General features: G+C 38.2%; 1 protein-coding gene across 3 annotated transcripts; it reads right to left on the reverse strand.

Annotated features, from left to right (window-relative positions):
• Positions 1–37,355: 37,355 nt before the first annotated feature.
• On the reverse strand, positions 37,356–110,607 carry TPPP (tubulin polymerization promoting protein). 3 transcript variants are annotated; one of them, XM_027662873.1, is made up of 5 exons: positions 109,085–109,113; positions 96,257–96,511; positions 68,527–68,680; positions 56,621–56,811; positions 37,356–37,489 (listed from the first exon to the last, which is right to left on the reverse strand). In XM_027662873.1, exons 1-5 carry the CDS (start codon positions 109,096–109,098, stop codon positions 37,474–37,476), a joined length of 630 nt encoding a protein of 209 aa, XP_027518674.1. In that variant the 5' UTR covers positions 109,099–109,113; the 3' UTR covers positions 37,356–37,473. The 3 variants fall into 3 exon arrangements, with proteins under 3 accessions (XP_027518674.1, XP_027518675.1, XP_027518673.1); XM_027662874.1 differs by lacking the exons at positions 37,356–37,489; positions 109,085–109,113 and adding exons at positions 39,424–41,135; positions 110,476–110,607; XM_027662872.1 differs by lacking the exon at positions 37,356–37,489 and adding an exon at positions 39,424–41,135.
• Between the last annotated feature and the right edge of the window lie 29,135 nt (positions 110,608–139,742).

The raw sequence follows: 139,742 nt of genomic DNA on the forward strand, positions 1-139,742 counted from the left end.
AACCACACAAGCTACAAGTTTTTACTTCTCTATTCTGTTGTACAACAACTATGACAGTCCATCTATTGGGTCAGTCAATAGAGTCTTGGTTTGTTATAAATCAGTTTGCATCTCCTTGCATCATCATGTTCTGTGCAACATGACCTTGCAACAACTGCCTTTAACCCACTCCTCCACGTGAGATCAAGGATAAAAACAACCATGGCCATGTCAAGGTAACTAGTACCTTCTAAAGCAATAAAGTAAGCAAGAACAGGTTATATAATGCACTATAAACTAGTGCCCTGTACAGACGTAAACACTGCATATTATAGTTCTCATTCTTCAGCTAAATCAGAGATCTTCTTGAGCCTCAAGGATGGCATGTTTGTGATTCAAAGGACAGGATTTGGCTTTCTGGCCCTACTTGCACAGAGCTCTCACATTGCTAAGAGAAATTATAATATCCCAATGTGTATCTTGTGTCACTTTGATAGAGTCATTATATATAACTTTAGTGACATTAAAATACAAACATCAAAACGTAAATAGTGTGATATAAAAACATATCTCTGTTCTACATCAGATGATCCAATAATTAATTAATTTGGATCTACACAGTGCATAAGGGTACTGCATCCTTGAATACTGTAGGCTGATCACCAAATCTAAGGATGAATCAATTTGCTTGTCATATCATCTCTTTTTTTATACTGGTATTTATAATCTTTAGATAAGATTGAATAGTCTTGATGGTGATAGATCTACAAGAAATGCTAGCAGGCATCTCTGCATTTTATTTTTCTCTTGAGCAAATGTGTTTTCTTTCTCTCACATAATAAATTATGGTAGATTAAATTTTGCTCTCTTTATGTCTAAATAGGTTTATCATAATTTAGGAGGTGATATTAATGTGGGGCACTACTCATAAAATCATATTTACTTTTCAATTATTTCCATGTGAATATGTTTATAATGGTTTGTAGGCTGTGGGAGACAGGAAAGAGGAAGAGGCCCAAAAGTATTTCAATGGAAGTAAGTAATTTAAATTCTTTTGATATTCTCTAGATTACAAACTATGGAGAAAGAAGAAGACAATCCCAGTTAACTACTTCCAAAGCCCCTTTAAAACCTGCAGACTGCTCAAAGTTGTAATAGGAATTGGAAGCCAACACTCAAACAAAACTCCAGGAATAAACACACAGTTTCCTTCCAGGAAAAGATACCAGAGGCATACTTATCCTGTTCTTGAACTCCTTACTAAGCAACAGGTATTTACCACTGTAAGAGAACAAGGTGACTGGTTTGAATCAGGGTGACCTTTCTTATATTCCTATGATCATATCACACTTAGCTCTAGCAGTGGTGCTCATCACTAACATTTAACATGAAGCTTCATGACCTAGAAAGTAATATAACAAAGGAAAAAGAAGCTGAATAGTGTCAGCTTCTCATTATAGGGGAGGCTTCTGAAAAGTCAGAAAGTTTCTGGTATAGAATGCAGTAGTGTATGAGCAATACAGTTTAAAAAAAAAATTAAAATCAACAGTAGGTGTTGAGTTTAGACAATATTTTGGATGATTAGGCTCTATATAAGTAAGAGACATTTTCATAAAACTAGGAAGCATTTAAGCCTGTAGAGTTGCTTTAAAAAAAAAAAAAAAAAAAAGACAGGATCTGTATTTGCAGAGCACAGTGTTCAGTGATTTTATTTTTTACTCAAAATAATGTGGCTGGTGCCCACAAGAATTGACTAATGTCTTTATTGTTCCCACCTCTAATTTGTAGGATTGTAATTATGGACTCGGATATGTCTGTCTCGTATTGGCCTCATTAGCCACCAGCATGCCTGTAACAAATGTGGATAGAGCCTTCCTAAATCTTCGTTCACGAAGCCCAGCCATGATGAATTATGGACTGAGTGATTTTTTTTTCCTGTTCATGAGTTTTGAGTTTATTATCCTACAATTTCACAGAATATTTCCTTGTTCCTGTTATTGATAGGAAGAACAAAAGATTCCATCTTGTTTCCTGTGTTATTTTCCCATGTGCATTTACCATATACCCTCTTACTCTCTTTTCTCTTAAACCATATAATTCTTCCCACTTGTTCTTTAAATGCAAGATTTTTTCCCATGCTTCCCAGCTTCCTCAGTGTTGCCTCATTCTGAACCACCACTTCAATATTTTAGATTTGGATATGGGTTAATTTAACTTTACATTATATACCTCACTGAAGTTAGGATCATATTCAGTTAGGACCATATTCTGTATTCAGTCGAAAGGCATGAGCTGCCCATGGGGAAACTCAGGATATTCCAAAATAAAAAAAATAGAGAGGTGTCTCTCTATTTTGAAAGTAGGGTTAAGGAGTCTTATTTTCATAATTTAGCCATCTCAATGATACTCTTAATTGAGAAGAATGTGGACTGAAGTTAAAGATAGTGAATAAAATATTCTAAATAAGATTGTCATTTCTCTTTTTCTTTTGCCTTTCCTATTTTTTAAAATAATTCTAAAACTTCCTTATTCCTGTTACATGCTTGCCAGGGTTGTTTCATTGTTGTTTTTCGGGGTTTTTTTGAGTTGACAAAACATAACTACATACAACCTATCCATAAGATTATAGGATTTACTTGGGAATTTTCTGAGTGGTTGCTCAGATCCTCCCCAGTCAAATATTTTGCTTTAATCAGCACTGTCTTTCATCATTGCTGAAGTTTCTCACAATTATGTTTTTCCCTGACTACTTTCTGTAACATGTCACTTGGATATTTTAAAGCATATTAAATTGGAAGTTCACTTACTACAATTGAAGTTTAAATACTTTTGAACTCAAAACATTTTTAACCAGGGAGTGATTGATTTCTACAGGCTTGATTTCTACTGATTCAAAAGTTTTTAGTCAATTGCTACCCAGAAAACCATATCAGTTGAAAACTTGTTCTCAGAAGCACTGTTTGAAAAGCTAAAATCTCTTTGCCTTTTCACAGTTATACAAAAATGTCTTGTATTTTCTTTTGAACTGATGAGAGTATGATCCTATTTTAGATCAAATAAGACATCACTTTAGTTTGCAAACTGAACTGTAGGACTCAATAAACTCAAATTTTGGCAATGTAACAAATGCAACAACAACAAAGCCACTTCTACATGTTGTTCTTCCTTGCAGCTATGAGTAACTTCCCATATATCAAACACAAAGCTTAATATAATCTCAGTCATTCTTCTCCCTCTTGGGGGTCTTTGTAAATTGTATTGCTTTAGGAAATTGAATACAGCGACTACCCCAACAAAGATATCACAGAGGCGTGGGGAATACACACTTAGCAAAAAGATCTGTTTACTTGTAGGACTTTTTTTTTCTCCTGCACATTATCCTTTAGGAGTTATATTGTTATCTAGTATATTTGAAATGTTTTAGCAGAAACTATAAGATTTCATTCAAAAGAATGTTACGTCTTTTTCCTCAGAAAACTTGCTTTATTGCACTTATTTTTGGATTTAAATATATAGAGATTTCATTATGACCATTAAAATACTTTTTATAGAAAATATGTTTGAAAGCAGATTGATAGCTCATGGCAGGAAAGCAAATGGCTATTCTGCACCTGAGACTCTGGGAAGGCAGATAGCAGTATTTTTGCTTGTGAAATTAGGTAATCTTTTGCCTGGGATCATAAATGTATCTAGAAATTAAGAGGGTTCTCCTTCTTTCATTTTGGTTTTTTTTTTTTTTGGAATTGAATACACTCAAGAGAGGGCTTTTCTGTGCTTCTATTTTTTTAACGGATTATAGCTATACATAAAAAGGTTCTTTAATGACCACAGAACCAATTAAATATTGACATAACAAGAAATTAGAAACTGAGAAAAATAATTATTTTAACTGAACTGTTAAGAAATGTTTGCTTTTGCTTTCAATTATTTATTTCCAATAGTGAAAGACTAAAAAAAAAAGCAAAACAAAACAAAAACCACCCTTCCTCCCCCCCAAAAAAACTGACCAAAACCAAAAAAACAACCCCACACAACAGAACAAGGGAAAGATCCAACACTTTTAAATCATGCATACAGAAATGAGTAGAAATTACAGGAATTCTTAGATGAAATCAATCGATTTAGTATAGTTAAGGAAACAAACTCAAAAGCTCAGCCAAAATGAGTTTTTAAGGAAATATACCTTATTTTATAAATATGAACTAGGTTGTTTGGAGAAATAAAAATGATATTATTATCACAGGATGCACATCCTTGAGCAATATTTTGTATTTGTTTATATGTCTGCACTTTGCCATGTTCATGTCAAATAATTTGCTTATAAGACCTTGAATATAAGGAACAGACTTATTAGTTCATTTAATTGAACCTGTCACAGGCTTACTGGGAGTGATGGAAAACATTTTCTAGGCCCTTTAATGCAATATAGCATCACAAGACTCAGCTACTAGCTTGAAAGTCTCAGTTTTATAACACTGTTGTATGATACAGGAAAATGGCTTCTTACTGAATTTTCCAGTCTTTGATTTCTTACCAGCAATAGCAGATATCATTTCCATCCTGTCTTTCTCCTCTATTTTACATCCTCCTGGAATTGAATTGCCTTTGTTTGCATTAGACAAGTAGGTTCTGCTGACTATTTCTTCTGCATCTGTGGTTCATATCTAGGGTAGCTCAGGAGGCCATTTATAGTTATTAATGAAAGCAAGATAATTCAGCGATCTCATTAGCACACTTCATTGAATTCTGTGAATACTTTACTTGCATTTGGGATTTCTCAGCTGGTTTGCTCATAGCCATGAAGACTGACTTTAACAGGCATTGTCATTCAAACTCATTTTAGCTGCCACTCCCAGAACAGTTCAAATTGCATACCTGAGTATCACAGCTATCTAACAATCTAATCTTGGCAGGTAGATGTTTTTGAACAGAAAAAATTACATTTCTAAGAAAGAATGTTCCTGTTTTCTTCAACAACATATGGCATCAATAATAAGGCAACAAAAGGATGATTTTTATATGACTAATAAAAATTTTAAAACTGTAAATTACAATGAGAACAATAACATTAGAAAATTAATATTATCTTTACTTCTATTACTCATTAAACAAGTAAAAATGGATCTTGCAACATAAACAGTACTAAGTGCAGCTACGTGCTAGTCACTGTTCACCCATTCATTTCAGTCTGCTGGCTTTTCATTTTAAAACTAGCCTAAATTTCCTTAGGCAGAGAAGCAAATTTTGTTGCTCCTGAAACTCTGATGCTCTCCTGTTCATTTTAGTAAAGTCAGAATTTTGAACTATAACGGTAGATAAAGAAATTACTGCCACTGAAGAAAGAGAGGTGTATACATAGTCTGCTACTACAGAAATGAAATAACACTAAGAACCATTCACTTAAACCTTTTTCAGTGGTAACATTTCCCCCCTGTTGCTTCAACAGATTAAAAGCTCAAATAACCACAGTCAATATATCTTTTAACATAACTTTAGATGGATATTATGGAAATACTCTAGTTGGACTGCAACTTTGACCAAGATACCTTTAAATGAAGTCTTGTGGCTCTGATAAGCTTAGATGACTTAAAGCACAATGATCTTGGTATTCATGTACACTCGTTCCTTTACCTTAAAATAATAGTAGGTGTACAGGGGAATCTGCAGCTAAGAGGGAGAAGCATTTTCTCAAGCTGCTTTCTTTAAAACATCACATAACAGTCAGCACAGTTGCAGGTTGTAGTTTCTGAATCTGCCTGTGCCACACGAAAACCTCTGCCAGTGTTCTGCGTCTCACTGGGTTCAGTTTACTACCATGAGCCTTAACCTTGCACTGCTCCGGAGCAGCCACTGCTGTCACTTTCTGGCTTCCAAGGCCAAACAAACAGGATGAGCTAATGCTGTTCAGAACTCTCACTGTATCCCTGCACTGTGCTGCTCAACACATCTGCTTCCAACAACGTTTCATGCAGATAGCAGAACTGCACTCTGGCACAGGTAGATAGTCTATTTATTTGGGTCCTATGCTATATTTCATCTCTAGTGTCTGTGTGTCTTACTCCTGTGAACCACTCGACAAACAAGTGGGAACCACTTGTACAGAACATATATGGTTGTTTTTATACTATACCAAGGAGGAAAAATACTTCAGCACACTATTTCTACAGGAAAAAAAATACATGTAAACCAGACAAAACACATAACTTAGTGCCCAGACCCCTGAGTAAAGATTGGCAGATGCAATGTGTTTTCTCCGTATGCATAAGTAATTGGTAATTTACCAAAGGAAGACATTAGACCCCAGTGTCTTTGTTGCTAAACCACATTTAATTGTTAGAAGGGCTCTTGTGGAGTAGGTCACTACTAAAAATTACTCACACTTCATAGACAATACACATTGTTCCTTGTGATAGAATTACTAAAAGTCAATTTACATTTTCTTTTTGTGTGTGCTGGTATTTTAGCAAATCTTCACAAACTGCTACAAGGTATACTTACGTGTCATTCACTCTAACCCTTTTATATTTGTGAGTAGACTTTCTGTAAAGACCATTTGCCAAATGGGGGTACTTAGTTGTTTAATAATTATTTTGACATCAAAGTGAGACATACCAGAAAAAAAAAGGGAGGGTATTAGTAACCATAGCCAAGACAAAAGAATAGGAAATTGCTCTCCAACTGCTGTAATAGATTAGTGCATGGATATTCCCATTAGGAATATGTTTCTCTTCTTGCGTTATTACCTAGCACTGTGCATCATTGTTTAACACCTCATTACCCTCTGTATTTCAGGACATTGGAATACTGCTGATGAATCAGGGAGTTCTACTGGCCATAGCCTATCATTAACCAGGGAGAGCAAAGGGCCATTTTATGACCTTTAGCTCTTACCTGGGAATCTCTCTGAATAGACTAACTGAAGTAATCCGTGTGAAGGTTTAATAACAACTTGCAGGATGCTCTGGGATGCTCATTTTCATATTGATTACATCTATTTGTATCTGTAAGTTCCTTAATTACTAGTACCAGAAGGCATGATGTTATATGAAATCCACCCTTCTTCTCAAGAACAATATTTACCATGTGCCCCAAAGCTTAACAGCTTAGCCTGATAGAGATATACAAACTGAAAAATATAGGGTATTCACACTGCTACCTCCAGTGACCCATCAGCTTAGGACATCCAGCAAATTGCTTATGATACTGCAGATATTAAGACTTCTTCCTAATGGCTGCCCCAAGCCATACAGAAGCCTTGAAATACAGAATAAGCAGGATGAAATGACTGCTGAAGCAAGTCAGAAGCCTATACATTTTTCCTAGTTTCAGGCAGACATATTTTACACAGTAAAATTCCTATAATGTAGAAAATGCACCACAGAAACCTTGTAGAATATTATGGCAAAGTAATTACTGAATACTCTAAGTAACCAATAGTATGGGTAGAATGTATTCACATTATTTTTGAGCTTTATTTGGCCACATATGGAGTCAATCGAAAATTCCTAGAAGCATAGGATGTGTGATGTACTAAGTAACAGCACTATGTAATGGTGCTAAGATACAGTAATACATCCACATTGGCAGCCAAACTAAAATCTGAGAGGATATTGGAAAACTCGAGATACTAAATTACATATAGCTTCCACAACCACATACATATTGGAAGCAGAGCAGGATTGAAAGGCCATTGCCCAAATTAGAATTTTTTAATGAATGTACAATCCATTAGAGAGTAAGTCTTATAAACTGAATGTTTTCTGCAGCCCAGGCTACCACCATCATTTTGCCTTGGTTAACTGCCTCACTGACATTCAAAGCTCAGCTCACTTCTGGGAAAGCCAAAACAGCCAAAAAAATATGCAGCGAAACTAAATGTCGTCTGCATCTTTATGAAGCTAGAGCTCCAGAAGCCACGACATTTCGGCCATGACCAAGTACAGTGATGCAAAACTGATTCAGGAATATCTGAATATCAGTCAGCCTTTGCCCTGCACCCCTATATCTTGGTTGACTGCACACAGCTGAGGCTAGAAGTAAAAGCCTGAATTTGCTTCCAAAAGGTAGTCTATACCTTTGGGCACAGCCCTAAGCAAAGGTTGGTGTTTAACCTTTATAATGTGAGGGGGAGTCACAGGAGACAATGTGCCCCAGAGCCACACCTCAGAGGCCAAACTTATATACATCATTTCCTCATTGCTTCCAGAGGGTAATAATTTACTACTCAATCAGTAGCATTGCCCATCATCTGTCTCATGTCAGGCTTAGGCTGTTTCTTTTCCACGTTTTGTGTCATGCTCTGACAGGGTTGAGAATGTTGTCATGGTAGGTATCTTGCACAGAGAAAGGAATGAAAGTGTGTATGAGACACACACTCTCTTCCCCAATTACTTTCTTAAGTGCCTACTCCAGATAAGTCACCAAGGAACTGAATCTCCAAATGAATTTATGTAGATATTTTGGCCTCCACAAGACCTGGTACATTCCTTATGGTTCGTCTTTTCTAAGTGATTTAGATTTATCTCTTCCTTCTAACTCCTTATTTTACCTAGTTGTAGGCAAAGAAATAGAAGGCAGTATGTACTGATGGAAAAGGGTGATCAAACAAGGCCCAGAGGGAACAAGAGCGCACTTTTCTGCTCATTTTATTTATTTCATACAAATTAACCTCAAAAGAAAGGCTTCATATGCTGGACTTTATTATATATATAAATAGTCAAAAATAGTTTGCAAAATCTTAGGACAAGATAATTATTGAAAAATAAAAGAGAAAGCTTATAAAAGGTTACAAACTCCACTAGAACAGATGAAATAGTTTGAATCCTAAAAGTCTTGATTTAACTAAGATTTTTTCCAACCTTAGCCAGGCATCTTAGCATCTAGAAATTTGCCTTAGTTTTTGTTTGGTTGGTTGGTTCCTTGCTTGGTTTTCGCTTTGAAATTAATCAACCCATAAAAATTCTCGAAGAATGCTACAAAGAAAAATTTGCTTCAATTTTACCAAAAAGACAATGTAGGTGCATCGCATTCTTTTTCTATTAAACATGAATTACTTTGTCTTGTTTTTTTTTTTAATTTGCAATTGTGTACATGCGTTATTATCTTTAAGGTAAAGGATAAAACTAAATTGAAGAAGGGAAAGCAAAACTATTTGGTAAAGTTTTGGGGCAATAAGTCTTACAGGTAAACAACTCTTTCCCACGTCTTTTAAGAAAAAGCTGACTTCAGACTCTCTATCATGTTTTTGCTGATTGACAGGGTCAAACTAAGGTGAGGAACTGGATTCTCTCACTTGTTCCTATTACAGCAAATTTTGTTGGAACTCAGCATCTGCCACTAGTTTTAGACTTTCTCATCCTCCTGAACTGCAACTCATTTACAGACTTGCAGAATGTGTTTCCAGTGAAAATTTGGCCCAAAAACAAAGGCATTCAAAACTATCATTGCTTCTAGGCTCTTGTGATACCCTACCTGGAGTATTCCCTTCAGCTCTGGTGTCCTCAGCATAGGAAACACATGGACGTGTTGGAACAGGTCCAGACAAGGGCACCAAGATGATCACAGGGACAGAACACCTCTCCAACAAGGAAAGACAGAGAATTTGGGCTGTTCAGCCTAGAGAAGAGGTGGCTTCAGGGAGATCTTGTGGCAGCCTTCCGGTGCCTAAAGGGGACCTAAAAGAAATCTGGAGAAGGATTTTTTTACAAGAGGTTTTAGTGATAGGACAAGAAATGATAGCTTTGAACTGAGGTAAGGTAGATTTGTATTGGATATTATTGGGAAATTCTCTGCTGTGAGGGTGGTGAGGCACTGCAACAGGTTGTCCAGAGTTGTGGATGCCCCATTCCTGGAAGCGTTCAAGGTCAGGTTGGACGGGGCTTTGAGCAACCTGGTCAAGTAAAGGGTGTCCTTGTCCATGGCAGGGAGGTTGGAACTACGTGATCCTTAAGGTCCCTTCCAACCCAAACCATTCTGTGATTCTATGATTCTATTTAAAACCCAAGTAGTTTCTGAAATTTTAGAATACTGATCTTGTCCCATCTAGACCTTCAAGATGCACAATTGTTATGATTATATATAAGGCTTTTGGCCTTCCCCGTTCTTTTTATTGATCCTCTTTGTTCTTTTCCTTACCTTGTTCTTATCCTCAGAAGGCTGAAGATAGATGATGAGCTAAATAAAGAGGGGTCATGAAATCTAAAGTACAATGTGGCAGGATGTGTTAAAGTTTTGACCAAACAACACATGGGAAAATATATAGTCTGATATTATAATTTAGTCTACTCCTAAATCTGTAAAAGGAATAGCAGAAAGGAACTAATTGGTGTGAATAAATCTGGCATAGTTTTGTTATATTCATAAGAACATATTTGTACCAAACAAAATACATTTTAGACTGAAACTGCTGTCTTATCTATCACACAGACTTCATGGCAACTGGATAAGTAGTATAATTAAGGCACTTTAATGGTTAAGAAACTGAGCGGTAGCCAATAGGTGAGAACAGGTTTTATAATTAGGTAATTCAAAACCTTTTTATTATTATTTCATTTTTCTATAAAGTGCTGATCTCCATTAACAAAAATTGAGGAAGGACACCTTTTGTTATTTATTTTCAAGAGTTTACTAACTCAGTTGAAGTGGGAGAATTTACAAGCCTGGACACTGCTGGAGTAGGTCCATTCCGAAAAAATGCACCTTCAAGTGATTCAGTTCTGAAACTTTTGAATTTCTGAAGTATAACACAGGAAGACACCCTTCTGAATGCAAAATATATAGAATACATTACTATTGTGATTCACATGCAATATAGACTCATAGTTGTAAGGGACCTTAAAGATCATTTAGTTCCAGTCCCCTTGATATGGAGAGGGACACTTTCCACTAGATCAGATTGCTCAAAGCGCCACTCAGTCTGGCCTTGAATGCTTCCAGGGATGGACATCCAGAACCTCTCTGGGCAACTTGTTCCAGTGCCTTACCATTCTCACAAGAAACAGTTTCTTCCTAATATGGGGAAAAAGTCCCTCTCCAGCTTTCTTGTAGGCCCCCTTTAGGTACTAGAAGGCTGCTCTAAGGTCTCTCTGGAGCCTTCTCTTATCCAGGCTGAACAACTCCATTTCTCAGAGCCTGTCTTTGTAGGAGAGGTGCTCCAGGCCTCTGATCATCTTCATGGCCTCCTCTGGACTCACTCGCACTATTTTTATTATGCTCGTATCAGTGATCAGAAAAAAAGTGCAAAACAGTCTTTATTTTGGTGCCTAATCCACTTCAGGTAAAAATCTGGCTACTAAAAGCACAGTTGGATAAGTGGGATGCTTTCATCTACTTCTCTTCCTACAAGAACCTTAAATTCTTTCCTCATACCAGACCTGTTGCATGACAGGAAGCAGTATATTAAGCATTGCCTGATCTAGCACACAACGGACTAGTAACCTTGAAACCAAGAATCTTCCATGGGGTAAATCATCATATCCTTGTTCAAACTCATATCTTTGTTCAAACTCCAACAAGACAGCATTTCCTTTATTTATTTACCATGTTGAGATGTGCAGATGTCAAAATCCAATCTTTATTGTATTGCTTTAAAGCTTCTCTCTTATAGAGGTGTATAAGGAAAAACATATTGTCAGGCAATAATCACTCTACTTGTTGTTGTGGTTTTGGTTTTTTAAGTTTAGATAACTGAAGCACATACTCTTGGATAATGATGATAAGTAAAATTCAATACCGAGTGTTCTGAATTGACAGAATGTTGTGGTTTGGAAACGTACGTATAGATACACTTACACTATAAAAAATGGTTTTGTCTAGAAGAGGTTATGATAGAGGGAGAAAAAGACTGAATAAAATTATAAATACCAGTTTGCATCAGTTTGCATTTTATGTTGAATGTATGTATTAGGTTGTCTGCAACAATTAGCATGTTATATTATTGACGTTTGTCACACTGCAGGGAAACTCAATAGAGAGAGCAGGCTGTAACCTTAATATAATTAAGGTGGGCTCTGCCCTTTCCAGGGTTGTGATAGCTGACTCAATGTTTTTTCTGGGGAAGAAGAATAATTACTTATTTATCAGCAGTGAAATGAAGCAGCATGCTCCTTACCAGTTGCATTCCAGGAAATATTTGAATTGAAGTCTGAAATTACAAGCAGACTTGAATTAGTTAGGGTAGTTTTACTCTTTTATCATATGTCTCTCTGATATATATGCTCAAAACCCCAATATGACATGACATAAAAGCATTGCACTATAGAATACCTCTATGCAGCACAGGGCACAGACTCATCAAAATATTTATGCTAATTCAAAACTAATTAGCCAAGGGGTCAGCATTGTGGCTACCTCAGTTTAGAGCTCTCTTGCTGTGCAGTTGTTCTTACTGGGAAGCAGCATATGTTATTGAGAGTGGACTCTGAGCTGATGTCAGTTAAGATTAGTATATTCATATGGCACTGAGCTGCCCTCTGTAGACGTACCAGCTTAATCAGAAGTAGCTCCAGGTTTGCTGTGTAAGCTGCACTCTGTGATAGTGACATATCCAAAGTTTTAGGCTTTGGACAGAAGGATATGCTTTACAGTCAGAGATTCCATTGTACTGCACCATTATCTGAGTGAGTCTATTGCTCAGGTAATGAGCCATTTATTAAGCACGCCACGGAAAGCATGATGTTGCAAGTTCCTCTCTGTTTGCTGTTTTAAGCAGTATAACCCAACCACTTGAAACAGTCTTAAAGAAATCAGGGACTCAGATGTGAGAGAGGTCAGGTTGCACATGTGTATTGGTAATATCCAATTATTCAGTCAGCATTACTCATAATTAAGATAAAGCAGATAAGTGGATGTGCACAGCATTTCAAAGGAATTCTCCCAGCCCACTAAATCAGCACATTACTTGGTTTTGGTTAAATACATGAACCAATCTGATGTCCAATGAAAATATGAGAGATACAGACTATAATAAAGAAACTGATAAACAGAGAAGCAAAAGGAAAAACTCAAGTCAGAACAGTGATTTTAAAGCAGCCACCCTACCATTAAAGCTGGCAAAACTATTGAGTAAAATCTGAAAAAGGTGCCCACTGCCCACTGAAAAAAAACTTTGAAGTTTTGATAGAATATCTAGCGAAGGATATTTCACTGAGTGCGACTGGAGAGAAATCTTGATAATCCCAGCATAATGTGCAGGATGCAAAAGTCATAGTAAATTGAAAACAGAGATACTGTTATTGTTTTTACTGCATATTAAACATACTGTATGTTGGCAGGTATTTGCACAAAGAATATTCAAAGACATATGCACAGAACAGGCAGCTAACACCATCACATGTTTTGTTTCTTTTCAGAAGGCATTATCCTGTAAAGACCTACAGTGTGGACTTTCAGCTCTATGGAATTCCAGTTTGTCCATCAGTATCATCACATTCAGATATGAAAGTGACCTGTAGGATTTTAACAACCTGATAAAATAATATTTCCATGTGAAATGACTAGGCTGATACAGGATTACATCTCTTCACTCCTGTTTGGCATTGGTGCAGACTTCAACAATTGAAAAGACAACAGAAATTTCAGCAAAACCACACCAGACCTAGATTTTGGGTCTATCAAACACACTTAAGATATCCTACAAGCAAGGAAAAATAACCTGGAAGAAATAAAAGATGAGATTCAAAATCTGCTAAGACATACTCAAACCCCCATAATATCATGTCTGAAGGGAAATGCATCAACAAGGGAAAAATATTCCCCAGGCACTAACATACAAGCTAAGACATAAGTCAAGTACATCAGGTTTAAGAAACTCACTAGTAGTATTTACTGAGTTATTGGTTTACACAGTAAAAATAATGGATATTATATTCAATATATTTTAAATACCATATCTCAGAAGGATTTTTTTCTCTGATAAATAAACAAACTGAACTACAAGCAAAAGACCTTTTGGGTCATCCTTACACGCTTGCTGCCCAGCTATTTCTTTGGATTTTTCTAGAAAGTACATGAGTTACCTTCTAGTGAAAAACTAATAGTTTAGAAAGTCTTTAAGATCACCTTCCATTTTCCTAGATGAATTGCATAGTACTACTCATCAACACAGGAATGAAAAAGAATTTGAAGTTTTGCTTCATATGCTAGGTTCTTGAACTATACATATGACTACTGGCAATAAATAATTTTTTAAAAATTGAGCAAATTTTTTCTTGCAAGATTATATGTACATCATGACTTGTAAATGCTCTCATGTCAATGTTAAGCTCTTCTGAATAGAAACATTTTCCCATTCAGCATCTGTACATCACATCATCATCATCAAGCTAAACTCATATTACAATCCAATTAAAAATCAAAATTTAAAAAATTGATCTATAAAGAATCTAAGTGTCTGAGTGATACATTTCTGTCTCTATTATGCTTATATTTCATTTAACATAAACTATACATTCTCTGGGATTAGGAGCAGCCGTGATTGCCAGATCAGACGAGGATACTTAAACCCTGGATTTTTACAAAATGAGAAGTTGAACAATACTCTTACTTGGATCTTATGCAGAATTTTTTAATATGTAATGGAAAGAGGTCTAAAACATTATCATTTGCAAATCAAGATACCATGAGATACAGTGGATTGGCTAAATTCACTGACTACCTCAAAAACTGAGCTGAGAGCAGACCAGCCCTGTTCCTTATTGCTTATGAAGCTACAGATCCTAAGGAAGGATGGCTGTAATCAGGGTGTGCCTGTGGTCTTAAATTATGTGCTGCCAATGCAGAAGCATGTCTGTGTCATTTAACTTAATGCCGTTTCACCAGATGCAAGAAGTGAAACCATATCCCTCTGCCATAACTATGCACCTTAGGAAAAGTTATTTCAGCTGAAAAGCTGTGTCTAGAAAAGGAAATTGTTTTTTACTTTTTTCTATAAAAATGCAATGCTTCTGCCAGCTTTAAAAACTGGATGAAGCCTTTGAAATCTGACATTAAGTATTGAAGCAGAGGTGCTCTGTTACAGTACACACAACTGGGGAAAACTCAACTATCTAAGCGACCTAGTGACAGCAGAGCTGTGGGACCTCTAACGATTCCAAAAGATAAAAAGAATTAAAAAAAAGCCACCATTGTTCTCAGCTTGCATGAAGTAAACACACAAAAACCCCATCTGTAAACACAGGGAAAGGATTTCCCGCAAGTTAGGTGGAGTATTCAAAGCTTGTATCTAAAACAAATTGAGCCAAAAATGCAAGAATTCTAAGGACATTTAAACTCTTCTACAAGGGGATGTGCCAGTGTCTGTATGTGCACATGTGAGTAAAATCGTAAGTGCTTCCTACCTCTTAATTTCAGAGGATATAACAGTGTTTGCACAACAGCAGTTTCCTGTTACTAATACTTATGTACCATCTTTTTGAAAGTATTAAACTCTGCAGCAGGGACAGTCTTGGTTTTATCTGAATCACTGAACATGTTATCAATTGTCTTATTAGACATCAGTAAATTATATTCCTGATACTAGAATGTAAGAACATACTCATTTTTGTATTTTAATCAATATATACTCTAGTCTCAAGACAGTGACCTCTAACAATTCATTCAGCTTGCAATGGAACCCTCAGAAAAGACTGAAGCAGAAGCTAGTCTGTGCAGAGTTGGCAATGATTAAACGCAGTTCATGCGAGAGTTTAAAAATGCATTATTTCTTAAGCTAGCTAAACACATGTTAAAATGGAACTGAATTGTATCATTTAGGAGGCCTTTTAGGATACAGGAATGAGAACTTGCTGAAATACATGATTTTATAAGAAGACAACATAGTAGGGAAGACCCTTATTTAGCAAAGATGGCTTATCAGTTCCCTCCTCCGCAAATCTCATGCCTTCCAGCTGCAGCTGACTGACAAATTTCCAGTGCTGTGATTCATCAAGTCCCACTGTGGGTGAAATGTTTCTATTAGGATCGTAAGTTTCTACTAGGAGAGATGTCTGGACTGCTAGATATCTTCTGCTTACTGTACCAAATCCAGAAGTTCTGATTCAAAAGTAGACAATTGATGAAGAGAAATGCTCATAAGGCTTTGCTTCTTGTTGAAGGATGGAAAAATAAAGGTCAAAATCTCAAGTTCTCATGAAAAACCCTGATACCAGGTTCATTCAGTGCTTTTGGAATTACAATGTCGCTAAACAAAGATCTTTCACTAAACAAAACTAAAAATCTTACATTTCACATCCACATAGAGATGTAGAGAGGCTAAACCTTTAAACTCTAACCTAGTTCTCATCTGTGTTGCACCATTGTGAACACGTCAGTGTTACAATTGAAGAAAAGCACTATTTTATTGCTCAAGCAGAAGTCCTTGGCTGCTTTTTGATTTCACAAACTAAGTGAATTACCCAATTAGTTGAGTTGAACACTAGTTCAACATTTTTTTTCTTTCAAATAAAATAACCTTTTGTTCTATGGGTGAAAAAACAAAAGCAGGAATTTTCCTTAATCCTGAAAGGATACACATTAGTGACTTGTCTACATAGCTGTCACATCTATTTTTTTTTCAGGAGTCAGCATTTGCCTGAAACCTGTCTCAGTTGTTTCTTTGCTGACAAAAAACCATCCCCTCACAATTCTATTAGCTGATTAGTGAAATATATATTTTTTATTGAAGCAAATGCTCCTTCTTCCCACCTGTCATTTCATTAGGTCTGCAACAGTTGTCAGCTGAGCTGTTTTCATTTGTTTATTACCTGCTGAATCTGCATTTGAACTGTATGGCACAGTCCTGGAAGACAATGATGATCTCTGAACTATCACAAGTGAATTCCCTGTGGTCAAGAAAAAATAGTGTTTAGATAGGCTCCAGTTCCATTTGCAAATACTAAAGGAACAAAACAGCTGCTCTGGAATAGAAATTATCTGTTTCCTGGCCCAACCACAAGCACCTCCAGACTTCATGACAATGAAGGAGGAATAATACCATCTTAATTACTTTTCATACTGGTCTCAATGTGCTTGACTGGGTTTTTTAAGAACTAAGACAGTAAATAACACAATTTACATGTATATAGTGTTCAATACTGATTGCTTCCATCTGCTGAATAATGCTATAGCAGAGAGTAGGAAACAATATTGAGAATCTAAATTCAACGTGGCATCCTCATCTGCCTCCCAATCACTCACTGATCATAATTATTTGTTAGTTATGTCCCATAGAACTCTAGTATGTGCATGTCCTTTCCTCATCTTAAAAACTATTAGTGAAAAACTGAAAAATAGTAAAGGTTTTTGCAGCTAGAAACTGTTCATTATGTTTCCATGTCTTGGAGCTAGCTGGATAAACAGAATGACATAAATAACATAGAATCATAGAATATGCTGAGTTAGAAGGGACCCATCAGGGTCATCGAGTCCAACTCCTAGTCCTGTGCAGGACACCCCAAGAATCCCACCATGTGCCTGTGAGCATAGTCCAAACGCTTATTGAACTCTGGCAGTTTTGGTGGCCACTTCTCTGGAGAGGTTGTTCAATGCCTAATCACCCCCTGGGTGAAAAACTTTCTCCTGGTATCCAGCCTAAACCTCCTCTGACACTACTTCAAGCCATTTCCTTGAATCCTGTTACTGGTCACAAGAGTGAAGAGATTGGTACCTACCCCTCCTCTTCCCCTCACAAGGAAGTTGTAGCTGCAGTGAGGTCTCCTGTCAGTGTCCTCTTCTCCAGGCTGAACAGACCAAGTGACCTCAGCCGCTCCTCATACAGCTTCCCCTCAAGGCCCTTCACTATCTTCATTGCCCTCATTTGGATGCTCTCTAAGAGCTTAATATCCTTCTTATCTTGCAGTGCCCAAAACTGCACACAATATTCAAGGTGAGGCAACACCAGCACAGAGCAGAGTGGGACAATCTCCTCCCTCAACCGGCTGGCAATGCTTTGCCTGATGCCCCCCAGGGCACGGTTGGCCCTCCCGGCTGCCAGGGCACTGCTGACTCATATTCAGCTTGCCATTGTCCAGGTCCCTTTCCACAGTGCTGTTTTCCAGCCTCTCATTCCCCAGTCTATACAAACAACCAAGGTTGCCCCATCCCAGGTGCAGAATCCAGCACTTTCCCTTGTTGAACTTCCTATGGTTGGTGATTGCCCAGTCCTCTCATTTGTTGAGGACTCTCTATAGGGCCTCCCTGCCTTCGAGGGAGTTGACAGCTTCTCCTAATTTAGTGTCATCGGCAAACTTATTTAGTATTCCTTTGAGTCCTGCGTCCAAGTCATTAATGAAGATGTTGAAGAGCACTGGGCTGAAGATGGAGCCCTGTGGAACACCACTAGTGACAGGTCACCAGCCTGATGTTACCCCTTCACTCTTTGTGCCCAACTTGTGAGCCACGTGCTCACCCATCACGTTACAGAGTTATCCAGATGTGTGCTGGACATTTTGTCCAGAAGGATACCATGAGAGACAGTATCAAAAGTTTTGCTGAAATCCAAAAAGATTTCATCAACTGGTTTCCCTTGATCAACTGAGAGGGTTACCTCATCATAGAAGGAAATCAGGTTTGATAAGCAGGACTTCTCCCTCACAAAGACGTGCTGGCTGTGACCAATGACAACGTTGTCATCTAAGTATTTTTCAGTACTTCCCAGAATAATAATTTCCATGATTTTACTGAGCACTGAATTAAGACTGACAGGCCTGTAGTTTCCAGGGTCCTCCTTGCCCTTCTTGAAAATTGGGACAACATTCACCAGCTTCTAGTCAGCTGGGACCCCTCTGGATTCCCAAGACTGCTCAAAATCATTGAGAGAGGTTTTGCAACGGCATCAGGTAGCTCTTTAAGGACTCTGGGATGAATCCCATTAGGCCCCATAGGTTTGTAAGCATCCAGCTGGAGCAGCAGATTCCATGCAAGTTCAGGGTCAACTGGGAGTTGATCATTCTCACAGCCATGGTCCTCCAGCTCAGGGCACTGAAACGCCCTTGATCCGTCATCTGTGTTGAAGACAGAGGCAAAGAAAGTGTTAAACACGTCTGTCTTGTCTCTGTCCGTGTTTGTGAGGTGACCATCCTCATCCTGTAATGGGCTGTAACTGCCTTTTGCCATTATTATATCAGAAAAAAAAATATTTTTATTGTCCTCCACATTTCTGGCCAGCTTCATCTCCAACTGAGCTTTGGATGAACAAATTTTTTTCCTGCAGCAGCATCTCTGTAATCTTCCCATATCACTTGACCTTGCTTCCACTGGGCACACACTTTCCTTTTTGTCTTATTCCCAAAAGAAGATTCCTGTTCAGCCAAGCCAGCCTTCTGCCTCGCCTGCTTGACTTGTGACATTTAGGAATAACCCAATTTTTATAGCACAAAACTACACAGAGCTGCCATAAAACAACTTTTTTGATAAAGAAAAAGAGACAGAATGAATTCTTCAAATTACTATATAAGGAAATACTTTTAGGGTATTTTTGCATTTATAGCATTCCTGCATTAAGGCAGAAATTTTAATTCTGATTCAAACTAAGTAATGTTTATCACACAGTCAGTCTTCCCCAGAGCAGTATATTTGTTCACATACTCCACATTGAGCATAAAGCTCACAGTAAAACAAGCTTGGATGGGATCAGGATAAAAAGTATGAATGAAAAGCCTAAGGAGTGTTTATACAAACAGCTCTGTAAACAGATTTTAGAGGCTGTAACTAGCAACAGGAGCTAGCTGACTCATAGGAGCCAATTACTTTTGCTTGGGTGTAGTAACCTACTTTGCTTGTCTCAGCAGCTAAGCGATTTACACAAAAAGTGTAAATCTATTCATATACACTATTTATACACCTAAAGAAACACTATCATCTCCAGAAAAAGCAGTGCATTTCAACAAAATTTACATGTACTTTAAATGTTCCTTCCAGGAAATCAAGATGTGTGTGCACATGAGAAACACTTAGAGCAGGAAAGGTCAGTCTGTTGTGGCAGTGGATAACTTCTTGGTGTCTGCCAAAGTCTAAGTTCTCTTTGTGTTCCAGAAACTTGACACTATCAGTATCATGGTCAGACATAGCCAACTGTATAGAATTTGTGTGAAGGGATTAGTCTAGAAGCAAAAGACCTGTCACATTTTTAGTCCAACAACAATGTGAAAGATGCAGTGTTCACTGGAAATATATCATGGATGGTGCAATATTCATCCAGACTGGCAAGTTGCTCAGCACCTAGAACTGATCAAGTTGTCGTGGAGCAAGGTCACAGCAAATCATTTTGACATCTTGGGCAGCTTGCCACATCTACAATCTTGCCATGTCTTGCTTTCCATAGGCCTGTTTAGAGCAGGTACCCAGTCTGAGGTGAGGCTTTTTCTACCTCCTCTCTCTCCACTCAAAGCAAATCTTCAGCATTGTGCCTAAAGTAGTAGGAGTGATCAATGTTTGCTGGGGATGTGGAAGATACCTATGAGAATGGGGCAGCTGGTCACTTCCAGAAGTCAAAGGTATCTAACGCATCCAAAAACAGACTTTGCCTTTACAATTGCAAGTGTCCACACAGAAATGATCTATTGTAGCATATTGCTCACCAGTAACCCACCTTGCCTCTGTCATGCTTATCACAGCAGCTGGAGCAGGACACCATGAGATATGTTTGTCATTGGTGCTGGACTCCACTCACTTTTTTGTTGTCTGACATGGTTATACAAAGCTGTTTGTGCGCACACACACTGCCCAGCAGGCCTGACCAATTGTACTTACATTACAAATTCACTCAACCTTGAAGCTCCTCTGTCACTGGCAAAGTTTATTGGTCTTATTACCATCTTAGTTTTATAACCCCATTTCTTTTTCAAAGAGAAGTCAGACAGTCAGGAGAAAATTGTGATGAACACAGGTAGTTGTTGCCAACATACACAAAGCAGAGAGTAACTTGTTAATCAGGATCACCTGCAAAGGAAGGCAGTGGCTTTGAGCTCAGTCAAAAACTAATAGTTTCACATAGCTGGCATTCTCTAAATCAAAGAAGTCTATTAATTGTAAAAATGTTTGGGTTTTTTTTACTCTATATCCCAAGGTTTATAAAGAGAGAAAAATGTTCCTCTGCAGTATGCCAGTGTTTGATCTGTGTATTACTTACAGTAATGAGATATATAAAAAAGACCAAGACATAATACACATCTAAAAGACTGAAAGCCAGAGATTCCAGAAGAAAAAAAAAAACAGGTTCCCTTTGATTGCTGCTTTATATGTTTTGCAGAAGCTCAGGAAAGCAAGTAAGAGAGAACCTTGCACAAGGGAGTAGGAGAAAAAGCAAGCCTAGTAAGTCAGAAAGGAGAACTCAGTGAAATGACACAAATTCAAAAAATGAGGGATGTATTGCCCTCATACACTGATACTAATTCCAGCTTTTCATCAGTATGCTTCTTTTTCATAGAGGACATGTCTTAGGAATGCTACATGTCTTCTTGACTCAGTGCACTGTTTATCATAGCTAAATCAGATTGGTAAGTGTTACCACATTTAATGTTATTTTTGCTGCACATTCATGCATAGTTTGTAATACAGTTCTTGTAACAAGGTTGAAGTTTCCATCTTGTTTCAGAGTCTTTGAATGATGATGATGAAATAAAAGCAAGATCAATGACTCAAAACAGTAAAAAGTCAACTCTTTTATTCAGCAGATAGGAATACCAAAAAATGAAAACAAATCTTATAAAAATCTTGGCCTAGGTTTTCCTAGGATAGTGGATGTTCAAGTGACTACCTTGCTATGTGCATCATGAAGTTGTTTGCCTTTGCAACATCATTCACTATCCTTTCACTCTCTTCACCCTTTCTTTTTCATGGCATTAGATCTATAAGGCAAAAAGCAGAAATTAACTTCCTCACATGCACAGATACTCCCCAGGTGAGATATGAAGCAGCATAGTAAAAACTGGTTGCCCTACCAACATGGAGAAATTAATGACCACTGACAATCTGCTGGTTCCTGTGAATATTGTGAAGACACATGTTGACACTATATTAGTGAAAACCTGAGAGTTACATGTGCTCTTTGATCCTCTCAAAGATATCACTTTCTGAGTCTCTCTTCTCTGTATGTGTGTCTTTAAAACAGCCCACTGGATATCACCTTTCTCAGAGAATAAAAAGTCATCCAGGCAGAAATGAAGAGATGAAGCACCATGATCTGGGACACAGAGTGGGACACTGTTTCCATTTGCATGTATTTATGACAGGTGGTGTGCAGGACAGGTGAATAGAAGCCAGGATGCAGGCAAGGTGGTAGGAAGGTGCTTAATCCATGAAACAAACAAAAAAAGCTGGGAAAATGTGCTAGTGCCATTAAGTTTTTTAAACCTCCCTACCCCCTGTGCTAAAGTTATATTCCATTGTATCAATTTCTATTTACTGGATTTGGCCCCATGCACTGATTTTGTCCCCTCCTTGTGGTTCACATTGATTCTTCAGTGTTTTCCAGGGTCTTCTAGTTCTCCATGTCACTATCAGGGTTTCTGAGATCCAGTGTGTCTGACATTCTTGTATTTGTGTTACTGAGACTGCCAAAGCCCAGTTAGTAAGATACTATCAAACTTTTCATAAAAATACCAAGTCATGGTAATTCTTATCCAACATCTACTTATGAGACATTTGGTAAAACCACATTTAATCCTGTGTATTTCTTCATCTGTATAATGCTGATTGTTTGTATAACTGCAGAACATTCTGGTGAAAAAAAGTCACTTCTCCAAGCTTCTCAGTACACAACTCCATCCAACATCATACATGGCAGACAAAGCACCAAGAGTTCTGGTTGGTGAACTCCTTATGAAATAGGCATAACCACATAAAAGTCTTCAGGTCAGTGCTTAAACGGCACAATAACAACTTCTATATCATGCCTCCAGAACAGAAAAGACAACATGGATGGACAGAAAGCCAAGAAACAGCAAAACATAGTAAAAAAACAGTGGTAGGTTTTGATGGTCTTGCAACATGACATGTTTCGCAACATAGAGTCATCCATACTGGCTCTGGTGCAAGAAAACTTGTAATATTATTTGGGTAAACTGTCAATCATAAAAGCACAATTTAATGTCAGATAATTTACAATAAAGCATTCTAATCTGAATATAAGACATAGTAAAACAAATCAACTCAAAGTACCACACAACAGTTTTCAATGACCTCAGAACCAAGGATGCTTTGAGGTATATTTGTCCTTAACCAAGGATGCTTTGAGGTATATTTGTCCTTAACCCTCAGTAGCCCTATAACAGATTTATTAGTTTTACACTGTCACTTAATTCTAAGCAAACTAACAGATTCAAAAGGAAAATATTCAGAAAACATGTTATGTTCAGGTATGGAAAACAGATGACACACTTGTAACAGATCCAATTACATATCAGTTATGTGTTAAGTGCCTACATAGGAACATACTTGGGATTTACTGTTCATGTAGTGCACTATGATGGTGCTAATTTATCAGCCAATAAACAGCTACTGCCATCTACTGGAAAAATTGTTAAAATACAGAAATTACATTATACTGCCAGCAAGGGATCTGGAGTACAATATCCTTTCTGGAAATGAATTATCAACACAGAAAAACTGTTACAAGAATATTATTGGGGCTGTTAGCTTAGATACAGGTGCATTACAGGTATGGAAGTATAAGCTAAAGAAGTTTTGTTCAGGTCCATTTCAGCACTGTTGTTAAAATTTGATTCTAAAATACCAAGTGATTATAAGAGGTTTCATGCCCACACTGTACACCACACAGCTGTGCTGACTGCTGCTGTGCTGCCTATGAAATCTGTGTTTTCTCTTGATTTGTGGCACTCAGTCTAAACTTATACACTTAAACGTTGTAGTATCTCAATTATATAGTATTCCCAAGGAAATAAAGTTTTTAATTTACTAGTTGCATGACACTCATAAACTGATTTCTTTCTGGCTGTAAGTGGAAAGTTTCCAGTAGTCAATCTTATACATAAGAACCTTATTTTTTTAATTAATATTATTTTTCGAAATACACCTTCCATTTTCTGATCAGGTTGTACCAGGACCTTGGTTTTGATTGAGGAAAAAAAAAAAACAACCAAGTTTCCTAACTGATAATTAACTGAACCAGAAGAGCACCATCTGCTGAGTAACCACCACTCCTTGTTATAACATTTAAGGATATTTGCAGGTTTCCTCACAAAGGTCTAGTCCTGCCTGATCTTTATTCATTATCCTCATAAACAACAGAAACACCATAAGGTTAAATGCAATGGTATTAAATAATTTCATTCGCAAAACAAAAGACACTGAAGCCAGCATGCCTCTAAGTGTTCAGATTACAGATTTCATGCTGCACAGCTTCAGTTAAGACAGTGCTGACAGGCAAAGTATATTAACACTCTTAGTAATGATATTAACACTGAGCTAAATGTGGTGTCCAGTTGTCTTGGATTGTGAGCATAAGACTTGAGTAGACAACAGAAAATGATTTGCCTCATATAGAAGATGGAACAGTTACTAGACACAAATGACCAGATCCATGTTTGCTGGTTAGAAGGTGCAGCAGTTCTGCAGAGTAGAATAGTGAAACTTGCATGAAGAAAGAGAAAACAAGTAAGTTTCTTTACATGAAACATTTTACCTGAACTCCATGCAGATATTTTTTTATTTGTAACCACATTTGGATTCACATAGGTTCCTTGGTTGCTGCATACTGCAGGATACCTGTAAAGACTTATTACTGAGAATTAAGAAATAAAATAATAGACTTGACTTTACTTTTCAAATTTCACAATTTTTCAAAAGAATAATAGTGGTCAATACTCAAGCCCAGATTCCTAACTTTGTGACAGAAAATCCTTGCCAAAAGGACCACATGATCCAAGCATTTTTATGGTAACTGGTTCTAGGGTGGCACTTGTTTCTAACAAGCTATTTCATAATTTCAGTAAGAAATATTTTTCCTTCCCATCCTATCTTGAAATAATATGGCACGAAATGTCTTATTGCCTCTTTATAAATAGCCTTAATCTGCCTACAGCTTCTGTCAAATCACTTGAAAAAAAATAAGTAAAAACTGTGGCATGCTGCTGATTTGGATGACCAACTCCTTTGGGCTTTTCTCTAGTAGAAATATTTAGGAAAAAAAAGTGTTAAAATATTGCAGTTATATCACTGCTTTTTGCTTATTTACACTTCAGTCTTCAAAACATATTCAGTCCTTTAATCAATTCTGACTTCACTAAAGCATATAGACTTTTATTAGTGGCTATCAAATATCTTAAGTGGGCAATAGAAATTGCCAAAGAACCCAAGAGAGAAAATAGCAATGAGAAAAAATAATGGCTTTATCAATTTATACTTATATACATATACACATATATGTATGAAGTCTATCTATATATGTACATACAAGAACTCAGAATTTAATGGAAATTGGTGAATTCTAATTCACTGTATGATTTCAGTCATGAAATTCAGATTTTTAAGAGCTTTTTAGAGAAATTAAGCAAATGGAACTTAGAGAAATTAAAAAGAATTCTAGTACTTACCTTCTTTAGACTCTTTAGCAAACCCTGTCCCCAGATCAGTACAAGTGCATACCATAATATGACAGTGAAGACTTGATTTTTTTACATCTTTCTGTGTTCTGCTCCAGACCCTAGGGTACACTGATTCACTGCTGGTAAATACCACCTGCAAAATGCGTAGAAATGGCCTTGGCAAAATCACATTTTCAGGACAGTCTTCTTTTAAGGAACAAATTGAACTTTTAAAAGCTATACAGTGTCTGTTTAACTGGTGGAAGAAAACAGCTGAGTAACTACTGTACACAATCACTGGAAACTAATCCCTATATGTGACTTTTCACTGACTCAAACCTGCTGGAGTAGTCCAAACATCACTCACTCCCGACCGCTATTACACAGGGCTCAAGGAGAACTTCAAGCCTGCAGCAACTTCCAATTTTTCTGTCATCTCCAGATGAAAAGAGAAAAAAAAAGGGAAAAAAACCCTCACCTTGATTTCTGACTATTTCTTTACCACAATGCAGAATACAGATCTGAACTGAGAATTAGTCCCCAGCATTCCAGATTTATTTTCTCTCTAGATACACAACGCAACACAGTAAGTTATACATTTGGCTTTGCAACCAGAAGACTTTAGAATTCTGAAATGACTTCTCAAGTCTCTAAATTATTCCTGGCATTGTACCATTGACCTACAAAAACATACTTTTATATTGAAATGAAAGCTTGTATCAGTTGAGTCAAGGAAACAAATTGCTACTTAAATGAGAAAAGACCAAGGGAGCTGGGGTTTAGTTTAGAAGAGAAAGCTCCAGGGAGATCTTATCAAGTGTTTATGTATATTTGAATGGTGTATAGAATAATAGAATCACCTCCCTTGACCTGTTGGCCATGCTGCTTTTGATGCAGACCAGGATATGGTTGGCTTTCTGGGTTGCAAGTGCACATTGCTGGGTCATGTCCAACTTTTCACCTACCAGCGCCTGTCCTCCAGTCGTCTTCCACAGAGAGGCTCTCAATCCCCCATTCCCCAGTCTGTACTGATACTGGGATTGCCTGCACCGAGTTGCAGGACTTAGCCTTGTTGAACTTCATGAGGTTCACACAGGCTCAACTGCTCAAGCCTGTCAAGGTCTCTCTGGGTGGCATCCCTTCCCTCCTGCCATCAACTGCACCACTCAGCTTGATGTCATCTGCAAACATGGTGAGGGTGCACTCAATCCCACTCTATATAGAGATGGAGCCAGACTCTTCTCAGAGGTATCCAGTGGATGGACAACAGGCAATAGGCATAAACTGAAATACAAGAAATACCATTTGAACATAAGAAAAATAACAAACAATTTTATGTTGAGGTCAGGTTGCATAGAGGGGTTGCTGAGTTCCCATTCTTGGAGATATTCAGAAATGGCCAGACAATATATTAAGCAACCTGCTTTAAGTAACCATGCATTGAATGAGGAGGAGGGGGACTAGGCAGATGATCTCAAGAGATCCTTTCCATGACAAAGAAATGGCCTCACACAGAGCACAAACTGGGCTCCTAGTCTGGTATGGAATGAATCTCAGGAATAAAGGCAAGAATGAATTCCACTCACACAATCCTTAAAGTTGCTACACTTTGTAGGATGATTTTATGATTACATAGTGTCAGATATTTTTAGGTGTCCTTAACCCTTCTGTCTTTCTTTACCCAATCCATACTGGTAATTGTTTTGTGGAACATGAGCTGACTGATCAAAAAATATTTCAATGAGTTTGAAACTGAGGTAAAATATTTGTAGCTGTTTTAATAACAGTATCTTCAATCCACAGATTATTTTTAAAAACATCTTGTAGACGTTTTTAACCTTGCCTAATATCTTCCAATTCCTCCTTTTTCATCTGGCCAATAAGTCTTCATTCAGTACTTCTACATTCTTTTCCCCTAAATTAGACTCAAGAGAAAAATGAAGTCCTTTATCTTGAACACAGTGCATCTTGTAGCTTTACTATCATTCCACTCAAAAATTGTTTTCCTTTAGGCCTTCCACAGAAATTCTTTGGGGTACATTTTTCAAAGGCAAAAACAGCAGGTAAGGAATCAATCATCCAGAAAAAATATTGTCCATTGGGTCCTCATTTCCAGCAATGCCTTCGGAAATTTCGTTGAATACACTTGCAGAAGGGCTGCAAATGAGTGTTAGAATAACAGACAGAGACTAATTTCTAATGGCTATGCATCATTTTTGCTAGCTGAGCAAAAAATTAAGCACATAGAGAGGAAATCAGCACTTCATGAACAGCAGTTGTCCTGAGCAGAGGGACAGGTGAACACAATTAACAGCCACTTGTTTTGGTGAAGAGGTAACCGACATTAGAATTAGATGTTCAGATGGTAGAAACTCTGGTACCAAGTACTGTGTTTAAGTCTCTACACTGGCAATATAATGAATCTGTTCCTTTTTGCCTTAGTTTGTTTAAAGGAGATAATATGTTGGCTGTAATTAAAATTTCTGAGAGAAATAGTCTATACTGCTCTGAAAATTCCACATTTAACACATTGTTCAGAACCACGTATGGCTGCAGAAACATACCTCCATTATGAAAAAAATCTCACCAATGCACTGAAATGCATTACAATGTCTGTTTTAACACAATGAGTTCTCCTTAGCTGGTATGTATTTGTTGAAAAAATCCTACTCAAGCTAATATAAACAGTCCCTGACATTATCATCTTAAAACCATATTTAAAGAGAAACTTTTGAACACTGGCAGAACATCAAAATACTTTCTCCTGTACTTCCTTCACATAATAACATGTATTAATTTCTTTAAAAATCTGCATTATTTGTACAACTATGGTTACTGAAAAATACATTGAATAGAACATGGATTAAACACATTAACCCTTCTGTGTATGAGTAGAATATAATTTCCACACAAATGTGGGAGATTTTATTTTCTGAGTCATTCTATCCAGGAGGAAAAAAAAAAAAAGAACTCTGCATAACACCACTTTCTTGTGAGTCTTGTGAATCTTTTTTTTTTCTACCAGCAGCTTTCAAACTCTACTTAAAATCGTCTCTTCATTGTGTTTTATTGCAGGGACTTCTTAGCAGTTTTATATGCAGTAGGGTTTTGCTCATTTTTAATAGGAATGTAAAGGATTTAGATGTCAAAAAGATTTGGAGACAGTAACATTTCATTTTCCCCTTGTTAATGTCCAGTCAAAAGCACTCTGGGAACTAACTAGATTATTTTTATCTTGTGAGAATAGTTTTCATTTTATCAAACTTGTGTTGCAAATTTCTGTAATGGTAGAGGTTAAGTTACTACTCTAGCTGTGTCTAAACAACACTCATTTTTAAAATATTACTGATCTGAAAATTTCTTAGTCTTCATATCCATTACTATGATGAACCATGAAAACATTAAAAATTAAAAAAAAATCTGATTAGCCTTTCCACTGCTTAAGAATAATCCACATGGGCTACATTACATTATGAAGTATTACTAAAAATCAGGAGATCTGTAAAGGAAAATGTTTGGTGCTGATTCCTGTACCCAACACACTTGGCATATTCACTTATAGCTGTTACTTTATAGAATATTTTCCCCCCATTCCTGACAAAATTCACATGGTTAGAATAAAATGGGAACAAAATTTCAATTTAAAGTGAATGGGCAATGTACATAGTAAATACACTGTCTCCATTTCATCCACTTTAAACTAATACCTACAGAATTGGAATTGAGATTAGCATTAGTCCACAATCTGGACAAAACCTGGACAAACCTGCACCAAAGGCCTAGTTTATTTAGGATAGGTAGTGGTCTAAAAGTGTAGGCCAATCTCTGAAAGCTTTCCTTGGCCATGAGAAAAGAGAAGAAATCTTTCCTGGACCTACTAGCAAAAAAGTGTCAGACTGGTTGCTTTGAAGATGATAACATTAAAAAAAAACCTGACTCTAATTTTATAAGTTATTTTAAAGGTGTTCATATTTATTTGGCTCTGTTGCTTTTCAAATTTGACTTTTGAGCTTTTATCTTGTATCCTAAAAAATACAAATTAAACATTGCATGTTAACGTCAAAGTAACTGATAATGGCTCTAATAGATTGATGAGTATATTCCATTAGCAATAAAATATTGCTATTTTCAAAAACTGAACAAGAATTGAAAAAACTTACATGGCCAATCACCCATATATATGATAATGGTGACAAAATTAAGCCCTATAACATAAATAATGGAAGATGGTCTAAAGTAGATCAAATAAAAAAATAAGGTGATTGAGATACAAAAAGTCTTATAAGGAACAATGATGCTTACTGTGAACAACGAAATCAGGGAAAAGTCTTTACAAATATCTCCTAATAAGCAGAAACAACACTAGGAAACTGAGATAGGATGCAAGAAAATCGCATAAAACTCCGTCAGCATGAGTTCAGACTGGGTATTAGATAAGACATTGTCATTGCAAGAGTGGTCAAGCACTGGTACAGGCTCCCCAGGGAAGTCAGCACGGCCCCAATCCTGTCAATGCTCAAGAAGTGTTTGGACGATGCTCTTTGATGTGTTTAACTTTTAGGCTGCTCTGTGTGGAGTCAGGACCTGGACTTGATGATCCTCGTGGGTTCCTTCCAACTCAGGATATCCTATGATTCTGTGGGTTTGGATTCAGTATACAGGTATTTCAAGTGATAAGAGCATAATCTAAATAAAGATCCTATTTAATGGAATTAAGAGAAAAAAGCACACAAGTCAGATGTTAAACACAATGATAGGTATTAACGTTGGAACTTTGCCCTTTGATTCTCTTCCTTCTTCCTAACGTCTCTTAATACATAAACAGCCAAAGATACACTATACACAAAGATAACCTATATTTCAGGTTATATAGGAATACAGTAATAACCCATCTGCATATTAACATAACTACATACATCCTGGCCATCTGTCCCAATTCACCGCACCTGCATAGATTTTACATTTACCAGTTCTTAAGGCAGTGCCAGTATGAGATTAGGTTCATCTTGCCTAACTCTGATGGTATAGATTTGTAATGAGCTTACTTTTGTAAGCACCTTACCTAAATGTGAGACGATCAGATCCTGTTAGGAGTTTCTTTCTTTCTCCCCCCCCCCCCCCTTTTTAAGAAATTCACCATTATTCAGAAGCAGGCTTTTTATTTGTTCTTTATCATTAATCCTGTTCTCATTAAACCAATAGAAAGACTCCCTATTGATACTGAAAGGAAATACATCTGATTCATAGTAAATATAACAAATATTTTGAGAAGACCAACAGAAATAAAACCAGTTTAGAAATCAGTGCTTAAGAGTTTGTATCAGTTTTTTAAAAGGTTGACAGTACAGGCAGGTAAAATGACAGGACACTTTCAGGGCTAAAGATAGCAATATTTGTTTAGTATAGCAACATGGTTGCAACTAGTTTGCTAAACCTGAGTGTAAGCTTGCTGTTTAAAACTGACACTCAGTAAAAACTGATTGGCTGCATTCACAGTCCATAAACGTATTACAGCTCAAAATCTCCCCACAGCAGTTAAAGAAATTCAGGAAGTCCATCAAGTTAAAACTTATTTTATTTTCTATCACTATGTAATTTAACACCAGAATGTAATTACTTTCTCATCACAGATAAATATTTCAAGTTCAGGGTTTACAAGGCAAACGCCCTCATGAACAGTGCTGCACACACACACGTGCGCAAGGAGGACACCGCGGTGATTCCGCACCGGCTGGCGAACGGCCAGAGTTCACTGGTCCTGACAGACATTTCCACGGGATCACAGAACACTTGGGGCTGGAAGGGGCCGTTCAAGGCCAGCCAGCACAGACCGGGCCGGTCACGTTTCTCGCACAGAACCACGAGCAGGCGCCCAGTCCCGTTCCCGCCGTTCCGTTCCCGTTCCCTCCCGCCGACCCCTCCCCGCACAGGTGCCGCCCGGAGCGGAGCGGAGGTAGGGCCGAGGCACGAAGCCCCACACCAGCCCTGTGGCTTCTGGTGGGTCCCGACTGCCTGCGTGGAAGCGGATGCACGGAGGGCTGGGCGGTGGCTTCGGCCTGGAGTGTCCGGGGGAGGCAGCAGGAGGGAGGAGAGGGAGAGAGGAGGACGTGGAGGAGGGAATTACCTTGAGTGATGCGGCGTGCACTGCCTGTATCCCCCTCCCAGCGGGCGGGGTTAAAGATGACTACGTACAATCTTAGTGCTCCCTCGGCTCTTGCTCCTTCTGAACATGAGAGGCACCAGTTACCGTAATACAGTAAAAGTTTAACTGGTGTCGCTTTCCCCCAATCAACAATTCATGCATTAAAATGACACTGCAGTGGTTCATGTCAGCAGACCATTTAATCTAGGTTTGGGGTTTTTGCAAAGGAAGAAGTAATAACCAAGTCGATATGCCTGGCTGACGAGGATGGGGGACCAGGGCCCTCACAAACAGTGAAGGAAACAGAGCCCAAGATTATCGTGGAATCCCTGTCATATGACAATCTGTACAGTTTGTGAAAAGATGTTACTCAATGCCCGAACAAGCCCATTCTGAACTGGTTGATCCGAGTTCAGGACCTTATGGTTGAAGGCCTGCAACTTGAATGGCAACGAAGCAAGGTATCTGGGAGCTCTGGTCCAGAATGTGGCCATCAAGCAGGCACTTGTGAGGGAGTCAAAACCCCTTTCTCTCTGGGCACAGCTTCTAACAGGTGTAAGAGAAAAGTTTGTTTACAGAGATATCCTGCAGCAGCACCACCATAAAATGGCCTGGAAGACCGTGGAAGAAGGGATCCTACACCTGAGAGAAATGGTGCTGTTAGAGGTACTTTTTGGAAGGGATGGGCAATGCAACAACAACCCTGACCAGGTCAGGTGCACATCACAGATGTGGTGGAGCCTTTCATGCCAGGGGCCATCTGTATACTCCGGTTTCCTGGCATCAATGCATTCTGAGGGAAACCGAGAGAGAGTGGGTTCTGTAACAAATAAACTCAGAATGTACAATAGCACGGTTCATACCCCACTACGGTTATCCATGAGTGGTGAGACGTGCTGCAATCAAGCAGGCTAAGAGAGGAAAACCCCTGTGGTTCTCTCTGAATATTTAATCATAAGCACTGTTTTGTGTTTTGCCTATAAATGCAGCCAGTAAACCTTGCTCTCAAGCAGAAGAAAATGCAGATACTGTTTTGTTAGTCCAGAGTCACCAGGAAAAAAAACATAAACATCCATACCACAAGAACACACCGATTTTTAACTGCTGTGTACACTGTACACCAGAACAGCTATAATTTGCTGATTGGTTAAGTCTCTTCTCATCTTGCATTTTAGGTAATACCTTGTCTGTGTGTTCAAGGGATGTAAATCTCTACAAAATGAAAATGCGTAACTTGTTTAGATGTATGCATATTAGGTACTGCAAGAGAGACAGCCTCTTAAACAGGTGATTTCTTAATATGGTTAAGATTAATTATTAGGTAGTTGATGTATGGGGGTGTCTTGTCTTCATTTTTGTCTTTCCTCACTGCTCTTCTCTCTCTTTTCCCCATTTCCAGTGCTATATCTTCTTACTTTTCACCATATCAGGTGTTTATCAGCTTATGCAGTATACTAATCCAACTTGGTAACCCAGGGAAAAGCTGTTGCACACTTCTGGTTTTGTTGTGTGATTCCATGAAAGTTGACTAAATTACTACCAGAGTCAATGCAGAATAAAGCAAGAGGAGGACATATCTGGAAGGAAGGTCGATATGGGAGGAGCAGGACTTAAAGTTTCTTAACTTTAGTCTGTGGAAAAAAAGCCCTCAGGTTGCCTTGTCTTTCTCTTTTAAGTAAGCCAGAAGGCTTGGAATTCCTGCATAGGAATTTGCATTGTTTCTGATCCCTTTTTAATCTGTTTCCAGGTAATAATAAAATGCTAGCAGCTGTTATTATTTGTTTTGGCTGAGCTGACATTAGTAACCCTTTACATCTATTAGTAGTTTGTGGATCATAGAATCATGGGTTGGGCCATTAAAGGATGACCTTTAAAGGTCATCTAGTCCAATACCCCTGCAATTAGCAGGGACATCTTCAAATAGACCAGGTTGCTCTGAGCCCTATCCAACCTCGCCTTGAATGTTCCCAGGGATAGAGCATCTACCACCTCTCTGGTTTCACCTCCAATGTTTCACCACTCACATCATAAAAAATCTCATGCTTATATGTAGTCTGAATCTACTGTTTTAGTCTAAAACTCTTTCTCCTTTTCTATTGCAACAGGCCCTGCTAAAAAGTCTGTCTCCATTTTTCATAGAAGGCTCCTTTAAGTACAGAAAGGCCACAAAACGGTCTCCCTGGAGCCTTCTCTTCTACAGATGCACAACCCCAACTCTCTTAGCCTTTCTTCAGAAGAGAGGTGTTCTACCCTTCTAATAATTTTTGTGGCTCTTCTCTGGACTCACTATAACAGGTCAGTGTCCTTCCTGTGCTGAGGAACTCAGAGCTGGATGCAGTCCTCCAGGTGGGGTCTCTCCAGAGCAGTGTACTCCAGGAGAATCACCTTCCTCAACCTGCTGGACACAGTGCTTTTGATGCAGACCAGGATGCAGTTGGCTTTAACAGCTGACTTAATTTAGATGTGCTATTGGCATAGTTCAGTGTTTAAAGATGTTTGATTTGTTTCTTGAACTTTGAGTAACATGAAATACAAAGTGGTTTTTTATAACTCAATGTTTAAAAACCTGAAATTTTTAAAAAGGATGTAATAATGCAACACCCCAAGATACTTGGGAATAGCATCCTAGATATGGAGAATAAGCTCATTAAGGCTTATAAAGTCTTCACAAAAGAAAATGGTACATGTTGAGTTAAACTATGGGAGGGGTATAAAGCAGTGTTGGATACACAGAGAGAAAGAGTTCCCAATTTAGAAATACATACCTTGTTTCTTGTATCCTGGCTAGATTTTAGTCTGGATTTCCCCTGCACTGTATTAAGTATCTTTTCTTTATACCTGTTCTTACGGAAATACTGTCACAGAGTTCAGCAGAGATACGCCCAGTACTACCAGAGAACCCAGGGAAAGCACAATCCATTTTCTCTCACACAGATTACCTTTACATTTACCTTTAAAAAAAAAAAAAGTTGAATATTGATGTCTCATAAGACACACCTAAAATGTTCTTTATGGTCAAAACCCTCATACAGTTAGAAACTGAGGTTTTATTGCACCATAGATTCATTCCTAAGGAAGATGAAGCTCAGGTCTGTGTAGCCGATGTGTGTTTTCCCTGTATACTAGATGATAGTGCTTTAATTTGCTTAATATGCACCTGCTATAAATACTTGTTTACAAGGAAAAGTTGGATTCATAAAGGTTATTTTGTCCTGGAAAGTGGATATGCAGAGTTTTGCACAAGTGCTGGCTTGATATTAAGTGGCACTTGAAAGATGTAATACTTCCTTCTAGCATCTTTTTGCAATGGCTACCACATACTACTAGTTCTACTAGTACATATATTACTAGTTCTACCATTAAAAAAATACCTACAAAGCCTCTATTGTAGTAACAAGAAATTAACCTGTTTTCTATTTTTGTTTAGCACTAAAAATGTTGTCAGAATTCTTGACATACTGCAGAACAGCTTCATCATGCATTTTGTATTCACCATATTAAGTATTAAAATGTGTAGAAGATATTACCTCTCTTTCTTATAAATATGCTGAGGTTATGCATGCTCCTAGTCATGCTCCCACCCTGTCTGCCCTTTTGTTCTGAAGTAGGTCATTTGTCATCCTTGCTCCTTTCTGGCAGGAGAAAATTATTCATTTATGTAATTCTCTGAAAAAATGTAGTCACCTGAAATCCCTAGATCTCTCTCATAATGCAGTGGTTAGTTTGGAGGTAAGGTCTTTGGTTGGGTTTAACAACTAGGGTAAGAAAGATATAACTACTACACACTGAGTCAAGGTAGATAAGGTCAAGAAAGTGTCAGCTGTCCAGAGTAACATTGCAATTTGTGAAATGAAGGAGTTTCAGTGCCTAATTCCAGTTCCAACATGTCACTGAAGTTCTTAATAAGGTGCTGATTCCTAAGATATGTATCCTAAGAGATGGATAAGAAATGGTGGGTTTCATGCTGAGGTGGTAACTTTACTTCTGCGCTTGATCATCAGCATCTAAAACATATTTTCCTGTAGCTATTCAGAGTATGCTCTAGAAAGCATGCATGGATTCAGTTTATTTCAAAATGAGCACCCATAAACAAATAAATCTTTGGCAGTAGTCTGAGTGAAGTGGATGTAGAACTTGGATAAATATTTCAACCTTGTTGCTTTTCACAAAGATTATGTTGCACCAGTAGGTGAATATGCAGAAGGACATGTTGCCTCTGCATGTTGGAGTGACAACAAGTGGAGGAACTTCTCTTTAATAGCAACTATGATTTCACAAAAACTCAAAAATAGCAAATCACAGAACTCTCAGCAGCATCATGGGGACCCCAGGTGCTTCACATGGGGATACTGAGTAGTTGTTTCCGGTTTAGAATTATCTGAGTTACTTAAGCCTTTTTACTGAAAAATGGCATCAGTATATTATTACTTTTGAAGTTTCTCTGACTCAGGTGAGATAGCAATTGTCTGTGTGTGAATTGAAGTTGAATAGTAGGGTTGCTGAAATAAATATATCTGCTGCTTCCCTATCAAAAACACTAAGATGGACATTTGTATGGCTGAGTGCTGAAAGAACTCTAAAATAAATATATCTATGTATTATAATACCAAAAAATACCCCAAGTGGTTATCTTTCAGCTGGATCAGCTTTCCAGTTTGGTTTACTGTAGTGATGTAACACCTGACATTAGAGATATAATGTAGAAAGTGGTGTGAGAACTTAAACAAGTGACTGGAAGTGTCAAGGGAGAAATAGCAAGCACTTAGGTTTCACATGCTGCTTCAAAAGCTGATTGCCATGTATTACCCTGAGATTTCTTTTGTAATTAAAATGAAATTTGCTAATTTTAGTTCTACTTTTTATAACTTTCTGTAATGGTAATACAAAAATAAAATTGCTTTTTTTTTTCCATGTTTTTAACAATTGGGTTGTTTTCAAGAAAAAATGGGAGTGAAATGAATGGCTTGCTGCTGCAGCAAGGGATAGCTTTTGTTCCTGCATCTTCCTTCTTTGTTCCCTTCCCATAGCAGAGGTCCTCCCTCCCTCAACCATGGCTCCTGACCACCTAGTCCTGCACATTCCTTTTCCATGTCTCTGGCACTCATCAGACAATTCTGTGAGTCAGTTCAGTTCATTAATCTAGCAGAGAAGAGAGTCTTCTTTTTCCTGATAGACATGTTCTCTGGCAAGCTGACATACTGCATGAGCTTGCAGAGGAATCCAGAGAAGACAAGAGTTTGTGCAAGGTAAAAATTGTGTGCATTGACAACTTCTGACTGGAACCATGGAATGAAAAAAAATAGGGGAAAAGGATTGTTGTCTTCCTCTCTTTTAGGGTCTTCCGGCTTTTAGATAAAGTCCTCTTGATATGCCACAGTCTCAGCCTTATGAATGCCAATATTAAAGGAGAACAGAATTTGTAATTCTCTTCTGAGTACATGCTCATCTAAAGAAAAATGCTTTTGGTTTAGACTGCTCTGGCTTCTGTAAAACATCAGATTCCATTAATTCTATCAGTCTGGACTTTATTTTGTCAGTACAAAATTAGTTCAGACTAAAGTGGTTTTGAAGTAGGGTTCAAAGTAAAACTCAGGGAATACAAAGCAGTACTATATTCTGCACTTAAGCTTTTACACTGCTGTCCTATGAGGATATGACTCGATTAAATTCAGAGGTATGCACGCACCCCATTTAGAAATTGACTGCATACACAAACGTTTTGAGAAGATAGTTTTATTTCCTTCTTGTTTGCATGTGTTCCTTTGAAATGTCTTGTGCTCACAGTAGCATCAGGGAAGAAAACTAGATTGTGTCTCCTGGGAAGCTGTGCTGTTTTTAATCGCCTCTGGAGCTGCAAAACAAATTGCTGGTATTACTGCTTTGTAAACTTCAATCTGTCATCCATATTGTAGTTTATTGCTTTATCACTGATATCAAAGGCCACAGTGAATACATCTACTTTATTAATAGTTACTAGTATAACTTATACTACTGACTAAACACTATAGTAAGATGCATATTTTGAGAGGATGTTAACTGTGAGACCTTCCTGTGTTTTCTGTGACTTTTCTAGTTATTTCTGTACTATTTTTTTGCAAGTAAAAGTTCAATTTTTCCCTGCTACCAAATTTCAAAGCAGACAGTTTGCATGCTTACCTTTCTATAAATATCGCATTGTTTCAGGTGTAAGTCTAAGTTAAAGAATAGTTATCATGGGTAAACAAAGTATTCAGAAGCTTTCTTAATTACATATGAAGTCCCAGTGCTACTGAAGTTAGTAATCAATTTTGGCTACAGATTCTATTGCCAAAAATGTTCATTGTAAAATACAAACCTAAATTTCCTACATGCTTTGCTGTTGCATGTTGTTGTCCTATATTTGCCACGCTTCTCTTATATTCCTAGATAATCTAAAAGTATCATTAACATAAAGTCAGCAAGTTTGTTCCTATTGCTTCCTTTATGGTTCTAGCATGTGCTGTCAATGGAAAAATAATTTCAGCAACTCATTTAATATAACAGATTTTATCAAAATGACCATCAAGAAGTAACCTTTTCCTGACATACAAGTTTAAAAAATTAAAATTTCCTTCCTCTGCAGAATGGTTAGAATAACAAGACTTGTCAAGGTTTTGTGTATAGTTGCTATGTTGTCATCGATTTCATGTCCTACAATGCTATCATGAGTGCACATATTTTTTTTTGTTAACATTTATTACCTACCTCAGTATTGACTCATTATGTTATTGAATTAAAAGGTAATTTAAGATTTTGTCGTGTTGCTCTAACTTCCTGATTTAAACACTTGTAAAAAACCTAAATTAATCAATTCGTTTTGCAGATGATTGTCCAGTGAGTGACTGTGAATGAAATGCATCTTTGGTGCATTTTAGTACAGATCATGCATTAAAATTAAGTCTTCATCAGCAACAGAATTGACCAGATGAAATTAAAAGGTACGAATGCATTAACTGAAACAGTGATATTGCAATGCTGTCACAGTACTTTGAGCTTCATTCAAAAGCGAATAGTTAGGTGAGTTCAGGAAAAAAATGTAGTCAAACTCTTAAAAATCTATATGACTTCACTCACCATTTCAATTTTTCTCAAGTATTTTGGAAGATACACGTAACTATAGTACTGCAGCCTCGCAGTGTGGTGAACTGATTATATACAGCTTCATGCTTCAGTGGCTAGAATGTTTCCAGTACATCAGGTCTCATTTAAAAATAGCTGTCTTGTAGCATGCTCAGCAGCACAGATATGTCAGAGACATCTAATAAGTCTTGTCACTTCTTGTGGATTAATTTAATTTTGGTGGTGGCTTTTCAGCTGGCATCACATGTTGCCAGTTAGTCTCTTGATGTTTATATATAATTTGTGGACTCATTAGGACATTAATTTTCAACACTATCATCCTATGTTCCTACTAGCTTTTTTCTAAACTTGGAAGGGGTTTGCAAACATTTTAGGAACTGAGTATCACTAGTTAGGATAGGGGAGAAAGGATTTCTGATGTATTCAGAATGGGTTAGCTATTCTGAGACAATCTGGTTTGAGTGGTGTTTGGATGCATTTAAATTTCCATTGTGCCGGTTTTTTGTGCTTATGCAGCTGCATACTGTGCCTTTAAGCATCCCTCTGGCAATAAAAAACAAGTTCATATTATGCATGTTACTTTTGCTACTGTCATTTTGTTATGTCAACATACAGGATTACAATATAGTCATTACAATTACAGTAATTTTAGTATTGTGTTTTTACATATTTCTCTGCATTTTTTTATAACTTCATCTTTTTTTTATATACATGCTCACATAAACACAGCATAATATATTTGTTAGCTTGCCCAGTGTTTTCCATTTTAGCAGTGGTCTGTTGTCTCCTTCTTACCTAGCAGATTGTTGTATCTTTCTGAGCTGTTCTCACTCAGGTGGACTATCCTGCCACTAACTGGTCTAAATTAGCAGACTTACTTTAGCCACCTGATTTTAATTGTGGAGATGGTTACCTTAGCAGGTTTTTAGTCCCACACTTTTCAAGCTCTCTCACAATGATTTACTGCTATGTAAAATAAAAACTCTGCATCTTTCTACCAGACCTATCACTGCCTGAAATACTTTCATCAGACTCCTTTCTGTAAAGCTATGGGGAGCATATAGAAAGTTAAGAAACGTAAGCCTTCCAACAAGATGTTGTGCTATCTAGTTTCTATCCAGCTGAAATGACTCTTCAGCATGTATCATATGTAGAACTTGCTCATGTGCAGAATCCATAGACTCTAGTATCTCTATTCTTGCTCCTCTTAAGAATTTGTTTTTCTGGACATGCAGCCAGGAAATTGTAGAACAAGAAAAAAAACCACTGTCATTTACTGAATTTACAAAAATTCCTCAGCATGTTAAAACTTAGGTGTCTAAAGCAGACCCATCAGCTTATGTTTAGGGCTTTCACCTTCAGTTATCTTAAAGATATCTTGAAAGAGATGAGTCAGTGGAGCAAGTTATTCTGAATAAATGTATTCTGCGTAAATTTATGTTACTTTTCCTATTTCCATCCCAAAGCAAAAAGATAATTGCTAGATTACAAGGAGTTTGGTATTTACAAAAGTATAGCAAAGAACAGACTGCACTTGGCTTGCTGCTAGAAAGGAACCTTATCAAGCTTGAGGAGTTGGCAGATATCACTGAGTTCAGCAAAGACAAAGCAAAGTCCAGTACCTTGGGTAGAATAAACCCCTAGAGGAGGCACAGGATCTGACTAGTTAGGTACCAGCTCTGCAGAAAATTTGGGCTTTTCCTGGATAATGAGAGGAACATGACTGCAATACATGTTGGGCTTCATTAACAAGAGCAGATTGAGAGAAGAAATTATATCCCTTCTACTCAACACTTAGGAGGCAGCACTGTGTTCCACTTCAGATTCCCCAGTAAAAGGGAGGTCATAAAACTGAGGAGTCCAGATGAGATCCTCTAAGATGGTATGGGCTGGAACATACAATATACAAGGAATAGGCTGAGAGATGTGGTTTTGTGCAGCCTGGAGAAAAGTTGGGTGAAGGGGAGAAGGAGGAGAATCTAATTGCTGTCTTCCACATGGGGGTGTATGAAGAAGTTGAAGCCAGATTTTTACAAATATACACAGTAAAATGACAACAGGCAGCTAGCATTTCCATGGCAACAAAGACAATTCCAGCTGGATGTAAGAGACTAATTTTTTCCACTGGTAAAGTACCTACGGATGACTTTTGAAATATGACTGCACAGAACACTGTGCAGCAGCTTTGGGGGACACTGAAGTTAGAGGCCATTTGAATAGAAGTTTGGACAATTGAGGGCATGCAGAGGTCTCTTACAGACTGAGTTATTTTATGATTCTAATTAAGATACAAGTTAATTACATAAAATTTTGTATTTTAAATTTGATTTTTACTCTCAAGATGGTGTTGGAAAATTTTCTGATACATTATTGTCTTTCATTTAAACTCTGCTCTGGAGCTGTAATTTGGATTAGTGGAGTCGCAGAACTGTGGTGAAAAATGACACAGATAATAAGTGGGAAAAAATATTTATAAAACAGAAGTTGGAACACAGAGGAGATGAATAGAACAAGATCACTCACAGAATTCCTGACAGACCTCTAACTAAAAATTAAATGTTTCTGCCATAACTGCAAGAATATCCAACTACAATCCAGTGAACATGTAGAATGTCCTTTGCTAGAAGGTTTGAAAAATCCCGTGAATTAACCAAAACCAGAAAGGATCTGCAGCAATAGTCCTGATACAGATATCTTAATATTTTCTTCTAAACTTTTATTAGAATACGAAGTATTGTCATAATGCAAACTTAGGCCCAGTCTTACATAACAGACAGGAAACTGCTCTTGCTGATTTCCCTTTCAACTTTTCTTTTGATCCAAATTGGAAGAAGTACTAAGAAGTACAGGAACTTCATGGTATTTCAGGTTCCAAGGACACCATCTCTTTCTCATTGCTTCTGGAACTACCTTTCCACCCTTCCTTTGTCCCGCCCTTTGGATACAGCAGGATTCTTCTGTGAAGAATTTTTTTTTACAAAAAAAAACCCCAACAACCAGATAGCATGAGACATTTACATTATATTCAATCACCTGTATTTGGAATTCACTTGGAATTTGGCATTAAATCCCTATGCCTAGAGTATGAAATTTCAGTGTAGTGGAAATCGTTGAAGATTATACCAGTGTTTTGCATGCAACCAGTGTACTTATGCTCTGAATCAACACAAGCATGGTAGTGTTAACATGACATGCTATAAGAAAATAATATAGCATACTGTGTCAGCAGTCTATGGAAAAAAGCAAAAATACAGTGTAGCATGAAATTAGAAATTTATCAGTCTGCTATCACCTACTTTCCTTGTAATCCCAAACAATCAATAAGTGTGGAGTACCTGGCCAGTAGCTCAACTTTAAAAAGCTGCATTTCAGTTCTTTTCAAAAAATACCACATTTTATTTTGTCAGACGCAGAAAATCAGGATTGCCTAGGTGATCCATTATCACCCTTTTCTCTTGCATATTCTAGTGTATATCCATATGTTAAATTATCTGTAGTTATTTGAGAGCAAACCTAATTTTCTTTGCTACAGTATAAATACTTATCTAATGTTTCACCAGCTAAACATCTCAACAGTAAACAAGAACCTGAAAAAGAAGTAGTAAAGTTTGATTTTCAGAAAGTAAGATTAAGGTTTTGTCTAAAAAAGACCCAAATCTAAAACTTCAAGATGAAGCTGAAGCTTATCTTAAAACTACCGTCAAGGCTAACTTTACAAGCCATTCACGGATCTATTTTAGCACTTTAATTCTTTTGCCTCATATGTTCAAGCTTCTGTTTACCATAGTGCAAATTATTATCTTCTACGTAATAAATATCTATGTTTTCTACTGTGTTTATTATTCTGTGACCATCAGCATCTCTGAGAGACATTCAATCTCTGTAATGAAGTGAAACTCAAATTGAGTCTTCAAGTAGAAGGAATTTTTTAGCTTTCTATTTTGTGTCTCTACTGAAGAAAAGGCTTCAGTCTTTAGTCATTACGTATGCCTGTGATGGCTGGCTCTGAGTTTCATGCAGGCTGGCCAAAAATTGCCTTTTGCTTAGCAAGTAGTGTGTGAGAGAGTATTTCAGGAGCACAGGGAGGTAACGGCTTGGGTAAAACTAAGGGAATCTGGCTAATAACTGGAGTTGCACATAATAATATCACCATCATCATAATAATAATAACATGGGCTGCACAAAATAGTATCTTCAGCTATGGATGCATAAATAAAAGGAATATATGGCAGATTTATATGGATAAGGTGTTATCCATACTGCTACACATTGATTCACAGTTCTGTTGAGATTACTAAATCTCTTCTACCCCACAATCCTCAGAGACACAATGGACACACATCCTGCAGTGGAAATGATACGGAACTGTTGCACAAGCCCCTGTGCTTCCTTCCTCTTGTGTGACAGGAGAAATGAATGTGACCCTTGGGTTTCACCTCAATGTCATGCACTAGGTATTTCGTAGTTCACACTCGCTCTGCTCTTGTCTAGCAACATCACACAGTGTAGTCTTTGGAAGGAAAAAGAAATAAATATTTGTGTATTTAGCAGAAAGATTTGGTTTGCTTCCAGATGTAGTCATTGAATGTACATAGAAGTGCAAGAAGACTTGCACTGGCAAAGTGAGGTGAAATTTGCTTGTACCCTGGACTTTTCATTGAGGTTTGTCATCAATAATTTTAATCTTGGATTTCGGGATTACTTTTAATTCTTTGTGATGAATTGGTTTTTTAATGGAAAACATCTTCTAGGTGGGAGTTAGGTCTTCCTTATACCTTGTGCACCACCTGCTGGATTCTTTTTAATATCCTGCCAAAGATTTATCCTTTCACAGGTCCATGAAATGCAGGATTTGCTTGTTTCCAAGAACAAAACTCACAACCCAGTTACATAGTCTGGTGACAAAATATGTCTTAATTCATCACAAATACAGTTAATTGATGCCTTTCTGTTCAACTTCCAGTCATGTTTAGCAACGTCATAAAGTCTTCTTACTTTAACCTATGGCATCGATAATCATAATTTATGACATTCTGGTTTGTGTAAAATATTTGAGGAAAACACCTACATTTTCGCTAATTAAAATGCAATATGGTCTGCCTTCTAGTGGATTATCAGAGGAAAAAAAATTTGAGTTAAAAAAAATTTTAAAGACAATCTCATATTACTTCCAAAAAGTATTAGAAACACTACTTGATCTAAAATTATCTCAAGTAATGTTTAAATGAGATGAAATTATGGCCCAAGAGCATGTATAAGCCCAGAAGAAAAAGGGCTAATGAGTATGTCTCAAACACCAACAACCAGTAGCCATGGAGCAAACCCAGGATTGTTGAAAAAAACAGATGGGATTGGAGAAGAGGACCATATGGAGGTAGGGCAGGGACACGCATCCTTGCTCTAGTCCCTGGAGACACAACAAACACAAGATAGGGTCAGCACAGAAGCGAGCATGAACAGCCAACCAAAAGTCAGTCCAGTAGGGGGATACAAGACCACCAAAGACTCCTGAAGCCTTCTGAGACCCATTTCCAGAAAAGTCTGAAAGAACAGACTGCAGATGGTAACTAATTTGCACAGAAAGCAAGAAACCTGTCTTCAGGGGAGGGAAAACACATATATTTAAAGGTACCCCCACCAGGCCGGGGTGTGCGCCCCCAGGGTGCTGGACATCCCATTGGCTGAACCGATGATTGATTTCTTTCTTTGTTTCCTTCTTTCTTTCTTCTCTTCCTTTGTTCTCTTTCTTTCTTTCCTTTTTCTTTCTTTCTTCTCTTTTTCTTTCTTTCTCTCTTTCTCTTTCTCTCTCCCTCTTTAATTCATCTCTTTTTTTTCTCTCTTCCCTTTCACCCTACCCCTTTATCTAAAACCCACTGCCATGTGCTTATATAGTAGGTCAGGGACTAACACATCAATCTCCATGCCAAGCATGTAATTTACTAATAAAACTTAGTGATTTTTTTGTGGATCCTCTGAATTTTGTTATTCTTTTTGACTGCAACCATTCACAAATCTTAGGTGTTTCCTTGCCCTTAAGGGTGGGATGTCATAGAGAGATAGACAAGAAACTGAGAAGAGCAGACTGAGACACAGCTCAGCATGAAAGCCATTGTTTAGGTGATTGAGAATAAGAAAGCAAAAACAAAGATTGTACAAGGAACAAAATGCTCCTTTGATGGTTTAAGGCAGTCAAGATTTACTTTAGAAAAGGAAGATTACATCCTTCAGGATATCTGTATCATGGCAATTACCTAAAATAGGACCTAAAATTAACAGAGAATATCACTTCATGCTGGTGACAGTGCTTAAGAACAGAAGGAGATCTTCAAATAATGGGAAACATTTTATACCAATTTTTAATATGTATATAACTGTGGATATGTTATACATATAAAGAAATCTAAATATTATATAAAAATCTTATGGTTATATTTTTCACATTTCACTGGTCCAGTGACTTCAACATATGAAACCTACTCTCACTGAATGTCAATATATGACTACAAGAATTTTTTCTAAGACATTTATAAGAAATGTTCCTTTAAAGAATTTGCTTTGTAGTAAAAGTGCAAATTAGTAGTACCAAAATAGACTAAAACCACCAAAATATTACTGAAATGTTTTAAAAAATCATTTAGTTTAGCTGGGGAAGCGAACAAAATTGGTTGCCTGAATTGTTTTAATGTACAGAACTTTAATTTCTAGCAAAAATTAGCATACATGCACATGCCTTGAGACTCAATTTAAGTAATTTAACTGGAGCTATTTTCAGCTGAGAAATAAAACAAATCAACTTTTTCATAACACTACAGGCAGCAACAGATGTTAGTAATGTTGCAAGGAAGGCAAAGCTGTTTTCACAACAGTATTGTTGATGGATACAGCCACAAACCCTCCACAGTTAAAAAACAAAGCCAGCACCACCAGCAAAATCAAAATCGGTTCCAACGGCCTGTCTATGGGTGACTACAATGAAGGGCTGATGGTAGGAAACATGTATATATTCAGTGTGATTCCCTCCAGACAAGTCTATCCAACAGCTAGTGCCTGGATCCCTGTTTTCCCCTGCTCTGGCACCTGGACACATAAGTTTATAAGGATCACAGCAACACCATTGGCTGGTACAATCGCATGTCATCATTCCCCTCCCACCTTCCGCAGACTAGACTGTATCCCTTGAGTAACTGGGATTAGATATGCAGCCAGATGAGTAACTAGCACACGGATTCTATCATCTCCAATTGCATCCTGTGTACACACACAAACCTTCAGACTTGTGGCCTCCTCAGCAGTCATTCTGGACTGCCTGGTCCCTTCAGTATGTTCTTCCAATTGTCTCTGAGACATACACATATCTGGCCCAGTCTTATGACTGCTTTGGTAACTGATGCTAAAACCCCTTCACCCTCTTTCTGTCCTGGTTCTGTTTGATATTTGCTGGCAGTCAAATGGTAGTAATCCAGCCCTTCACTTGACCCAGTAGCTGGCACCACAGGCACATGGGTTTCTGTCACTCATAATCTTCGTTCTAGTTGCTGGCACATAAAGCCTTAGCTGCCCTTAGTTGCTGGCACCACAGGTAACACTGGCTATTGTGACCCACAGTCAACTGCAGTTGATGGCAATTAGACCTCCATATGAACATGTGTACACAGAATAAAGAATCCCCTCACCCAAGAAAATAGTTAGAAACGAAATTTAATATGACAGGGCAGCTGCCACTTATGAGGTCCAGGGCATCACCTATAACTGCACAGATCAGGGACCAGCCCCTTATTCTTCTATTTTCCTGTGCTTGTTCCTCCCCAGACCACCTACATCCCTGCATTTGATCCCTTCCATATATATGAAATACTGTTGTGGAGAAGAGACGACTGAGAGGGGAATCTAATGAATACTTATCAACAAGTAAGCGACCTTTCAATGTGCCCGGGTTAGTTTACATTATTAATAAATCAGTGCAGTGAGTAAAGAAAGCTGAGGAAATGAAAAAAGGTTAACTAGAAGACGAGGTTTTATAAGTCTCTCGAAGATTTCAATTTGACAGAGGTGGCCTTTTTTTCCCCTCCACACCTTCCTCCATGTAGTCCCAGCTCTGGTAGAACAGCCAACAAAACCAGAAGAGTTCAGCCTGCATTTGGCATATGGACATGAGAGAAGGAGCGCATAGTTAGTGCAATAGTAGCTCCACATAGAGAAAGCTAGCCCAAATAATTGTATTCCTGAAGTAAAGAGAACACATCCTAGTAGACGTTTTTTTATTTTTCATTTTAAAGTTGTCATGCGTAAGTGGTGTGTTGGAGTGAGTGGGCATTTCTAAAGGCTCCATGGGAAAAAAAATAAAAAATCCTTAACTCTTGAAAATACAGATCTTAGTGTCATATTCTCATAGGGCACACGAGTACTATCTCCCCCCTTTTTAAAAACTTACTCAACTGTAAAGAAAAATATTGATTTTTCCTTTAATAATCCCTAAAGGTTCTGCTTCACTATGTTTCTTAACTGTTTCAGTAACCATACATGCTCACAGTTAAAAGGAGTACAGGAGGGGACAGCACATGTTTTCTGTGCAGGAAGAAAAGCTATCTCAGGATACAGTTGTATTAGATTTCACTGAAAAGGCATTTCTAAAGAAAGTTGTCTAGTGTGTGAGCACAGAGTACACCATTTCCAGTTTGAGAACAACTGCAAAAGTGTAGCTGTAAGCTGTTTAGTTATGTTTCCTTGCTCAATTTGGCAATTAACAACTGACTGCTATATTTCTTGAGCAGCACTGTGCCTGTTTATTTCTATTATGACATTATTAATTACATTATTATGATGTTCTGAGTTTAATTAAATACTTCTGTCTTCTGTTTCTTGAAAAAATTATGGAATTATTGCTAATGAAAAGCTGAATAATATTGTTATTTATAAAGAAAAGGTCCATATTTGCTTTTGGATGTAACATTATTAAAACAATGTTTTATGTAGCAAATTACTTTCCTTATAAGTAAAATATTTTCAACACCACTTGGAGGTGAGAGAAGTAACTCAGGCTTTTGGGCTGAGGATCAGTCTATCTTATGTAGCTGGTTAGGAACAAACTGTTTCATCCCTGACAGGTCTCATTTGGTGGATCACCATCATCATGGCTATTCAAGCATCACATTAGAGTTCTCAAAATATCAATGCTCACCTCTAGTCATTATTGAAACTAGGAAAATAAATGGTAAAGAAGAAAGAGATTCTGCTCAGAACCTGTTCAGAGAGTAGTTTGATGTAATTTATATATGCAGTAGCAATTAACATCTGAACTGTAAAATAACAGCTGTTAACAAAGTTTATCAGCAAATACCATTTACTTCAATAAATCCCAGAACTGACATAGTAACACGTTTATTGATCACTTTACCAACTAAAGATACAATTTTATACAGTCAGTCAACAGCAGTAACGTACTTTATGAGAAGCTATGCTTTAAAAAATGGTGTTTAAAATATGGATTTCACTACAATTTTTCAAGCCAAGCTTTTACAGTGCTAATCAAAACAACTGCTGTACTTGAACTTTTTCCCTAAAACATCAACAATAACGTTGCAGACAAAGTAGCTTTTCCATTGTTAATGTGGGTTTAAATTTAACAAGACAACTTCAAAAGGTTTAAAACATCCATAACATTGTCATTACTTTAACATTCACACAGATAAAGTGATACATTTAATACTTTCTAGCATTAATAAACAGTGTAAAAATATATTGCATATATATATATATATATATATAAATTTGTTTCCTTTTCCTGAAAAAACCTAGTACAAACTAGTAGCATATGACCCCCCCTTCAAGTTTCTTTTACTTATTTTAAAGATTGAAAAGTAGTAGTTTTAAATTAATAGAAAAAAAGACATGGAAATAGAGAATCACTGTTGTGCTCCCCCATAACCACTCGTCATGGTTACTAAGTATATTAACCTCTTGGCAATAGTGGTTCCATTTTTGCTAATGCCAGTTAGAAATTTGGCACTGACTGCAGTGGGGATAAGATTTTGCCCAGTGTATTTTGCACTGGATGGTGCCTGCCCCCTTCATCAAGTGGTTAAAAATCTTTGCTTAGGACATGTTTATCTACTATAGTTAAGATTAAGAAATGCTATGCTCAAGTTGATCATTTGCAATAATGAAAAGAAGGTTCAGTGTAAAATTAGTGAGAAAAAAAGTAAACTTGTAAGGTTAAATGATCATGTAAAATTTTTACCGTGTTGAAAATTTCACAGTGAACACAGTAGGCTAGTACAGCTGAATGTTAATGTTTGCAATACCTGCAATTATAAAAATTGCAGGTAATTATTAGCACACAGCAGCTTCCTGGTTGATGAAAGACAAATGAAAATAAGAACAAAAACTAGTAAGCATCACTGAAGGTTTTTATCATACTGTACAGTGCTCCAAGGAAGACCATGTCAAGACCTATCTCCATATCCCAACTGCTTAACAATTAAATTTTAATTAGTGCTCTAGGTAATCAAAAACAAAATAGTTTTGCCTCTACATTTTACGATCAGGTCCTGACAGCATGCACATCCAGATTTGTGCAAATCAAGAATCAAAACATCTAAACCGAATTATAAATGGATGTTGGAACATCATGGACAGCTAAACAAGTTAGCAAAGGAATAAAGCTCAGTGTGGATAAATAAATGGTTAATGACTGAAGAAAACCAACCTCAAACATTCAAAAATTATACTTCTGTATAAATATATATTTCTCCTCTAATATTTAAATCTGAGAAACATAAAACCTTGCTAAGAATAAACTTCAATATACTTATCCAACATTGACCATTTCTCTACTTTACAGAATGTAAAGACAAATTACTTTGTATTATAAGCATTATACAAAAAATTTTCCCTGCTGTAATAGTTTGCCAAAGCTGATATATTCTGCACAAAGATAAAAACAAACACAATTTTGCACCCTATAACTTGTTATTGTCTATGATCTTGCCTTTTCATACACCACTACAGTGCTAACAAAAGTAATTTGCCAACACGATTTTATACAGGACATCAGTTTGTAGGTTAACTGACTTTACACAAAGCCTTTGTAAAAAGCTAGTACCTATTTAGCATGAATATTACAGATATACGCAGCATTTCAATAGTATTAATAAAACCCTATTGTAACAGAGCCCAGGCTGCATTATTTCACATTATTTAATTACTTTGTTTAAAAATAGCATTTGAGTAAATGCAAGCATACAGAAACTCATCTGATGTAAACTGGAACTTAAAATAATTCACCTCTGTGGGGATACAGATTGCCATCTTTTTTATTATTTTGTTGTTCAGCCATAATATAGATGCTGATCAAAATGCAAAAATGGATTAACCTAATGTGTTTTTAGGGACAAATTTGTAATTAATTTGAATGTAACTTTATTCATGTTTCTAATATATTTCTGAAAAACGTGCAAAGTAATAGAAAAATCTTGCATAAAGATAACGGAAGGTAAGGGCAAGTTATAAGAGCTATCTTTAAGACCTTTACAAATGTTTACATCAAAACTCACTTTATACAATGCCATAAACTTTACAGTAACTCACAAAAGAGAGATGCTGTATAACTACATTTGGAAATTAATTCATTGGCTGTTTAGCTGCAATGGAATATGGTAGTGCTTAACATTTTTCCAAACCAGGCTAGTCAGCTGGGCATTTCAATGTCAATTGCCAAATGTAAGGTATTTTTAAAAAAAAAACCTCTTCTGTACTTTTGCCCCCATGTATATAACATGTCCCAAAGTAGTGTCTGTGTGCATCTGCATGAAAACAAAATAGAACTTATTTTTTAAAAAATCATTTCAGGTTATCAACATTGCAAACGTCTGTCAAAATTATCCAGCAAATAGGCTGGATTTTCCCCCTTGTATTTATTATCAGGTTTGCCCTTGCCAAAGTCTGTCTTGAGTAAATGATCAATTAGTTAGAATGAAACAAGCCAATTCAAACGTTTTCTGACAATGAAGCAAAGAGTTATATCTTAAACTTGTTTTGAAATCCACTTTTTTCATAGGGAATTTGAAGCAATATAGGCAAGGTTAATTATTGAAAAACATGAAAAAATACCACATATATTAAAGTTATTTCTCCCTGCAAAAACAAATTACTTGGACAATTAAAACATGGAGGTTCTATCTGCAATATTCCTTTGCTTCCAGAAGCACCATTCTTAGCTGGGACATCATTTAAAGCATTGTTTTTGAGTTTAATGAGCAAGCATGAATGCAACTATGGGTCTCTCGCTAGTTTTAGGATTCTGAAGATTTAAAAAAACAACCCTGACCATCATTTCCAGTTTATATTAGGTAAGCCAAATCGGCACTTAAGGGTGCACAAAATGAGCAACTGAATATCTACATGCTATTTTATGGGCCAACACTCCAAATACAGGAAGTATATGTTTCAAGTTCAGGTACTCCAGACTGAGAATTTCACACAAGTTTGACAGCTGTCATTATGCTTTAGGTATTTAATTTTATCTTTATAAAAAAAAATACTTGAGTCCATTGACATTGTATGCCACTCCTGTTTCCTCTTCCTGTCTCATTATACAATGACTTTATACCTGCTAACAGATGAACAACTATGTATACGTAGTGAGTGTCTACTTGTTTCACAAAGTTTGGGCAAAGAAAAATATAGCATCCATACTGAGCATAATTTTAAATGGTTTCTTGAGAACACTCAGAGGAAAGCTTGCTTTCATCTTCTCTCTCCTACTACCTTACTATGGAGAAACCCCTCTTGTCACACCAAGTCTATGTCAGAATCGCTGAAGAGTGATTGCCCTCAGAAACAGGAACAGGGTAGTCATATAAAACCATAAAAGTCTCCTTAGATCTTTAACTTCATGCTATGAAGGGAGAATAGTAATGTCCCCAACTGACCAAGCTGAACAGCACTGGCTGCAGGACTAGAGCCTGGCCTTAACAAGATTTAAGATTTGCATCAATATTTATACGGTTTAACTACTTAGCTGGATCCAAAGAGTATGTGTACACACACACACAAACCTACCTAAGTCTTGTGCATTACATTACTTATTACCAATTAATTGATGAGCCAAGAACATGATATTCACACTACAAACAACGTACACAAAGGTGTAGTCATTTTGGCACACACACAAGGCTAACAGTCAGTTAAGAGGACACGTACTAGTGCAACACTTGCTCTATTATGAAGGTAAAAGGTTTGCTTTTGGCCAGTGCAAACAGAGAATTCTTATTCACAGATGTCAGGCACATGCCCCCAGAATACATGCATCACTGAAGGCAAGGTTATGTTATGCTTTGAATACCATACATGCAGGCACAAAGAATTAAAATTAATTTTATAACTATGGAAAACCTTAAGGAAAAAAACCTATCAATTACAACTTCAAAGTTTTGGAAGATACATGAGGATTTTCTCTACAAATGGTTACAGATGGCTGGGATACCTACCACTTGCAAGTCAAAACCACAGTAGTCATTTGCCTTTTTGTTCTGCCTAATTCCAGCTACCATGAAAAATATTAACTGAGCCAATAGAGGGGAAATATGGATGACTGAAATGGTTATTTGTGAATAAAGCTTTGTATAATGATAAAAAAACTTTCAGAGGAATTTTTAATTTAGGTAAAGTCAGTAAAATACATACTTCAATACAAAGTATCTTTGAAGGACCATCTCTATGCTGATAAAAAACACAAGCTGTGATATGTGAGTAGTTTTGAAATTGTGCTTTCCCTTTCCTAAATGAAAAGTAGATAGAAATACTGTAGGCTTAAAAAGAAAATGGGGCTAGATTTTAGTCACTGTCCAATATTCAACATTTCCCTTGGGATTCCAAATATTTGATTATAATTAATGACAGGTGTTCACATAGGACTGTCGAAAGAAATTAGGTTTTTTAATGTTTGCTTCTCTGTAACACTATTGCGATAACTTTGATAACCACAAAGAGCAGGGCAATAATTTTTATTTTAGGTATTTCCACACTGAAGGTTGTAAAACTCTCAACTGAAGCTCATGGAGTGACTACAGGGAATTAGTAAGCAAGCACTAATAAGAAAACCCCTTTTGACTTCTGCATATTTAATTTTAAAAATAGGTTATTTTTAGAAAATTATTTGTAAGGACTATTCATTTGCCTCAATAAGGGTTTTTATTTCTTGTCCTCAATCTTGCAAAGGTTTTGACGGTCAGGTAAAGTCTCAGTGGACATACAGGTAAGATTGTGTACTGCCATAGTATTTAAATAAAGTTCGAGTTTGTTCTGTAAGCAGTTATTTCTAAAAGCTACCCAAACTTTCTGATCACATTTCTTTTGGTAGCATGTTCTGCAGTAATGAAAACAAAGATAATTAGGAACAACAGGGTTTTATAGAAGTTGTCGCATAGGACAGTGCTGCATAGTGTAAGCTGCTGAAAATCAGGCTGAAAATTTAGATAGAATGAGTTGAGATGCCCCAAAAAAAGAGATGAGAGTAAACCTTATTAGGTACCCATGTCCTTACTTCAGACATTAGTTATAGTCTGCAGCATGGTGCACAGGAAGACAATATGCTCTAGAACAATTCAAGGGCTGAAAATGGGGCACCTCCTGCACCTTCCCAGCTGTCCCTTCCCATAACCTTTGAGGTACCAGCTGTACTTACTGTCCTGAGAGTTGAGGGAATAGCAGACGACTAAGAAAATGTACTTTGCCTCATCCCCAAGCAGGCCTGGAACTTAAGAGCTAATAATCAAGCTAGTATTTAGACTTCTAATTTCTGACAGATCTTAGTGGAAAAGTACAAGCCTAAGTAGGTGGCTGAACCCCTAAAACATATAGCCATTATCTTTCACACCAAGTATGTAAAGATTTTTCTCTTTTACTAAAGTACTATCTTTCCAACCACAACTTTTCTTTGTAACTGTCATATCAGAATGACCTCTTTTCATGCACCACTTCGAGGTTTAAAACTATCAGACTGTAGAAACGAACAAGAAACAAAAAAGTATGTTCCTGAAAATAAAATACTGCTATCTGAACCATCTTCTCGAGTCCTGATCCCAAGCTTACCATGCCATTGAAAGAATTTCAAAGTTTGCATCACATCCTTACAAAGTGCTTTGGTTCATGGCAGGGATTTTATAATGCACAAGCAGCACAAAGTAAACTCTGGCAGAACCCCAGCACGTCCCATCAGAGCAGACAGTGTCAGCTTGGATCTGTCTGCACTCTCAATTCCTTTGCATGCCTTCTATCTTATGAATGTCCTGGTCTCACTCACTTTGAACTAACAACTTAAACCTAATTATACCTTAAAACTTTCCTAAACAATCACTCTTCCTGCGTGGCAACATTCTGGCATTATTGACACGCTGTACTTGGGTACCTGAGAAAGCCTGTCCCTTGTGCCCCTCAGGTTCAGTGTCACCTGATGTGCCAGAAAAGGCAGCTAGCTAGCAACAAACAGACAGCCCAACAGTGTGCTGACAGGGCTCTGCAGAAGGCTGGACTTCACCCTTTATTCAGGCTGGGTCCAGATCTTTTCAGTTACCACTGAGTTATGAGTCAATGAGTCTTAAAGTCAGTGGGATAAACAGGGACACTGGTTTTACCTGTAGCTTAGCTGAAGGCTTTATCAAGTGTTAGAGGCTCAGCCTTTTTATTCATAAAAAAACAGGACTTTCCTGGAGCTTTTTTCAGATGCACAGGCACCAGTGACATAGAAAAAGGTTCTCTACATTTAGACAGTTCACTACCATGCCAGAATAATTCTGCCATTGTTGGTATCAAGTATGCTAATTTCTGCTTTGGGGTGTGACAGGTCACCAGTGCAACACACAAATGGATAATCTTTCATTCCATGGACATTTTTCTTCAAGAACACTGGGTAACTCTTGGAAGGGTTCACAAAGTTGGATGCTTCTCATCCTGAGCATCCTTACATACACCAAAAATCTTCCAGAGCTGTCCATGGGAAAAGCCGTTTAAATATTTACAAGAACATGTGCTGAGTTTTGGCAAACTTCCCTCCCTCTTAAAAACAAAAGCCAAAATAAACTATAAACAAACAAAAAGATCTCCAAGTCCACAAGGAAGTCCTTGCCTTTTGTTTGCTATTGTTGTTTTGGTTCCAGGATGATGTATGGGCTCAAAGGGTTACTGAAGGCAAAGTTACAAGAAGGGCTACCACACAATGTCAGCAAAACAAAGCATGAACAAAGTAAGGGCTGAAAACCAGTGCTCCCTTTCCATACATTGGCCAAATACAAACTGTTGACCTGCAAGGCACATGACAGCATACACTGCTCACCTAAATGTATGTACTCTGAGTGGGATGCTGATACAGGAGGGGGGAGAGGGAGAGCAATACATCTATTAACCTTTATTCAGAATTGAGCATGAAAATCAGTGCATGATTTTTGAAAGAAAGCAAATCAGAACTGCAAGCAGTTGGTTTTGAATACTGAGTATCTTTCATAACTTTAGAGAATCAGGGTAATACATCAGGTACTTGTTTGGCTCCTGCAGAAAATTAGAGCGGCCTTTTCTCCACTTTTCAGCCAATATTAAAAAAAGCTTATTTTTATTCCAATTAATTTCTTTTGGTATTCTGGGCCCCAGGAAGGTCACACTCAGCTGCCTGTACCTTAAGCCTGTGGGACTGATTCTCCTGGTAACAGTGGAAAGCTGTCCCAGCAATACTATTACTCACAAGTTGGGCAGCAAAAGTGAACAAAGAATCCAAGCCCTTGGCTTAAAACAAATCTAACATAAAAAGTAGCCCACTTATAGTGGCATATTTTTTGTGGGCAAAATGCACCTAATTACATAGATATTAATTGTAACTGTTCTTATTCCAAGGGGCTAGAAGATGCCCCTACATATATTAGAGCTTAAAGGAACTATGTGCCAACATATGTGCACAACAACATTCATTTAATTCATTCATCTAATTGGCAGTGTTTAGTCAAAACCAGTATTTCAAAGCATTATTAGTTTAATGCCCCCTTCATTTCCAATGTGAGGCAGTGCAAACTTGAAAAGAGACTGCAAAAAGCCTTAACAGACTTTCTTAGTAATGTCTTGTTCCTCACCTCTCAGGTTAGTACAATAGCTCCATCCAAATCCAGCCAGTCAGAACCATGCTACAGTACACACAGTAACAAGCACAAAGTACAGACAGAAGGAAAGCAAGGGCTGGTATTTTCCACCTCTTTCTGTTGACATAAAATACTTTAGAACCTATACTGTCCTAGAAATAACTTTTTTTCAGTTTTTCCATGAGTGGTGTATGACAATTACAGGATAGCACCTAGTATACTACAACCACTTACTCCCCAATAGTATATTGTTGAATGTTTTAAGGAAAGTGCCAGATCCCATATAAGACATTTTAAAAAAAATCCAAAACAACAGTCAAATTAAACTGCATAAGTAATACAATATTCTTCAGAAAGACTGCTATGAAAGACCCTCTTTTCAAGAGGTTCTTTTTGGCATCCTCAGGGCAACTGGACATTTAGGAATGTTTGAGATACTTTGCTTGAACAGACAAAGTGTGGTATAACTGCTCTTGACTTCAGCTTTGTTGTTTGTTGGGGGTTTTTTGTCTAAATCTCAACAAAATGATGTATTTTTGTACCTATATATTTATTTATTTTTGCCAATATATGCATGAGGAATGTAATGAAGTGGCATTGTGCTGCTAGTAGCTCAGCAGATGTTGAAATCAGTTCCAGTTCCTGAAGACAACTTCTTGACAATATAGTCTCAACATTCACAATAACCAAAACGTGGGATTCATAACATCATTCTTACAAATATATACTCTATCCCCTTCTGTGTTGTAAACCCTCAGCCTTACTTGTTTCCTTGTACTTTATGATCGTATGTGCCTGCATGCTTATAACCAGATACATATCCTGAGTTATCCACCAGATCTTCTCGGCCAGCTCTGCCTTTTCCTTTCCCACTGGCATCAAATCTCTCTTTGTGAGAACCCGTGAATTTTGAAGTATCTGTAAGGCGTGATACAGTTGGAGATGAAACGGTTTTCTATTAAAGAAACAAAACAAAAACACGCATCAGAAATCAATTATTCTTAATACAGATATTTGTACATGTAACCAACACTTAAATATTTGCTAATGGCAAAGACTATGTAAATACTCATTTCCAGCAAAAGGAGACAAAAAATATTTGTTTCTTGCCATTACATACAATGACAATAATCATATAGCAAAGAAGAAAATAATACAAATTATGTCAAAACCTTTTGGAAGAGACTTTGAGTATGAGATACTTCTGATTAATAACAAAGTTCTAAGCAACAAAGATATGAAGAAGTGATAGGAAACAGCCATGTTCAAAATCCATTATGTCAACATTGAAGCATAAAAGCCTGGCTCCATCAATACAGAAAAAGTAAACCAACACAGCTAGCTCTTAAAACATACAGTTTTCTTGTTCACATTGACTTGGTAGCACTTTATAACCAGGAAGACTCTAAATGAAAGACAAAAGTAATATTCAAATATTCAAATTATATCCAAGGGCAATGTGAGAGAAAATTGTGCGCAGCTATCCCAGATACCAGCAGCAGAAGGATTTAGGAATATTTATTTCTGAAAGCCAAGAACACTGACATGATGGTGTTATCTACAGCGGGCATGAAAAAATGTGCTTTTTCCTCTCTGTGCCTTTTTAGAGGCTGCCTGCCCCCCCTCGCAGGGCCTCCAATGTTGTCTGTAAGAATTTTATCTTTTCAGGGAGTTAACCTCTCTGTAAGGCAAGAGAAGAAAAAACATCAAACTGTCAATGGGAAGATATTCTGTCCCAGGCAGCAAAGCTTCCTTGAGTAACATAAATTCCCCCCTCCTTGAATAACTCTTCTCAAAAAGGTCTTCTAAACTTACAGGCAACTTTTCAAATAGTAATTAAACTTACCATTATGAATTCTAAGAACAGCAATCTGTCCTGAGAATTAATTTGGCAACAACCAGAGTTTCTGAGAGTTCTCTCTAAATGGGACAATACAGTATGTGCACATCTAGGTAAAACTGATTTTCTGTAAAGTAGTGGTATTTAAATACAAGGAAAGTAAATATGTGTTAAGTTTAGTTACTATTTCAAAAAGAAAGACTACAGCTTCTGCTCCTTTATTTCAAAGGCATGGCACAAAAGGTATGTAATACCTCAATTTGTGCCTCAATACACAAATTACAATAAAAATGCATGAGAATTTTTGTACAGTTACATATCTGGTAACATACATAATAAAACCTATTTGAGTGTAATATGAAAGGAAATGCATACATATTAACATGTAAGAAGAAACAGTCTAACAAGGATTAAAACAATGTCCCATGTCAATAAGGAAGGATGTTCCCAAGAAACTATTCCCAGGATACCATTCCCAGCGGTAAACTTGAGAAATGTGCTGTTTATATCAAGACACCTGCATTCCAATAAAACCATAACACAGATATTTATCAGAAAATCAAGGTGTATCAACATCTGGTTGCTATCAACAAGATGATAGCAACAAGTCTGCAGTATGCCACAAAAGCCTTTATGTTTCCTATTAGTCTCCTAGGAAAGCAGCAACATATTTCAGACCAACAAAGAAAACTGAGGGTGGGCAACAGCTTGGCAGATTAAAAAATATGATCTTTTTGTCTCAAAAAACAGTTAAACAAAACCTAAAACCCCAGCACAAGGAGAGTACAAATCCAGAGCAAAAACTGATGTGATCCTGCATCCTGTTGTCTTTCAGCCCAGGATGGATCAGAAGGCTTTCTGCATCACAGGAGCCACAATATGTGAAATGAACATTAAGGCAGTAGTTGCAAGGCAAATATTCTATCTCGTAATTGATTTTTACTCAGTAAGAACTGCAGCCTTTTCCTAAGTTGCATGGAAAATTACTGGTGTGCCCCTTCCCATATGTGACGGAATATTACAATTGAAAGATGGCAATCCCTGTTGGTTTGCTGTTGGTAAAATTTCTATGAAATGGGAGGCTCACTTTGATTCCAACAATGCAAAATTCAAGCAATTTTAATTCCTTGCACATTATGCTCTCACTCCCTGAACTGATACATCTATCATCTATAAAAGATCAGAGATAATGAGATGCCACTACAAGGCTATGCAGAATACCCAACTCTCATTTTTCTTCTTTGTTTTCATCATTCTTATGACGAATGCATACCCATTAAAAAGAAAATACTACTTTCTCTTTAAGGTTGTGTGAACATTACACAGAAAGGCCAAGTGCAATATAAGCATCCTTTTAAGATGCTTTCATTCAAAAAAGCCTTTGTAAATACAGAGTAGAATACACAATGACTTCATATCCATCTTGGACTCCTCAACCAGAAGCACTAGTGGTACTGTATATTACAGAATCATAGAAACATTTAAGCTGGAAGAGATCTCCAAAGGTCATCTGGCCCAAACCCCCAACCCTCACCTAGATACAGTTGTCCATGAGCATGTCCAGACAGTTTTTGCATATAACCAAGGATGGAGACACAAGAAATTCCCTGGGCAATCTATGACAGTGCTTGGTCACCTTCACAGGGAAAGAGTGTTTCTGGATGTTTCAGTTTGTGCCCATCACCTCTCGTCCTGTCACTGGGCACTACTGAAAAGAGTCTGGCTTCATCTTCTTTTGCACCCTCCTTTCAAGTATGGATGAGATTCCCCCTTGAGCCTTCTCTTCTCCAGGTCAGATACTCCCAGCTCTCTCAGCCTTTCCTCATAGGAGAGATACTCCAGTCCCTTCATCATCTTTATGGTCCCTTGCTGGACTCTCTCCAGTAGCTCCACATCAGTCTTCTACTGGGGAGCCTAGAGCTGAATACAGCACTCCAGATGAGACATCACCAGTGCTGAGCAGAGAGGAAGGACTCTGTTTGCATGGCAATACTTCTAACGCAGCCCAGGATACCAGTAGCCTTCCATGTGGCAAGACCACCTCTCTGGTTCACATTCAAATTGGTGTTCACCAGGACCCCTAGGTCCTGTTCTACCAAGCTGCTTTCCAGCTGGGTGGCCCTCAGCATGTACTGGTGTGGGGGCTTGTTACTCACCAGGTGCAAGACTTTGAAAATCTCCTTGCTGAGCTTGCTGAGATTTCCTGTCAGCCCATTTCTCCAGCCTGTTGGGCCCCTCTGTATGGCAACATCTGCATGACCTATCAGCCACTCCTCCCAGCTTTGTGTCATCAGCCAACTTGCTGAGAGTACTCTCTGCCCTAACATGCAGATGATTAATGAAGATGTTAAATAAGACTGGACTCAGTATGGTCTGCAGGGGTACACCACTAATTTCCAGCTGCCAATTATACTTTGCACTGTTCATCACTACCCTCAGGGCCCGGTCATTCAGACAATTTTCAATCCACCTCACTGTCTGCCAATCCAACCACTACAGCACCAGCTTGAGGGGCTGTGAGACTCTTATGAGAGACCATATCAAAGGCCTTACTGAAGTCCAGGTAGACACTATCCACTCCCCTTATGTACTGGGCCAGTCATTTAATTGTAGAAGTTTATCAGGTTGGTCAAGCATGACTTTCCCTTGGCAAAGCCATGCTGATTACTCCCGATGACTTTCTCGTCCTTCATGTGCCTGGAAATTATTTCTAGGATTAGCTGTTCCATTACTTTCAGTGTCCTAAGGTTAGAAGTTTATTCATAAAGATTCCTCTACGAGTTGATAACTTATTTTTAGTGAACCGCCTTTATGAAGTGAATGTGCAACAAATTCTTTTTATCAAAATCCCTTTTCTGTTTCTGAACAACAAAGCCAACTATGTAGACTAAACTGGAAGTCAAGAAAAAGGTAAAAAAATTAAAAGGGTAGCTGTGAGCTCATTCTTCTGTGCAACCCATCTGCTCATTATTAACTGCACAATAGTGCTGGGAGGCAAATAAAAAAAGGGGAGTGGGAAAGATGACCATCCCTCCTAAATGAGGAGAAATGTAGGAAGAAATATAGTGAAGAGCACAGAGGGCTGGATGAAGACAGTTTCCATGTTAGCAGGTCACTGCTCTTCCTTCTTTTTCACAATGAATCACACACAAATGATTCTGTCTTGTCATATAGCAATAGCTTGAACTTCTAGAGTAAGTTATATAATCTCTCTAGTTACATTATTCTAAAGGCAATAAATTCCTTCAGGCCAATCTCCTCCCTTCCTTTCTGTTGAGATCACAGAAGCCAGCATTTTCATTCTCATTCATACAGTTAACCAAAGTTTTCATATCACAGAAGATGCACATGAACTTTTTTTTTAAACTTTCTCCTAAGAGAAAAGATTTACTCAGCAAAACAGAATCACATACAATCATTAAATGTTCCAAAATGAGTTTATACAGTGAATCAACCAAAGGAATTTTCCAAAAATATCAAGACTTCTCTGTTCTCCAAGATCAACCATTCTTCTCTTCACTCAGTTATTTCCATTAACACAAGCCAGCAGCTATAGTTTCAGTGTCTTTGACTCTATCAAAAGAAGAGATCACTGACAGAAGACATGTTTACTCATCAAACTATTTTTTAATGGTATCTTGCTCTGGGCCACTGTGCTCCCCCAAATCTTAAAAAAAAAAAGTATTTTAAAAATGGCTTTTGCTCCTTCACTGTCAGTTTCCAACCAAAGATGTGGTCACATGACCTCCAAGTTCACAAAAATATCTCAGTTGAGTCAGGAAAGGTATGTATGCCTCTCGCCTCATTTAACTGAAACTCCTCACACACTAAAACCTCACTGAGAAGATCATAACAGGCCACAGCCTCAGGACCAGCTATGGGGAAAATAAAAAGCCATTTTACTTGGACCAGTAGATTTGCTAATTTAAAGCAATCATGCATTTTTTGCTAGCAATTCAGTATTTTTCCTCACCTTGTGTCACTGTCTACAGAAATGTGCTGCTAAGACAGCATGCGGCACACATGGAAAAGATAACAGAAGGGTGTTTATTCAGACTCAGAAGAAAAAAAGGAGAGGCAAATTTTATTCCTGTCCTCAACAGAGGGGTAATGTTCAGAAGAAAACAATAATAGGTATGATTTGGAAGATGTGAAGTTCCAACTAGCATCACAGATTTCACACTAGACACATGAGAAAAAATTTTTCACTACTGTCGTTGCTAAAGCATAGAAAGAGTGGGGGACACTATGTCCCTAAGGATTATCGAAACTTAAAATCACAAAGTCATTGATCAATTTAGGTTGGAAAGAACCTTTGAATATGAGTCTTTATCTAGCATAAAGCCCTGCTCATAGTAAGAATCAAATAAAACTTGTATAGAAACTTCTCCAGTCAAGTCGTGAACACCTCCAAAGACAGGGGTTCCACAGCCTCTCTTAGCAATTCATTCCAGTGTTTGACCACAGTGTAGGTAAATAAACAAAACAAAAAATTGCAACATCTCATCCAAATTATCCAAATCATTCAAATTATGTTCCAACTTCTGTCTGTCTAGAACAGTCCTCAGATCAAAGACAGGAAGTGAAAGCTGCAGAGTCTTTAAACCCTGAAAACTTTAACAGCAGTACCACATTCTTCCCTTGTCCTTTCTTGTGAAAGACAACTCTGCAAACTTGGGCAAATTTTGCCTTCTACCTCAAGATAACTGATGAATCAAAGAGCACTTTACACAGTCCATTTCAGGGGTTGGACTTGATGATCTTGGAGGTCTTTTCCAACCCAATCTATTCTATGATTCTATGAAAAAGGAAATGAGAGCACAGAAACCAAAACCATGTATTTGGTCTACACTACTGCGGAAGAAGATAGTTTGCTGAAGAAAAGCACATTCACTGAAAGCCCTGCTGCTGCACTGTCTTGGTTTGTTTGCAGCAGAAAAACAGGATCAATACAATTAAGTCAGCATGCATTTTATGGACGCAACAGAACCTCTAACTCAAATTTTGTGTCAAAAGTCTAGAAGCATCCTATGAAGCTAGTGCTACAATCATGAAAATAAGCTAACAGTGTAAGAATACAAGATTTCCCACACTTTCAGGACTTTTCCTTCCAGAACAAAGGTGAGGCAAAGAAGAAGGAAGACGATTTGGTGTTGCTAAGGTACTGTTCTCCAGTTGCTGTCAGCGTGCATTGCCATCCCTTTTACAAAGCACATAGCTTGAAGCACCAAGTGAATGCCAAGGAAGCTGGAGCGTCCACCTTGCACAATGCAAAGGGCTGGACAAGCAGGTCAGTGCAGCACCACACACTTGCAGCTGCATAGTTCTCCTTTCAGCAGCCAGCACAATCCCTGCCAAGCTCTCAATACTCGTGTGCCGTGCAGCTCTGCACAGAACATGGCACCATTCCCAAAAGGATCTCCAGAACCAATTACTGGGAAGTAAAAGCAGCAGGAAAAGCTACTGGACTCCAGGAATATCAAACGTTCAAAACAGACATGGAGTGCACTGGTTTTCACAATGAACTCATGGCTCCACTGAAACAATTTTGCCTCAGGATATTTTCCACTGCTTGCCACCACTCACAAAGATTCAGGTTTGATTTAAAGCTGTTCCACAGCTTACGCAGAAACTTACTGCCTTGATGCTAAACCCTGCAGTTAGGTTTTCTGAGGGTTCTGTGCCTGAATTACAAATATCAGGCACAAATAAAATAGTACAGAAACTTTCCCTTCCTGCCTGAGGCAGTGTGCCTTTTTAATAACCAGTGCTGAGGGCATCTGCACTGTTGAAAATGCTGGTGATAGGCAGGAGGTGAGGTGCTCTTGTTACTCCTCACCAGAAGGGTACACATCCTCAGATGGAAACCTCCATGGTATTCCTGGCTACACTCTGATAGATTACCCTCCTCAGTTCTTCACAGAAACTGAATAGCTTCCTGCATTTTCTCCTTCAACCATAAAACTTCAGTATCTAACAGCATAGATAACTTTCTTCCTAGAAAAAGTTGCCATGGAGATTTCTTTATGTAATTAACATGTTCTGATATCCTTCAGAATCAGCACCAACATTCGTAATCTTAGCAAGGTCTTGAAAATTACTGATCTGCTGCTAACATCTACAACCTTTGCAAAAATGAGAATCTAAAGCTGACTATAAAATGGGGGGAAAAATCTCAAAGGGAAAGGTTTTCCTTTTGAGTGGAGGAGGGATTATACCAGAGTTCCATACCATAATTATATTTATTTTGGTTTTAAATTCATGGGAATACATACACATGCAGTAAAAATCTGCACAAAGTCAGAAAGAGGTTCAAAGAAAAACTGGGGTTTCATTCATGTTCCTTCATTTTAGCACATGCACAGACACACACACACAGACACACATAGAAGCAATCCAACCCTAACCCTAGTCCTTCCCTCTAAGATTAGCCTTCAACTCCAGCTCTCCAGCATTTTAACAGTACACAAATCACTACAAATAGTCACTACAAATCATGGGATCTAACAGTCTGATTAACATGACCTTCCGCAAAGTTGAAAACAATGTGTTAACACTTCTCTGAGGAGTTTTACATTCTTACTGATAGTGAAGACAAAACAGAATAGCCAAGATAGTACAGAGTAATTTTTCTTTTCAATGAGTGTGTTGCTGAATCCTTGAATTTAATGTTATAACCAGTCTTTAATGAGACTTGTTCCAAAGCCAGATGCTATCAAGATAAACCTTTACATACATCACAGTCCCTCTTCCTCATTTTCCCTCTGTATTTCCTGAAGGGCCTCTATTCATCCAGTGCAGCACTCCAGCCAGGAGAGCTGTCTTACCACACTTGCAGAATCTCAGTGAGGTTAGTAATTTGTCCTGCTTTTCCCATGCTATTTGCTTTTGTGTGCAGGCATTTGAGATGGGCCTCATGTCCTGCTGCATTTACAGATGGGCAAGAGCCTCCTTTGTCAGGATTGTCACCTAGACATACCTGCTCTGCCCCTTATGATCTTTTATCTTCAGATTATGGTAACCTTCCATACCCAGTCTAATAATCTCCCCAGCAGATTAGTAAATCTAGTTTGCAAAGATACTACACTTTGGTAGAGTTATTCCATCTCTGCTCAGTAGGCCTCATTCCTCTGTCCACAGAAGCCAAAGCCTCCTCTTCAACACAAGCCATACTATACAGTCCAATTCTCCTTCCTGGACTGGGAAGATAAGATCAGAGCTCCCCCCTCTTCACCCTCATCCCTTGACTTCTGTAGTCTCTCTTTATATGCTCCAGGTTACCTCCAGAGCAGTACTCCTAGTACCCACAACAAAGAGGTCCGTGTTAGAAGGCTGGACAAATCTTGTGAGTGCATCTGCAATGATCTCAGATCCTGGCATCCACCAAGCAACAAAACTCCTGAGACATCAGGTGAGATGAGAAAATACATGCCCTGATCATCCACAAGAGGAATCTTCAGTAACTACCTGTGCCGGGTACCCATTGCTTCTGACACCTGGTACAGCACTGTTGCCAGAGTATGGTGACACCCATTACAGAACAAGGAAGTGTAATAGTGCACGAGACACTCATATTCAGGATGGCAAAAGTCGTGATCCTTCGGTAGTCAGGGATGCCTCCCATGACTGTTCACTCAACTCCTTTTCAGATTTTGGCTAACACACAGCTCATGCTAAGGCCTGATATATGATGGGAGCAGCACCATTAGCACTGCTGTAGGCAGTACTCAATGGACTGGAAGAGATAAATATCATCATGCAACCTTCTGCCACCTGCAGCCAAAATTCTTGCATACTGATTGTCTGGCAGCCCCTTCAGAATCCACTAACTTGAGGAAATTGTATAGACCAAAGTTCCAGACTGAGAGGTACAAAGAGATCAGCTTATCCAAAAGGTTTTTGAAGCAGATCCTAGAGCAGACAGACAGACTGCTAAGGCTTTTGTCCTTCTACAGCGGACACTCACACCTCAGTAGAAGAGGAAACAGAGTGGGGGGAACCTCACTGTAGGCTAGACAATCACTCTGTCATTGTTCTTCTTACATAACTTTTAAAAGTTAGAGTCCAGATGACGATGATTATATTGCATGCTGATTATTAAGAATTTGACCTGATCTGCAGAGTGTTCAGGTGACTGAAAAGTACAGGTAACTGCAATTTAGGTAATAATATGAAAGCAATCCTAATTGGTAGAAATTAAGTGTAATGAAAAAAATCTTTCTATAGTAATAAAGCTCTAATTATAACTACAAACCTGTGGCCAGTTCTCATTCCACCAAGGATCCTTAAAAGAACCTGCCTGCTCCCATAGTGAGATAGTGCTGGTTGGCACTATCACTCATTTTTTTCCCCTTTTGTGTGAACACTAAGTTCAGGCTCAGTTGACTTTGATGGGTCTTGTTGATACTCACCAGTGCTTAGAATACTATATGTATTCTGAAATTGGAGAATTGTAGGTGGAATAGATCTGTGACTGCTGCCAGAAGTCACAAGCTCCCAGTCTTTTCTATCTCCATAGTCTCCATCCACTTACTTGGTCTCCTCTAGCTGTCACTCCTTCCTCACCTTGTGTAGGTTGAGTTTTCCACAAATACCATGTCAGTCTTCTCTTCATCTTTCCCATCAATCTGGAGCCTCAGGGTCTTGACCACAGCACATTTCCCACAAGAGAGGCAACCACTGCCATGACCTCCAGGAAGACACAGGAGCTCTGAAGCACAGGGCCTGGATATAGGACTCCTTCCTATAGAGCCAAGGACTCTGATGTGCTAACGGCAGTCCTATAGACTTCTACCAATGGATATCCATGCGCTGGACAGTATATCCTGCAGCTTTTTCAGACTACTATTGCACAGTCTTCAAGCAGATCCACATAGCCTTAAGTGGAATTTCTAGGCCTCTTTGCACTTCTGCTGCAACACCTGTTTTGTCTCATTTACCACACCTGGTGGGCTGCACTCTGGCTTCCCTGCTCTTTCCCTAACAGGTCCATTTTTGTGAGAATTCGATCTTGCCCACATCACCATTACCCTAAGCACCCATCACCTAGCTTTTAAAGTGCTGTCACTGCTGTACTGCCTTGCCATCCACACTACTCTCACAGGAAATGTGACTGGATTGAGCCCCAAATACCCTGATCTGGATTTGAAGTTTGCCATCCTGTCAGCAGGTTTGAATGAGATCAACCTAGGTCTCTTGCAGTTGAAATTATTCTGCATTTCTATGTCAGGGACCCTGATGAATATACATTGAAGTTCAACCGGTTTCATTTTAAGAGCGAGCAATGACCAAAGCAAGTATCTGTTCCACAGGAGGTGTAGAAATGCATTCCATATTGTTATGGCACACAGCTTTTAGTACAGAAAAAGAAAGAACCTCAGTCTTGCTCTTGTAACCTTTGTGTAGAAGTGAGGATAACTAAAAGGCCCTAGACTTCATTTACATGTCTGATTATAAGCTGTCAAAGTTACATGACCTGCACTGTATATTTTATTGACAGATCGAATGAGCTAATAAAGCTACCAGATTCATTAACCCCTATCCCTTTCTGTTGTTTTTCTTCCTGTGTGACCAAGTCAACCATACATCTTCTGTTGCACATTAGAAAGCAGCCCAAAATTCACTCAGTTTCACTGTCTGGCTGCTGAGTCTTCTCAACCACATCAAGCAGGGATTTCTGTAATTCCATAACATTCCGAAGGAAAAAGAAAAATAATAAAAAGAAAAAGAAAAAAAACACCTTCTATCACAACATACACTAAAATCCTCATATGAAGGTAAATTTTCCAGCTGTCCTTTGAAGCAGTGTTGCCACTCAGTACAGACATAAACCCTCCCCAACTGCCTCCCCAAAATACCTAATACAAAAAATAAGAAGCTAAGACACAAAAATCCCCACATGCTGCTGAAGTATTCTTATCCACAAGCTTCACTTAATCATGCTTTCAACTCCTTCCCTAATATGTTTAGATTAATGTGTCAGTAGTCATAGTTAAGTTTTCTGTCTGGAACTTGAACCAAATCTATAACTCAAAAGAGATCTTTCCACTTGACATTTACACTGATCATTTGTACAGAACAGATTTCTGGAAAGATTATATTTTCATTCACCGTTCTAAAGCCAAAATTCAGGAGGATCACAAATTTTAAGCAGATGAACTAAACTGACAGAACTATTCAAGCTGATGGTAAACACTCCAGTATGTCCTACAGGCTAAAAGCTTGCCTAGCCTGAGCATTTAAAAGGACAACCAAACTTATGTAGAGTAGGTTTTATAACTTCCTTTTCAAACATATAGCTTAATATCAACACTTTAAAATGAAAAAGAAAGAACATTATAGTTCTGAAAGACTTGGAATAAACAAAAAACAAAGACCATATGATAATTTTTCTCAGATTTCCAGTGTTCTGGGATTCACATGATGCAATTAAATGTATTTTATGATGTCTTTAGTCTTTGGCATTTCACACAACATCTTAGAACTGTTTAATGAGGTTCTAAATTTAATTTCCTTCTACTATCTTTGATTTGGATACATCCCCTTCATGAACATTTCTTTGTTCTAATCATACACAAGAGCTCAGAAGTTTCCTGACAGTGCTGCTAGGTGGTACTACAATTCTGAGTAGAAGCAAAGACAGTGCCACACAAGAATACATAGTAGTGCAATACTCAGCTGTTGTACAATCTTTGCTCGCAGTAGTTGTTGCCTGTGGGCTTCCAGAGGAATTGGATTTGTGGACTGTAAAGGGAAGCAGGTGAATACAACAACACTGCAGTGGAACAAAGGACAGTTAGAAACAGTCTGTCCATTAGATCAGTAACATACCGTTACTCCAGATATAACTGGGCCTTTTCCTTCAATTAGTTTATACATTTCTTGAAGTGCCTCCTCTTCACTCTTGCCTTTAAATCGCTTCTTGGCGAGTTCTTGAAGAGCTTCCTTAAACTGATCAAAAGTAATAGTTCTGAGGGACTTTCCCCTGTTGAAACAAACAGCAATTGAAAGAAATTACAAGAGAGCACAAAAAACATTCCTGAAATAGCAGAATGGCTTTGGTTTACCACAGTGTACAACAGAAAACTGCAACAGAACAGGAAGACCCATGCAGCCTATTTATGGCATCAAATAAAACATATCCTAGGAACATCACTTTTGTTTTTTATGTACATCAGTAGGACAACACTTTAGAAACTTCCCTTGACGAACATTCAGAAATAAAGAGGAAACAGAGGGACCTGATCTGCTGTTAAAATGCCTGCAGCTCATCAAGTCAAGTATAGCCTCATTTGGTTGATCACATGTAAAGCCTGCATGCATAAAACAATAACTGAAGAATCTTACATGAGTCTTGTTATTTACTACTTTTTATTCCTCTTTGAATAACTGTTTATCATATTATTCAGAGATCACTATTCATGTAGTCACAAGTAAATTAAGAATAATGCTACTGCATAAAGCAAACTATTGAAAAACATTTAAAAACTTGAAATTCCTCCTGTCTTAAAGACTGACAAATGTTTTAAATGACACATTTAAATTCAATACCTGTTTTGCTTCTTAGACCATCACCATCAAAAAACATTCACAGGTGCACGGAAAACACAATAGCAGTCTGATAAACTCACAAAGCCCCCAGAAATTCAGAGCTGAATACTTGCTGTTGTTTTCACTAATAGGAAGACCATACTTCCACATTAGTAAATTACTTGCTTACATTTACTTTTAGTGGAGGGGATTTTGCTATAGCAGTGTATGGTGCAAAATCTGACCAACAGGAAATTCACACTTTACAAACACCAATTTATACTGTCATTCCCACAGATCTTTTTTGGCCTGCCAGACCAAAGGGTTCAACTGATGGAACCCAAAGAAACTCAGTATTCACTACAGAGATGTGTTTAAGCCAAAGCAGGTTAATACATGTCTGTTTTCTAGAATTTTTAAATATTCTGTTTAGGCAGGAGATAATGTTATGGAGTACACACTGGTCCATTCTATTCCCTAATACAGAACTATATTTAGTGCTCATCATTTTAAAATTCAGGTATGAGGTCACAGCATTAGTGAGTTTAAAAAAACTCCTATTTTTTCTTTTCTATGAATTACAGCAGACACAAACTGCACCTCTTCCTGTATTAGTAAATTACAGATTCCCTGATCTTTTGGATAAGACTTTACACCCCAAAATTTTGCCATATGTTTTAAGCTAAAATTTAATAGAAACATCTTCAAAAAGATGTTTTGATACTTACACTGATATAATCTTAAATAGGACCATCTTTAAAAGCAGAAAATGTTTACAGCATTACAAAACCCTCAAAGTCAAAGTAATATTTGAGAGTCCATGTTGCTGGGAAACATGCTACTACACATGCTGCTTGAGCATTTCTTTTTATGCCAATTTAGAGAGCATTTCAAGCAAAAAAATTTTTTTTCAGGAAAAAAAAAAACACAGCCACCACCACACAACCCAGACCAGTCCTTTCAACAGTGACAGCTGTTTATGTAGGAATAAACAATAGATGCTAGGATAGAGAAAGTGTACACTGGCAATAGAAATAGCGGGCTAGAAAAACTATGCATAGAAATCTAATTTTATTTCAAGTGTCAAAAAGGCCACTGTGAAGAGCAATTCAACTATCTGTCATCAATTTATCTTTGATCTTCTCTTAGACACCTTCTGTGGTCAAGTCCCTGTCAGCTGAAGGTGCCTCCATTGATGAAAAGAAGTGAGATTTCTGGTTTAGAGACCACCAGAAATGATTCCTACTTAGAAGTGACTCCTACTTCAATTAATTAAACACAAAACAAAATTTTATCCCAGGCTTTCAAAATAAGGAGAAATTGGTTATTCACAACAAAATTCAACACTAACAGAATGCTTTACATAACCAGCAAAAGAACATCACAACAGTAAAAATGCAGAATATAATCCAGTATTTCATTAATCAGAAAGACACATGGAATAAACTGCAATTAACTACTTGGAATTTCTCCAGGATTTTCATTAATAGGATTAACATCCCGCTTCTGATGAAACACATACAAGAACTTTTAACCAGCTCAAGAGGTCAAGACTTCATTTTGGTTTGTCTCTCATTTAGAAAAAGACAGCACCAGCAATCACTGCAAAACTTCAGCATAACAACACTCTAAGGCCCTTGTTCGCTACAGATTTATGGCCAAGTCTACCATACAGACGTTTCAAAGGTAATTTTCTGTAGCACATAGATTTAGCTTGGATCATCAGTCAGGATCATCACAAGGGAAAAGAGAATGATCACTTTCAGCAAAACCTGCTGTAATTCATGCTGACTCTTTTATTTTTCACAGAATATTCTGAGTTGAAAGGGACCCACAAGAACCATCGAGTCCAACTCTTAAGTGAAGGGTCCATACAGGGATCAAACCCACAATGTTGGCATTATTAGCAGCATGCTCTAACCAACTGAACTGATCTCAGGGTTTTATTAACACATGAAGAATTTTTAGTTGCACACTTATTAGTAGAAGAGCATGTTTGTTTGTTTTTTTTAATTAAAAGGAAAAATACATAAATAAGGCTGCTGAGAGGAACAAAGAACATATGGTCCAAGACACAGGTATACCTATCTCTCACATTTGGTCTTTTCCCTGTCACTTACATGGGGTAAGGAAATGAGGGGTTTTTTCCCTCCAACTTAAGGTGTTACCAACAAATTGGACACATATGTGACCAATGTAGTATTACAGTTGGACCTCAAAAGAAAAAGAAATGTACACTCTGGCTGATATTCTTTACCAGAAAACAACATTAACTGGAATTACACTAGAAACAGGACTGAAAGTAAAGGAATTTTTGCAACTATATTCCAAGTTTTCTAAATAAAGCAGCTTTGATTTTGAAATTCATTATCTTCTTCTAGACTTCAAAAATATCCCCACTCTTCCCCCCATCTATCACAATATTATCAAACCCACTTGTACAGCACCATAATTAACTAAAAAACTCTACAGTTGCATCATACATCAAGTCTTGTGGAAAACCCTAGGAACATAACTCTTGATTAAGTCATGTGTTCTGGCCTTTTTTTTTTTTTGTCAGGTATGGAACATGTATGCTATGTACCAGCATCTAAATTACCAAGTAGCAATCCTACACCCTTGAGCAGTTGCTGTCATCATTATTGTTAATCAGGACAGCACATTATTACCCTCTCTTCTGTCTGTACAGCCATGAGTTGAATGTATAGGAGAAAACAGACTAGGTAGAAATGACAGAGGAAGTCTCTCAACAAACCTCAATTTACACACTCTTAAGCCACAGGATCAGCCCCCTTCAGGTCCATAAAAACACCCTATGGATAGTGACTTCAAAGTACGATTGGATGGAAAATTGGACATCAGCTGGCAATGTTCGCTCACAGCCCACAAGGCCAACCATACCCTGGGGTGCATCAAAAGCAGAGTGACCAGCAGGTCAAGGGATGTGATTCTGCCCCTCTGGAGCACTGCATCCAGCTCTGGGGCCCCCATGAGAATGACACAGAACTGTTAGAGCAGGTCCAAAGGAGGGCTACGAAGATGAAAGGGAAGTAACACCTCTGCCACGAGGAAAAGCTGAGAGAGTTGGGGTTGTTCAGCCTGGATAAAACAAAACTCCAGGAGACTTTATTGTGGCTTTTCAGTACCTAAAGAGGTCTTATAAGAAAGATGGGGGCAGAGATTTTAGCAGGGTCGGTTGTGATAGGAAAAGGTAATGTTGTAAACTAAACCAAGGAAGATTCAGATTAGATATAAGGAAGAATTTTTTTAGGAGGGTGGTAAAACACTGGAACAGGTTGTCCAGAGAGGTGGTAGATGCCCCTGAACATTCAGGGTCAGGTTGGATGGGGCTCTGAGCAACTTGGTCTCATGGAATATGTCCCTGCTCACTGGGGAGAGGGATGGAGGTGGCAGGGGCAGTGGTGTTCAGCTAGATGACCTGTAAAAGGTTCTCTCCCAACCCAAACTATTGTATGAAAAATTATAATACTATGAACACTGCATAACACATAAGGCAATCATACCCCCAGTTTATTTCCAGCATTTTTAAATACCCTGTTCACATTCAGAAAACCCTTCCTAATACCAGCTTTTCAGAGGTCATGAAGCTAAACTAAAAAAACAAACACACCACAAAAGCCCCCAACCATAACCCCCTCAAATGAACTAATTTCTTTCTATTAAGCAATTGCTTCAAAGAATCAGCTTCTTTGTGTATATTTGTAACTTGTTTTCAGAAGCTCATTATACATATCTTGTTTCCATGGAAATAACAAAACAAATACATCACTTTCATTTTCCAAGCGTTACCAGTTCAAACAACTTGTCTGCAATTAAGTATGCCAAGGGTGATCACTCTACTCTTAACACTCCTCTCTTAGGTTTAGCACTCCAGAGAATTAATATAGACCTAAAAAGAAGATAAAATACTTTAGATTTAAAAAATATTAAAAAATCAGGCACTGGAAATGAAAATTAAAACTGACCAGAAAATGAGACAAAATGGAAAATAGTAACAAAAGAGGGAAAGTGGGGGAGAAAAAAAGGCTTTTACAAAACCAGACATCATAAAGTTGGCCACCTCAATGAAATGACATTAATAATAAAATTTTTTAAAGCCCTGTACTTTATTATGACACAAAGAAGCCTTTATGTTTAGAAAGGATACATTCTTACATACCATTCTATTTTAAGCTCTGCTTCTTACAAAAAACAGAATTACTCTAATGTATCATCCTTCAGTGGCAGAAACAGTGTGTTCATGGTACGCTAATGACACCCTCCTGTATCTATGCCTACATTTGGGAACGGAACGAACATACTCAGAAGAATTTTAGGAAGCTTCTCATCACTTCCCCTTCCTTGATGGGTCTCTCCACATGTGACCACTACAAATGGGGAGGTTCTGAACTAAAGTTTGGAATCCTCAGTTTGCTCTTGGAAGCCCAAGTTCACATCTATAAAAGCATCAGTTCTGAGTCTGGACATCAGCACAGTAAGAAGTGCAAATTATCAAACATTGGTCCAAATTAGATTGGAATAGCAAATTATGCAGTTTTCATTTGCAAATATTACTACTAGCAGTGTCCTGAGTTCGTAAGTGTGAAAGTGTACTGTTGCAAATTAATACTTCTGTGTTATTTGGACTTGAGTACTATTTGAATTAACAGTTGTCTACAATTTTAGCTGAAAAGAAAAGCTACACAAATACACTCCACATAAGTAAGACACAAAATCCTTGACCAATATTAGAGATCTTTATCATCATAGCACTAATACAGTTCGGTGTTAATAAGCAAAGTCTCCAACTTAATAGTTCCTGTCATAATCTCTGAGCTACCCCAAAAAAAGTCATTCCATACTCCCATCCCAAAAGAACATTTTTCAGTTTTCTTAGATTGAAGGGGGGAAAGAAAATGTAGAAATACTCAGAGAAGCTTCTATTTTTGTTAGCAGGTCAGAGGGAATTACAGCAGAATACACTAACCAGGACTGTTCTGCTGTGGAAATCATCATCTACCCACAAAGGTCTAAGGAGTAAAGTTTGATGAGGGTCTAAAAACCTCTAGCATAACTAGAGGTGGGAGCCCAACAATATTTTTCCATAAACTCTCATTCAAGGAGTTTCGTTTGTGAGGTTTATTTATTCTAAATTCACCATGGACTTGGGTGTCTCAGTCAACTGAGCAGTCGAGTAAAACTCAACAGTGTCTTTTCCTGTAGACTAGAACAAACAGGAATGCAGGTACTCCCTATATTTATTCCCTTCCCAAGGTAGTCTCATTCATTCAGAAGACAGAACAAAGGATTGCATTTGGTAAGAAAATGCAAGAGTAGCCTAGTTGTCCCAGTTTCTTGCCGGCACAATAAGCTTAATCAGGCCATTTCTGATTTGTAGTAGTCTCCCACATCCATGTAGGGTAACACTAACAAATAGTAAGAAGCATTCCTAAATTATCAGAATTAATCATTGAAATTATTCAAATTAATCACATAAAGGTGTCATGATAAATGAGAACAAGACCATTGTCAGACTTTTTACCCTATGGGCTAACCAAAAGCATATTTCCTATGACATGCAGACTAGACTTCAAACTTTAGCTCTTTCTCTTATCTTAAGCCATCCTAAACACTAACTACGGTTGAAACTTCCTGATTTTCACACAAAGACTTTTCTTATTTACCACTTTACAGCAGTAACTTTATGATTATTAGTAGGGTATTTCCCAAAGCATCCACTCCTGTTCGTTTAGTACAGTAGACACTCATTCTTTCTTGCTACTTGTAATAACACAAGTCTTCGTGATGTAGTCGATGAACATAATGTGCATTAATAACAACTGTCAGAGGTATTTGTATTGTACACATCGCCAGTTACAGGGTACTACAGATAAAATCTTTGAAGCAAAATAGGTTTGCACAGGTCTCTGCAAAGTACATCCTTCATCTAATGGATGTATTCTTTTTTTCCAAGAATGTCTGCTTGTAACGTTACCACCACAAAGTACAGGGCTGTTTAAGCTGGAAGTAGATTATGCCATAGGGCTAGCAGTTTTTTGGTTTTTGTTTTTGGGTTTTTTTGTAGTTTACAATTTTCACTTTCTGCTCTCTTTGGGCTACACAGCTCAGCATTTCTACTGGCCATCAGCCCCATAATTCATAGCCAAAAAATCCCAAACTAAACCTAGGTCCCTAGGTAGCGAACCAGGCTGGTAGAACCTTGCAACCTAATGGAGTATTTAACATATCTTGTGAAGGTCTGCTTTTTGCTATGTACCAGTCAAGAAAGAAATTTTAAAAATTAGATATACAATGCAAAAAAACTTATAAATGAAAAAGAGAACAGAGTTTCTTGGATAAAACTGAACAATGGATGACTAACCCAAAGCACAGGTTTGTGTATAAATTTGACAAATACAGCTGAAGACAGAAGAGCAAGTGAAGAAAGCAACAGCAGCAGGGGAAGAAAGCAATGGTAATACTATCAGGTTCTTTGCACTGCACTAACAGCTCTAAAGAGAGATGGTTTTAAAATACACAATTAAGATAACAAAACTTGATGTATCACCTTGCATCAGAGACTTCTGCACAATTAATGGGTAAAACTGGAATACTGAAATTAGACATCTGTATATTGATGTAAGCAGGAGTAATTTGGTAAATTGTCAGGAAAGAAGATATTCTTCTAGAAGATATCCTCAGAAAAATGATCCTAGGAAGAAGCTACAACAGAGATCTTTAGCTAACGTAGTTGGTTGCTTCTGGAACACAGGCACCTTAGAGTGCACGGCTATTTACCACAAGTGCATTCCCTTGAAGGAAAGAGTAGGACTGACAACGAAGACATCCAGACGACCTTCACAATTAGTCTCTCTCTATAATTTCTAACATCTTGGCCAAGTCAGACTTTAGGAGGTGGACTAGATGGCTTTATATACCCCCTGACCACAAGGCAATGCCATTGTCAGTTTTCTAGGAAAGAAAAACAAGACAATGTGAAATGCAGTACAAAATTCTCTCACTATATCACAGCAATAGTTGTGACTTGCAGAAACCTCTCTGGGAGTGGGCAGCAAGGGCAGAACACCTCACATCATTCACTCAGAAACTGAATCGGGAAGGGACAGTTTCCCTCCAGGTGCTTTTTGTCTCATTACTAAGCAAAGGTAAAGCAGAGTGTGCCTAGTTTGTTCTGAGTATCTGAAACTGGGATAACTGCCACACTGTGAAAATCTGAAGCAACAAGACTTCAGCAGCTCACCAAACCACCAGTAATATCTTTATCAGGCTTCATTGCAACTTAAATGTTTTAGGCTTCTCTCATGAAAACTCTCTTTTCCAATACTTGAAGTCAACCTTTCTCTCCTTTTGGTTTTATTTTTGTGGCATTTCCTTCCTATGTGCTTCACTTACAGTGAAAATTCAGTTCCACTAAAATAAAATCTGAAGTTCGAGAAAAGACAAACACAACAGCTATGAGCTCATCAGATAAAATAGGATTGGGAAGGGAATGAAGGGGGTACTGGAGAAAGAGTATGACTTGGCAAAAACATTAATAAGTAAATGCTTCCAAAAAAAGCAAATCTCAGCATGAACTAAAGAGGTTCAAGAGATTAATGGGACTTAGAGAGAATGAGGAAAAGAGAAAGTCCAAGCAGAAGGTAGGTCTGATGGTTATATACGGCTTAGAGGAAAAGACTAGCAGAATCCACTTATTTAATTTGTTTGGAGTTTTTTTCAGTTTAAGGGACCAAAAATAACGTTGCATTTGAATATTTAAAAATTAAGATCTGTGTGATCGTTATCTATTGATAAAAAGTTCCAAAAGAAGTATAAGAAAAACTCTGTGAAACCTGAAAAAAGCACATGCCCCAACTTACATCGAAGGAATTGCAAGTGTATTTCACATGACAGACATTGTACCTGAATTTGAAAAGAGATAGAAGCAGGTGCTACCAAGTACTCTGGGAGTATTTCAACTTTTCTTTTTATGGAAGAGAGATCTTTTTTTGGTTGTTGATCCCCTGGACTCAACGTAAAGAATGTAAAAACTGTACACACACAACTAATAAAAGACAGTAATTGTATCACTCCTTGGAATGCTGTGTACTCCTATGAAAGAATCCAGTAAGTGATATGCAACTTACAGATAATGTCATTCAGTAACACAGAAATTCATTGTTTAGGTGCATGAAGGACTGGTACTATTTGTCAGCACAACTTGGTAGAAATTAAGACAATAAAGGACATGCCAGAGGCAAGTGACATCAGCAGAAAGGTTAGCCAAAGTACAGAAAGATGTAGGAAATTCAGAGCAATTAAAACAAGAGGCTGGAGACAGGTCTTAGACCCAAATGGTACGGGACAAACTAGAGCTGAAGCAGAAAGACAAAGCCTCACAATCAGGGTTCTGGTATATATGCTCGTTTCTTCTCCAGAGGACTCAATTTATTTGTTGTTCTCTTTGGTTCTTGTCATCTTAAAGATATGCACTAGGCTAGGCACATACAGAGATTATAGGGGAATGGAGCAGAAACTAACCACAGTATAACAACCCAATACAGATCACATGCCAGAGACACTGCTGAACTATCCAAAATAAAAAAAATCCAAGAGGATGATGTCACAGTACTCATTAAGTCAGCCTCATACAAATAAATGAAAGCATCTAAGGATAGTTGAAGATTTACTAAGAGTTCTCAACAGCTAATCATTTAATCTGGCAGTCTTTCCCAGGCTGAGCATACTACACAAACTAATGGTAAGCTATTGTCACATAATAATACTTACATTTTATCTTCAGAAAGCTGAAGAGGCTGACACAGCTGCTACAGTTTCAAAAGCTTTCTGCTGTTGAAGTGCAGGGGCTTACAGCAAAGGCATTACCACTGAGAGGACAGGGCAAAGAACCAACATCACCTGTACTTTCTCTGCAATTTAAAGCAGTGCACATGAACTTACTGTCTGATAACCCAGGGAACGAAAAATCATATAAACAGATAAAGCATCCTTCTAGAGCTCACCAGCAATCCCATGTGAGCTAATATGCCTTATTCATGTCCCAGAACTAAAAAAAACCCAGCAGCTATGTTTATTTTGATTCACTTTCTTGATTTTACACTTAGTGTGAAAATATTTTGTTAAAAATGAGACCAATCAACATACAATGAAACAATATCCAGCAGAAAAACTGTTGAAAGAAAACTAGAACACCATTTGTTGCAAGCCATGACTGTGGGCAAGGCCAATGCTGCATGGCCCAACATCCTCTAAGCAAAAGTGAATGCATTTGATCCCAAACAATTAATCCATAGAAACTATACAAAATTGTTCATAAGCATGACTAGAACAAGATTCTCAAGGACAGCTTTCAGATTACTAGCTATTTTTCAGGACTTATATTATTAACCTGAATTCATATAAATACATGACACTCAAGACAGAAAAAGAGACATAACTTAGTGAACTTTCATGTTAGCACTCAGTCCCCTCAGGCTTTTGCCTGCTTTCTCTCTACATACAGTATCAATGTTTTGACTGCGTTGACATTCAGGGAAGACATTGCCTCTTTTGATGAGACTAGTTAACCAAGAACAGGACATGACATTTGACAGAAGAAAGAAAAATGAAATCTCCACAGCAGAAAACAAAGAGTCACATAAGATAGTGCTGATTTTATTAATGAGACTCAGAACAGAAAAGCTCAGTATCTCACTAAGAACTAGATATTGAATGATTACATGGTATGACATCTGACTCGATTTAGAGAAAATTCAAACACAAGGGGTCAAAGAACAATGGCATTATTAAATAGGACTAGACGTAGAAAGATCTTAACTCACTAAGTCTCAAGATATTAGAACTTAAATTATGCTTTCATTAAGAACTGAATTGGACCTTGAAAGTAAACCATTGACAAGGAACAGAATAATAACTGAATCCAAGTCTTTATTATTGGAATAACAGTGAGGATCCAAGCTTCCTTCTAGCAACGTATCATCCAAAATTTTTTCTCCTTTCAGTTTTTCCTTAAAGTTACATTAAAAAAAAAAACCACTTTTATGTGCTGCAAACTTTCCTAGAATTTCTTTCTTGTTTTCCTCCTGAGATTCTGTGATGTTTCAGCAAAAAGACTAGCTCCGTATCTATACAATGTCTAATATTATGAGGGATTTTTAATTCCCGGGCAGGAATTTTATAGCTACCAAAATGGCCATTTTGCCTACATTGGGCCAATCCACATCAGAGCAACATGAAAAGAACAATGTAAAACAGTGGCAAGGCAAAGGGTGAGTACTGTGGGTATATGTTTTTAAATCACTATGAAGCTCAAGTAAAACTGCAAGTGCATCTGAAACTTGTTCCTGTGGGGAAAGATATGTGCAACACTGTTTCAGTGAGGGCTCCAACAAAACTCCCATTCAGAAATTACAGTGGTCAATTTAAAGGAAAAAACTCCCTGGCTGAAGAAAACAAAAATGAAGGGAAAGGGATGAATGAAGCAACCTTGAACTCAAATAGAGCATATTCATTCTACTATTCAGGCACGGTAGCTGTTTGTTAATGACCATACTGCAAGACACAGCAAGTTTACTTGTATTTCTTGGCCAAGAAATTTAGAAAGCACTGACTGAGAGCTGAGGTAGCCAGCTCCAGGACATTGCTCCCTACCCTCCAAGTAAGTATTTCCAGTTAGAGACTGGTTTGGGGTGGGTTTTTTTTGAGAGAAAAGTGTAATATCACTTAATACTATAGGTAAGAAATACTATACATATGTTTCAGAAACAGTTTTGCATAGCTGAGGTGCTTGTATGGGTACGAACTCCGCTCCTTACTCCATCGAGTGCAAGAGCAGAATTAAACTTCATACAAAAGGCAGGGGTTTAAGCACAGCGCTCAAAAGGTGTCACATGATCTCTCAACCAAAAACATTCAAGCACTCTACTGAGCATGCGTGAGAGTACCAAAGACTACATCTCCCATAATACCTTGCTACATTCTTCCTGCCACACATAATAATTTAAACATTAAGTGACACAGCTTGATGTATTTGGGAACTGCATCCCAGCAGTAAGCAACTCATTGCTTACAAAAATTTTACTATGGCAGCCAGAGCATCAGTCTCATCTAATCCAAGGTGGAACTTTCCTTTAGATATTAATTACACAGAATATAAAACCAAGAGAGTTTTATCAGATTGTCTCAATAAGAAAACATCATTGTCAGATGGCTTTACAACAGCAAAATTCAAGTTTTTTAAAATTTCACAAGGTTGGATGCTTTTCCATGTCATATCACATACAACCACGAAAGCAATTTCTGAACCCAGTGACAGCTCAATAATAGTGAATACTCCTGAGTGGTCAGATATATTCTGGTAAGTAAAAAATTGTGTGTATGTAGGAGGGGTTGTTTCAGTGATCCTGATTACAGGGAAAAAACACGCATGTATGTATATCGGCTAACATTTTTTGGCAGCATTAAAAATAGACAGCTGGCGTTAACTGGCATCAGCACAGTCTCACTCTATGGGAATCATAGAGTTGGAGACAGAAAGGTGTGAAATCAAGAATGACATACCAAGTGAAAGAACAAACACTAACCACAACATCAGTACATATCCAGAGGTCATATTCAGAGAAAGCCACAAGAATATCCGTTTGTCAAAACCAACAGCCAAGGTTATGACCAAATCATAGCCTTCAAGAAAGGTGAATCCAGACTTCGCATATGCACACAGCAGAAACAGCACATTTTCTCTTTCAAACAAAACAAAAATATAACCAAAAGAATGAGGAAAAAGCATATTCACCCCCTACTGGAAGACTGCCTTCCCATATGAAAGGGAAAATTGGATGGTCACAGTAAAGTTCTAAATACGCAGACAGTCTCCAGTCTTGTACAACCTCCCATTCTACGTGTGTTCCTTGTAAAGGAGATTTCAATCTATGTTAAAACTCTAAAATTCACAACAATGTTCAGCTCCCCATGTCTCTCTTATCTTCATGTCTTCTGAAAGAGCAGTTATAGATCCAATTGTTTGCAGTGCCAGCAGTCTCATTCCCATTTTACAAAACAAAAAGCAAGACAGAAAAATAGGTAGACTGTGGACAAACAGTCTCTCAAACAATTTACAATGAGAGTAGGAGAGCAAATTCACCTGAAGAGAACCAAACTATTTTGAAAAATGCATCTAACCCTGGGAAATGTTCAGGCTAAATTATACAGCAGCAAAAGCCAAGTAACACTTGAGAAAAGTGGTGCCTCGTTTCTTCTACAGATCACATGTCTAAAGATAATTCCATATGTATACTGTTGCCAATGCAGAGAATATTCTTTAGTAAGTTCCTCTGCTATGCCTCTATCATTTCTCCTTACCATATCTTGTGGAAATATATATCTACCTTTGTACAGCTCAGGGAAAAAATAGCAAATGTGCCTGCCTACTTACTGATTTTGTATACCTCAAGAGCTATCTATCTATCTCTATGTACTTTCCATCTCAACAAAAGGTTGCAGCAACTAAGGCAATCATCAATCTGAATGAAGATTCCCCTACTAATCATAACCAAGAACATCTGCAGAAAGCCCAATATACCTCACAGATAGTAAGAGCATGCCCTTGAGCTCTGAGACCTAAACAATTCAACACAGGTAAAGCAGAGATTGAAGAGAAAAAAACAGAGCGTTTGCAAAGCATGGAGTTTTATCCATCCCCTGATAAGAAAATCTAAGCTGAAGTTAAAAATCCTAACTCTAGAGAAAAGTCTGCCAAACAAGTAGTTACAATAAAGCTACATACAGCTTCAGAAAGAAGCCATTTTGATTCTGATGCAGTCCTCCTTGGGTGAGAGAGACTGATCCTCTCTCTGTGTCCAAAGAGGGAAACATCTTTTCCTACTGGAATTCTCACTTGTACCACAGAATCTGCAGAACAGTCCATGCCAATAATGTCTTGGCACTTTGTGATAGCTATAAACAGACAATGACCAAATTATGTATGGGAATCTATCACCTCCCCTGTTAAAGATCTGTGTATCAGTTTTTACACTGCTGACTCATGTGCATCTGAAACCAATCCAAAGAAAGGCAGAAAATTATGACAGTTAACACCAATACAGATATTCTCTCATTTACATCATACTTCTCTATTCAAAAGATGCAAAAGTTTACAGTAAATGGAAGTTCCCACACAGCTTTCTACGTTGCGGACATCATCATCACAAACCAAAATGCCAAGAAATAATTGGGAAGACTCCAATATGTTGCAATGACTTGTGAAAGCAACGAGGAGACTATGAAAGAACAAGTGTGCATTCTTTTGGAAATCTGTAATTTACTTAGATCAACAGCTACTGAAAGAAGGTATCAAGCCAGGGCTGTGTAAGATATGCTGCCCTCTTGATTTCTGCTTTGTTTCGTTTCCAAACAGGAATTAGTACATTCCTACACTAGCCATCTCTAGCAGTTCTTATTTACTGAATGTAACTAAGACTTCACATCCTTTTTTTCCTGAATTACTCTCTCAATTCTGAATCTAATGTTTTCTTCTTATTATTTCACCAGCAGAAGCAACAAGTCAAGTATTGCCTCAAAATGTCATTTGCTGAGAATGGTATTTTGGTGCAAGAATATTCAGCGTATCCACTCCCACAGTCATATGGGACAGTAAGTTTTCTAAATAGTAGACAGTTAATGGTGCAATTAGTATTAGACTTCTATGTTCTTACTCCAGTGCACATGTTAGAAAACTGTCTTACCTTCCAGGTACATACTAATTTATTTGTGATATAAAATCTTCTGAATGAGGACCACTGATGAATTTCCATGGGATCTCATTCACCATATGGTCTCTCACACTCCAGTAGTGCTGCCAGTAGGGTAGATCACTTTTTTCCTTTTTTGCAGGAAAAAAGGATGATACAAAAACCAATAGATTAAGACAATGCCGTGTACCTACACACTGTTTAGCTCTACGTGCTGCACTGCATATACCAGTCTGTGCAGGTCTTCTCTGAAACCTCCCAAAACAAGCAACTGACAAACATTTTTGCAGGGTTACGTGCTGGTCATTTTATAACAAACCTTCTATAAGAGGAATGTTTATACAAGTAGTTAATTTAAAACTAGCTTAGGTACTTCATGCATGTATTTATAGTTAACGTCTCACAGTAAGGATAGCAAATTCCAGGAGGAATTCAACAGCAAATGTTTCAGGCCAGTGCTCTACTTCAATCACTAAACAAAGCTTGATAGGGTAGAATACAATCAAAGCAAGCTTTATGCACTCCTGAACATCTTATCCTACATCTACAGAGTATCCTACACCTACAAAAGTCAACAAAGTTCTGTGATACCACAGCTACAAAAACTAGTATCGCTTTGTGCCTTTCTAACCTGCAGCGGAGGTAGGGCATCCATTCCTTTAGAGGCATCGGAAGTCAAATCCGCTCACTCTTCCAAGTTCCAAAAAGCCCCTCAGATTTTCAAATGGAGCTCAACAAAAATGACAAGCAGAAATGCTGGCTAGAATTCTTCTGACTACATGCAAATCAGGCACACTCTATATGCTTCATTTTCTTAAACAGCTTATGACAATGAATAATGCTGTTGAGAGGTTAGTCAACACAGTAACTCCTCTAAAAATCACCACGTATCTTGCAGAAGCTGTGCTGTTCAGCAAATGACTTACTTCTCCAAGATTAGGAGATTATATTTGGAGCAAGCACATATAGGAATCTAATCAACACTTGGCGTAAGTTATTTGGACAACTATCTTCAGAAAGTATATCTTGTCATCTTCTTCATCTCAAGGCTTTGACGAATGAAGTTGAAAAACTTTCAAAAAGTGCAAATGTCATGTTAGATAACATCAAGTCAGTGTCTCTAGCATTAAAGAAATCCAGTTCTCTATGGGTAGTCCTGGAGTCTGATAGCTCTGATGGTCACTTCACTGTCCATCTGCACTGTGCCTTTCACAGATTAGTACTTGAAGATGTAAAACTAGAATATAAAATAGCCAATGACTTGGTGACACAATGTAGCATCTAAAATGAGAATAAAAGAAACAATCTCCTAAGCATGCATGAGATACTCTGTTGTTGGGCACAGAACACAGAACTTCATCAGAAAAGGAATTATCAAAACCAGACAAACTGTTCAAAATGGCAAATGCTGACTGAAGTTGCAGTCAGCTGGATTTGCAGATCAAACAAAACCAGACTGTTAAATCAGTACACAGAGTTCACCTCATCAGTACAGAAGGAGTTTATTTAACTGCCCAGTATCCTTTCTATACCTTTCTTCATCTGGTTAGAGGAGACCCAGTAGAGTCACAGTCTGATGTCTTGGAAAAAAAAAAAAAGATCAAACTAGCTCTGTGCATTTTAGTTCAGCAGTTTTCCACTTCAGCATAATGTAAAGCTTTTCCAGTACTCTCAGCTGAGGTGAAGTGATGGAAGAAAAGTAACCTGTCTGGAAAGTGGAAACCACAGTTCCAATTTTTCTGTAAAAGCAAGGAAATAATTTCTATTCATTTTTACTACGAAAACTTAGAAAAAAAACCACGTTACTTATATTTTATTAATAAAGGATGAACTGCTGAAACATATGGCAAATGCATTGATCCCTTCAAGGAATTACTAAACTGAATACTCTTCACTGTTCTTCTTAAACTAGTACCAGGACTTACTGGGAGCAAAAATATAATTAGATTACAGTCATTGACCTCAGATTTGCATTCACACCACTCATTATCTTTAATTATTAGCATTAAAAATGTCCTAAGCTCAAATCACATTTGACACCTAGAATCAAAATTCCTTATTTCTGGATATACACAAAACTATCACTTCAGAGAGTGGCTATCAGCTGCCATATGGGGTATATATTTTCTTTCACCATAACTACCTTTCAGTACCTTCTCCTATTTTTCTCTTAGGCTTGAAACCTATATATCAACTTAAAAGCACTTTGGACTGAAAAAAAATCAAAACCTATAAATGCCAAATTACTCCCTTTTTCTCACTTTTCCTATCTATTGGCTCTCTTAAGAATATCAACTCACCTGTTAATTTCTTCTGCTAAAAAAAAAAGGCACCCAAAAAATCACATAAAACATCCTCCTCTAGACACTCCTTGTAGAACTGTAAACACTAATCAATGCTTACAAGCCTACAAAACCTTCCATTGGCACCATGCCAAATGAAAACAGTATGACACATGCTGATCGCCACTGGATTACAACTGCTCCAGGCATCTATTTCCATACAGCATGCATCACAGGAAGAAAATGTAAACAACCTAAATTTGGAAGAAAGGTTACTACCTGTTTCAAATTGAGTTGCAGGAAAACTGCACACAAGGAGTTTCAAAACAGAGTTCCTTATGTTCCCCTAGTGACACAAACTAGCTGAGGCTGTAGCAGTAGCAGTTGCTGTGCACAGGGGAGTGATTGGAGAGGAATGATAAACACTGCAGACATTACTTTTAAGCTAACCCATGCCACAGAGGCTTGTTCTTGCAGAAGCGAGCACACACTACGCATTTTTGTGAAATACAGACTGCATATGATGATAAGAGGTGCCCACCCTCTCCTCTATGATCCTCTCATCAGTAGCCTCTTATTATTAATCTCACACTGGTTTGGGTCAGATAAACTCTCCATTCTCAGCACTGCCAATTCCATTCAGAAGCTTAACAAACATCACCCCACACTGAGTAACAAACACTTGAATATCATGAAGCAGACAAATCCAGGGTTAATTGGTACTGGACTGGGAATTGCAATGAGTTTATCTGGAGATCTTGTATAACTGAGTGAGATTCCAGACAATAAGCACAGACTCATCTTGTTTTCTCATACTAATTTTTCAGTTGTGATGTAATGAACTATCATGTTACAGTATCGCTGTATTATCTGTTGTTAACCGAAAGAAAAACAACTTATCTTGTACAAAGAATTATAATGATATAAAAGCTATCAGTTGCATCTTTTACATAGCATAAAAAACCTACAGCCATTGACAGCACAATAACAATTTGTTAGCTTACTTTTATTTTTAAACACTATTTGCAACTGGAGGACATAGAATAAAGACCCAAGACATCTGGGCAATGAAGCAAGTGCTGTCATGTGTCATGAGAGTCATGGCCTGGTGCCAAAGATTACCACTGTTCTGCAGCTGCTGGTGCCCATGATCACAAATCACACTGAGTGGTACAATGCTCTGCTGTATCACCAGAAACAAAGAGATGAACAGGTCTGCAGGACTAACTCCTACTCAACAGATTATGGTGGTGGCTTATCCTTTTCTTTACAGTATTCTGTTTCTGCCCACAGAAGGAGAACTCCAGAAAGCTTTTTGCTTTTGTGAGCATCCTATGAAGCTAGTGCTACAATCATGAAAATAAGCTAACAGTGTAAGAATACAAGATTTCCCACACTTTCAGGACTTTTCCTTCCAGAACAAAGGTGAGGCAAAGAAGAAGGAAGACGATTTGGTGCTGCTAAGGTAGTGTTCTCCAGTTGCTGTCAGCGTGCATTGCCATCCCTTTTACAAAGCACATAGCTTGAAGCACCAAGTGAATGCCAAGGAAGCTGGAGCGTCCACCTTGCACAATGCAAAGGGCTGGACAAGCAGGTCAGTGCAGCACCACACACTTGCAGCTGCATAGTTCTCCTTTCAGCAGCCAGCACAATCCCTGCCAAGCTCTCAATACTCGTGTGCCGTGCGGCTCTGCGCAGAACATGGCACCATTCCCAAAAGGATCTCCAGAACCAATTACTGGGAAGTAAAAGCAGCAAGAAAAGCTACTGGACTCCAGGAATATCAAACGTTCAAAACAGACATGGAGTGCACTGGTTTTCACAATGAACTCATGGCTCCACTGAAACAATTTTGCCTGAGGATATTTTCCACTGCTTGCCACCACTCACAAAGATTCAAGTTTGATTTAAAGCTGTTCCACAGCTTACGCAGAAACTTACTGCCTTGATGCTAAACCCTGCAGTTAGGTTTTCTGAGGGTACAGAAACTTTCCCTTCCTGCCTGAGGCAGTGTGCCTTTTTAATAACCAGCGCTGAGGGCGTCTGCACTGTTGAAAATGCCGGTGATAGACAGGAGGTGAGGTGCTCTTGTTACTCCTCACCAGAAGAGCACACATCTTAGCCACAGTATTCCTGTCTACACTCTGTCAACTGTAGTCATCCTTCCTCACTGAAGCTGAATGGTTTCCTATATTTGCTCCTTCAGCCATAAAACTTCAGTATCTAACAGCATATCTTCCTAGAAGAAGTTGCCATGGAGATTTCTTTATGCAATTAACATGTTCTGAGATCCTTCAGAATCAGCACCAACACTCGTAATCTTAGCAAGGTCATCTACAACCTTTGCAAAAATGAGACTCTAAAGCTGACTATAAAATGAGGGAAAAAATCTCAAAAGGAAAGGTTTTCCTTTTGAGTGGAGGAGGGATTATACCAGAGCTCCATACCATAATTATATTTATTTTGGTTTTAAATTCATGGGAATACATACACATGCAGTAAAAATCTGCACAAAGTCAGAAAGAGAGATCAAGGTTCAAAGAAAAACTGGGGTTTCATTCATGTTCCTTCATTTTAGCACATGCACAGACACACACACAGAAGAAAGTGATAAGCAACTCCACTTCAATGAAGCCAGAAATTAGTTCATTAATTCTGGTGATGACTTTCAAAGGCGTGGTTCCCAGTAACACCACTCAGGTCATTTAAAACTACAAGTCCAAACTCTATATATAGCACCTAAACCTTCTCATCAGCCAGGAGTCCAGCCAGAGCCAGAGCAAAAGATATCAAGAAAGTGCCTTGTATGTGACATCACTTCCAGCAACAAATTCAAATTAATATGTCAGCCTTAAGGGCAAATCGGGTGTTGCCCACTTGGCATTTACAAGGGCCCCTTTTCTTTCCTCCTCTCCAAGATTAGCCCCCAAGTCTAACAGCCTGATTACCACAGCCTTGCACAAAGTTGAAAACAATGTATTAACACTTCTCTGAGGAGAAGTCTTACACTCTTATTGGTGGTGAAGACACAACAGAGAAGGAGTCATAAAATTCAGTCATAAAATAGACCTCCTAAACTTCTAGATAACAGGAAGAACATATTAATTAGGCTCTACCAAGTCAACTCGTTGTTTTTTAATGAAAAACAAACAAACAAACAAACAAGCTGAAGGTAAAATCTTCATCAAATGCAGCATGCTTTCATTCACCAGCATCACATTCTAAGCAGACGACATCTTAATTCTTTTAGTAGCTTAATACACACAGGCAGATTAAATATATCTTAATTACAACAGTTGTAATATATTAATCCTCTTTACCAGATGGAGGATTTCTAGCTCATGTCTGTATTTTAGGAGTCAAACAACATACATATAAACACACTTTTTTCCTATATAATTCTCTAACTTCAGAACAAGTTAATTTCTATTGCCTACACAGGAACATAGACAAACTTCATTATTTTTCTTCCACAAGTCACCATACACTATGACCAGGCCCCTGACCATCTTGGTGGCCCTGCACTGGGATTGTTCCACTGTATCGGTATCTTTCTTGCACTGGGCATCCCCAGACTGGGCACAGCACTCTAGACACCATCTCACAAGCCCAAGCTGAAGGGAAGGATCCCTTCCCTAGACCTGCTAGCTACTCACTGACTTATGCAGCTATCCTTCCTTGCTGCTACAACTCACTCAATGCAAGGACTGCTGTCACCTCACATTCAAAGGTTTGTTCATCTGTTCTGGTTTTGGCAGGAGTAGACTTTATTTTCTTCACAGTGACTAGTACAAAGAGCTGGTTTGGACTTGTACTGAAAACAGTGTAGATAATACGGAGATGTTTTTGTTACCGAGCAGCACTTACACAGAGCCAAGGCCTTTTCTGCTTCTCCCACTGTTCCTCCAGCAAGGAGGCTGGGGGTGCACAAGGAGTTGAGAAGGGACACAGCCAGGACACCTGACTCCAACTGATCCATGATATATTCCATACCATATGACATTACGCTCAGCACGTAAGCCTGGGGAAGGAGAAAGGAGGGGATGTTCAGAGTGATGGTGTTTGTCTTCCCAGGTCAGTTTCATGTGATAGAGCCCTAGTGTACTGTGGATGGCTGAACACTTGCCTGCCAATGGGAAGTGATGAATGAATTCCTTGTCTTGCTTTGCTTGTGTGAGCAATATTTGCTTTTCCTATTGAACTGTCTTTCTCTCAACCCATGAGTTTTTTCACTTTTACTCTTCTGATTCTCTTCTCCATCCCACGTTAGGGAGGTAAGTGAGTGGCTGTGGGGTGTTTATTTTCCAGTTGGGGTTAAACTGTGACACTGACATCACCACCTCCAGAGCTGCCTCTTAAGACTGTTGACCTGCTCTCCAGCCCATATCTCACCAATTTTGTGATGATGTGACTGGGGTCAAGTCCTTGCCATAATCACTGTATACTACACCCTTTTACCCACAGTGCCAGTCATTTCACAGAGAAAGAAATTAGGTCAATCAGGCATGACTTGTCCTTGGCAAACCCACACTGTCTTCTTGTCCTTTGTGTATTGAGAAAGGACTTCCAAAAGGATTTTCTTCACAACCTCCATGGGGACTGAAGTTATACTGATTGGCATGAACCTTGGCTTTCCTCATGCAATTTCTTCATGCATGGGCTATATTCCTTCCACGTAGGCTCTCCCTGCTTCCACCTCTTGTGTACGTCCTTCTTGTGGTTGAGCTCCGTCAGAAGCTCCATGTATATCCAGGCTAGCCCGCTGCCATGCCTGCTTGACTTCCTGCACATGGGAATGGATTGTTCTTGTGCTCTGATGAAGATGCCTTGAAGATCAACCTGCTCCTCCTGGGTGCCTCCGCTCTCCAGTGCAGTTTCCAATGAGAAACTCAACAGGTTGAGTTTCTGAACCCCTTCTGAAGTTCAGGTTTGTAATTCTGCTGTTAATCTAATGATCTTAAACTCTACAGTCACCTGGTTGCTGCAGACAAGGCTGCCTCATCCTCTACACCTTTATCATCATCTACTTCAATCCATGAGATCAAAGTCTACAGAGATATTTAACATTCTAGAAAACGCTTGTTAATCAGTAAAACTAACACAGATTTCACATGGCTGCTTTTATAAATGAAAAACAGGTATTTTTAAATAATGGTGCAATATGATTAAATAAGGCTGACCTGCAAAAAAACTCAAGAAGACCTACTTCTACTTTAATCCACCAGAAGTTCTTGTAGCACACGAGTGGAATATGCTACAAACTGTGGCAAATATCAAGCAAGCAGCTATATATAGCACTGTGTATAACATCATGCAGCATTCCATATCAGCTGGGAAATGAATCGCCCACCACTGTATCTGTAGGTTTTCATGTGATGTCTGCTCACAAAAAACAATGTTTTCAAAATCCAAATTAGCATACATCATTAGGGGTACAGAATTCACCCGTTACACATGCACAAAACAAACCTGTGTAACAGCAAGTGAATTTAAAACCATCTTCCTTCTCATATGCAATCACTGTTTTATTTTAGAGTTTATGCCTCTTGGCAGAAGGGGGAGAAGAGCATCTCAAAACTACTATGTGCTTCCTTTATTTATAAAGACCACTTCATACCTATTTACATATTTAAAAAATTTAAGAAAGGCTTCAGTAAAATCTCTCCTAAAAACAATTTACTTCAGAGAAACGTGATATTTGGACACATATTTGTTTTGAATGAGCTCAGGTGTCAAAGTACTTGTCCTTTCAAATATATTAAGAAAGCAAGAAGTATTATAATTGTTCAATACAATGAAAAGACAACAATTACATTACAATTGACAAATAGGGAAAGCATGTACCATTTCTGCCAAGAGTTTTCTTGCCAGCTTCTCAGAGCAAACATTATCCATTTCAATTCTTCCACAGTCTTGCAGCAATAGTGAACTACTGCTGAATTAAGGCCCAGCTGGTCTCAGGTGGAAGCACTCCTGTAGAGACCTCACTGATCCAGGCTGTGGGAACCAGGATAAGCAGCTAAGTGTGCAAGACATTGTGAGGACAGACGGGTGGGACTGCTCAAAAGTCAGGGCACAATACAGTGTGTTGTGATGATTCTCCATGGGAACAAAACCTTTCTTACTCAAAAAGATGGAGGAGAGTTTTCTGGCCTTTAGAATACATGGCTTCCTCAGCAACAAGAAAACATGTCAAAGCAACATCAGGAACTATTAATGGAATTTCAGAGGACAATTATGGTTTCACTTGATCTTTTACCAAGAATATTTTAGAGGGTAGGGAGTAAGGTATATTTACAAAGCTTCTGTAGCTTAACTAGTCTTCAATAACAATGCAGTATAGAACCACAAAAATTTGTTTAAAATTTAACACATAGTAACATCAAAATAAACAAATGTTTCCATGGAGACAACTACCTAAATAAATGCTCACAATGGATCCAAGGCGTGACGTCATCCAGTCCTGCCTGCAACCATAGTAACATGCCAGTATAAACAGAAATATTTTTATTTTTCTATCTAATAATGTCATAGAATCAGCAGTTTTATGGCAGTGCTTAAAACATATTCTTGCAGTGCTGAGTGGTAACACTTCTAAAATAAGAGCAGAGGTATTTATATCAGGGCTATTACTATTACCATGTTCACTATATACAACAAGTGGAGTATGTGTATGGCATAGCTAACATATCAAATTTCCCAGAGCAGTTGTTGACCCCACTAAACAAAGAAATTTAAGTTCCTAAGGCAACACGCTGGAATGCTAGTCAGAGATCTGTAGCATCTATTATTCTTGGGTATTCTGCTCTCCTTAATACAAAAATCCCAAAGTTCTTAGACTGTTGTGTCTCACTGTCTTGCTAGAATAAGAAGAATTCAGCCACGTGTTGCTTTTCATACCAAACAGAGAATCCTTCAGTGCCCTCCTCCCGTGTCACCAATGAACCTGCTTTCTCCAAGGCAACAAGATTCACTAAATCCATATTTGCACTCTGCAAGTGCAATACAAAACAAACAGCCTACAAATTTTTGCAACTCTGGAAGAGTACCAGAAAAAAACTAGTTAGTTAATGAAGAAATTTTCCAAGAAGACAGGTAAGTGTTTCAGCTACTAAAAACATATCCATGGAATACCCACTTTCTTGAAACCCATGAATTTTCAAATGCTATTGCATGTCTGCAAATTGTATGCTTCTAAACTCAGTAGGCCCAGATGGCATTATCACTCTTCATTTGCAAAATATAAAAGAAAGATGTCTATATAACGTTCAGATAGTATGTGAAAAATCAATGTTTAGAATGATCTAATATTACTAAGATATTTATACTAAACCCCTATATTTTAGCAGAAACCTGAGCTACAGGGAAATTGAAGATATTATCATTACAAAAAAAAGTGGGAGTACCACTTTCGGCACTGTCATGAAAACTTCAGATACAGTAATTTATGAAAACTTCCATTCTCATAGAATATAACTGTGACTTATCCTTGTCTTCAAGTATGGCAGTAAATATACGGACCAGTTAAGTGTTTCCTAGGAAGTATTTTCAGGCTTTTTTTTAACAATCATATGAGCAGGATTTTCAGAGAAGAGGTTGCTTCATTTTCGCCATTTAAAGAGAAAGAGTTATCCTGGTACCAATCAGCAAAAGAGATTTTTACATAACTTTAAGCAAGTAACTGCTTTGAAATTAAAATCTACCCTGCAACCAGTGTTACTGTTGTATGAAGTCCAATGAACGTACAAAGGAAGGAGTACAACATCTCAAGTGTTGAATGTGAAACTACAAAAAAAGTTACTGCATAATTATATTTACAGTAATGTACACTTTTGTTGCTGCATTTTTTTATAGATTTCATTCTATAAGATATGGTAGAACTTTGTAATTCACTCTTCACAATTTCTTTTGCTTTTCCAGGTGCAACATGCATAGAAAGTTAGCAATATTGTAAGAGATGTCTATATTGTATATTTTATAACCTAAAAAAAAATAAATTACTCTTCTACTTATTACAGAAACTGCAGTCTATCCTAACTGTATTAATGCAATCAAAATATTTGGCAGGTAGGTGTATTTTCTCCACTCTCTAGGGATGCAAATTATAAATATTCATACATGTGGCTACTCTCACAAGTAGCTTTTCATTTCAAGTCATTCCATAGCGAAATTCGTTGTTGCTTCACTTCTCGTATTTTCTGTGTTGACAATAGAAAGTTTTTAAAATAGAAAAGAAAAAAAATAGGCAGAAAAAGAATCTATTAAATCAATTTTTAACAAACAACAACTTATATTACAATCCACTAAATTCAAAGGATTTATGAGACCCTTAAGAACTTACAAATTACTGTTAAACAAAAATCCTTGCAGTGAGGGAAGGGATCACCCAGTTTGCATGTTTTCTTACCAAAGAATGCAATTCTAGCAATAATTCTTTCATGTGTACTACTGTGGATCCTTTGCATTTGTTCTTCTTATCCTGAAGTACATATAAATGTTGTGCTTACATGAAGGTTTCAGTGGACCTTTTACGCAAGATAAATAGACAAATTACATTTCAGCCTGACCTGACATCCTCACACAGAAGGAAAACACTTTTCTTATTATTTGTACCAAAGGCTCACTGGAATTTTTTCAACTTTTATAACAACATTAAACTTAACTAATCTCTGAAAGATAGACACAGCTTTGAAGAAGTATCAAGGACTGCTCAAAAGTTTCAAAAGTTTTGTTCACCTGCTTTGGCAGAGGTGGAGACGGGGTGTTAAGTCTACAAAAATGTTCATTACTTCAGAGATAAAATCTCTCCTGGAGCAGAGAAAGTTACCAATCAGAGAATACAACATTATCTTTCAGTAGCTCTTAGGTAAACATATCTGTTATTAATTTCCTTGTTACTTTACCCTGGCTATCAGCAACATGTAGTTCCTACCTATTTTGCCAGTATCTGTAGCATAATAATAAATAAAGACTGGGAAAGTTAGCAAGACAAAAGTGGGCTTTATACACAGTAACTCATAAACCCAAAGAATTTCTACTAGATTAATTATTTTCTAGTGTCTGAACAACAAATGCCATTGTCTTAAACTCCAAGTACAGCTGGCTAGAAAACAAACTCTGTTGGTAAGAACCAACAGAAAACACATATGGAAGTTTTAACACAATGCTAAATGGCAATTGTAGTTGGGTTTGACAAACACATCTTCTTGTCTTTGTTGTGTTCCCTGGTCAGACTACAACTGCCAAAATCCACCAGCCCCATCTCACTGACCATAAGAATCCCAGGCTGAAGTCCATCTTACGAGACAGTGGTCACAGGAGAGAGGTCTGAGAAACTGCTGAGCTAGCACTCTCCTCAGAGACAGAGACAAGAAGCCTGGAGCTCAGCTGAGACTGCTGAACAGCAGCAAGGGCATATGTTGACATTCCCCTGGAGCCTCAGGTACCTGCCACCTCAGAACTCACTCCTGTGAAACAGGACTGGATTCCTTCTACCCCAACAGTCACAAAAACCAATACTTCTATCTGCTAATGTTGCACATTTTTAATGCTATATCATGGGGTTGTCTTATCACTAGCTTGCCCAGAAGGTGATTTGAGAAAATAGCACTAAGATCGTATCTATCATTAAAGGAAATAATAAGACAAATTCTTAAGCTGATGAAAGTCAAAGAACATTTGAAAATAAATGCCAACGCTGCCTATCATAGATCAAGAAAGATACAAAACTCTACAGCCTAAACATACATTTCAAATTAACCAGTTCACTGATAGTATATCTAATTCCGGCAACACAACTTCCAAGAAAATATGTGTACGGTCTCAAAGTGAAAGTGGACTGATACAAGATACATTCTGACTGAGTAAGAATGTGCATATATAGTGTCTTCAATTGCCTAGATAAGATCCCCAAGGAGAAAAGAAATAAAGAAAGAAATCAATCAAATAAGTCATTCTGTGTATGTTACACTGGACAACTTCCAAGACTGTCTTTTCTTCTCTGCCTTTCTCCACTTTGATGCACTCAAAAGGGCCAGTGATTGTAGCAAGATTTTCCAACTACCCTTGTAAGCAGCTCAGTTTGCATATCCTCCCCAGCACTACAACACAGTTGAGAGCACAAGCCAAGTAAGTGTTACTACAAGCTACAAGTACAATTAAGGGACTCCTTTAAAAAGCATGACCCTCAACACAATGAGGTGTGAGACAATTTAAACAGCTACTGTGGTAACAAAAAGCAGAAGAGACAAGATTATTATATCAAATAACAGGGGAAGGTAAAAATAATCCAATTCTACTTATAAAACAAAACTAGAAAAATTATTTGGGCTTCATACAGAAAATACCAGAACAGATTAATATCTTCTCTTAGATTTGATGAGTTTCTGACCAAGCTTGCCTAGGTTTTCAGGCTGCAGAGAAAGATTCACTAAAGCGCCAGTCTGGTCACAAGAATAAGCATAGACCACAAAGACAATCCTAATCAATTCATCACAGCCATCGGTCTCCACCAAAATTCACCATCAGCTTGGCATAGCCCTACACTTCAAATTTGAGTTAGTGTTGTGCTGGACATCAGGACTCTTGTTAGAATATTGACTTTTAGCACATATTCCACTTTAGCCTCAGTCCTCTGAGGCCAAGCTTTGGCAAGATCATCCTGACTTCATTCAGATATCCTTCAGAAAACACCGACAGCACTTACTGCAGTTTCTTGGAATAGCCTGCATTTGTCCTGATCACACCATAGCTGCTTGTATAGTATAACACCTGTGAAACTGCAGTCAATTTAAAACAGCAGGTCATAAGCTGACAGCCATATCTTCAGACAAAGCAATAAAATTTTGTAAAGGAACATGAAAGAGATCAATTTTGACAATGACAAACAGTGTCTCACAACGTCTGTAAGCAACAGAAGGTAAATTTAGATGATATCTACAAAATGTGGGGGAGACAAGGAAATTACAGCAGAAAAGCACTTACTTGATTTTACTGAAGACGATGTCAACATCTGTGGTTGTTACGTTCTTCCCATCTATCACATGACAGTCTTTACACAGCTTTGACCAGTTCTTCCCATGCATTTCTTTTCCTGTGGCTCTCGTATCACCATGGACAGCAAATTTTCTGAAGGCCTCTTCCAGAGCACTTATTTCTCCTGCCGTAGCTCCCTCATGGGAGTTGGTTGAATCGGTGGATAAGCGTTTTGCTGGCTTGGTTGATTTGTCAGCCATTGTGCTACAAAGAAGAGGAGGGCAAACTCATTACATTAATTTGCACTAGCTTACTTTCTGTCAATCTACATGCTACAGTCATGTCACAACGTATGCAAAATAAATGGTCTATAAAGTTAGCAAGAACTCACTGCCCTCTATCACCAAACATCAGTCTAAACATAGAACTAGGTAACTCTCTGCCCATGTAGAAAAAATTCTAGCATATTAAAAAAAAGACAGGGAAAGAACGTTCCAAAATCGGGCACAAACCTAGTTTCACCATCATTGCATCAGCCAACAAGAGAACACGTTTGCTTCCTTTTTTTTTTTTTCTTAAATGGCAATCACCACAGTCACTCCACCGATTTGAATAAAAGTATGCCCTTTACATTGTAGGCATTACTATCAACTTGTCTTTCTGAAGGAAGAATAAACATCCCTTTATTTTCTGGACTGTGGTTTGTTTTTTTTTTTAACTGAAAAATTAAATATTTTGAAAGTGTAGCAAAAATATTAATGTTATATTATGTAAGGACTAACAAGTAAGGAGGCCTCAGAAATGCTTAGGCAAGGCTCTCTTGTTAATAAAACCATTCAATTCTCAAGTTTAGGCACAAAGAACTGCAGCTGTGGAATTCATTTGGAAGGAACACATCCACGATGCAGGAGCTCTGAGAAGGGATGGCATTACTGCAGAGAAGAACTTTCAGACAACCCTATGTACATGTAGGGTAGGTTTGTCTTTTAAATGAAACCTAAAACTGAGCAACAGAACACCAATGCTATTTTCAGGTGTCTCCATAAACAAAAAAACCCTAACGTGCCAGAAGCAAGTCACAGAAACCTCTGCCTTCTGCCCATGCACTCTTCACTTGGCAGAAGTAGGAGGCACTGAAAAGTCTAGGCATAGGGCACACCGTCTGCGTGTCCCAACAGTTGCACGCAGACTGCTGCCAGACTCGCATCTGTGGTGCTGCTACAAATTTTAACCCATAAAGAGGTGCTTCAGGTATCAGAAATTTGGCAAATATTAAATAAGTCCACCATACTTACTTTGGCCTTTCTTCTAAACTCCGAGCTGTACATGGGATGTGATTAACATATGCAGAGATTGGTATGTATTTCTAGTTAGGGTTTTATTTCTGCATCTGATAAATTCCTTTGGCTTATATACTATACATCAACTCAAACAACTCAGCAATGGAAAGTTCTAAAATTCTACCTCTTCCAATACTGTTTAACCTCTGTCACTTGAACAACTACAGCATACCCTTTCCTGCACACTACAACAGAACTAACCATAGCTATTTGCTATGCAGCAGCTATTGTTAAGATTTGTGATTAGAAAGAATGTTTTAATAAAAAATACACAAATGGACCTTTGTCCTTTACGCTACAGCAAATGGAGCATGGTCAAAGCACTATTGCTCATTCTGAAAACATCCAAGTAAATGTTTAAAAACCTTGTTATATCTTAAGCCTGGGGATCTTTCTGGGTTTTTTACACTGTCAGCATGAGTTTTGGCCAACAAACCAAAATGCTAAATTAAAATTAATGCAACGGGAATTTACTAACTGTAGCCTGAGAATTATATGTGCACCTATGAAATAAAAAGAAAAGCACGAAGGGGGGAAAACCAGCTTGAAAATGTCAAGTTAATTAAAAAGTTTAAAAAGTAACCAATTCCCATTTCTATTTCCTTTGCACCCTGCCTACTCTCCAAAGAACAGCAATTTTACCTCAAAAAACTTATCTGAAAGCATCCCAACACAGAAACTTGAAAACAAAAAGCATGCACAGTAAATTGTAAGCTACTACAAATATTACAGGTGGATATACTTTTACCAAACTAGAGTCTAGACTAAACAGTTTCATCAGACTATACACATTCATTTGCTACCAAAAAAGTAGGGAGAGAATGAAAGAAGAAAACAAAAACATCGCTGGCACAATCTATACAAAAGAGTATTTCATCAAAAATCATGAAGTACACGATGTACTTTTATCTTCAAGGAAGCCTGACTTCCAAAAGCAGAAGGCTCTTCCAAGTTTGTGCCATTTCAAATCAACTGGATCTGGAAAACAGAGTCAGAAATTTTCCCAGCTAACACTAACGGTCTAGAGAAAGAAAGAGAGTACAGAACAGCAAAAAGCTAAGTGTGTATAGGATACTAAAAACATAAGTTTCCACCGTACACAAGTAACAGGACAGAAGAAAGGTGGAGATTTGCCGTAATAACATATGTACAGCTCATGTTATTTGGTAATTTTATCTAATGCCAAATAAATCAAGAGATTTTCAGGGATAGCTGCCTCTTGCTCTTAGCAATTCTCTCAAGAAGCTATACTCAGTGAGAATATCTTTGAAAGGTACAACAATCGCATAGTTTACAAGATATAAACAAGAAAATATCTGTGCCACGCTGAAATTAGAAAAAATAACCATGTGCCTACATTTTTAAGTATCTCCTGAACAAAATCTTTCTTTAGCCACCATCAGTGTCTTTCTGGCCAATTTTGCTTAGTGCTATGTTGCCTAGAACCATAACTCAACTTTGCACAACACAGCAGAATCGTGTGTTAAAAAACAAGTATTGATTTCAAATCATGAGCAAAAAAATTATGGTTTTCTGAATTGTATGATTTTTAAAATTATACTACTTTTTGTCCATACTACTGTCTTATACAGTTTTCAATATGATAGCTATATCAATCAAAAATATTTTTTACTTATTTTTGGTAGCTAATAAGCATGTATCAATCTTTTACAGGAAAAATGCTTAAAGGAACATATTTCACACTGAGAAAGACAGTTCACTTCCAGACTTAGTTCTCCCAGACATCAATAAATAAACTTGGTATGGGGGTGTTTTGAGTAGTTCTGGATTAGGGGGAACAGACACACTCTACAGAAAAGGCTTCAGTTTTGAATGGTGAAACCTGCTATGCAACACAGACTCATTTCAAAGAAATCCTCCCCATCTAAAGCAGAAGGTCAAGGATAGATAAAACCAGGGTTCTGCTGTGGTTGCCAAAAATTATCATGGGTATTCCTTACCTTGTTGAATCATAATTACAGTTTACTTCTTAAAATCCCACACAATGGCATGAAATTTACTAAAATGAAGCTACCTGGATTTATGAAAATACTGACCTCCTCTCATCTTAAACTTTTCCTTCTTAACACTACAAACAACACACTCTGAAGGGAAACATATTCATTAACATTCTATAATTAGAAGGTAAAGAATTGCACAACACAGGATATGAAATCAGACTTTTAATGGAGTCAGCTCCTTCAACTTTATTAAGTAATTAGAGACAAGGAAGGACATCATGCCATATTGGAGAAATGATCTCTCCAACAGAAATACAGAATAACTTGTTTGACAAAAATTCAAGATCAAATGCCATTTTGAGTCTTCTTTACCCTTTTTTCCTGGATAAAGGGATCAAAAGGCGTTTGCTAGATTCTGCTAGAAGTAAAGATTAGCAGTAATTTGCTGCAGGGCCACAGCAAGATGATAGTGATAAAAGAAAGTGACTACTCTAAAATACCAATTCTAAAACTCACTAAAACAAAATTAAGCCGCTGTTCAAAAGCATGAGCTGTGTAGATGCCAACTATAACAACTACAGCTAACCAAAAATGCCTTTCATCACCATCCAAAAAGTCTAATATGTACACAATTAGATAATACTAATTTCCAAAGCCAGCAGAAGGAAGAAAGGTGAGACTAGCCACCGATCCCATCCTTTCCAAATACTGCTGGCTCTAACCTAGCAGGACCACCTCACCAAAAGCAGCCCTATAAGAAAGGGGTATAAGTAAATGCTAGAGTTCAGCAGGTTTGTGAAAGAACAACTGTCCCAAAAAAACCCTGGAGTTTCAGAAACCCACAGAATACTTAGACAATTAGGTGATGTGTTATGAACTGCTACAGTCTGTGTTATGCAGTACTCCTTTAGTACCATGAAAAAACAGTTCTTGTCCCTCCCCTCATTCTGCAGTAGGTAAATAATACAGCACATTATACAGAGATTAAGCTAGGGATCAAACTAACTGATGTTAGTCACTGATGTCATTACTAACTCATGCTAAAAGAGACTGAAAGTGCAGATCTGTGTTCTCAGCACATGCCTAACCCACTAGAAAAAGTTTTCTAATTTCATCAAACTGCCTTTCAGCCAGAGACTACAATATATATACTCCTCTGCAGATAGACAGCTGGGAAAACTCCACTAGATAGAGTCATGTATTAATCTGAATTCTTCCAAAAAAGGAGGGGGCAAGAAGTTATTGTTTCCGTGAATTGCAGTTATCAATTTTCTATAGCTGTAAGAATATCAGGTACATATAAATAGGCCCAAAGCCAACTGTAAACTCTACTGAAAGATTATATTAATTTACACTCTTTTGTTTATTCATATCCTCTCCAGGTGTCAACATACTGCAGGAATTCTGGTATAGCTTTGATTTAGATTTGTGGGAATTGCTCTTAGAAGAATCCATCTATCAGCACCAACAAGGATGATCTGAAGACTTACTAGAACCTACAGTATTTTTCCCAGCAATTTCAGCTTATGCAACTCTATGAATACGCATGTATCCTACCTGGTCAGAATTCACCATGGCACCTTTTCTGCCCTGTCCCCGAGAACTAATTCATGGCTTATCCGCTCAGGAGTTGCAGACAATTCAGTATTTGTCAGAGAAGTTAGCATCACTGCCATGCCACAGAGAAACCAAAGCAGAGGGATGAAGAAATATCTGTTTTGCTGCCAGAGTTCAGAACATAATGAGGACCCTGGGACCCATACTCTACACTGCTTTAATTATTGAAGCCACAGAAAGCAGGTACAGCAGTGTAAGGAGTGCTCTAAAGAGCCAACATTCTCTGACTCTATAAAGGAAATATAAATATAGTTTCACTAGCTGCAAATCTATTAAACCAGTTTAGGATCTCCATACCAGAAGATGTTTTTCTAAAAGAAAAAAAAAAATCAAAAGGATATAAAAATCTGAATGCTTTTTTTTTTTTGGTTATACCACGTACTTTCTCATCTGCCTTGTCTAGCTTGCGACTAGCACACTAAGAATATACTGTCCCAATATAAGTTGAATTGCTTTCATTTGCAGCAGGTATTAAAAAGTACTAAAACACATCTTTTAATGGAAGTCATCTTGCAGCATTAACCGCCACAGAAATTATATGAGTGTAATTGTTTAAGACAGCACAACAGACTAGAACACTACAGCAGATACTTATTACAGTCTCAGATACATTCATGTTAATGAAAAAGGCAGCTTATTTTAAAACTTGTTTGTTCTTTAGAATATTTATCAACCAAGAATTGGCTAAAACAAGGTCAAAAGTCCTGTGAACTAAGGGAAAGTTCCAGTTCAAACTTTTTAGCAGCTGATCATTCAGGTATCAAGCAGACCTCTGTTTGGGAGATTGCTGAGATTGATGAATTTGCAGAAAAGATACGACAGCACAGTTGCACAGTTGCAATGCAATAATAGTACTACTAACATCTACTCTTTCCAGTAATGCTCACCTTTGCATATGCCAGTCTTATTTCTCAGGCATAACACCCAGCTCCACTGCAATTTGCAACACGACTACACAAGACCCCAAAGTTACATTTACACTGAGAATCAATGTCATCCTCCAGCTAACATCCAAAGTCTGCAGTGTAAATTCCTAAGGCTTCTACACCCTAAAATGCACTATCTGCTTAGGTTCTCAATGGTAGCCCTAATTTCTTAATCGCTTCTACCATATCCCCCAGACAATTAAACAGCAAAAATCTACAAATTATATCCCTGACTTCCTTCTGTTCCTTAATTCCTTTTGCTGTCGTTTTTACACAAAGTCCAAGGTTCTGCTTTGCTTAGTCAGAATAAAGCTTTGGCCACAGTGTAGAGTGAGAGGGTACCCTAGCTGTACCTTAAATATCCACCGAGATATAATCCAAAATGGAGGTTCCCCAGTCTTTCTGCAACATCCTTGCCACTCAGCAATATAAAGACACTGCTCTACTACCTGCAAAATGTCACCAGCGGGTTAAAAAATGTATATTTGAAACACTCTGTTCTATTTATACTGGTCTTTAAGTCGAGTATGAGCATGCAGGCTTTGCAACACTCTTGCTCTTCGCAATGGGCATTCAGACCAAAAAATTCCTTAGCTGATAGGCAAATTTCATACAACTGGTCTTCCTTGCACCCTCACCTTCCAAAAGGGGGGGAAATATCACCAATTAATCTGCAATAGCATCTATACATCTACTTAGCTGGCCAAGAAAAATGGGATTCTCTATTCAGTCAGACAGAATCTCTCATGCATCTGATTACATTTGAATGAATGCTCAACAAAACAGCAGAGAGGAATCTACCGATTTAGTGAGAATTAGAAATAGAGTAGGCAAAAAAGGGAGATAGTGGACCCCTCACAAGGTAGATAACACAGCCAGCAAGTTGAGATAAGTCTGGTATTACAAAAAGACCTGAAGAACCACGTGTTTTTAACATTAACAATTTTACTTTTGTTTTAACCATAATAAGCTTCAATAAGCTTCCTATTTCTGTGCCATTCCCTTACAAATGCATGAGCCTCTTCACACTTACATTTTCAGATTCTTAGCCTAGCCAAACTATCAGCCTTCCTAAAGATATTTTCTAGATAGTCTTAAACCTGACAGGTCCCTGGCTTTCAGCAAATTGGCATACTAAAAGCATTCTGCCCATAGGCACATAACCTAGTAGTTTTATGTCAAGTGTTACCTGGTTTTACCTTCCATTCTCCTGCTAATCTTTCCTGCACATCAAGTGTTGGTAAGCATGCAAGTGCTTAGGATATAATTTTTATCAGAATCTGCTTCTGCAATGTTGGTAAAAACCTATCCACTGCACCACAAATAGTTGCCATCCAAAATTTCTTAGGACCTTCCAGCCAATCCAAGCAAAAAAAGAAAGCAACTTTTCAATGAGCATAGAAGGTGCTATTTTTATGAGTGAATTGGATTCATAACATTATGAAACTGTGTAAGGCATTTAAATTTGTCTGACTGCATCTGGTTTATTTTAGTACTTGATCTATCTTCCCCTTGTTTTAAAAATGTTACAAAATTGCATTGAAGGGGAATTCTCATTAATTTTCTGTCTGTAATTATTTATGCCAAATAAAAACAGCAGAGACAAAGTACAACAGTTGGAATCTTTTTTCCCACATTTTTGCATAAACATTCAAGCTGAGGGAAGGAATAAACAGATGGAGAAATGCAACATCCTCCTAATAAAATGCAATGCTTTAGACAATGCTCTTAAAGTTTCCTTCACATCTACCTGCAGAAACTAGAGTTAAGGCACTTTCTTCAGAGATCTGTTCTGGGTATATTCTTCCACATATGACCCTGAAGTGAATGAGAGCCATCCACTTTCCCTAATAACACAGAAGGCAAATGAGCAGAGAACACTGCCAAACAAGCAAAGCTAACACAACTCTATCTGCATTTAAACCCATTTTAACTTACATAAATGCTTCCCTGGGCTTTATGGGAAACTGCATGGCTGAACCTCAAGCTCTCATAACAATGTATGTGAATCTAGCACTGTGGACAAGGGCAAGGCTGGTCAGATCATACAGCTACATTAAGATCTTCAGGAGAACACATACAGAGTAACAAAAAAGGTGGCTACTCAAGCTGTCCAGTGTTTCTCCTTAGCAAAACAGTATTTCAGACTGCGAACAAATGCCATTACACATGCCATTAAAGGAACAAATTTAGAAAACATATTATCAAGCACTGAGATTAGCTCGACTGCTGACAAATTATTGTTACTGTTCTATTTCTAAGAACTATTGCTATCCACTTAGTTACTTCATGACACCACTTACATACAAAACTAAGTTTAGTTCCTAGTAAACTACATTCTTCCATTTCAAAGAACCACTTCATAAAATATCACTTCTTTATATAAATGAAGCACCTGTACACAGACACACAAACATTTATCAATAATAGTTTTATTACAAGTTTTTTCTTTTAAAAGACACATGTTCACATAAGACACAGACAACACTTAAAGCTACATGAAAATTCTCTAACTAAATAACTCTTCACTAACTCTACAATATACTGTAATACCACCATGTCACTCACACAAGGTTTCAACCATGAAGATAAAAGTATAAATACAGGCATCCACTAAATAAACATGTAGTGGTGAACTCTTATGCATTTTTTTCCATTATGCCACTATCCCATTTGAGGGTTCCACTCACTAGGTACTCTTCCTAAGCAGACAGCAGTCACTGGTATATGAATAACCCGGACACAAACATTCTGCAATTTCACACACAGGCAGGGATACAAGCCACTGTCTAGAACAGCCTTCACAGAAGAGAGGGAATACAACACCAATTAAAGCACAGCAAAAGAGGAGACTCAACTGTTTAGATGAGGTCTTTTTTCACGGTGCATCAAAAAAAGACCTGGGAATCACAGATTCAACAAGAGCGGACGACAACAGCTGCTCTCCACAGTAGTTAGTCATACAATTAATTTACAGCTCCAAATAACACGCTGGACCTGTCATCACTTTAGGATTAGCTGAGTACAGGTTCCACTACAATCACAGAGCTTGCTTAGCCTCATTTCTTCAGACGCTGTACATTGTATCCTCACATCACTCCCACCCAGATCAGATTACTAACGTGAACTTCCACAGAATCCTTTCAAAATATTTCTGGAAAAGCTATGAGTAATGAAGATCCACTTCATGAAAGGACATCAGAGGTTATACAGCAAGAGCACTTCAAACTCCAGCAAGATGGTACAGGTAAAAAGTATCTAGAGAACATGACTGATGCTATTGACAGGGACAGCATTAGATATATTTGAGCTAACAGAGACCTACAGACTTGAAAGCATCACCTCTGATCAAAGAACTGGAGATGATATAAGAGCTCCAAAATCATGAGACAAGATGTTTTACCATAAGAGACTTTACAAATTACATTGGTGGAATTCTTTAAGTGACAGAAGTCACTTGAATGAGAGATCCAAATACCTTTGTAGAGAAATTGAATCACATACTAAATGGTTATCACATACTAAATAGCTCTTTACTGTCAAGGAACTCAAAAAAACTCAACAGCTGAAAATTCAGGGTATGCCAGTGCAAATTAGAAATATGACTTCCTTAGGAAGGACAATTAACCATGCCAGATACTAAAGGGAACTTTCAAGAATAGCTGCAAATACTTCACGTCCTCATGTCTCCACATTAGACTTCATTTAATACAGAAGATACACTTCATCAAACATCTCTGAAAGACAGACTTTTATTAGTGTAGGTTATTGCTCCCAGATAACTAACTGAAAATAACCAATGCATGAATCAGATTAGATTGTTCAAAGATCACTTATGTTCCTAAAGTCTGCTAGTCAGTTTTGTCTAAATCCAAAAAAATAAACCAACCTTTAAGTACAGAATTTTTCAAACTACCCACAGCTTGGTATAAAACAAGAATTAATTATTTCCTTTGCTAAATCATCAGTAAGTTCTTTCACATCTATAAGCTCCTCTAAGATGAAATATTTGGGTACTAGTTCTTCTAATAGTGACATCAGATGAGACAGGTAGAAACATATTTGGTTTTAAATTAAAAATTAACAGAGTAAACAACAAGGAAATAATAATTTTCTGAGCAAGACCTCTTAGTATTTTCATTTCCATTGCAAGAATTTCATTAGCATTGATCCAATAAAACACCATTTAAGACCTTGAAGGAGGACTGCAACTCTCAGAGATTCAAGCAAAAACTGCCACATCCTTGATTTTTTTTTTTCAAGCTTCTCTATGCTCATTTTGCCAAATGCTCCAATATGTGAACACTGACACATTAGCATATTGGCTAATCTTGAGATTAGTCAAACTGGGCAGGAATTAACTTCATGAGATTATTTAGAACAGTTATACTGCAGATTCATTTTTGTCTTTTCATCTCCTACATAATGCATTGTAACTTTGGTCTGTACACTCTTGGTTGCTAGCTCTCTGGTTTCTATACAGGGCAAGGTAAACTCAAATCATACCTCAGAATACCATGAGGCAGGAGAAAGATGAGAAGGAAAAGAAAAAGAAGAGGGAACCTTAAGACAACTAGCAAGACTAAGAGCCTAAGCTTCTTCACAGCTGCCTCAGAATCCTGACACAGTTAAGAACCCCTCTTAGCAGCAGCCAAGTGAATTGCCCACCCACTACATGTAACAACTAACAATAAAGAAAAACTTCCCATCTGTTTTGATGGACATACCACTGTGAGCCAAGAAAAATGAGTAGCAGAAAATCAGTCTGTTCTGCTCTGTCAGCACTTGAGATAAAGACCCACTCAGAATGATGTCCTAAAACCTGAGCAGGATACGCACACTTGTCCTGTAACACATGTACAGGCCCTGGGTACTTAAAGACCATATTTATACAGAGGGATTTTATCAATAACATCCTCTGAATGTACAGTTATCTTCACTACTATTTCAAAGTATTCCAATAACCAGACTATATTGAAATAGCAAATTCCTGCAGTACTTCTATGTTTGGGCAATTTGGGATGGGCAGAATGATGCGTTCACTCAGAAACTTCTTACAGCTGAGGGTATATTTGTTATTATGTATTTTGTGGAGGTTTCGGCACATGAGGAGGATGAGAGGAAGAAAGAGCTAGCAACTAGAAAACACTGGGAGAAGGCAAAATAATGTGATTTTTCCCATACAAGACTTTGAATTTGAAATGAAAACTCCATTTCAAAATTTTAAAATATTACCTTAAATTTTAAAAATTGTGAAAATTAAGTAGTCTGAAGATAAATCTTTTCATATTGGTTGATGTAGATTTTTTTAGTTTCAGAATTCAGTCAAGTCAAACACATTTTAAGATCCCCTACAAACAAGCCATTCACATGTTCCAAGAATGCCCCTCAGAGAACGGTGCAAGTCTTACATTTAGTTCTACAATTCCCTTTGCTCTAACATATGAGAATGAGAAAGTACACAGCTGAATAATGCACAAATGTACCAGTGTATCCTTCTTAACCTGATTCCTTTTTTGCATCAACTTATTCTGTATTTTGGATCATAATATTTTGGGGGCTGGGCTCAAGCTTTTATTCCATGGTTATATTGGACATAATCATTAGTTAAGGTCCCTGACTACAGCTCCCAGACACTATGCAATACAAACAATAAGCAAAATATTTCAACTAACTAGCAGAGGCACCTAAAAGCACTTATGCCCATAGTGGTCATGGCAGCATGGCAGAGAAACAGTAGGGGTGAAAATTGTATTTAACTTCAGCTATGCATAGTATAAAAATGGATTTTGGGGAGACAAAAAAACCAAACTTTGTTGCTTGCTGAAAAGAGTCCATTTCATTTATGCAAGCCTGCAACCAGCAGGCATGTACAAAAAGAAAGGACGTGACATCACTGAGTGACTGACTACACCACAGAATGACTGTTCTTGTTATCATATATGAAATATATATAATAGTACATAAATACATACAGAGATAGAGGCTTGTGAATACAGTAACATCCTCACACTGAAGATTTAAAAATCAAAGTGTTATAAGCAAGAAGAATATCTGATATTATTTTAATTTGTATTCTAGTTTATCATCCTAGAGAAAGTTATCAAGTTTAACCACCGTATGGCTTATTCTCTGAAGCACTATGAGATATACTAACTACAATTAATTGCTTCTACCTACAATGAGAACACAGTAATGTTAACATAAGTTGACATAACCGTCTCCCTCTCTCCTTAAAAAATCCCATTTTTTTTCAAATTAAGCTCAAGATACAAGAAGCAAAAATAACTTCTATCATACACTTGCCTACAGAAAGTAACTGGAATGAATATATCTACTAAAAATTAAATTAAATAAAAAGACATTATTTTTGACCACAGTCAATCCACAGATTAAACTGGACACAGAAACAACTACTTGCTGGATGTATATTTCCATTTATAAATATCTTTTCTTAGATTTACAAGAGTCAAGTGCAAGCACTGTAGGAGATTCCTATGTGAACTTTATCTGCAATTTGATCCTTGCATAGCATGCTGTCTAAGCATTACACTGTACTATAATTTAATACTGGACATACACTTCAGCAGTTACAAATGATAGACTATTTAAAAGCATTTGACTGTGACCCAAAGATGTACAAAAGCATTCAAAACACCATTTTATTTTGGACTGTGGAGAGGCAAGGTTGCATTGGGGTAGGACCTGTAAAAACATTAAAAAGTGGCTCAACCCTAAAGGAAGAAAAGAATGGTCATTATCATTTTAAAAACAAGTCGTACACATTTGATAAACAGACATGCTATTTTAAGCCTGAAACTATGAAAGTGTATAGGTATCTCTCCGGTTTTCCCCAAAGTTTTCACAGCACTAGAGGGAAAAATAAAACCAAACCTTAACGTTACATTATCATGCTAACCCTTTCCAACCATCTAAAACATGATATTTAATGCTAGTTGAGAAAACAGTGTGAAGGCTCAGTAAAAGACATACATCACGTATTTCATTTCACGTTGGGGGTTGGGTTTGCTCCTCCTTTCCTTTTCAAATAAACATGAGTAGTTATGCAATCCTCGGTAAAACCCGAAAAAAACTGCCCCCTCCCAGAACTGCCCATGCAGAGTCTGCAAAACACGAACAGGGAAACTGGTTGTCAGCAGCATCTCCTGCAAGAATCGAAGCTGTCAGCGTTTAAGACGCTTTTCACATGTGTGTTCAGCACCTGGAAGCGCACACCCAACTTCCCTTCGGAATAATTTCACCAAGGTACAAGAGCTTTTACCCAGGATTGGAGAACTATTTGCAACCGGAGGAGGGGGGCGGGCAAGTAGAAAGTGTAATTATTTTCAAACGAGCTAGCCAGGGTTACAGATTAATTCACAGAATTTTGTCCCGTCCTTGTTTTCCACCCCGGAGTACTGTACTCGGCTATATACCTGCGGGTGTTACCCTTCAGCCCCTAAATAGTCTTCCACACCTGATGCTGCTTTTCGCGGAGGACGCTATACAGGAGAGGCTCTCGGAGACAGAGCTCCTTCAGCATTTAAAGGGAGGGGAAGGGGGGGGGGGGGGGGGGGAAAAAAAAAAAAAAAAGGCAAGTCGCCTCTACCCATTGGTCTCCATAAAAGGGGACCGCTGCCTCTACACAAGCGCACGCAGCAGCAACAGAGCAGCAGCAGCGGCGGCCGAGGCTTTGTTGTCGGCTCCGGAGCGCAGCGGAGCGTTCGGTGTGTGGTGCGCAAGGTGGCTCCTTCCCCGGCTCCTCCAGGAGATGCCCGCGGCGGCAGCGCCGGGCTCGACACCCGCCCGCAGCCAACCTCCATCACGGACCTGCCGCCGTGACGCCGCCGCCGGGAGCGGTGAAGCCGCTCCCGGGCCCCACGGGGCTGCGGCCGCGCGTCCCTCGCGATGGCGACCGGGGGATGCGGCTGGCGGAGCCCATTCCGATGGCAGGGGAAGGTGTGCAGCCCCGCGCCCAGCCCCTCTCCCCGCCAGCTCCCTCCCCGCGGCGAGCGGAGGGGAGCGGGGGACACGCCGAAGATGGGGGTGGCAGTGCGGGGATGAACCCCAAGGAGGGGAGCGGCGCACACGGCCCCCCGCGGCCGTTACATAACGGCAAAGGCGGCGGCGGGTTGGGCTGCGCTGGGTTGGGCTGGGCGCCCCTCCGATGGGGACGGGCATCGGCTGGGGGCACCGGGGCCGGCAGCCCCCCGGCATCACCCCCTACCCTCCCGCCCTCGATAAGCGAGCGGCGATCGATCACCGGCGCGATACGAAGGAGGGAGCGGGCACAGTGGACACGACACACGACACGCACCCCACCCACCCCCAGCAGCGCGGGGCTCGCCTCGCCTCGCCCCCGGGAGTGCCGGCCCCGCACTCACCGCCGGCTGTGGAGGGGCGGCAGGTCTCGGGGGCTCTCGCCCGGGCTTCGTCCGGCGCTGTGGGCAGCGACCGCTGCTCTCGGGGCTGGCGCGGCGGTTGCGGCGGCACCGCCCCCCCCGTGCGGGCATTGGCGGGCGCCCGGCACCGCCCGCCCCGAGCGCCCATAGGCCGCGCGCGGCCCGTTCGGGGAGAGGCCGCGCCCGCCCCGCGCACGGAGCGAGGCGGCGCGCGGGGGCTGCCGCCGTTGCTGCCTTACATGGGCCGCTGTGCCCCACGCGGTGCCCGGAGCGCGGCGGCAGGTGGAGCCTCGGCCGCCCCGAGCACCCTGTGCCCCCTGCCCGAGACACCCAGGGGCGCCAGGGTCCTCTGTGTCCTGCAGGCTCCGGCAGGTTTGGGGCCGGGTTTCCGCTCGTGCTTGAAGCTGGGGTTGTCGACGTAGCTGAAAACCGTGTGAAAGGCTGGGCTGTGTGGCGCAGGGGGCATTCCATAAAAACCTCGCCTTCCCTCAGTTTGCCTGCTTGCCTGGGCTGGCACAGCGGAGAGGCGCAGCCGCCATCCTACCTTAGAGGAATCCCATCCCAAATCCTAGAGCGCAGAGACAGTTCAAGAGTCAGCAGAAATCTGATGAACGCTTGTGCATCCTCATTCGTGAATCTGTAACCAGAGTCCAATGACCCCGCAGAGCTTGATGGGCTGTAATTTGATAGGCTGCTGTGCTGTAATAAAGTTAAAACAATCTACCTGCAGAGGTGAGGGGGAAGAGGAAAGCAAAATGTTGATGTGCAAGAGAGTCTCGATTTTTCAAACGCAGAAGAGATATATGGCTAATTTTTTTAATTGGTCATATACCTGTCCTTGCTTCAAGATGCGTAACAGTAGTTTGCAAACTATTACAGAACTAGCTTATGAACTATGATTTCAGTAACTTAAGGCAATTATTGAAATGACCCAGAATGTCATAAAGGAACTTTAAAGGCACCTTCATATTAGGATTGAGATTAGCTGTACTACCGATGGAGGTTTTGTGGTAGAGGTGGGTAAGTGCACTTGTGATCTCTCATAAGAGCACAAAACAAAATCATCCACAAACACTGCCAAGTCCTTCTCTGCAGGGCTGCTCTCAATCTCTTCATGCCTCAGCCTGTATTGGTACTTGGTAGTGAGACTAAACATGTATTCTTGGTAGGCACATTCAAACCCATTTCTGAAACACATGCGTGCATATACACACATAGACAGCTATACAGGTCACTACAGCCAGAAATACTCAGCACTCACACAAACAGAAACAGCACCAATGGCCTCATCTTGTTGCCCTTTGGCTAATCAGGATGCAAGTCCATTAGTAGGAAATATATGCATACATCTAATGTGCGTCTCTCCAATAGCTGAGCTTAGATACTCAGTCTAACCCTGGATCCGCAGTGTCCCCCCCCACTGCTGTACCCTGGACGTCTAAGCTCCCAAGACTTGCAATCCCACTCTGGTTGCTCTTACAGACCGCACTCACAGACACACACTATGCATTGGCTGATACCTGGATCTCTGATCTCCCCTGCAGCTGTACCCTAGACATATGACCCCCACTCCAGTGCCTGGTACAGATCTCCTCACTCACATGCACTACAGTTCTCTCAGTAGTTTGGCTTGGACATGCACTCTGTCCAGTAGTGGCCATGGATCCCAGATCTCCCCAGTTGCTGACACCTGCATACACTGCTCCCCAGACCACCCAGTCCCACTCCAGCTGCTGCTTCAGATTTCCTTGCACATAGCAGCACATAAACATGCACACTTGATCAATGTGTTGATAGGCTGTCCTTCCAGCCTAGATCCTTGTTCTCCCCAGCTGCCTCCCACACAGACTCCGGGGTCATTGAAGAAGGGAGGGCTCTGGTGCTCCAGGCACCAGAGCAGAGATTCCCCTGCTGCTAGTGGTGAAGACCACGGTGAGGCAGGATGTGCTACTGCAGCCCATGGAGCAGATAACCATCCTGCAGCCTGTGGAGGACCCCATGTTGGAGCAGGTGAGTGCTCCCTGAAGGAAACTGTGAACCTATGAAGAAAAAGCCCATGCTGGAGCCAGCTCCTGACAGGACCTGTGACCCCATGGAGAGGAGGCTATGATGAAGCAGGCTTTCTGGCAGGACCTGGGGACCCTCACTGGAGCAGTCTGTTCCCTAAAGGACTGCATCCCATGGAAAAGACCCACACTGGAGCAGTTCATGAAGAACTGCAATCCATGGGAAGGACCTATGTTGTATAGGTTTGTGAAAGACTGTCTCCCATGGGAGGGACCCCATGCTAGGGGATGAGTATGAGAACAAAGGTACGGCAGACAAACCATTATGAGCTGACCTGAACCCCTATTCCCCATCCCTCTGCACTGCTCAGGAGGAGGAGATAAAGAAGTCAAGAGTAAAGCTGAGCCTGGAAAGGAAGGACCAGTGGGGGAAATGTGTTTTAAGATTTGGTTTTGTTTCCTGTCATCCTACTCTGTCCTTTTGATTTGCAATAAATTAAATTAATTCCCCACACTGACTCTGTTTTGCCTGTGATGGTTATTACTGAGTCATATCCCTGTCCTTGTCTTGACCCACGAGCCTTTTGTCACATCTCCTGTTGAGGCAGGGAATTGGTAGTGGGGCTTGGTGGGCACCTATCAGGCTAGCCAAGGTCAACATACCATATTATCACACTACCTTAATAAAGTGATATAACTCTAGATTCATCTTAATCCTGTGTGGAAATTAACTTCTTCCATATTTTAAAGTAAATTTGGCAGTTCTTCTTTGTCTGCATTTATTTTCATTTTTTAGCTCAAGAATGTTGTCACCGGGTCCTATGTGTACCTTGGACATTTTTTTGAAAAACAAAATAATGTGATTGTGAACATGCCTCTATGTTGTGGATTTCTTCAGCACTCAGTACACTTATTTTACACGATACAATCACATTGTTACAATTAATTCTCTTGAGTTCCCAGAAGTCCTCTCTTATCCTTGCACAAAGAATGATTTTTCTCAGTCCAGAAAAGAATCTATTCAGTTTTACACTGACGAGACCGTAGTGCTCTGCCACAGAACAGGACCTCACAGAAATCCAGATAGTAGTCCAACCCTTGATTATCTTGGTCTCTTGCAGGAGAAAAAGACCCTTGACCATGACCTCACTATCTTATCCTAAGATTGACTGCATTTCCCAAGGAGGTTAGTACAGCTGTGTTTGTAGGCTGTCACTGTGGCTGAAGGATACCGTCTTTTCTTCTTGGCACAGGCCATTGTGTGAGTTCCCATGAGACCTGACCTGATGATTTTTCAATGTGACCTAGCATTTTAAATTCCCTTTTGCTCTACTAAATAGACGTTTGAAAATATGGTTGATCAAATGTAATTCTCTCTGACACACTCTCGTTAAACGCTCTCAAGCCACTGCAGCAGCAGTACTTATCCTTAGAACCCAGGAAGGGAGCAGAGTGCTCCCGTATCCTGGGTCCCACTGGGACTTTGAGAATGCAAAATTCCTACAAGCTGCAGTTTAAGGATGAGCTTTCTTGCCTCTGGGCTGATGGCAACAGAGAGCAGAAAATTGGCTCTACAGTTATCCTTTCCAGAGCTACACAATAAAAGCACAAACAGATTTCATGCTGAATTCCAGATTGTTACTGATTTTAATCAACACTACAAGAAGTACACAGATCTATTCAAAATAAAACTGTAAATACTTTCCTGCTTCATTTTCTCCATCAGCTAACATACCAGCTCTTCTTTTACTTCAAGACAAAGTCTTCTGGGAGGGATACAGATCTGTTTCCTGCAGTTGACACAGCTTCTTTTCAAGCTTCTATGGGCTTACCGCCCATCCCTGTCATTTCTATAACATTTATCCTCATATGACTTCTGTTCAAAAGTTTTGCTGTTTTAAATACTTTTTTGCTTTTCTTCCCTCCTTCCCTGGTTCTCTACAATTCTTTCCTGCTTAGGCAGCTCCTTTGCTAATACATTAAGCCAGTTCCACCAGAGTTGGAAAACTTTGTGGCCAACATTAGTTCCCAGATTGAGAGAGATGAGATGCAACACTGACAGAATGGTAGATTGCATAAACACTGGGTACTCAGTGAATCAGCATCCTGTCTTGAGCCAGAAGTATTAAACAGTAAATAAAAGGATTTCTGAATCCATCAGGCCTGGGTAGGGAAATATATCACCAAGATCACATTATTATTATAAAAGGTCAGTTTAGTTCACTTGTAATTTTCAAACACGCTAAGTTTTAATTAGAAAATTTGTGCAAATCAAAGAGTTTTGTTGAAACTACCATCAAAATTGTGGAATAATTTTTAAAGTGCCAAGTGGTCCCTTCATTTATAGGGGTTGTTTGTTGTTCAGTTTTTAACTCGTTTTAATCACTTCTTGGAATAGTTACAGAAATTAAAAATCAATCAAGCCTATTCCAGTCTTCTGTCTTGTGAAAACTAAGTTCAATTTTGCAAGTTACACAAAGAGTCATAAACATTGCCATTTGCATATATATGTGCAACATACATGTGGTCAATATGTCATATTATGTTTTTTATCAATTTATGTACAGCCACATGTATAGTCTTAGTCGCTTACAGGAGGGCAAAACTAGCTGCCTGCCAGATACCCACTAGCAGTACCAATACACTTTTTAATATATGACATTGCAAACAATATTTAATTGCATAAACAATGTGACAGAATTTCAAGTAGGTAGCCAAGCATAAAGGGCCATTCTCATGCACAGAAAGTTTGACTTAGGACATTCTGTATTTTGCAATATGCAGTCCTGTAACACTGTATAGCAATTAATCCAATTGGATTTATGGAATCAGGACTGCTCATCAATTTTACTGAAATATAAATTAGTACTAAAATCACGCAGATGTAGAAGCCAGACTTCAGGAGATGTGCACATGTATTAATGAAATAACTTGGTCACTCAGTACAGAGAGACCTGCAAGTGACTGAAAATGATAGAATTTTTATTTGCCAAACCTTTGATCAAAAATTATAATCAAAAGTTAAACTTCAATCAGAGCACACAGAGCTTCCAAAGCTGTAAAGTTAAAAACACCCTTTCTCACTCACTCTTCTCTGTTGCACCCTAACCCTTTTTGGGAATAACTCATCACATGATCTTCTTTTCAGATGGAATGCTGTTCCAACCTCTATTATATTCTCTTCCCCAGTCCTACCAAAAAGTGAAAATGAATAAAAATTAGGACAATGCAGAACAGCTCTAGAAAAGGATAAATTTTGCAGCACATCCACTACTTTGGACCAACATTCCAGAAACATGGATTCCACTAGTGTATTTTGTACAGGCTTCCCATGGAGAGCTATCAACATATTCAGTTTCACTCTGTGTATATTTTGCAGACATAAATTGGGGATAATCCATTTTGCAGTAAGAAATCTGAGCGACATAGAAATATTGTAGCATGAAGTCATTACTTAAAAGGAAAAAAGGTCTTTATGAGAGAAGCATTCAGTGATGTGAAGGTTTTGACAAGAGGCATGTCCTTCATTCATTGAATATCTTAGCTATATGTGAAGTGACTTTGTAGTTAAAGCCACTGACTTTTTAGTTAAAGATGGCACATTCAAAAGCCTGTAGCATTCAGCCTTTTTTAAGTATCTATATTCTATATAATTCCACATAATAGACAAAGATGAAAGTAACAGCTGCAGTCTCATTAATTCTCTGGTTTTTTTCTCCCTCAATTAACCATTGAAAACATTTTGCTGTCTCTTTTTTGATAGTTTATTCAACTTATCACATATAGTCCCAATTGTGCTCTATATTTGTTATCTCAGAGCCTTAAAACACTCTCAGGAGGAGATATAAATCGCACTTCTCTTTTTGACAGGAGAGGAAATGGCCAGGTAGTGAACCTTGAAATTGCAGAGAGGGTAGGCATCAGTGAAGTCTAATACCTAAGAGTCAGCATTGCATTTAGGAGAATAAACAGAACTTAAAGGCATTTATATGGAAATGGCCATGCCATGCTGTTTCCTTAGAGCAAGGCTTTTTCACCACTGCTTTACCTTTGGTGACCTACATTCTCAAATGCTTCAAGGAGAGGTGGAAAAGTCAAAATAAAAGATGAAAACTTTACCTAGACTGGTCACAGAATAGAAGAAGCTACCTGAAGAGGTACTCTCAGCAATTAGCTGCTGGCATCTAAGAAGCTGGGTACTATTTTGTTCAGTTTAGCCTAAATTACTTTGTGTCAGCAGATATGAAAATGTATGAACCATTTCTTAAAGTCATCTGTTTGTTCATCTCAAATGTTGTTGACTGCCCCTGGCACTAAATTCCTGTTTTCTTTGTGTAAAAATAAGAGTTCCTTTACTGTGACATTTTGTCACAGACTGCTGTTAACAAGTGTTCATTGATTAGGAAATGGAGTGATAAGAAATGTAGATTTGTGTTAAGTGTTATCCAAGCAGCTACCACATGTCACTATTTTTCTTGGCTACAGACAATAAAATGAGGCTATCCAACAGATTTAGTTGAGATATTTTATGTTTTCTAGTGGTGTTAAGACAAACAGATCTTTGTCAGATCTCATCCCATCAGCATGAATATGTGCGGTCACCACACTTGGACTTAGTGTAATTCAGCCTAAAATTGACATGTGAAGTTCTAGCCCCACTAAATTTGAGAGCTTTACCATTGACATAAAAGGAGTTAGCATTTCATTTGTGATTCCTTTACTTTCTTATTTACTGTTACTAAATAAAACCATAGAAAAGTCAGATTAAAACTAAACCACACTAAGCCAAACCACACCAAAATATCATCTGCTCTGTACTGCTTAGGAAGCATGTGGTTCAACATGAAGCAAAGGGTCAAATACAATAAAGGTTCCCATATTCTGTGCTGTTATTTGATTTAGGTCTAATGTCCTATTTGGCCACTTAGTGCTTATTCCTTAGAAGTATTGGAATAGCTGAGTCCCACTCCTGATTTCAGTTTTTATCTATTGCAAACAAAAGCCAAGCAACTACAAAATAGAATCAGTCAACTAGAGTAAAATAAGAGTCTTTTCTGATCAATAATAAGAGCTAATACAAGAATGCTTCCTGTTACCTGCCAGACGTAGAGCCTATTCTTTCCACACTAAGAGGCACAGGCATATTCTCTGTCAAATTTTGCTGAAGTTATTCATGATATCCTTGTATTCAGGTGTTTAGATTAGACTTCTTCCCCTTTTGCCACCATTGTAACAGAATGTTGGAGTGGAGTATTTGTCCACATCTCCAACAGGTAATTTCATACTCTCATGTGTCAAAGTGCTGCTACAGGTAGGTTATTTTGAGTCAGATTACAAGTGGGTATACCTGGGATAGGAAAACATGCTCTGCTACTTTTGTTCTAGGAGTGTAAAACTCCTGCAGTGAACAAGAGCAAATAAGGAGGAAAAGAACTCAGGCATTAAAATGGGGTTTAATCAGGCATGAATTGCTAAAGGACATTCAAAGCCTCGATTCGTGAGGTTTACTATGTCCTTGCTTTCTCTTTTTTCTCTTTTTTTCTTTTTTGTGTGTGCGCACATGGAGCAGCTACACGTCATGTCTGACAAACAACAAAACTACACTGTTTGCATTACCAGACCTCAGCATGGGATCAGGCTTCTCCTAGAATAGTCTCAGATCACATTTAAATGCTCATGGTTAAATGATCTCTAAAATCATGTCAGTTGAGTTACCCAGAGCAAACATGACATATTTTGTCAGTTTTGTACTTTCACGTTGAATATAACCTATTTAGGAGAAGAACAATCTACATCAGAGATGCAGAGGAAAAATAGTTGATGTGCTGGAAGAGAAAAAACCACATAAATCAACAAAAAATCCACCCATTGGTACTAAATTATCATTCAAAATAAGTGTGAACATTGGAAATTTGCTTAATATGCTCCTACACTCTTTTGTTACAGCAGAAGAACCTCTAATATGACCCAGAAAAATTAATTCGTCCCATAAGACAGAGAGATGTGAAAATAACTGAAATCAGAGAAGCGACCTCTTCAGGTTTCTAAGTATATCAAAGTCCTTAAGGCAATTGACTGCAATGTATTGAAAGCTGTGATTTAGCAGCTACCATCTCAACTGAGCTCTATAGCTCAGTTTCAAAAGCTCTGGCTCTGTGAATTCTTACATTCACCTTTAAGTCAATGATTCATAAGTAATTGGCTTAAAATGATATTCATTTGGTTTATTAAGTACAAATGGAAAATATTTTTTAAAAGCACTATTTGTCTACCAGTTGGGTAAAGCAGAAAACTGCTATGTAAAAAGCCAACATGAAATACAAGAGTTAAAAAAAAAAAAAAAATCATGCATTACAGAGAGAAATCTCTGTGAAAAATATTTGGAAAAGTTTTACAGTATATAACACCAACTACTTTTTTCCACTACAAAATAAGTCAGCAATAAAGCCATTAAATTTTACCCTGGCATTCTTCATATATTGAACTACACCCAGGAGAAACTAAAAGAAAATCCAGGTTACATAATGACTGTCTCAGAACACTTCTGTCAGTTCATGTCCAGGATAGTATTTTGTATAACAAATGAGAGCACTGTGTTTCATGGCCACCAGACAGATAACCCGGTCCTATGGTTCCTCTGATGGCAAGAGGGAAAGATGGGTACGCTGATTGATGCAGCTCTGTATATTGGATTTCAGTGAGTTTTAATTTAAAGGAGATCTGATTTCACAAATAAGTATTTTTTCAAGTAAACCCTTTCAAAGGACAACTCATGATCACATATCTTTTTTGAGTCAAAGGGGAGAAAAACACGGAGTAAAAGAGCCAGCCAGCATTTTCACTATACTTCCTGGAGCAGCATACAAATGTAGTATTGCAGAGAAACAGAAACATTGGGACTGGTATGAATTAAGTATAAATGGAAGTATGTAAGAGTGAATGCAGAGGGGGAAAAAGCAAACCACAAGTGCTGGTAGCACCTAGATCAGTGGGAGTACTGATCCTGACTGAAAAAACACTTGCTGTAGTTAGAGGAGCTGGTGATCCACATCTCAGCCCACATGAGCAGATGCAGATCTGCACTGTGCTGTGCTGTGCATCCAGTGTGGCCATCAGGCTGTGCTGTGCATGTCCCATGGCCACAGGATCACCTCAGCAGCTGGTTGCAGCAGAGGAGCCCACTGGCAGCCCTGCCACTGAACCACCTGAACATCCTTGCCCGTGTCCAACAGTGCATCCAGAAGTTCTCACCTCAACAACCCTCAGGAGCAGAGTTGCTTTCTTGTAAGAAAATTGTTCAAAGCACCAAAGTGGAGGAAATAGTCTCCACAGGTGGTTTCTGCATAGTGTACAGTGGAAAAATCCATCCAGAGTCCATCTGATGCTGCTGTGTGCTTCTCAGCATCTGAAGGGACAAAAGGTTTACCCGCTACCTATATTCCTCTTTTAATTCTGTCTTATTTATTCTGTCTTCTTAAAACAGCTATTTTATTAAGCCATTTTTTGTCAGATCTTTCTTATCAATCTGCAGAAAGAGCCCTGCACGATCTCCTCTCATGTCACCCACACCCTAGACCTTGGTGCAGAACAGCAGGTCATCACAGTCTCAGCACATAAACATCCAGCTTGTCAAGGTACCTAGTTTAGAAAAACAAAGGACAGACTGTTTTCAGAAAAGGAGGCAAAAGGATAATTAATAAAATAGTGATGTTGTCTAATAACCCTCAGAAGTAGGACATGAGGAAAAAACAAAAGATAAAAATCACTGTGAACTCAGAAAGGTAGAAAAGGTATGCCTAGAGAACCTTACTGAAAACCTGTTTAGAGAATTCTTACTGATCAAGAATAATCCAGGAGGCATTCTGAGGACTTAGTAACCAGTGCTCCTTGTTTTGGTTTGTTGTGGTTTAACCCCAGTTGGCAACAGAGCACCATGTAGCCACTCACTCACTCCCTTTCCCCCATGCCGTGATGGGTAGGAGAACCAGAAAAAGTAAAACCCATGGGCTAAGAACAGTTTAATAACTTAAATAAATTTAAATATTATAATAATTATAATAATAATGAAAAGAGAAATAACAAAAACACAGAGAGCAATAAAACACAGGAGCAACGAGTGATGCACAGTACCATTCTTTTACTAGACCAGGTTGCTCAGAGCCCTATCCAGCCTTACCTTGGAACACCTCCAGGGATGAGGAGTCCACAACCTCTCTGTGCGATCTGTTCTAGTGTCCTACCACCCTCTCAGTAAAGGATTTTTTCCTAATATGTAATCTAAACCTATCTTCCTTCAGCTTAAGGCCATTATTCTCTGTTGTCCCATTACTAAATGCCCTTGTGCAAAATTCGTCTCCATACTCCACATAAGCTCTCTTTAGGTATTCCTCTTTGGATGAAGGCTTTTTAAAATATACACTATAATCAGAATATTAAGAAGATATAAAATAAGATATAGAAATATTGCACAAGATCAAATGGAGCAGATAAATCAACCGGTACAAGAGTGATTAGAATTTCTACTAACTACTAAATGGATTTCTTAAGAATATAAAATGCCAATATTCCCTTTCATATTTCATACTCAAGCTTATTAGAACAGGAAAATCAAAAAGATTTCAAATAAATTTGAACATATCCTCTCTATATATATACTAACAAACATTTTTAAAATGCATAAAGACTTCTGAACAGCAGTAAAAGAAATTCAGTTTCACTTTGCAATCAATACCAGCCCATTAATTTCAATTCTTTGCATTTTTAAATGGCAACTTTCTCAGAAGGTTGAGAATTCGAGAAGTCTGCTAAACACCCCTCCCCCCACAAAAAATGTTATGGTGATAACAATACAAATTAAATTTCCCTTCAGAAACACTGTAGGGTGTATTCAGATCAATTGTAAAACAACTTAGGCTGGAAGGGACTTCTTGAGATCATCTCATTCCACATTTATGGCAAACAAGGAATCCATTTACAGACATTGTGTTAGTAGTTGCTGGATTACTTGCAGAAGAATTAAGTAATTTCTAGCACAGTTTCTCAGTTGCTCACCCACACTAAAATTATTCAGAAGACTAAGCTTACAAATAAAGCAAAATGAAGCTTTAGGTGAGAACAGACAAGGGTTATGGATCCTGTCCCAGAAGCAGTGCCAAAGCGCACTTCAGATTGGAAGTGGAATCCTCTCTATAAATGCTTTTGTACAAACTGGAAAGAAAAAGCCACAGTCCACTTATATCTAGGCCAGAGCCCCTCAGCAGCCTGACAGTCAGGCAAATCCCCTCTCTCCAGGGCTGTGGTCAATCGGTCATTTTTTGCTGTTTTTTTTTCCTTTGACTCAACTCAGAAGTGATTCAAAAGCACATTATGTCATACTCTAAAGCTGCTGTTCCAACAAACTGTTTGGCTGCCAGTCTGTGACAGTCTGAGTCCTCCCCAAAGGCAACAAAGCAGAGGGTATCATCTGCTTCATTGTGCCCTTAGCATACTAATGTTCAGTAATAAAATAAACATACAAACCCATGTTTAATACTTCCCCACAGAACTCATGAAAATCCCCACTAAACCCACAAAGACAACACTGACTGCAAATAGAAGGTAACATTTTTCTCTCACATAGTGACTTGAAGGGAGTTGACAGAGCTCAACAAAATTTTTCTGTCATTTCTAAGAACAAAGAACATGCAACCTGGCACAAATTCATGATGCTCCTCTCAAAGGCAGTGTGAGCAAGGATTTTAAGGAAAAAGGGAAGATGGGGAAGTGAAGAAGTATCTTGCTTGTGGAAAAAAATAGTGTGCTTTTCTACAACAATATTTCTAAAGTTAAAACTACTTAAGGTCTTCAAGCTCTTGTACGTGAATTATACAGTTCCTTATAGAGCAATCCTTTATCAGTGGGCATTAATAATGTTCTTATGGAAGTCTGCATGCTCTTTCCAACCAGTCCTAGAGGGACAGCCATGAATGTGTCTGGAAAATTCTTAAAAAAAAGGCAGCAGGTGGGAGAGCAGGAGAAAAGAAAGTAAATTTCCATTTTCAGGATTGCTGGATTTTCACTGCAAGAAATTAGCAAAAATAATGTGCTATGCTCATTTTTCAAACTGGTACAAATTCTCACCTTGTTTAGTTGCATAAATGTTGCTGTGAAATAAGTCGCACTTCTTCCCCTTTGAAATACAGATAGTTGGACATCTTTTGAAGAAAAATGTCTTGCATTTTTATGTGCTATTTTAGAGCTGTAAACTTGTTCCTAGATGAAGTACACAGGTCCTGCTTTGACACTTTCATGATGGAAGTTGGGAAAAACATCAGGACAAGCTTGGCCTAGGAGGGGTTGTTTAGCCAGATTGCCAGAGATGTTTGATATCTCTAACGCTGCTAGTTTACAAGATTCAGCTAGGCAACACTGCAGCTGACCAAGGTGGTAAATATACTGGATCATCCATAAATGCAGTATATTTACAACCTTTTGTAAACAGAAAAATGTTACAAACAACAGTTAAACAAGGAAGAAAATTATGGTACTGGCATGGAAAGAGAAAATCCAACTGACAATCTCTACTTTTTCAGAAGAGTATTTTTAAAAGAATGAATACTGTGACATTGGGAGTGGTTAGGGCACCTTTGGGGTGGAATACTCACTTAGGTGTTCCTTGATACCCTTCAGTTAATTCCTGTCAAACCAGAGAATGATCCTCCTGGACTAATATTCCGCCTCCTTAGCATTGTCATTTAATTTTTAAATTTACCTTCATATTTCAACATGGTTATAATTCACATACAGCTAAGTGAATGTTTGAAGCTCATTTACAGGCATTTTACATTTATGTAAAACAGGTAACGGATAAGTTACTGATAGTAGTGGAAGTTGGACTCTGCACTTGTCCATTAAAGTCTTTTTCTTTAAAGTCCCCACTGAAATGGGACCATGCAGTTTGGTCATTCATATGTAGGTCACATTATGACTGTAGTCTGTAATTTGTCCCTTCAAATTGCTTGGTTGCCCAAGCAAATGGAGTCAAATGATCAATGGTGTTCTCTAACCAAAATGTGCTCAGAATGATAGATTCACAACTGTAGTTAGCAGAAGTTAACTTTATTAACAGTTTTGTACTAGCTGCCCTTTACACCAATCATATGGAGCAGATTAACTACCTTAACTCTAGTGAAGAAAGTCACTCCTTGAAAGGTGACCAACAGATGACCAGCTGCATCTTATTTTTTCATTCCTGCCTTATGCTTGGACATAAGCATAAAAAAGGAGTAAGCGCTGCCAAAAAGGCATAACAGCCAAACAATTCTTAACAGCCATTTCTAGAGCACTGATTACTCACGTAAAAAACAAGAATAATCCTGAGATTGCCTAATCACAAACCATGAATTTGGGGCCAATATGTCTCCAAGAACAGAGAAGCCATGGCAAGGTAACTGAAAGATGTTATTCAGTCTCCTTTTGAGATAATATCTTTCAACAAATGCTAATTCATTGATGAAAATTCTGTATCTTAATGGTAGTGCATCAAAATATCCCATCTTAAAAAGGCTGATTTCTTGAATGTTTCTCAGCTTCATAAAAGCCACAGCCTTGGCATTTCAGGGTCTCAAGTACTGTGCATGCCGCTACACAGTGATTACAAGAAGCCAGGGGATTTAGAGCCCAGACTAACAGCAGTTGGATTTCTTTGAGAGTTTAAAGCCCTGTGAGCTGTTCTGGTCCTGACTGCTGGAAGAAAAAAGAAAGAACAGGATGTCAAATGCAACTAAGTAGCCACATAGCTTAGAATACAGCCAACAGCTGGACTAATGAGGTCAGGGGAGGATTGATTCAGCTCATGAGCAAACAAGGTTTACTGTTGAAGACAGGCAACATAATTATCAAGTAGAGAAAAATAGAAGCCAAAGGAGCATTTTGGTAACTTGTAAATAAACCTGTGACATATTCTCTGACCTCTGCTTTCTTTTCCTCTAGACACGGGTGTTAGTGTGTTACCTTCTTCCTTTTTGTTGTTTTATTTGTTTCAAGCACAGAGCATAGGGATTTTTCAAGAAAAACTCATGCTTGCTTACTTTCTGCAATTCCTAGGACACATTTTGACACTGGCTAATCAGTATGAAAGAGATGTTTGAGTGAACTGAGAAGAAGCAGTCCTCTACAGCCTAGTAGTACAGATGAGGGCAATGAGATGCATGGTCTGGTTGTCCAGTGACTGCATGGTTAAATGGCTGATTCTTTTAACACAAGAAGCAAACAGCCAGCCTTGTTCTAAAGAGCAAAATCTTCCCTTTTCTTCAACAACATAGTTCTTACAGCAGCAAATTATCACACTGAAGGACGTTTCCCCTAATTAAAGTCAATAAAATGAGTGCAACTAAGGCAAGTTTTCATGTCCACCCCTCCGATGAGTCATTCACAGGTTTAACAGTTCATTAATGAAATCCAACATCCTGATGATTATATGGACTGCATAAGATTTTTTTTCTCTTACCATTAATTTTCTTAGCCAGTTCTAATCAGATAAGTGATGAGGGTATAGTCTTTAACCCCGTTGTCAAGAAAAGCAAAGATAGGCAAACCGTAACCATGGGACAGGGTTATACTCTGTGATTATCAAGCACCCTAGCAACAGGAATCTACAAACAGCAGCTGGAAAACACATTCTCCTTATTTTCTTACTGAATTATTGGGAGTTTTTTATACTGAGATTACTGCATTCATTTAGAGAGATTTTTCTCCTCCCTCCCCCATGTAAACAAGTCTCATTACAAAGCTCAAAAGACAAATATTTCAAATATAGATGAACAATTTGGACTTGGAAAGCTGCCCCATAACGATGCAACCGAACACAAGGCCTTATCTCTATTGGATAAGGAATGAGGTCAACAGTAGCTATGTTAACAAAGAGGTCAATAATGACTAGTAAACATAACCCGAACAATTGAGTAAGTGAAGAGCAAGCCACCAGGGGTTGGTGCAGAAGAGAGGCTAGTGTTTTATAAGGCATTCAAAAAAATTCATCATTTCTTTACATCGTGAACACACAAAGCAGGAACAGACAGTTAGGTGGACTCGTTATTAATCATTATAGAGAAATCATCATTATCTTTACATACATTCCACAACAATCCACTTCCAGACACTATGTAGTAGAAAACCCCAGCTACTCAGTAGAAAAGATGGTCAAACCGGTCTCTTGGAATAAATATCCCCAGCAGCATTTTGTGAGAGTCAGTATGTGTGTACACAAGAGAAAATTAGCATTTCTACTGAACCAGTAGAGAAGGGCAGCTATGTAGAAACACGCAGTAGGTCACAATACATGCATCAATAAACAATTCATTTAAAAAATCTAACAAAACTGCAAGCTGTTTGTCCTCTGATCTCCCTTGAACAATTCACAAAAAAATTTGTTGGCTCACTAATTTTACTTCACGTTTTTGATAAATAATTCTTCCTTCTATGCACCTTGCAAATGGCTATGGTCCCAGAGGGCACAAGGCAAAGGCTACTATTGAGAACAATGCTAAGAAAAATGTCAAGGTAAATGCTCATCATTGTCGTTCTGCATTTCAGACTGCATCTAAAGGCTATGAGAACTAGTCATAACAAACAACTGGAGGAGTCTCTATTTAAACAAATATCAATAAATGTCACAACTGAAAATAACACATCTTCATTGTCAGATTTAACTTTGTCTTCTTTAAGGGTTTTGTCAATTATATTGTACAGTACTGCACCTGCCAGGTGCCTTTCCCTGTGAAGAAGAAATAACCTCTAAAAGTTGACACTGAAAGATGTTTTGACATCCATGTGATACATACCTTCAAACTACTGAACACACCTTAATTCAGCTGTTTGGTGGGTGGCTGTAGTTTAAACTTCTCCTATAACTCCTTCTGGAATGATAAAATCTACATTTCAGTGCCTCCACATTTTTTGACAAACCATTCTGCTTTTACCTAGTTTTCAGGCAATATTTCTGAAGTACAAATAAGCATGCTATGACATAATCCTGAGAACCAGCTAAAAAAACCCCAGTCTTTAAAACCAATATCTATTCCATGACAGGATTTTCCACCAAAATTCTTTAAAGGTGCTTACTTTCTTCTTGGTTTGTGAAAAACATGGATGCTATAAGTTGAACAACGAACAGATGATTCCATGATGTATTTACTTGATATACTGCCAGAATTCCACACCTTGCACTAACAGATCTGACTCACATAGTACGGGGAGGGGGAGGGAAATCCAACAAAAAAAAGAAAGGTATTAAAAAATTTACCAAACAAAATTTCATTCTAGATACAATGTTGAAAATAAAGACATTGTTAAATTCTATGAAAATAATTTAAGAGAAAAAAATTAGAAAACACAGGAAATTTCACTGATTTGTTCTTTTGTTGTTATTTTTTTTAAAAAAAAAAAGGTCATCCTTGTGTAAACTGTGTTCTTAATCTCAGCAGATACCATACGAAGTGTTACAGTTAGACAATTGTCACAGTGTTTACAACAAATGCTTGCCTATTTAAACAAACAGTGAGAGTACTTTTCAGTTCAGTGAATATTCTAGCCACTTAGACCTTGGCAGAAAGCCCTGTAAAAACAGATCCAAAGGCTACCAAAAGCAGGGCAACACAGGAAGTACATTTCATGCTTACACTCTAATGGCTGCTACATGACATTAGTCATGTAGTAATGGTGTAAATATCTAAATAGACATCCAAATAGTGACAAAATTAATTAAGCTCCAGATTCTAATCCAATCGAAGCGGCTCAAACTGAGAATACTCAAAGTAGTCCATTACTTCCTATAACCTACTGACAAATTCTGTGCACTTCAGTAGTGCAGAAAGCGACTTCTGCACTGTTTGTTCCTCCAAATAACATTGAACTGGGCCTAATTGGGATTTGCATCCCCTTGCAGATCTTACCAGCTTTAGAAAGGCAGTTGAACATCAGGGAATGAAGCGTAAAGGAAAGACCCTGCAAACTAACCTGTCACTACCTTATTATTAGCTTGATATCTCCAGATTTTTCTCACTGAAATATCTTCTTACTCCACCCCATTCCACTCAACCAGCAGTTTTTGTCCATATATGTGGCAGAAGTGACTAATGATAGGTAAAGTGTTGCAGAACCCACTAAAACTTTTAGTGCTACAAGATAATTTCATGCAAACAGTTGGACAGTCAAAGGAGGACAGCTGTTAAGGAAACTCCCCTGTCCCACTATCCAGGAGCCACTCTGGCAGTCACGCTCGTACCACCTGAGCTGTGAGTGAGGCCCCTTCATAGCTACGGAGCCCACACTCAGTCAGAGCAGGTTTCCTTACCAGTTCGACCCAAGGTTTCCCATTGCAGAACCTCAGACATCCTGTTGCTTAAAATAATTTGATCTTGATGCAATAACAAAATAATAGCTCGAGTTGGTGCCTCTGAGGAGCTACCTCAAACAAAGAAAACCCTAGACTTTTATGCCCTCATAGTCTAAGTGAGGGAAAGTCTGGGGGCTGTCAACTCCCACCGTGCCCCTGAGTGCCCCTGAGTGTCCAGTCCCCTCAATGGGCCACAGGTCCCTGGGTCCTTTGTTATGCAAAGGGTCAGCAGGTCATGGCCTCTTGCCCAGGGCTCTGGCTCCCACCACCCAGAGCCCAACCTGCAGCTGCTCACTAAGCTACCTGTACTGAATGTATTCGTCAACACAGTGACTAATAACAACTCCTGATATTTAACACGGCAAACTCAGTTGTTCATTTGGTGGTGATGGTCTGACTGCAGACAACAGCCTTTAATGTAGAAGACTGAGGTGCAAATCCGTTTCTTCATTCCCACAGCAGTTACTTACGCAGAAGTTAAAGATTCTGGAATGGATCATATATAAGTCCCTATTGAAAAAACAAGCAAACAAAATGTCTGCTTCTGGTCTCACCAATTTTTCATCAGCATGGAAAGAATGTCTCACTTCTTCCTCTTATTAAGGCAACAAAGCTTATGTGGCTATGTGATCATTCTCTCTGTTTTACATGAGGTTTTAATGAAACTCGCGAGAGACTGAAATGGCACTTCTGGTACTTAGAGTAAAGCAGAGAAACCCAGTATGTACCCTCTTAACACGGAAAATTGATCTCTTTGGTTCCATCATCATACACATGTAGAGTAAAAAAGCAGTAGGAGAAAGGCAGACTGAAAAATAGGATGTACTCAAAGGTGCCTGATGCCTCCATAAGAATTTTGTATTTGCAAGTTTTCAGTATTTTAACAAACACACTTCTAAAGTAGTTTACACTTACTCTGATTAAACTCTTAATTTATGCTCAAGACTATGATCTAAAGATCAGCAAAGCGTATGGTTCTTGTTCATCAGCAGAACAGAAAGTAGCAGCCAGCATCAGAGCTCAGGGAGGTGGGCTAGTTGCTCCTTGGCCAGCCAGGCCTTCCTACTGTTAAAATTGTTAATTAATTAAATGCATTAATTTAAAAGCGCATTTTTACCTGCTCAAGGCTCTTACTTATTAGGTATATCAATGATCGAAGTGTTCTTTCATTCCAGCGTGGGCTAAAATACATTCAATTAAGGTGTGTGTGCACAAACACACCCACAGTGCATCTCAACACCCTTCAGCCAAAAATGGAGAAGGCCAAGACAGTTCTTATCTTTTACAGCAACCCAGGTTGCAAGAAACAAGATTGGCCACTTCTCTATGTAGGTATTTGTAATTTTCTGGGGGAACAATGCCTACTCCCCACAAGCCACACGAAATTTATAGGTGAACAAAACAATGTTGAACCACAATGCAGGCTACCAAAGGAGCCTTTCCTGTCAGAATTTTGTTTGTACTACAGAAAATATCTATACAAGCACTCACTGCAACTTCAAAGTTAAAAATAACATATTCTGGATGAAAGGGCATTTACAAATCCTTATATTTAGGGGTTCCAAAATGAAGAATTTTTCCCGTTATTAAGATTTTAATCTTGAATCAAAGATCTAGAAATAACTGATTTGTAGGAAGAACATGCAGAACCTATTATAGTTCCACAGATTTGAAATATCTGTTTTTAAATATTTATATGAAAGTACAGAGCTCAGCATCTCATATGTCAGTGTTTTGACACTGTTTGTATGGAAACATTCTCTGTGGTTGTTTACTTTTCATTTTAAAACAATTGCTAAATTGTGTATGTCTAGGACTGGGCAAGGTAGGAAAAAACTGATGTAAAATACTCATATATTTATCTTCCTGAAAAATTATAAAGAATTTGTGAACTGTTCCTTCAATTTAACAAAGGAAATTTCAGATAGTTGCCAATACCCAGGAGCAGAATAAAGAACTAACAAACAAATGGATCTTCTGAGATTAGAAAGGTTTTTTTGTTAGAATACCATTGTCATGAAACAGTCACTACGGTTCTAAGTACAGTGTTTTGGAAAATACCTCTCTAATTCAATTCCATGTCATAGCTCATCAATACCATCTCTTTAATTTTCTGTGGTACAAAGCTGAAAGGCCCATTGAAATCTCTTCCATAGGCTAAAAAAGTGTTTCCAGGCTTTGCCCAACTCAAGCACTGTCTAAATCTTTTCTGCGAAACCTCAAAATATCCCATGTTTTTTCTCTGCAGTGCTGCTACTATTTTTTCTACTAAGAATAACATAAAACAATCTAAATTTTGAACACACTTTCTGAATTTTATTCCCACTCTCTTTTGCCTGGGTGCAAGAATGGTTTTGTATAGCTTTTACATTTTGCCCTCTTCCTTCTGCCCTGCAGTTACTGAGATAAGCATCTTTCTAAGCATTGGTGCCCACAAGTCCAGTGTTCTGCATCGAGGTAGCCAAGAAGGATATTTATTCTGTGTCAGACCATTTCAGTGCTGCAGGTACAGGGGCAAAAGAACCCCAGTAGACTAGCGTCACTTAATTTTGTGACTGACAAGTTCTCTGAAGATGGATTTACATCTTTCTAGCATTTCTGCTAACACCCAAATGTTTTTCTATGTTTCTCTTGCCATTTACAGAGGCTATTTATCTAAAGGTATGGGTATAGTTTCACAGTTTCAAACCTGATTTTTAACGCAGAAAATGACTGGACATCATGTCTGCAGATTTCCTGTGTAGCTGTAGACTTCTAGAATTTATTCCTCAGACAATACCTAACCCTTTGAAAAGCAAATCTGTTCTTTTCTCCAAAATATGGGTATGTCTCTCATAAAAATAAAATAATCCTGAATTTATCATAGAAGCAGTAATATAAAAGACTACCTATCCATGCTGTCAGTCTTATTACTGTGTCCTCATTAAATTGCCTCCAAACTAGCTTGAGATTTCTCAGTGGCACAGGCAAGACTGAAGGTAGCTGTTCTAAGAATGAGCAGAATGGATCTACATTGCTTCTGCAACAGCAAAAGGAGATGGTCTAACATGAGGCAAATGTGGCTAAGACCTGGAAGGCTTGGCTTAGTTTTCTGGCTGCTGTTTGGGAGACGAGGAAACTAAGAGAGGTGGCAACAACTTGCTTTACCCCCACCCTTTCCTTGCCATGTTGTACCTGTGTGTCCCCAGTGTCACTCCCACTCAGGAGTAAAAAGTAAAAAAATAAATAATGGACATAAGCCCAAGGACCAGAAGAGAGACGGAATGAAAATGAGGTCAGTAACTTTCATCAGAAGACATTCAGAGAGGCACACTGCATTTTTCTCTAAGATTAACCTGTTGATGAAGAATGTAATTGTCTCATGCCTTTTTAACATATGTCAAAACCAGTTGCCCACTAACTCTGCTGTAAAATTGGAATTTTCAATGAAAGATCTGAACACTTTCCCCCCAAATACACTTACCTGGTCTCTCCCCCTTAGACAAGAAGCTGAAGGCACTAGAACAAGGAACTAGAACTAATTTACTAAGACATGTATGCTGAATGATAACAATCCAGGACATCACGTCCAGTCTGTAGGAGGCTTTTGTTCTGAATTTTGGATTGCTTCCATGGCAGGAAGTTGCTTCAGTTGTTGCATTAGAGTTTTCTCAGAATTACTATAGCAACAGAAAAAAAAAATCTTAGAGCAATTAAGGTTTCTGGTCTTATTAAAAATATTCATTGCTTTATTGTTTTGTGCAATGATCACAAAGTTATAATGAGATCATGCACATGTTTCCTACTAAGTCCATTTCAGAATGTTTCATCAGTTTAAGGAAAGAAAATACAGATTCCTTGTTTCTCTCTGATAAGCTTAATAACTTTTGTCAAGTGTTGAAAATTATTATTTTCTTCCTCAAACCTACTGTAGAACATATTCACAAAAACAGAGTGCTAGACTCTAGAAATTATAAAAATCACAAGTTAAAAAAAATATTCTACCATTCCTACCAGGAAAAGCAATATTTTCCCTATCTCTGGCTTTAGGTTGCCTCAAAGTTAAACCTTTGAAAAACTGAGAATTGAAAGGGATTTGCTCTGAAAAGTGGAATTTCATTCATTCTGTTTCGTGGAAAAGAGAATAACAGAAAAATTCACAGAATCCGAACTTTCCTTTAAATTTACACTTCTATTTAAATACCAACATTAAACCTTAACGGTAACTAAATCAAAACTCACTATTTTTGGTTTAAGTCAAATAGTGTAGCAAGGTTGATTTACTGTTACTCTAAGATCTTGGGTTTTTCCACTTCTTATATGGATTAGTGAAACACTAATAAGTTAAAAACAATTCCAAGCTGATGTATTACCAGCTGTATCTCTTTTTACTGAAAAATTCTATTTTAAAACAAACACTTTTATGCTATTTTAGCCACACATTTATATGAAATTCTTAGCTTATATCTTGACTTTTTCTACAAGTTTGAGTGTTGAGGTTTAGTGTTTTGCCATACTGCAGCTGAGGATTTTCCTGAGAATTTGTCTTTACCAGCCCCAGATATAGCTAGCAGTTCAGCAAGGAAGCCTCAAAGAGTCTCCAATGATCCTGTACCTCAAAATCAACAAAATTAAAATGTGCTGATGATCTTCATCAGTTCTGTCAGCACTCAAGAGCTCTAAAACTCTGATTTCTAGAAGGAAATACAAACTGACAAGGGATTTTTAAAATTATTATTTAATAACAAAAAAATAACCTAGAATGGATGACATGAAATCTTTACAATACAGAGAAGATTGTAACATGCATGTTTAAAAAAATCATTTTGATATTAATAAGTTAAAATTGGAAAACAAATTCTTACTGTTAAATGCCTTTACAGTTTCATGATTTGTTTTCTTCATGTCCTCAACTGAAAATTTTACTTCAAAAAGTTCTTGTTAGTTCTGGTTTGATTTAGAAATGTAACAAAACATTGCTTTCTGCTGAGTTTTCATACTAGTGTGTGGGACATATATAAATCTCATGTTGAATACTTTATTTTATATCTCCCTCTGCATTCTCTCCACACATCCCACCCCACTACCACCCCACTTCCTTAAAAAAATAAGCATGGTCTAAACTGAAGCTTTTTTCTTCATGTTCATAGATCAAGAATTGAACAAGTTCAATTGATTTGATTCTGTTTGCTATAAAATGGAAGTTGATATCAACTTATATAATATTATAGCCAGTGAAACTTTCCATTTTGGGGAAATACTATCAATGCTTAGTTAGTTTCAAACATCCCCATATCCCGTGTCTAAAATACATTTGTTGCATATTTTTTAGTAGAATACTTTTTCTAATTTGGAACACACAAGACCATAGGAATTCAGAGTTCATTAAGAAGTTTTAAAAGGAAATACAAATAAGATAAAAATTTAAAATAAACTACTAAAGAGAGTAATTGCTCAGAATCTAGCAAAAGAGATCTGGCAGTAGAGCAGCAAAAGGACATGGAATAGGAGATCGATATATGACAGTGTGCAGCTGCAACTTTCAAGATACTTATCTCTAGTTTGAAGCATTTTACTTCATTTGAATCTTAATGAAAATTAACTAATTTGTCTTCAAGCTCTGACATTTTACTCAGTGACTGACTATTCTTCCTTACTGTTCAGTTACTCTGACCTTCGACCACTATAACTGACCCAAACCCTCCAACAACAGAAGAAGGCTCAGAGGAGATGATCAAATGAATAATCATCTCAGGAAGTATTTAAATAATGATCACCAATTATTGTAGAAAAAAGCTGAACTTTACACAAAGAAGACTGGAGGATGCTCTTGTTTTAGATACATGAGTGCAGCAGTGGGTCACTGGGTATATACCTTGAGGTAACTAGTGGAGACTAATGTCTTCCTGTGGCAGCCAGACCAGCATGGGAGAGGTGGGTATGTGGTTCAGCCCAACAGGGAGTATAAAAACTGAGCAACAAATAAAACTTATTTTAGTTTGTGCCCATTTTCTCTTGTCCTGTCAGTAGGCATTGCTGAGAAGAATCTGTCTCACTCTTCTTAACTCTCTCCTGCTGGATATTTGTACACACTGATGAGACTTCTCCAGACCAGAGTCCCAGCTCTCTCAACATATCCTCATATGAGAGGTGCTCCACTTTGCTCCCCATCCTTGTCAGCCTGTGCTAGAATTGCTGCAGGAAGTACTTATCTCACTTGGGGAGTACTTGGGGAGAATGGAACGGAACACAGCATTCCAGATGTGTCTCACCAATACTGAGAAGGATCACCTCCCTCAACCTGCTGGCAAAGCTATGTTGTATGCAGTCCAGAACATGGATGGCTGCCTTAGACCTGAGGGTACATTGCTGGCTTGTGGATAACTTGTAGCCCACCAAGGATGCCAGTGTCCCTCCCCACAGAGCTGCTTTCCAGCCAGTGGGCTCCCAGCATGTACTGGTGCAAGGGGTCATTCCTCTGCAGGTTGCAGGACTTTGCATTTCCCCTTTTTGAATTTCATGAGGTTTCTCTCTGCCCAGTTCTCCTACCTGCTGAGGCTCCTCTGAATGGCAGCACATCCATACCACAGGAGCGGTACATAACCCTCTCCTCAGAGTTTTGTTTTATCTGCAACATTACTAAGCTTCTCACTGCGACATCATCAGATCTTTAATGGAGATGTTAAACAGGACTGTTTCATCTCCAGCTGGACTTAAAACCATGACACACAAATATTCATGCTTGGAAAAATCCTTAATGAAATGAGTACAAAGCCACCAAAGTGAGAAATGCACCAGAGTTTAACATGGTCCTCTAAAACTTTATTTTAAAAATAGTTCGGACATTATTTCTATCCCTTCCTTCTCACAGTGTGATGATATTTTCAAGTTTCTTGAAAGTAAAGTAGTTAACTATCAAAGCAATTTTATTTTTTTTAGGAGAAAAATTCCTTGCACGTGGTAAGATCTGCCTGCCATCTCGGCAGATTCAGAGGACAGAGAACCACATAGCAGTGAAGACAGAAGGGGTTTTGATGTGTTAGCAACCATGAAAGTGTCTGAGGACAGTCATGTAGGAATTAGGACTTGTCTTACAAAAAGGGTAGCAGGATCAATAGCCCGACTGACGTGCATCTACACCAATACACACAGCATGGGCAACAAACAGGAGGAGTTGGAAGCCATTGTGCAACTGGATAACGGACATAATTGCCGTCATGGAAACACGGTGGGATGACTTGCACAACTGGAGTGCTCAATCAATGGCTGTAAACTCTTCGGAAGGGACAGGCAAGGTGAGGTAGCCCTGTATGTTAGGGAGGACAGCAGTATGCGACCTGTATCAACTGGATTGATAATAAATTTACCATCTGGAGATGCTGTAAAAAATTTTTATTAAATCTACTTGTGCAATTTTTCGGTCATAAGATTTCTCACTTCATTGTAAAGCTTTTAGCAAAAGTTTTCAAGAGCTAAAACAATTATGAAAATTTTATGAAGGAGATGAAAACAATTATCTGTTCTTGATATGCATACTAGAAATTTGACAATGCCAACTGAATGGAAACTGTAGAAAAAAGCTGTATGTGATAATAGTAATCATTAAAATAAATCATAAGAGAAAAATAAAGCAAACATAATAATACTAGCATTTAATTATAATTAGATATCTTGTGTTCAGACAAATATTATTTGGAAGAGAAGGTGAGTAGAGGTATCCTGAATTACTGCACAAAATTAATGATTTTGATTGAAAGCCAAAAATTTACTATAGTGTAGGCTTGTTCTTAGCTTAATAAAGCTCAGAGCTGAAGAATTTTTGTATCAGCTCATAACCAATTGTTAATAAAATGCAGCAATTCTGCATATAAAATTACTTGAGTGCATTACCAGAGGACTTGGAGAGAAACTGGTAAAGTAACCAATGACATTTCTGAAGTTTTGGTACAGCTGACTCTTTATCCTTTGTTTGGAACTGGCTTGATTCTTGAACCCTGGAAGCACTAAAACAGAAAATTAGAAATTTTCAAGAAACATCACATTTCAGCCTAATTTCATACAACATACATAATGGCAGATTGGTTTCTCTTAGCTTTCTGCTTAAGACTCCAAGATTGTGTTTCTAGGGGGAAAATATTTTTACATAGATACCACTATGGTATTATTTTTGAGTGAGGACTGGTACAAATATAGTAATAAATACACTATTCCCATAGGCAATTGATTTATGACATCTAGCATGCCTTTGAAAGACACAACAACCTTTCTTGAATTTCTAATGATGATTTAGGGGCTCTGGTCTGCAGGTAGAAGACCGAACATTTGTCTATTTTACTGCAACCACCATGATCTGCACTGCAGTGGTTTTACTCTTAAGAGACACCAACTGATAAAATTTGTAGGGGTCAGAAAACATTAGACCTGCCAACAAGAGAAAAAAAGTTGTTATACTTACCAGAACACTGATAGAGTTTCTAAATCGGAGCTGCAGAGCATAAATTGAAATCCAGTTCAGAATCTGCACTAGCCTTTTTCACTTTCAGATATTTAGAATACCAGCAGTACCAGCCGAGGACAGTAACATGAGGCTGCTTGGCAATTTGCAAAAGCCCAAAGTAGTCAGGCAATCTAGAAATATCTAAAGTAACTAGACAATAATTAAATACTGCCAAGTGTAAAAGGTCCGACACTAGGAAACTTGTGTTGTTACTATTCCACTTTATAAATGGGTAGAGCAGTCAATATAATCAGTCCTACAGCCTGACTACAAAAGTACCAACCCACTGCTTGAGAGAAATAAAAAAAAAAAAACCAACACTTTCCTCCAGGAGTTATATTAATCAAAATTCGACCTTACCTACAATTTTACCATACTACAAGCCACGACATTGTTCTGCTGGCTTCCTGTCAGAATTATCCTAGCAAATGTTTAGTGGCAAACTACAACCCATCATATCATTCAGAAAAAAAGAAATGTTGCAAATTATCTGTCAGAACTGAATATTGCAAATGAAATAAATCTCTGTTTTACCATAATCATATATTTTCACATCTGCTACATTTTTTTACAACTCCTGCAGTTTTTTTAGTGCACTAGGGATTTCTTGAGTGCATAACATACAGCTTTATGATTTAGTGCAAATATCAACAAGGATTTCTGTGTTCATCACATCTACAATGCTATAACTTCATCAACTCAGTTCATTCTTAAATCAAGTTACATGGCGATCCTGAATTACAACAGGAATATTACTGCATACCATCATAAGTTGCTGCAAGCTAGCTAACTTCAACAATATTCTAGTCCCTGTGCACCAGAATTGGCCAGGAGATGATTTTTTCTGAAGTCTTTCATAGAACTTCTGGCAGCAAAGTAGCATGTAAGACAGAATGCTAGAGATAACCTCCTGTGTTATCTCAGTTGCTAAGCTATTGCTTGAGTCAGTTAGTAATTCAAAGGCCAGTATAAATATTTATATTTTATTAACATTGGCCAAGCCCTAAGACAAAGGAAGCACCTTAAAACAGAGGACCTAAAGGTGCAAATAATTTGAAACAGAAGCTACACATTTCTGGTTTAGAAAGCCTGTGCACATAACTTAAACTCTTAATTATTCATTGTCGTGACCCAGAAAATTTTAAGAAGCAGTGAAATGTTAATCCTCAAAAAATTATTTAGTAATTTCATTCATCAGGAATGGTGTTACAAGTTTTCTGTGTGTCTTCTGTCACAAGCAGTTTAACCTGTAATGTATGAGTTCAAAAAGTTTCACATTGTAGTTTAATGACCAGAAGATAAGAGAACAAAACCTTCAGAACTCTGGCTCTGAGGCAGCATAAAAAGGACAACAAAATGGAAAAGAACAACAACCCAAGACCTCCAAAAATATTACAAGCTTCAGAGCACAAAAGAAGAACCTTTGTTAGCACTTCATTTAGTATATAACGGTATAAAAAAGTATTAAAGGGAAGATCTGCCACTACTTTCAAAAAGTAGAACCTGTTTGTGTCTGATAGGGAGAGTGCAGTTTGTTGTCCAGAGTATATGCAACCCTACATACACCCAATTAAGGATGCAGATATTTAACTTCAGAGCCATTTCCATGGATTAACTGAACTGACAAACAGCTGATCTAGAAATGGAACAAGCTTTCTCTACACTCTGTAGTGCCCACTCAGTTTGGCTAAATGTACAATATCCAGCAAAAGGCACACTACCCAAAGGAGAGAGGTCCAAACATGTCCAAGGAAATATATAAATCCACAAGATCTCAAAGAAATTTAAGTAATCACCATTTTACTTCCAAGTGTCAAAACATAAATTCCAATAAAATAGTTTCAGCTCTGCCTTTGCATACCATGGCAGAAGGGGGCGATTGTCCACTACTATTTTACCAAAATATTTACTATTTTTTCTCTTCTCTCTCCCCTCACCTACATTTTTTATAACAGCATCAATTACTCTTACATTCTTACTGATCTACACAACTCATTGTTTGATTTTTTCACATATCAATCCTTTAAATAACGGTCAACCTACAGATTTCTATTACTACTGCTCTTCTAAGACAGAGGTTAAGCAGTGAGAAACATCATCTGGTTGCTCTCAAGAAAAATGAGTCAAACTAAACGAGCAAAGCATATCCTGACCCGTTTCCCCTATCGCAGGCTCCTAATACAACATCCGTTCCTCCTGTCTCTCTTAGATGTTTTCAAATTCTTTTGACCAGGTTCCTCTTACTGCTCATAGTTAGGCAATACATAGAACAGAAAAGAGCATTCTAGATATCTGCTGCAAATTTTGCCTCCACTTAAGTCGAATCATCTTCACTGCAATCAGGATTTTGTCCACCATGTTAGCAGAAAAAAAGATCAAGCCATGTACAGAATACATAAGATACCAATTTCAAATGTTTTGCAGTTCATACAAATCTTGCCAGTGGACATTTGACAGAATATTATATTTTTTCTTTATTACATTAGCATTCTTCAGTTGAAGAAAAAAAGAAAAACATGAATCTTAAAAAAAAAAAATCTGCATAATAAATATGATAGTTATTTCATTTTGCTTAATATTTTAAAGAACGAGCCTTGTACACATAAATTTTTAGATCAAATACTACACATACTAACAGCATGGAATATAGAAAATTTTCCAATTTTCTCTTTATAAACCAAATACATACATGAAATTAAAAGCAGCTGGTGTTAGCTTTGTTATATTACATCCATTCAACACTCAGCCTACCTAAACTTAAAAGCTTGAATGCAATATTTCTTCCGCAACCAAGCCAAAGATAAGATCAAAAGACATTTAAAAAATATGTACTTCAATATTTGCATGTCTCCAGGAGTGCTACTATTATTATTTTTATTTTAAAATTCTGTGAAGCTCCTGTAATACTTTGTTGCTTGGTTTTTCCTGCGCTAAAGAACAGAAAGGCTGGTTACTGCCTGAGCCCCCATGATTTCAATGCCAACCCCACCCCAGTTAGTTGCAGAGGTGTTCAGGAGTAGGGCAAATAGCTACAAGTTGATCACTCTAGACTGGTTGGCCTGTCATTCCCCTCCCACCTCCAAACCTGCTGCCCATGTTCCTGAGAGAAGCCCAACAGAAAAAACAAAGCAAAAAATAAAACAAAACAAAAGCACAACAACTCCCCCCACACACCTGGACCATTGTTCAGAAAAAACAATCCATGCTAGGCTTGAACTAGAGGACACCTCTTGCCCTAGTTGAAAACTGAAGTGTTTTACAGCCAGAAGAGGTATCACATGTGCAATGCTGAAAATAGTTGCCACACCATGTTTTTGTTTTGTTACCATGACAGCAATTACCAATATTTTGAAGAGAATGACTGCTCACTGACACAACACTAGGACAATGGGAA

This window comes from Corapipo altera, unplaced genomic scaffold (genome assembly GCF_003945725.1).
Source record: "Corapipo altera isolate COAL_440 unplaced genomic scaffold, ASM394572v1 359, whole genome shotgun sequence".
In the NCBI taxonomy this organism is placed as follows: domain Eukaryota; kingdom Metazoa; phylum Chordata; class Aves; order Passeriformes; family Pipridae; genus Corapipo; species Corapipo altera.

Bases quoted from the DNA above. Each gene is read 5' to 3' on its own strand.
- TPPP (XM_027662872.1), bottom strand. The intron at 68,681-96,256 runs GTAAGTGCTTTT...TTGTTTCAACAG, and splicing joins ATCGTCTTCAGTAAAATCAA to GGGAAAGTCCCTCAGAACTA. The intron at 56,812-68,526 runs GTATGTTACTGA...TTTCTTTAATAG, and splicing joins CAGTTATATCTGGAGTAACG to AAAACCGTTTCATCTCCAAC.